At 64.5% G+C, this 135,635-nt stretch overlaps 4 protein-coding genes across 19 annotated transcripts in view; 3 read left to right on the forward strand and 1 right to left on the reverse strand.

Annotated features, from left to right (window-relative positions):
• The first annotated feature begins 15,124 nt into the window (after positions 1–15,124).
• TPM2 (tropomyosin 2) lies at positions 15,125–58,419 on the forward strand. 8 transcript variants are annotated; one of them, XM_089779527.1, is made up of 9 exons: positions 15,125–15,318; positions 16,823–16,948; positions 39,602–39,735; positions 44,297–44,414; positions 47,818–47,888; positions 48,331–48,406; positions 49,247–49,309; positions 50,299–50,368; positions 58,121–58,419. In XM_089779527.1, exons 1-9 carry the CDS (start codon positions 15,205–15,207, stop codon positions 58,201–58,203), a joined length of 855 nt encoding a protein of 284 aa, XP_089635653.1. In that variant the 5' UTR covers positions 15,125–15,204; the 3' UTR covers positions 58,204–58,419. The 8 variants fall into 8 exon arrangements, with proteins under 8 accessions (XP_089635653.1, XP_089635651.1, XP_089635652.1 ...); XM_089779525.1 differs by lacking the exon at positions 48,331–48,406 and adding an exon at positions 49,008–49,083 and having other exon boundaries at positions 15,127–15,318; XM_089779526.1 differs by lacking the exon at positions 58,121–58,419 and adding an exon at positions 50,816–51,719 and having other exon boundaries at positions 15,127–15,318.
• On the forward strand, positions 51,859–58,166 carry LOC149524263 (uncharacterized). Its single transcript, XM_089779523.1, has 2 exons — positions 51,859–54,700; positions 54,821–58,166. Exon 1 carries the CDS (start codon positions 52,026–52,028, stop codon positions 53,481–53,483), a length of 1,458 nt encoding a protein of 485 aa, XP_089635649.1. The 5' UTR covers positions 51,859–52,025; the 3' UTR covers positions 53,484–54,700; positions 54,821–58,166.
• An 11,973-nt stretch (positions 58,420–70,392) lies between the features above and the next one.
• LOC102463836 (gamma-secretase subunit Aph-1b-like) lies at positions 70,393–100,320 on the forward strand. 2 transcript variants are annotated; one of them, XM_075914755.2, is made up of 7 exons: positions 70,393–70,550; positions 83,675–83,845; positions 92,177–92,250; positions 92,466–92,588; positions 96,403–96,530; positions 98,906–99,029; positions 99,305–100,320. In XM_075914755.2, exons 1-7 carry the CDS (start codon positions 70,438–70,440, stop codon positions 99,340–99,342), a joined length of 771 nt encoding a protein of 256 aa, XP_075770870.2. In that variant the 5' UTR covers positions 70,393–70,437; the 3' UTR covers positions 99,343–100,320. The 2 variants fall into 2 exon arrangements, with proteins under 2 accessions (XP_075770870.2, XP_075770872.2); XM_075914757.2 differs by lacking the exon at positions 83,675–83,845 and having other exon boundaries at positions 70,395–70,550.
• An 824-nt stretch (positions 100,321–101,144) lies between these two features.
• CA9 (carbonic anhydrase 9) overlaps positions 101,145–135,635 on the reverse strand; it is a 101,039-nt gene continuing 66,548 nt past the window's right edge. For 6 of the 8 annotated variants that reach the window (XM_075914753.2, XM_075914747.2, XM_075914751.2 and 3 more), the window contains 3 exons: positions 102,131–102,166; positions 101,767–101,860; positions 101,145–101,469 (listed from right to left, as the gene is read on the reverse strand). In XM_075914753.2, the coding sequence (XP_075770868.1) occupies positions 101,376–101,469; positions 101,767–101,860; positions 102,131–102,166 (224 nt within the window). In that variant the 3' untranslated portion in view covers positions 101,145–101,375. Of the gene's footprint in view, positions 101,475–101,766; positions 101,861–102,130; positions 102,167–135,635 lie in introns of all 8 variants that reach the window. The other 2 variants (XM_089779528.1, XM_075914749.2) reach the window with 1 other exon arrangement.

A 135,635-nucleotide genomic window follows, 5' to 3' on the forward strand; every position in this document is an offset into this window, starting at 1 on the left:
TGCCTGAGGCTTGCCCACGGGCACTGCGGCCGCTGGCCACCCCGGCCACTCCCGCAAAGATGTCTCCTTTCCAACCACCTGTAACGTCATCTGAAGGCTGCTCTCGGTTCCCCTCAGGCGTCTTGTCTCAAGACTAAACCTGCCCCGTTTTTGTCGCCTTTCCTCACCGATCCCTCGTGCCGCTCGTCGTTCTCCACTGGGCTCTGCAGTGTGTCCCGGCTGCCCTGCAATGCAGTGCCCAGCACTGGAGATAGCACTCCAAGCCGGGTAGAGCGGGCTTGGTCCCTCTCTTGGCTCACCTCTACCATGCCCATTGGAGTCCCTGTTCTGGATTAGCCGTTTGCAACAGCGTCGCATTGCTGGCTCCTATTCGATTTGTGATCCACGCGAACCCCCACATCCTCTTCCCAGCTGGTCCCCACGTTCTAATCCGGCTCCCTCCCAGCGTGGTGTCACTGGCGACTCTGCCAGTCTCCACGACACTCATGGGGACACTGCCCAGCCCCAGGACCCACCTGTTTGACAGCTGCCGGAGGTGGGTTTGCAGCCTGTTGTGCACCCAGGGTGTGTCTAGACTACAGGGTTTTGTCAACAAAAGTGGGCTTTTGTCGCTAAAACTACCTGCGTCCACACTGCCTTTGAGTTACGTCGACATAACTCAGCAGTTTTGTCAACGTATGTAAACCCCTTTCTACGAGGAATAACGCCTTTTGTGGACAGAGTTCTGTGGCCAGCAGGCGCTATTGCATCTACACTGCCCTTTGCGTCCACACTGTCATGTCGACAAAGCGGCTTGCTGTGCCACAGGACTGGGTGTGTCTAGATGCTCTTTGTCGACAGTATCTGTCACCAAAACGTCTGTCGACAAAAACCCTGTCGTCTAGATGTCCCCCACAGTGCAGCAATTCCCCACGCCCATGTCCCCACCTGACTTGTGAGACTGTGCAAAGCCTTATTCCAATCCAGACCCTCCCCCGTAACAGCGCTGCACTCCCCTGGAGCCCATCACCCTGCCGCCGGGGCATGGCGCGCTCCGTTGGCCGTCCCGGGAACGTCTCCGGGTGCCACTTGGCCCCAGTGCCAGCTGTGCCATTATACGCAGAGAGAGGGGCCTGAGGGGGGTCGGCCTGCCTGCTCCCCTCCCCCGCAGAGAGAGGGGCCTGAGGGGATCCTGCTCCCCTCCCCCACAGAGAGAGGGGCCTGAGGGGATCCTGCTCCCCTCCCCCGCAGAGAGAGGGGCATGAGGGGATCCTGCTCCCCTCCCCCGCAGAGAGAGGGGCCTGAGGGGATCCTGCTCCCCTCCCCCGCAGAGAGAGGGGCCTGAGGGGATCCTGCTCCCCTCCCCCGCAGAGAGAGGGGCCTGAGGGGATCCTGCTCCCGTCCCCCACAGAGAGGAGGGGCCTGAGGGTGGCCCACCGCTGCCCCCCATGCACCTGCCAGCGCTGGCCGGGGCTCTGTGTGGGGCGACTCATTTCCGCAGCCCTCTCCGGGGTCCCCCACTTGGCCCTGCCTCCCAGGCGGGTGTGCAAACCCGGGCTGCCTGGCCGAGGTCACAAGGAGCGGGGGGCCGTGTGCGCCCCAAGAGCAGGCAGAGCCGGCTGGGCATGAGGCAGAGAGGGAGAGCACCAGGAGGGGCAGGGAGCAGCCCGCCTGCCTGGCAGCCTCCCACCCCAACCGGGAGAGCTGGGACTGGGGAGGAGGTGCCCGCCCTGCCCCCCCCCCAGCCCTGGGGCCAGGCCCCCTGGCCTCCGCCTTCCCCGCGCCCGTCCCAGGCTCCCGCTGGCAGGAGAACGGGCTGGGCTCTGGCTCTGCAGCCCCGCCCCGCCCCGCCCGTGCAGCTCTGGCACACGCTTCTGCCTGCGTGTTGAATGTCAAAGCGCCGGGCCCTTGTTTTCCAGCTACCCTGCCCCTCCCGGGCCCCTCTCGGCGGGGGCAGGCGGGCCCCTCTCGGGCCCCTCTCGGCGGGGGCAGGCGGGCCCCTCTCGGGCCCCTCTCGGCGGGGGCAGGCGGGCCCCTCTCGGCGGGGGCAGGCGGGCCCCTCTCGGGCCCCCCTCTCGGCGGGGGCAGGAGCAGACGGGCCCCTCTCGGCGGGGGCAGGCGGGCCCCTCTCGGGCCCCTCTCGGCGGGGGCAGGCGAGCCCCTCCCGGGCCCCTCTCGGCGGGGGCAGGCGGGCCCCTCTCGGGCCCCTCTTGGCGGGGGCAGGAGCAGACGGGCCCCTCTCGGCGGGGGCAGGCGGGCCCCTCTCGGGCCCCTCTCGGCGGGGGCAGGAGCAGACGGGCCCCTCTCGGCGGGGGCAGGCGGGCCCCTCCCAGGCCCCTCTCGGCGGGGGCAGGTGAGCCCCTCTCGGGCCCCTCTTGGCAGGGGCAGGTGAGCCCCTCTCAGGCCCCTCTCTCGGCGGGGGCAGGGGCAGGCGAGCCCCTCTCGGGCCCCTCTCTCTGCGGGGGCGGGGGCAGACAGGCCCCTCTCAGGCCCCTCTCTCTGCGGGGGCAGGGGCAGGCGAGCCCCTCTCGGGCCCCTCTCTCTGCGGGGGCGGGGGCAGACAGGCCCCTCTCGGGCCCCTCTCTCTGCGGGGGCAGGGGCAGACAGGCCCCTCTCGGGCCCCTCTCTCTGCGGGGGCGGGGGCAGACAGGCCCCTCTCGGGCCCCTCTCTCTGCGGGGGCAGGGGCAGACAGGCCCCTCTCGGGCCCCTCTCTCTGCGGGGGCAGGGGCAGACAGGCCCCTCTCGGGCCCCTCTCTCTGCAGGGGCGGGGGCAGACAGGCCCCTCTCAGGCCCCTCTCTCTGCGGGGGCGGGGGCAGGCGAGCCCCTCTCAGGCCCCTCTCTCTGCGGGGGCGGGGGCAGACAGGCCCCTCTCAGGCCCCTCTCTCTGCGGGGGCGGGGGCAGGCGAGCCCCTCTCGGGCCCCTCTCTCTGCGGGGGCAGGGGCAGACAGGCCCCTCTCGGGCCCCCTCTCTGCGGGGGCGGGGGCAGACAGGCCCCTCTCGGGCCCCTCTCTCTGCGGGGGCGGGGGCAGACAGGCCCCTCTCGGGCCCCTCTCTCTGCGGGGGCAGGGGCAGACAGGCCCCTCTCGGGCCCCTCTCTCTGCGGGAACAGGTGGGCCCCCCTCGGGCCCCTCCCCAAACTCTGGCCCGTGGTGAGGCTCCGGACGAGCTGGCAGCTCTGGGCCGCCACGCTGCGTGAGGGCCGCCCACGTGGCCGGCGAGGGGCCCGGAATGTGGGGCCAGAGCTGCCCTGGCTGCCTGCGCTGATCTCACACCTAGAAATAGCGCCCGGGCCAACCTGAGCGCCAGCAGCTGCAGGGAAAGGGCAGCGCGGCCCCGCACCTGTTCCCACCCTGTCACTGGGGACCGAGGGATCAGGAGGCAGGAAGCGCCCGACCAGACGCACCCCCCATGGCTCTGGCCTGTCAGGCCCTGCTGCTGCGGGAGGGGGTGGGCACTGGCAGCCGCTGGATGGGAGGGGCGGTGTGGGGGGGGTTGGAAAGGGAGACATTCCCCCACGGAGGGGCAGGGAGAGGCAGTGCGAGGCGAGGGGGGGGGGTTGGAGGGGGGGCATTCCCATGGGGGGCAAGAGGGAGGGAGTGCGAGGTGAGGGGGGCTTGGAGGGGGGGCATTCCCGTGGGGGGCAAGGGGGAGGGAGTGCGAGGCAGGGTGGGGGAGGTTTGGAGGGGGGGCATTCCCGTGGGGGGCAAGGGGAAGGAGTGCCAGGCAGGGTGGGGGGGACTTGGGGGGGCTTGGAGGGGGGGCATTCCCGTGGGGGGCAAGGGGGAGGGAGTGCCAGGCAGGGTGGGGGGGACTTGGGGGGGCTTGGAGGGGGGGCATTCCCGTGGGGGGCAAGGGGGAGGGAGTGCCAGGCAGGGTGGGGGGGACTTGGGGGGGCTTGGAGGGGGGGCATTCCCGTGGGGGGCAAGGGGGAGGGAGTAAGGCAGGGCAGCCAGTGCCTGCAGAGTGGTCAGCTGGGCTGCAGCTCCTGAGCTGAGCCATGGCCCCTGGAGGGAGGTGAGGGAGGCAGCTCTGGCCTTGGGCGTGAGAGCAGGGGCTGGACCCTGCGCCCTGGGGAGGCTGCAGGGAAGCCAGCTGCTGCTGGGCCCCCTCTGTGATGCAGGGACCAACTACTCCAGCCCAGGGCAGGCTGTGGGAGGGGCCTCTCTTGGCCACGCCTCCACCTGGGGTGGGAGGGGCCTCTCTTGGCCACGCCTCCACCTGGGGCAGCTGCAAATACAGCAGAGGCCAGCGGCAAGGTGGGCACTGCGCAGCCAGAGCCCGGAGCAGGCATGATCCCTCCTGCCACTACTCCTTCCTCCGGTCACCTCCCCCCCTCCCCCCCGGTCACCTCCCCCTTCCCCCCCCGTCACCTCCCCCCACTTCCCCCCCGGTCACTGCCCCCCACTTCCCCTTGGGGACCTCCCCCTTCCCCCCGTCACCTCCCCCTTCCCCCCCAGTCACTGCCCCCCACTTCCTCTTGGTCACCTCCCCCTTCCCCCCCGGTCACTGCCCCCCACTTCCTCTTGGTCACCTCCCCCTTCCCCCCCGGTCACTGCCCCCCACTTCCTCTTGGTCACCTCCCCCTTCCCCCCCGGTCACTGCCCCCCACTTCCCCTTGGTCACCTCCCCCTTCCCCCCCGGTCACTGCCCCCCACTTCCTCTTGGTCACCTCCCCCTTCCCCCCCGGTCACTGCCCCCCACTTCCTCTTGGTCACCTCCCCCTTCCCCCCCGGTCACTGCCCCCCACTTCCCCCCGGTCACTGCCCCCCACTTCCCCTTGGTCACCTCCCCCTTCCCCCCGGTCACTGCCCCCCACTTCCCCTTGGTCACCTCCCCCTTCCCCCCCCGGTCACCTCCCCCTTCCCCCCGGTCACTGCCCCCCACTTCCCCTTGGTCACCTCCCCCTTCCCCCCCGGTCACTGCCCCCCACTTCCTCTTGGTCACCTCCCCCTTCCCCCCGGTCACTGCCCCTCACTTCCCCTTGGTGACCTCCCCCTTCCCCCCCGGTCACTGCCCCCCACTTCCCCTTGGTCACCTCCCCCTTCCCCCCGGTCACTGCCCCCCACTTCCCCTTGGTCACCTCCCCGGTCACTGCCCCCCACTTCCCCTTGGTCACCACCCCCCACTTCCCCTTGGTCACCGCCCCCTTCCCCCCCACGGTCATTGCCCCCCACTTCCTCTTGGTCATCTCCCCCTTCCCCCCCGGTCACTGCCCCCCACTTCCCCTTGGTCACCTCCCCGGTCACCGCCCCCCACTTCCCCTTGGTCACCGCCCCCCACTTCCCCTTGGTCACCGCCCCCTTTCCCCCAGTCACCGCCCCCCACTTCCCCTTGTTCACCGCCCCTCACTTCCCCTGGGTGACCTTCCCCCTTCCCCCCACTTCCTCTTGGTCATCTCCCCCTTCCTCCCGGTCACCCCTCCCACTTCTCCTTGATCACCACCCCCCACTTCCCCCTTTCCGGAAATGCTTTTAACAGAAAAGTTTTCCGTTAAAAGCATTTTCGGAACAGAGCGTCTAGATCGGCAGGACGCCTTTCTGCAAAAGCACTTCTTGTGGAAAAGCGTCCGTGGCCAATCTAGACGCAGTTTTGCGCAAAAAAGCCCCGATTGCCATTTTCGCGATTGGGGCTTTTTTGGGGAAAACAAATCTGAGCTGTCTACACTGGCCCTTTTGCGCAAAAGTTTTGTGCAAAAGGGACTTTTGCCCGAACGGGAGCAGCATGGCATTTCCGCAAAAAGCACCGATTTCTTACAGTAGGAAGTCAGAGCTTTTGCAGAAATTCAAGTGGCCAGTGTAGACGGCTGGCAAGTTTTTCCGGAAAAGTGTCTGATTTTCCGGAAAAACTGGCCAGTCTAGACACAGCCTATATCTACTGGATCCCCCTTGTCTGCATGTTTGTTACCCTTAGACTTCTTTGAAGGGGTTATGTCTACACTAGCCCCCTAGTTCGAACTAGGGTGGGAATGTAGGCAACCGGAGTTGCAAATGAAGCCCGGGATTTGAATTTCCCGGGCTTCATTTGCATCTCGCTGGGCGCCGCCATTTTTAAATGTCCGCTAGTTTGGACTCCGTGCCGCACGGCTACACGCGGCACGGAGTAGGTAGTTCGGATTAGGCTCTCTAATCCGAACTAACAGTACACCTCGTTCCACAAGAAGTAACGGTAGTTCGGATTAGAGGGCCTAATCCGAACAACCTACTCCGTGCCACGTGTAGCCGCGGGCATGGAGTTCGGACTAAGGGGGATTTAAAAATGGCTGCGCCTGGTAAGATGCAAATGAAGCCCGGGAAATTCAAATCCCGGGCTTCATTTGCAACTCCGGTTGCCTACATTAACCACCCTAGTTCGAACTAGGGGGGTAGTGTAGACAGACCCTTACAGGGGCTGGGGTCCTGTGCATACGGGGCGGGAGGAGGAGGGGCGGGGTCCCGTGCGTACGGGGCGGGAGGGGGGGTGGGGTCCCGTGCGTACGGGACGGGAGGAGAGGCGGGGTCCCATGCGGAACAGCAGGGGGGGCGGGGCAGGGGTTGGCCTCCCCGCTTCAGGGTGGGCAGACCTGTGTAGCCTGGTGCCTTCAGAGGAGGCCAGGAGACAGTAGCTCTGCCCTGCAGCCATCCCCAGGCCCAGGCAGCAGGAGCTAGAGCCGCCCAGGGGCAGAGCCATCCCCCCTCCGTGGTCTGGGCAAGAGCTGGCTGGGGAGGCGTCGGAGCCTGTGGGCAGGACAGGGACACGGTGGGGATGTGCCAGCCAGAGAGGGGCAGGCAGGGGCGGCTGACCCCAGGCCCAGCACAGCCTGGCAATGAAGGGGGGTCACTGCTGTGAGTGGCACTAGGCCCAGGCCCCCGTTACCCCCCCAAAGCACAGGGCCTTGCCCCGACCCACTAGTGAGGGGACAGCAGCTCTGCCTAAGATGGGCTCAGGTTCAGGAGCCTTTGCAGTGAAGACGGATGCGAGATTCACTGAGCTCCTCTGCATGGACCTTGTCTGCCCAGTGTGTGTCTTCAGCCCCTCCCCACGGCTCAGCGCCCCACGGCTCAACCCCCTCCCCACGGCTCAGCGCCCCACGGCTCAGCCCCCTCCCCATGGCTCAGTGCCCCATGGCTCAACCCCCTCCCCACGGCTCAGCGCCCCACGGTTCAGCCCCTCCCCATGGCTCAGCGCCCCACGGTTCAGCCCCCTCCCCATGGCTCAGCGCCCCACGGCTCAGCCCCCTCCCCATGGCTCAGCGCCCCACGGTTCAGCCCCTCCCCACGGCTCAGCGCCCCACGGTTCAGCCCCTCCCCATGGCTCAGCGCCCCACGGCTCAACCCCCTCCCTATGGCTCAGCGCCCCACGGTTCAGCCCCCTCCCCATGTCTCAGCGCCCCACGGTTCAGCCCCCTCCCCATGGCTCAGTGCCCCACGGCTCAGCCCCCTCCCCATGTCTCAGCGCCCCACGGCTCAGCCCCCTCCCCACGGCTCAGCGCCCCACAGATCAGCGCCCCACGGTTCAGCCCCCTCCCCAGAGCTCAGTGTTCCACGGCTCAACCCCCTCCCCATGGCTCAGTGCCCCATGGCTCAGCGCCCCACGGTTCAGCCCCCTCCCCATGGCTCAGTGCCCCACAGTTCATCCCCCTCCCCATGGCTCAACTCCCTCCCCATGGCTCAGCGCCCCACGGTTCAGCCCCCTCCCCATGGCTCAGTGCCCCACAGTTCATCCCCCTCCCCATGGCTCAGCGCCCCACGGCTCAACCCCCTCCCCATGGCTCAGTGCCCCACAGTTCAGCCCCCCTCCCCATGGCTCAGCGCCCCATGGCTCAACCCCCTTCCCATGGCTCAGTGCCCCACAGTTCATCCCCCTCCCCATGGCTCAGCGCCCCATGGCTCAACCCCCTTCCCATGGCTCAGTGCCCCACAGTTCAGCCCCCTCCCCATGGCTCAGCGCCCCACGGCTCAACCCCCTCCCCATGGCTCAGTGCCCCACAGTTCAGCCCCCCTCCCCATGGCTCAGCGCCCCATGGCTCAACCCCCTTCCCATGGCTCAGTGCCCCACAGTTCATCCCCCTCCCCATGGCTCAACCCCCTTCCCATGGCTCAGTGCCCCACAGTTCAGCCCCCTCCCCAGAGCTCAGTGTTCCACAGCTCAACCCCCTTCCCATGGCTCAGAGCCCCACAGGTCAGCGCCCCTCCCCATGGCTCAGCGCCCCACGGCTCAACCCCCTCCCCATGGCTCAGCGCCCCACAGATCAGCACCCCACGGTTCAGCCCCCTCCCCAGAGCTCAGCGCTCCACGGCTCAGCGCCCCATGGCTCAACCTCCTTCCCATGGCTTAGTGCCCCACGGTTCAGCCCCCCTCTCCACAATGGTTCACCCCCCTCCCCATGGCTCAACCCCCTTCCCATGGCTCAGTGCCCCAGAGCTCAGCTCCCCACGGTTCAGCCCGCTCTCCATGTCTCAGCGCCCCACGGTTCAGCCCCTTCCTCACGGCTCAGCGCCACACAGCTCAGTGCCCCACGTCTCAGACCCCCACGGCTCAGCTCCCCACGGTTCAGCCCCCTCCCCATGGCTCAGCGCCCCACAGGTCAGCGCCCCACGGTTCAGCCCCTTCCTCACAGCTCAGCGCCACACAGCTCAGTGCCCCACGTCTCAGACCCCCACAGCTCAGTGCCCCACAGTTCAGCCCCCTCCCCATGGCTCAGCGCCCCACGGTTCAGCCCCTTCCTCACGGCTCAGCGCCCCACGGCTGAGACCCCCACGGCTCAGCGCCCCACAGCTCAGTGCCCCACGGCTCAGACCCCCACGGCTCAGTGCCCCACAGTTCAGCCCCCTCCCCACAACTCAGCGCCACACAGCTCAGAGCCCCACGGCTGAGACCCCCACGGCTCAGCGCCCTGTGATTCAGCCCCTTCCTCACGGCTCAGTGCCCCACAGCTCAGTGCCCCACGGCTGAGACCCCCCACAGCTCAGCACCACACGGTTCAGCCCCTTCCTCACAGCTCAGACCCCCACAGCTCAGCACCACACGGTTCAGCCCCTTCCTCACAACTCAGCGCCACACAGCTCAGTGCCCCACAGCTCAGACCCCCACAGCTCAGACCCCCACGGCTCAGACCCCCACTGCTCAGCCCCCTCCCCACAGCTCAGACCCCCACGGCTCAGCGCCCCACAGCTCAGACCCCCACGGCTCAGTGCCCCACAGCTCAGACCCCCACGGCTCAGACCCCCACTGCTCAGCCCCCTCCCCACAGCTCAGACCCCCACGGCTCAGTGCCCCACGGCTGAGACCCCCACGGCTCAGTGCCCCACAGCTCAGACCCCCACGGCTCAGACCCCCACTGCTCAGCCCCCTCCCCACAGCTCAGACTCCCACGGCTCAGTGCCCCACGGCTGAGACCCCCACGGCTCAGCGCCCCACAGCTCAGACCCCCACGGCTCAGTGCCCCACAGTTCAGCCCCTCTCCACAGCTCAGCGCCCCACAGCTCAGACCCCTCCCCACGGCTCAGTGCCCCACGGCTCAGACCCCCACAGCTCTGCTCCTGGTGCAATTGAAAGCATTTTGCTGCCAGTTGTTCTCCAGCCCCTTGGGGGTCCCGTGCAGCTGCAGGGTTCCCAGCCCCCGCCTGGGGTTTGCACCAGATGCCTCTGGCCTCCCCGGGGCCCGCCAGGCACGTGTCCTGTGGGGTGCACGTTTAAGCCGCTGCGGCCCTTGGAAACGTTCCAGGCCGCGCCCAGGCCTCTCCTGCTGGTCGCGGCTCCTTTGGATTCTGCTTCCTGTGCCTTGGGAAATGGGGATCAGTGTGATTCAGTGGGGTGGGCACCTCTCTGGGGTGCAGTGGGGGCGGGGAACTCGGGCAGTGCAGCGAAGGTGGGGAGTCTCTCGGGGGTGCAGTGGGGGCGGGGAACTCGGGCAGTGCAGCGAAGGTGGGGAGTCTCTCGGGGGTGCAGTGGGGGCAGGAGTCTCTCGGGGTGCAGTGGGGTGGGGGGGGTCTCTGGAATGTTGGGATCTCTCTGGGGCTCCAGTGAGGGGCAGGGTTCCTGGTGCGGGGGTGCAGTGGGGGCAGGGGTCTCTCTGGGGGGTGCAGTGGGAGTGGAGGGTCTCTCGGGGGTGCAGTGGGGGCAGGGGTCTCTCTGGGGATGCAGTGGGGTGGGGGGGGTCTCTGGAATGTTGGGATCTCTCTGGGGCTCCAGTGAGGGGCAGGGTTCCTGGTGCGGGGGTGCAGTGGGGGCAGGGGTCTCTCTGGGGGGTGCAGTGCAGTGGGGGTGGTCTCTCGGGGGCACAGTGGGGGCAGGGGTCTCTTGGGGGTGCAGTGGGGGCGGGGGGCTCTCGGGGGCTCCCGTGAGGGGCAGGGTTCCTGGTGTGAAGCCACAGTGAGGGCGGGGGTCTCTCGGGGTTGCAGTGGGACCGGGGGTTTCTCTGGGGATTCAGTGAGGGTGGGGGGGTCTCTCGGGGGTGCAGTGGGGGCGGGGGTTTCTCTGGGTGTGCGGTGGGGGCGGGGGTCTCTCGGGGGTGTGCAGTAGGGGCGGGGGTCTCTCGGGGGTGTGCAGTCGGGGCGGGAGTTTCTCGGGGGCGCAGCGGGGGTGGGGGTCTCTCTGGGTGTGCAGCGGGGGTGTGGGTCTCTCGGGGGTGTGCAGCGGGACCGGGGGTCTCTCGGGGGTGCAGTGGGGGCGGGGGTCTCTCGGGGAGGCAGCGGGGGCGGGGGTCTCTCGGGGGTGAGCAGCGGGGGCGGGGGTCTCTCGGGGGCGCAGTGGGACCGGGGGTCTCTCGGGGGTGCAGTGGGGGCGGGGGTCTCTCGGAGGCGCAGTGGGACCGGGGGTCTCTCTGGGGCGCAGTGGGGCCGGGGGTTTCTCTGGGTGTGCAGCGGGGGTCTCTCGGGGGTGCAGTGGGGCCGGGGGTCTCTCTGGGTGCGCAGTGGGGCCGGGGGTCTCTCTGGGGCGCAGTGGGACCGGGGGTCTCTCTGGGGCGCAGTGGGGCCGGGGGTCTCTCGGGGGCGCAGTGGGACCAGGGGTCTCTCTGGGGCGCAGTGGGGCCGGGGGTTTCTCTGGGTGTGCAGTGGGGCCGGGGGTCTCTCTGGGTGTGCAGTGGGGGCAGGGGTCTCTCGGGGGTGCAGTGGGGGCGGGGGTCTCTCGGGGGCGCAGTGGGGGCGGGGGTCTCTCGGGGGCGCAGTGGGGCCGGGGGTTTCTCTGGGTGTGCAGTGGGGGCGGGGGTCTCTCGGGGGCACAGTGGGGCGGGAGTCTCTCGGGGGCGCAGTAGGACCGGGGGTCTCTCTGGGGCGCAGTGGGGGCCGGGGGTCTCTCTGGGGCACAGTGGGACCGGGGGTCTCTCTGGGGCGCAGTGGGGGCGGGGGTCTCTCTGGGGCGCAGCGGGGGCGGGGGTCTTTCGGGGGCGCAGCGGGGGCGGGGGTCTCTCGGGGGCGCAGCGGGGGCCGGGGGTCTCTCGGGGGCGCAGTGGGGGCCGGGGGTCTCTCTGGGGCGCAGTGGGCCCGGGGCTCTCTCGGGGGCGCAGCGGGGTGGGGGTCTCTCTGGGGCACAGTGGGCCCGGGGCTCTCTCGGGGGCGCAGCGGGGCGGGGGTCTCTCGGGGGCGCAGCGGGGGCCGGGGGTCTCTCGGGGGCGCAGTGGGGGCCGGGGGTCTCTCGGGGGCGCAGCGGGACCGGGGGTCTCTCGGGGGCGCAGTGGGGCCGGGGGTCTCTCGGGGGCGCAGTGGGCCCGGGGCTCTCTCGGGGCCCAGCGGGGTGGGGGTCTCTCTGGGTGTGCAGCGGGGGCGGGGGTCTCTCGGGGGCGCAGCGGGGGCCGGGGGTCTCTCGGGGGCGCAGCGGGGGCGGGGGTCTCTTGGGGGCGCAGTGGGACCGGGGGTCTCTCGGGGGCGCAGCGGGGGCCGGGGGTCTCTCGGGGGCGCAGCGGGGGCCGGGGGTCTCTCGGGGGCGCAGCGGGACCGGGGGTCTCTCGGGGGCGCAGTGGGGGCCGGGGGTCTCTCGGGGGCGCAGTGGGCCCGGGGCTCTCTCGGGGGCGCAGCGGGGTGGGGGTCTCTCTGGGTGTGCAGCGGGGGCGGGGGTCTCTCGGGGGCGCAGCGGGGGCGGGGGTCTCTCGGGGGCGCAGTGGGACCGGGGGTCTCTCGGGGGTGCAGCGGGGGCCGGGGGTCTCTCGGGGGCGCAGCGGGACCGGGGGTCTCTCGGGGGCGCAGTGGGGGCCGGGGGTCTCTCTGGGGCGCAGTGGGCCCGGGGCTCTCTCGGGGGCGCAGCGGGGTGGGGGTCTCTCTGGGTGTGCAGCGGGGGCGGGGGTCTCTCGGGGGCACAGCGGGGGCGGGGGTCTCTCGGGGGCGCAGCGGGGGCCGGGGGTCTCTCGGGGGCGCAGTGGGCCGGGGGTCTCTCGGGGGCGCAGCGGGGGCGGGGGTCTCTCGGGGTGTGCAGCGGGGGCGGGGGTCTCTCGGGGGCGCAGTGGGACCGGGGGTCTCTCGGGGGCGTGGCGGGGGTCTCTCGGGGGCGTGGCGGGGGTCTCTCGGGGGCGGAACGGGGCCGGGGGTCTCTCTGGGGCGGAGCGGGGCCGGGGGTCTCTCGGGGGTGCGGCGGGGACGGGGGTCTCTCGGGGGCGCGGCGGGGACGGGGGTCTCTCTGGGTGTGCGGCGGGGGCGGGGGTCTCTCGGGGGCGCGGCGGGGCCGGGGGTCTCTCGGGGTGTGCGGCGGGGGCGGGGGTCTCTCGGGGTGTGCAGCGGGGGCGGGGGTCTCTCGGGGGCGCAGCGGGGCCGGGGGTCTCTCTGGGTGTGCAGCTGGGGCGGGGGTCTCTCTGGGTGTGCAGCGGGGGCCGGGGGTCTCTCGGGGGCGCGGCGGGACCGGGGGTCTCTCGGGGGCGCAGTGGGGGCCGGGGGTCTCTCTGGGGCGCAGTGGGCCCGGGGCTCTCTTGGGGGCGCAGCGGGGTGGGGGGTCTCTCTGGGTGTGCAGCGGGGGCGGGGGTCTCTCGGGGGCACAGCGGGGGCGGGGGTCTCTCGGGGGCGCAGCGGGGGCCGGGGGTCTCTCGGGGTGTGCAGCGGGGGCGGGGGTCTCTCGGGGGCGCAGTGGGACCGGGGGTCTCTCGGGGGCGCAGCGGGGGCGGGGGTCTCTCGGGGTGTGCAGCGGGGGCGGGGGTCTCTCGGGGGCGCAGCGGGACCGGGGGTCTCTCGGGGGCGCAGTGGGGGCCGGGGGTCTCTCTGGGGCGCAGTGGGCCCGGGGCTCTCTCGGGGGCGCAGCGGGGTGGGGGTCTCTCTGGGTGTGCAGCGGGGGCGGGGGTCTCTCGGGGGCACAGCGGGGGCGGGGGTCTCTCGGGGGCGCAGCGGGGGCCGGGGGTCTCTCGGGGGCGCAGTGGGCCGGGGGTCTCTCGGGGGCGCAGCGGGGGCGGGGGTCTCTCGGGGTGTGCAGCGGGGGCGGGGGTCTCTCGGGGGCGCAGTGGGACCGGGGGTCTCTCGGGGGCGTGGCGGGGGTCTCTCGGGGGGCGTGGCGGGGGTCTCTCGGGGGCGGAACGGGGCCGGGGGTCTCTCTGGGGCGGAGCGGGGACAGGGGTCTCTCTGGGTGTGCGGCGGGGGCGGGGGTCTCTCGGGGGCACGGCGGGGCCGGGGGTCTCTCGGGGTGTGCGGCGGGGGCGGGGGTCTCTCGGGGTGTGCAGCGGGGGCGGGGGTCTCTCGGGGGCGCAGCGGGGCCGGGGGTCTCTCTGGGTGTGCAGCTGGGGCGGGGGTCTCTCTGGGTGTGCAGCGGGGGCCGGGGGTCTCTCGGGGGCGCGGCGGGACCGGGGGTCTCTCGGGGGCGCAGTGGGGGCCGGGGGTCTCTCTGGGGCGCAGTGGGCCCGGGGCTCTCTTGGGGGCGCAGCGGGGTGGGGGGTCTCTCTGGGTGTGCAGCGGGGGCGGGGGTCTCTCGGGGGCGCAGCGGGGGCGGGGGTCTCTCGGGGGCGCAGCGGGGGCCGGGGGTCTCTCGGGGTGTGCAGCGGGGGCGGGGGTCTCTCGGGGGCGCAGTGGGACCGGGGGTCTCTCGGGGGCGCAGCGGGGGCGGGGGTCTCTCGGGGTGTGCAGCGGGGGCGGGGGTCTCTCGGGGGCGCAGTGGGACCGGGGGTCTGTCGGGGGCGTGGCGGGGGTCTCTCGGGGGCGGAACGGGGCCGGGGGTCTCTCTGGGGCGGAGCGGGGCCGGGGGTGTCTCGGGTGTGCGGCGGGGGCGGGGGTCTCTCGGGGTGTGCAGCGGGGGCGGGGGTCTCTCGGGGGCGCGGCGGGGACCGGGGGGTCTCTCGGGGGCGCAGCGGGGCCGGGGGTCTCTCGGGGGCGCGGCGGGGGCGGGGGTCTCTCTGGGTGTGCGGCGGGGGCGGGGGTCTCTCTGGGGCGCGGCGGGGGCGGGGGTCTCTCGGGGTGTGCGGCGTGGCCGGGGGTCTCTCTGGGGGCGCGGCGGGGCCGGGGGTCTCTCGGGGGCGCGGCGGGGCCGGGGGTCTCTCTGGGTGTGCGGCGGGGCCGGGGGTCTCTCGGGGGCGCAGTGGGGCCGGGGGTCTCTCTGGGTGTGCGGCGGGGCCGGGGGTCTCTCTGGGGGCGCGGCGGGGCCGGGGGTCTCTCTGGGTGTGCAGCGGGGCCGGGGGTCTCTCTGGGGGCGCGGCGGGGCCGGGGGTCTCTCTGGGTGTGCGGCGGGGCCGGGGGTCTCTCTGGGGGCGCGGTGGGGCCGGGGGTCTCTCGGGGGCGCAGTGGGGCCGGGGGTCTCTCTGGGGGCGCAGCGGGGGCCGGGGGTCTCTCGGGGGCGCAGCGGGGGCCGGGGGTCTCTCTGGGTGTGCAGCGGGGGCCGGGGGTCTCTCGGGGGCGCAGCGGGGCCGGGGGTCTCTCGGGGGCGCAGCGGGGGCCGGGGGTCTCTCTGGGTGTGCAGCGGGGGCCGGGGGTCTCTCGGGGGCGCAGCGGGGCCGGGGGTCTCTCTGGGCTCCGGGGAGGGGCCGGGGGTCTCTCTGGGCTCCGGGGAGGGGCAGGGTTCCCGGCGCGGGGGCGCGGGGCGGGGTCTCCGGTTCCGGGTCCCCGGGGTCGGAGCCCGGCCGGGTGCTGCCGCTGTCCCGCCCCTCCCGGCTGGGCTCGCGAGCCAGTCCCTAAAAGGTGCTCGGCGGCCGCCGGGGGAGGGTCCGGGCCCCGCGGCTCCTCCCGCCCCCTCCGCGGCTTTTAGGAGCGACCGCGGCGCCGGGGCCCCAGAGCTCGCTCAGCCCCGCTCCAGCCGCTCCAGCCCCGCTCCCGAGCCGCCCGGTCTCCGCCCCGCGCCGCAGCCATGGACGCCATCAAGAAGAAGATGCAGATGCTGAAGCTGGACAAGGAGAACGCGATCGACCGCGCCGAGCAGGCCGAGGTGGACAAGAAGCAGGCGGAGGATCGCTGCAAGCAGGTGGGGCGGGCCGCGAGCCCCCAGTTCCCCTCCGAGCCCCCAGTGCCCCCTCGGAGTCCCCCTAAGTCCTCAGGCAGCGCCCCCAGGACCCCTGTGCCCCCTCGGAGTCCCCCCAGGAGTCCCCCTAAGTCCTCAGGCAGCGCCCCCAGGACCCCTGTGCCCCCTCGGAGTCCCCCCAGGAGTCCCCCTAAGTCCTCAGGCAGCGCCCCCAGGACCCCTGTGCCCCCTCGGAGTCCCCCCAGGAGTGCCCCCCAAGTCCTCAGGCAGCGCCCCCAGGACCCCTGTGCCCCCTCGGAATCCCCCCAGGAGTGCCCCCCAAGTCCTCAGGCAGCGCCCCCAGGACCCCTGTGCCCCCTCGGAGTCCCCCCAGGAGTCCCCCTAAGTCCTCAGGCAGTGACCCCAGGACCCCTGTGCCCCCTCGGAGTCCCCCCAGGAGTCCCCCCAAGTCCTCAGGCAGCGACCCCAGGACCCCTGTGCCCCCTTGGAGCACCCCCAAATCCCCAGACAGTGACCCCAGGACCCCTGTGACCCCTCGGAGTACCCTCCAGGAGCAACCCCAAGTCCCCAGACAGTGACCCCAGGACCCCTGTGCCCCCTTGGAGTCCCCCCAGGAGCAACCCCAAGTCCCCAGGCAGCCCCCCGTCCCCACCCCCCCTCCCCTCCAAGTCCCCCCAGACAATGTTCTCTTTGCCTCTCTGGGCAGCTCCTCGTCCCAGCCCCCCAAAGTGCCCATGTGGCCCCTTCAGCAGCATCTGGGCAGCATCACCATTCCCCTGAGGAGCATTCCCCCCTGGGTACCACTCCCCTGCAACCTGCCCGAGTGCCCAGGCGGCCCCCTGCACCGTGTCCCAGGAAGTCTTCTCAACACTCCCCCAAACACCCAGACAGCTCCTCCAGGGGGCACCCCAAGTTCCCAGCAGCCACCCTGCTCAGCACCCCCTGCTGGGCTTAACGCTGCACTGTATCCCCATCCAGGACAGATTAGGCAAGGGGCCAGCACCCCATCCCTCAGAGCACTTTCCCCATAGCCCCTCATTGATAGGCAAGGACCCAGGGGGCTACTGCATGGAACCCCAGGTACCGTGCCAGTCCCACTTGGAGATGGACTCGTGGGGGGACCCAATGCAAATGAGCATCCTGGTCCCCTGCACACCCAGGCACTGGGGTAAGAACCATCCAGCAGCTCGAGCCCTTGGGATGGAGCCAGAACCTCAGGGTGAGCCTGGGGCTCTCCCCCCCACACGGTGTCTGCCCGGGCCTGGGGAGAGGCTGTCCTGGGCTCCCGCCTCCCTGCTCCCTGGAGGGCCAAGGAGTCGTTCCTGGGAGCCCCTGTCTCTGGGGACCCTGCCCAGCACTGTCCCGCTGGCCTCAGGTCCCCGCGCTCAGTGTCGGGGCCAGCGGCTCTGCCCAGCCCCCAGCCTGGCATGGCCGTTCCTGTGCCAAGCATGCGACTGGGGCCCCTTTGGCCAGGGCTCCCCTAACCCTGCTCTGATCCCCTTCCCAGCTGGAGGAGGAGCAGCAGGCCCTGCAGAAGAAGCTGAAGGGGACGGAGGATGAGGTGGACAAATACTCTGAGTCGGTCAAAGAGGCCCAGGAGAAGCTGGAGCAGGCGGAGAAGAAGGCAGCAGATGTAAGTATGGCCTCCTGGTGGCCCCAATCCCCGGCAGCCAGGGAATCACCTGGGGGGGGGGGGGCAGACGTACGTATGGCCTCCTGGCGGCCCCAATCCCCGGCAGCCAGGGAATCACCTGGGGGGGGGGGGCAGACGTACGTATGGCCTCCTGGCGGCCCCAATCCCCGGCAGCCAGGGAATCACCTGGGGGGGGGGGGGGCAGACGTACGTATGGCCTCCTGGCGGCCCCAATCCCCGGCAGCCAGGGAATCACCTGGGGGGGGGGGGCAGAGGTACGTATGGCCTCCTGGTGGCCCCAATCCCCGGCAGCCAGGGAATCACCTGGGGGGGGGGGCAGAGGTACGTATGGCCTCCTGGTGGCCCCAATCCCCGGCAGCCAGGGAATCACCTGGGGGGGGGGGGCAGACGTACGTATGGCCTCCTGGCGGCCCCAATCCCCGGCAGCCAGGGAATCACCTGGGGGGGGGGGCAGACGTACGTATGGCCTCCTGGTGGCCCCAATCCCCGGCAGCCAGGGAATCACCTGGGGGGGGGGGGCAGACGTACGTATGGCCTCCTGGTGGCCCCAATCCCCGGCAGCCAGGGAATCACCTGGGGGGGGGGGCAGACGTACGTATGGCCTCCTGGCGGCCCCAATCCCTGGCAGCCAGGGAATCACCTGGGGGGGGGGCAGACGTACGTATGGCCTCCTGGCGGCCCCAATCCCCGGCAGCCAGGGAATCACCTGGGAGGGGGGGGGCAGACGTACGTATGGCCTCCTGGCGGCCCCAATCCCTGGCAGCCAGAGAATCACCTGGGGGGGGGGGGGCAGACGTACGTATGGCCTCCTGGCGGCCCCAATCCCCGGCAGCCAGGGAATCACCTGGGAGGGGGGGGGGGCAGACGTACGTATGGCCTCCTGGCGGCCCCAATCCCCGGCAGCCAGGGAATCACCTGGGAGGGGGGGGGGGCAGACGTACGTATGGCCTCCTGGCGGCCCCAATCCCCGGCAGCCAGGGAATCACCTGGGGGGGGGGGGGCAGACGTATGTATGGCCTCCTGGCAGCCCCAATCCCCGGCAGCCAGGGAATCACCTGGGAGGGGGGGGGGCAGACGTACGTATGGCCTCCTGGGAGCCCCAATCCCCGGCAGCCAGGGAATCACCTGGGGGAGGGGGGGCAGACGTACGTATGGCCTCCTGGTGGCCCCAATCCCTGGCAGCCAGGGAATCACCTGGGGGGGGGGGGCAGACGTACGTATGGCCTCCTGGTGGCCCCAATCCCTGGCAGCCAGGGAATCACCTGGGGGGGGGGGCAGACGTACGTATGGCCTCCTGGCGGCCCCAATCCCTGGCAGCCAGGGAATCACCTGGGGGGGGGGGGGCAGACGTACGTATGGCCTCCTGGTGGCCCCAATCCCCGGCAGCCAGGGAATCACCTGGGGGGGGGGGCAGATGTAAGTATGGCCTCCTGGCGGCCCCAATCCCCGGCAGCCAGGGAATCACCTGGGGGGGGGGGGGGGCAGACGTACGTATGGCCTCCTGGCGGCCCCAATCCCTGGCAGCCAGGGAATCACCTGGGGGAGGGGGGGCAGACGTACGTATGGCCTCCTGGCGGCCCCAATCCCCGGCAGCCAGGGAATCACCTGGGGGGGGGGGCAGACGTACGTATGGCCTCCTGGCGGCCCCAATCCCCGGCAGCCAGGGAATCACCTGGGGGGGGGGGCAGATGTAAGTATGGCCTCCTGGCGGCCCCAATCCCCGGCAGCCAGGGAATCACCTGGGGGGGGGGGGGGGGGGCAGACGTACGTATGGCCTCCTGGCGGCCCCAATCCCTGGCAGCCAGGGAATCACCTGGGGGGGGGGGGCAGACGTACGTATGGCCTCCTGGCGGCCCCAATCCCTGGCAGCCAGGGAATCACCTGGGGGAGGGGGGGCAGACGTACGTATGGCCTCCTGGCGGCCCCAATCCCCGGCAGCCAGGGAATCACCTGGGGGGGGGGGCAGACGTACGTATGGCCTCCTGGCGGCCCCAATCCCTGGCAGCCAGGGAATCACCTGGGGGGGGGGGGCAGACGTACGTATGGCCTCCTGGCGGCCCCAATCCCTGGCAGCCAGGGAATCACCTGGGGGGGGGGGGGCAGACGTACGTATGGCCTCCTGGCGGCCCCAATCCCTGGCAGCCAGGGAATCACCTGGGGGGGGCAGACGTACGTATGGCCTCCTGGCGGCCCCAATCCCCGGCAGCCAGGGAATCACCTGGGGGGGGGGGGGCAGACGTACGTATGGCCTCCTGGCGGCCCCAATCCCTGGCAGCCAGGGAATCACCTGGGAGGGGGGGGGGCAGACGTACGTATGGCCTCCTGGCGGCCCCAATCCCTGGCAGCCAGGGAATCACCTGGGGGGGGGGGGCAGACGTACGTATGGCCTCCTGGCGGCCCCAATCCCCGGCAGCCAGGGAATCACCTGGGAGGGGGGGGGGGCAGACGTACGTATGGCCTCCTGGCGGCCCCAATCCCCGGCAGCCAGGGAATCACCTGGGGGAGGGGGGGCAGACGTACGTATGGCCTCCTGGTGGCCCCAATCCCTGGCAGCCAGGGAATCACCTGGGGGGGGGGGGGCAGACGTACGTATGGCCTCCTGGGAGCCCCAATCCCCGGCAGCCAGGGAATCACCTGGGGGGGGGGCAGTGGGAACCTCTCCTGGGTGAAGCATTTGAAATCCCATCGCCCACAGCACTTACACTGAGCTGCACTAAACCCTGTGGGGCCTGGCCCAGGAGTGGGGGTGCAGGCCGATGGCGCAAAAGGTGCAGTCTGGCAGGGGAGGTGGTGAGCACGGGTGCAGTCTGCCTGGGTGATGGGAGACGGGGTGCACAGTTTGGGGGTGCAGTCTGCTGGCAATGGGGGCTGGGGTACAGCTGGGGGTGCCGCTGCTGGCAATGGGGGCTGGGGTACAGCTGGGGGTGCTGCTGCTGGCAATGGGGGCAGGGGTACAGCTGGGAGTGCGTCGGCTGGCAGCAGGGGGCTGGGGTACAGCTGGGGGTGCTGCTGCTGGCAATGGAGGCAGGGGTACAGCTGGGAGTGCGTCGGCTGGCAGCAGGGGGGTAGGGTACAGCTGGGAGTGTGTCTGCTGGCAGCAGGGGGCTGGGGTACAGCTGGGGATGCGTCTGCTGGCAGCAGGGGGGTAGGGTACAGCTGGGAGTGTGTCTGCTGGCAGCAGGGGGGTAGGGTACAGCTGGGAGTGCGTCTGCTGGCAGCAGGGGGCTGGGGTACAGCTGGGAGTGTGTCTGCTGGCAGCAGGGGGCTGGGGTACAGCTGGGGATGCGTCTGCTGGCAGCAGGGGGCTGGGGTACAGCTGGGGATGCGTCTGCTGGCAGCAGGGGGCTGGGGTACAGCTGGGGATGCGTCTGCTGGCAGCAGGGGGGTAGGGTACAGCTGGGAGTGTGTCTGCTGGCAGCAGGGGGGTAGGGTACAGCTGGGAGTGCGTCTGCTGGCAGCAGGGGGCTGGGGTACAGCTGGGAGTGTGTCTGCTGGCAGCAGGGGGCTGGGGTACAGCTGGGGATGCGTCTGCTGGCAGCAGGGGGCTGGGGTACAGCTGGGGGTGCGTCTGCTGGCAGCAGGGGGCTGGGGTACAGCTGGGAGTGCGTCTGCTGGCAGCAGGGGGCTGGGGTACAGCTGGGGGTGCTGCTGCTGGCAATGGGGGCAGGGGTACAGCTGGGGGTGCGTCTGCTGGCAGCAGGGGGCTGGGGTACAGCTGGGAGTGCATCTGCTGGCAGCAGGGGGCTGGGGTACAGCTGGGAGTGCGTCTGCTGGCAGCAGGGGGCTGGGGTACAGCTGGGAGTGTGTCTGCTGGCATCAGGGGGGTAGGGTACAGCTGGGGATGAGTCTGCTGGCAGCAGGGGGGTAGGGTACAGCTGGGGGTGCGTCTGCTGGCAGCAGGGGCTGGGGTACAGCTGGGAGTGCGTCTGCTGGCAGCAGGGGGCTGGGGTACAGCTGGGGGTGCGTCTGCTGGCAGCAGGGGGCTGGGGTACAGCTGGGGGTGCGTCTGCTGGCAGCAGGGGGCTGGGGTACAGCTGGGGATGCGTCTGCTGGCAGCAGGGGGCTGGGGTACAGCTGGGGGTGCGTCTGCTGGCAGCGGGGGCTGGGGTACAGCTGGGGGTGCGTCCGCTGGCAGCGGGGGCTGGGGTACAGCTGGGGGTGCGTCCGCTGGCAGCAGGGGGCTGGGGTACAGCTGGGGGTGCGTCCGCTGGCAGCAGGGGGCTGGGGTACAGCTGGGGGTGCGTCCGCTGGCAGCAGGGGCTGGGGTACAGCTGGGGGTGCGTCCGCTGGCAGCAGGGGGCTGGGGTACAGCTGGGGGTGCGTCCGCTGGCAGCAGGGGGCTGGGGTACAGCTGGGGGTGCGTCCGCTGGCAGCAGGGGGCTGGGGTACAGCTGGGGGTGCGTCCGCTGGCAGCGGGGGCTGGGGTACAGCTGGGGGTGCGTCCGCTGGCAGCAGGGGGCTGGGGTACAGCTGGGGGTGGGTCTGCTGGCAGCAGGGGGGTAGGGTACAGCTGGGGGTGCGTCTGCTGGCAGCGGGGGGTAGGGTACAGCTGGGGGTGCGTCTGCTGGCAGCAGGGGGCTGGGGTACAGCTGGGGGTGCGTCCGCTGGCAGCAGGGGGCTGGGGTACAGCTGGGGATGCGTCCGCTGGCAGCGGGGGCTGGGGTACAGCTGGGGGTGCGTCCGCTGGCAGCAGGGGGCTGGGGTACAGCTGGGGGTGCGTCCGCTGGCAGCAGGGGGCTGGGGTACAGCTGGGGGTGCGTCCGCTGGCAGCGGGGGCTGGGGTACAGCTGGGGGTGCGTCCGCTGGCGGTGCGTCCGCTGGCAGCGGGGGCTGGGGTACAGCTGGGAGTGCGTCTGCTGGCAGCGGGGGCTGGGGTACAGCTGGGGGTGCGTCTGCTGGCAGCGGGGGCTGGGGTACAGCTGGGGGTGCGTCTGCTGGCAGCGGGGGCTGGGGTACAGCTGGGAGTGCGTCTGCTGGCAGCGGGGGCTGGGGTACAGCTGGGGGTGCGTCTGCTGGCAGCGGGGGCTGGGGTACAGCTGGGGGTGTGTCTGACAGATGTGGGGGGAAGGGCACAGTCAGGAGGGGGAGGGGCCCAGAGGTGGCTCTGACGGGGGCAGTGAGCTCTGGCTTGCGGGGGCGAGGGGCGCTCGGGGTTTGCTTTTGGAGAGAGGGTGCCACGTGCAGCGCTAGCTACGGGCCCCAGGCAGCGCTGCTGGTTCAGCAGCTGGGGCCCAGCTCCGTAGCAGGGACGCGACCATCCCGGGATGTGAGTTGGCCCTGCACCGCACCGTCCTGAGAGGCCTCCTTGACTGACCCACTGGTGCCTGCTGGGCCCAGCCCGGCTCGCCAGCCTCCCATGCAGCTGGGTCAGCAGGAGACGTTCCAGGGGCTTGTCTGGCTGCTGTGACAGAGCCCAGGCCAGCAGGGCACCATGGGCAGGCACAAGAAACCGAGGGCCAGGGAGGCCAGGATGGGAGGCAGGAGGGAGCTGGCTGGAAGGGCCAAGGTTGTAGCTGTGCTTGGGGAAAATCCTTTTCCTCCAGGAGCACTGGGGGCTAAGGGCTCCCTCCCGGTCCCTTGGCAGGACGGGGCCTGGAGCCGCTTTATGTCCCTCCTGAGAAAGCAAACCCTGCCTGAGTGAAGCCTTTGTGTCGGGGCAAGGCGCAGCGAGGAACAGCTGTGTGCCGTCCCCGGCCATGCTGGGCGTGGAGTGGGGTGCAGTAACCTGCTGTGCCACCCTGGGTATTTGACACCCTATAAATAAACCCTCCTTTTCATAGCCAGCCCTTCTTTGATGAAAACCAACTCCGACAGCCAGAGGAGACTCTAATGGGAGCCATCTGGAGCACAGCCAGCAGGGGAAGGGCCAAGCTTTTTAGGATCAAGAGCAAAAATTCAATCCCAGCTGGTGTGCAGAGCTAAATGGGGGAGATGTGTCAAATCTCCAAGGCAGCCACCAAGGACGGGGGAGTCTGGACAAGGACAAGGCTGTGGGTGTGTGGTATGTCCCCTCCCCCTGTCCTGAGTCAGCCAAAAGCTCTGGTTGAGTTCAGGCAGAAAGACCCTCTGACTCTCCCCTCCCAGAAACGTATTGATAGTCCAGGAGAGCCTCAGGCCAGGGGCTGGGCTCTGCAGAAACACACAAGGAGACAGTCCCTGCCCCAGACAGCTTACAATCCCCAAGCACAAGTGTCCTGCACCAGTGTTCCCTCCAATCTTTTCCATCTGTGCGTGGCTTTGTCCATCCATGTGCAGAATAAAATTGTGTCTGCACCATGGCACGTGCACCACCAGTGGAAACAAAAAAACCGGCTGCAGGTGCTCTCTTGGCAGCATTGGAATCAGTCCTGAGTGGCCACACAAGCACCCAGCTTACAGGGAGCCCTGCCCTGCAGGCATCCCAGTCACTTGACCCTGCCCCAACTGGCCGAGTGCTTCCAAGCCAGGCAGCGGTGCTAGTTCTGCGGGGCGCTGGCCTTGTGGCCCTGGGCTCAGCGAGCGCTCCAGGCTGTGACCTCCACCCTGTTCTCTGGCTGCTCTGGGCCGCCTGCTCTCTAGGTCTGGCCTCGGCTCCCTTCGTCGCGAGCCAAACCCTGATGGGAGCCCTGCCCCACGGGCAAACCCTGCAACCAGGCATCTGCGGCGAGGTGCAGCGTCTCCTGGCCTCTGCCTCCGCGCCTGACGCAGCTTCCTGCAGGGCCGGGGCGCTCCTGGGCCCACTGACGTCCGGGGGAGTTTGCCAGCCATTCCCACGAGCTGGGATTTCCCCCTGGTGGCCCTGGCAGGGGGCAGCTGGAGCCAGGCTGGGAAACCTGCCTGTGCAGGAGCGATGCCGGGGGCTGGCTCTCCCAGGGCCAGTGCTGGGCTGAGCTGGCCCCCGTGCACCGGAGTAGCTGACCTGGGCCCATCCGTCTCCAGCTGACAAAGATCTGACCTGCCCCAAAGCCTGGGAGCCGACATTAGACATGTTCAGACGGGAACTCGGTGCTCAGCGGCCGTCAGAAAAGCAACAAGAATGTTGGGAATCAGTGAAAAAGGGACAGAGAATGAGACCGAGGATACCTCACTGCCTCTGCATAAATTCATGGGACGCCACAGCTTAAACACTGCGCACAGACGTGGCTGCCTCCTCTCCAAAACGATCTCTTGGCATTGGAAAAGGGCAAGAAAAATGCTGAGGGGTTTGGAACGGGTCCCTTATGGGGAGAGATTAAAAAGACTTGGACTTGCAGCTTAGAAAAGAGGAGACTAAGGGGGGATATGACAGAGGTCTGTAAAATCATGAGTGGTGTGGAGAAAGTGAATAAGGAAACGTTATTTACTTATTCCCACAATACGGGAACTAGGGGTCACCAATTGAAATGAACAGGGAGCAGGTTTAAAACAAACCAAAGGACGTTTTTCTTCACTCAGCGCACAGTCAACCTGTGGAACTCCTCGCCAGAGGATGTGGTGAAGGCCAGGACTTGAACAGGGTTCAAAAAAGAGCTAGCTAGTTTCCTGGAGGGTAGGTCCACCCATGGCTGTTAGCCAGGCTGGGTAGGGATGGGTCCTGAGCCTGTGGTTGTCTGGAGGTGGGTGACAGGGGAGGGATCCCGTGAGGATTCCCTGGTGTGATCCCTCCCTCTGGGGCACCTGGCATTGGCCGATGTCAGCAGGCAGGACCCTGGGCTGGATGGGCCGTTGGTCTGACCCAGTCTGGCCGCTCTTACGAAGGGGAAGCATGTTACCCACGAGAGTCGCTAACCGTTGGGACAACTGGCCAAGGCTGGTGGCGGCTTCTCCACCCCTGGCAGTTTGTAAGTCAGGCCGGGGGGGGAGCTGCTGCCAGTCCAAGGGCTGCCCTCCTGCCTGGTCCCCCGGGGTGTGGCCTCGCAGATCGCAGGGGCCAGCTCTGGGAGTCTGTCGTCCATTGCTCTTCTGGCGAAGGAGGAGGGGCCTCGTGCGGCTGTAGTTAAGCCAGTGAAGAACCCTGGGTTGTAACAAGGATGGCGCCAGTGTGGCTGGCAGGGGGTAAGAGCAGGTTAAACGCCAAGCCCCGGCTCTCCAAGCCTGCAGCTAGGGACTCAGGCTTCCAGGGCTCATGCTATGGAGCTAAAACTAGCCATGGAGCCAGTCCCTGAGGCTGGGCTCCGAGCACCAGCCCTCTCTCCAGTTCCAGAGCCCGAACTCTGGGCCAGTCGGGAGCACTGACTCTGCTTCTCTTGGTGCTGTAGCACGAGCCCCAGCGGCTCTGGCAGGATGCTGAGCCGTGCTGCAGGGGCTGGGGTTTTGCAGTGTAGGTGCCACTGAGGTGCTAGCGCTGCTGCGGGGCAGGTTTGCATGTGGCCTGCCTGTGGTGTGGCCCAGTGCGGAGAGCCAGCGAGTGGGGGAGCTCCCAAGGCCAGGACTGGGCTGCAGATGGGTGGAGGTGGCAAGGGGATGGTGCTGGGGGATTTCAGAGGCTTGGATGGATGCGGAGTTTGCAGGGAGATGCTCTTGGAGGGGGCCAGGCCCTCGGGATGAGGCTCTGAGCTGGGACCACTGCTGGAATCGTGTGCTCCCCGCACTGGAGACCTGCTGGCAAAGCGGGGAGAGCTCCGAGAAGGGCAAGAGGCGGCTGGGGATCCTGTGCCGGATCTCTGTGTGAGCCCCAAGGGCTCTGTTCTGGGAGCCTGTGGGAGGAGCCCCATTCCCTGCTCCGAGGCTGCTCGTCCCAGGATCTCGCTGCATTGCCTCGTGCCCAGGCAGCACAGTGCTGGGAGCTGGTGGGGCAGACAACCATAGCTGCAGGGCACCTGGCAAAGGAGCAGACTAAACCTCTAGGCTGGGACTCCAGAGCTGCCACCCCTTGGAGCCTCCAGAGCCCAGTAGCTGCTGCATCCCTGTGAGGCTGGCAGGGCGAGCCAAGCTGTGTGGACGTGCACAGGCCTCTGCCCAGGACCGCTTAGCCAGGGAGGCAGCTGCTCTCTGTGGAAAAATCAGCAAACACATGAAACTAACCAGCCCCGCCCGGATCGGGCCCCCCACCTGCAGCCTGCCTGGAGACGGGAGTGCCTGCCCCTGCGACATGCTAATGGGCGCTAACGCGAGCCCCTTCCCGCACACCCCGCCAGGGTGTCAGCTTCCAGCCTGGCCCCAGCGCGTCAGGCTCCGCGATTCACAGTTTTTCGTATTCCCAACAGTGAGGCACGTCCAAGCTCAGTGTGGGGGTGCTGGGCAGCAGTCTCAGGAGCAGAACGTGCGGGGTGCCGGGCGTCTCCGGGGCCGTCAGTGGGGAGTGCGGGGTGCCTGGCGTCTCCGGGGCCGTCAGCGGGGCGTGCGGGGTGCCTGGCGTCACTGGGGCCGTCAGCGGGACGTGAGGGGGTGCCTGGCGTCTCCGGGGCCGTCAGTGGGGAGTGCGGGGTGCCTGGCGTCTCCGGGGCCGTCAGTGGGGCGTGCGGGGGGCCTGGCGTCTCCGGGGCCGTCAGCGGGGCGTGCGGGGGGCCTGGCGTCTCCGGGGCCGTCAGCGGGGCGTGCGGGGGGCCTGGCGTCTCCGGGGCCGTCAGCGGGGCGTGCGGGGGGCCTGGCATCTCCGGGGCCGTCAGCAGGACGTGCAGGGTGCCTGGCGTCTCCGGGGACGTCAGCGGGGCGTGCGGGGTGCCTGGCGTCTCCGGGGCCGTCAGCGGGACGCGCGGGGGGGCCTGGCGTCACTGGGGCCGTCAGCGGGGCGTGCGGGGGTGCCGGGCGTCTCCGGGGCCGTCAGCGGGGCGTGCGGGGGGCCTGGCGTCACTGGGGCCGTCAGCGGGACGTGCGGGGGGCCTGGCGTCTCCGGGGCCGTCAGCGGGGCGTGCGGGGTGCCTGGCGTCTCCGGGGCCGTCAGCGGGACGTGCGGGGGGCCTGGCATCTCCGGGGCCGTCAGTGGGGAGTGCGGGGTGCCTGGCGTCTCCGGGGCCATCAGCGGGACGTGAGGGGGTGCCTGGTGTCTCCGGGGCCGTCAGTGGGGAGTGCGGGGTGCCTGGCGTCTCCGGGGCCGTCAGCGGGACGTGCGGGGGGCCTGGAGTCTCCGGGGCTGTCAGCGGGACGTGCGGGGTGCCTGGCGTCTCCGGGGCCGTCAGTGGGGCGTGCGGGGGGGCCTGGCGTCTCCGGGGCCGTCAGCGGGACGTGCGGGGGGCCTGGCGTCTCCGGGGCCGTCAGCGGGGCGTGCGGGGTGCCTGGCGTCTCCGGGGCCGTCAGCGGGGCGTGCGGGGTGCCTGGCGTCTCCGGGGCCGTCTGCGGGACGTGCGGAGGGCCTGGCGTCTCCGGGGCCGTCAGCGGGGCGTGCGGGGGGCCTGGAGTCTCCGGGGCCGTCAGTGGGGCGTGCGGGGGTGTCTGGAGTCTCCGGGGCCGTCAGCGGGACGTGAGGGGGTGCCTGGTGTCTCTGGGGCCGTCAGTGGGGCGTGCGGGGGGCCTGGCGTCTCCGGGGGCCCTCAGCGGGACGTGAGGGGGTGCCTGGCATCTCCGGGGCCGTCAGTGGGGAGTGCGGGGTGCCTGGCGTCTCCGGGGCCGTCAGCGGGACGTGAGGGGGTGCCTGGAGTCTCCGGGGCTGTCAGTGGGGCGTGCGGGGGTGCCTGGCGTCTCCGGGGCCGTCAGCGGGGCGTGCGGGGGTGCCTGGCATCTCCGGGGCTGTCAGCGGGGCGTGCGGGGTGCCTGGCGTCTCCGGGGCTGTCAGCGGGGAGTGCGGGGGTGCCTGGCGTCTCCGGGGCTGTCAGCGGGGCGTGCGGGGGGCCTGGCGTCTCCGGGGCCGTCAGTGGGGCGTGCGGGGGGCCTGGAGTCTCCGGGGCCGTCAGTGGGGCGTGCGGGGGGGCCTGGCATCTCCGGGGGCCCTCAGCGGGACGTGAGGGGGTGCCTGGTGTCTCCGGGGCCGTCAGTGGGGAGTGCGGGGGGCCTGGCGTCTCCGGGGGCCCTCAGCGGGGCGTGCGAGGTGCCTGGCGTCTCCGGGGCCGTCAGCGGGACGTGCGGGGTGCCTGGTGTCTCCGGGGCCGTCAGCAGGACGTGAGGGGGTGCCTGGTGTCTCCGGGGCCGTCAGTGGGGAGTGCGGGGTGCCTGGCGTCTCCGGGGGCCCTCAGCGGGGCGTGCGGGGGTGCCTGGTGTCTCCGGGGCCGTCAGCAGGACGTGCGGGGTGCCTGGCGTCTCCGGGGCCGTCAGTGGGGCGTGTGGGGGTGCCTGGCGTCTCCGGGGGCCCTCAGCGGGATGTGAGGGGGGGCCTGGCATCTCCGGGGCCGTCAGGGGGGAGTGCGGGGGTGCCTGGCGTCTCCGGGGCCGTCAGGGGGGAGTGCGGGGTTCCTGGCGTCTCCGGGGCCGTCAGTGGGGAGTGCGGGGTGCCTGGCGTCTCCGGGGCCGTCAGCGGGACGTGAGGGGGTGCCTGGTGTCTCCGGGGCCATCAGTGGGGAGTGCGGGGTGCCTGGCGTCTCCGGGGCCGTCAGCAGGACGTGTGGTGTACTTGGCTTCTTCAGTGCCAAAGGTGGTTCCTGCCAGAGTTCGGTGGGGGATGCTGGCTTGGTGGGGGAACACCTGGCATCTCCAGGCCCAACAGCAGAGCATGTGAGGGCATTGGCAGGATGTGCGGGGGGCCTGGCGTCTCCAGGGCCGTTAACAGGGCTTGTGAGGTATCTGGCTTCTCCAGGGCCGCCTCTCCCAGCAGGAGGTGCTGGGGGTGCAGGGCAGGAGCACAGATTTTGCAGGCTGGCCTGCCTAGCGTGGGCCAGGGAGCCCCACCCAGCGCTGTGTGACTAGCAGGGCAAGCCCAGTGTCTTGTAGTGGAACTAGCTGCTTCAGTCTCTTCCGCTTCCCAGTACCTGGGCAGGAGCCGGTCTGGGGCTGTGCCGGGAGCTGCGGGGCACAGGCAGGGAGTGCAGAGCTGTGGATGTGATCCTAGGAGCTCCCTGTGAGGCTGTGACAGGATCCGCCCAACCCACCTCCTAGTCTAGACTTTGCTCTTATTTGGTGATTCCCTGAGCCAGTGGGAGGGCGCTGGCTGGCCTCCCAGGGTGTGGCTACAGGCCTAAAGCAGAGGCCACTGAGTGGAGCAGCTGCTCAAAGAGCCCTGTTTCTCTGGCCCTGCCCCACCCCTACTCCTGGCAGCCAGGGCCTTGCTCTGCCCTGTCCTCAGCCTGGACTAGACTCGCTGTCCCTGCGGCAGGCTCTGCTCAGCCTGGCCTTCCTGGCTGAGAACCGGGGGGCTAAGGCCTGAGCTGCTGCTGGAGACCCGAGTGGAGCCACGGCAGCGTGGCTTTGCTGGGGGGAGGTGGCAGGCAGGGGTACCAGGCTGTCCTCACCCAGCACAGCTCACTGCTGCCTCCCTGCATCCAGGGGTCCAGGCTGCTGGGGTCCCTCGGGCGCTGCTTAGGAGGCAGCAGCTGGGCTCAGCTGTTGCGCATCTAGCCCAGGGCTCCCTGGCCCGGCTGTGCTCTGTGAATGCAGGCGAGAGGCGCGGCCGGAGCCTGGCGCTGCTCTCCAAGTGGAATTGCCAGCCGGGCGCAGCCCCTGGCATCAGCCTCAGCCGTGCTGCAGCTGAGCAGGGAGGAGTGGTAGCTGGAGGGGCGGAGCAGGGGGCTGCGTGTGTGATTTCTTGTACCAGTGCAGAGCCGAGCCCCTGGCTGCAGACGTGAATCCATCGCGGCTGACCCAAGGGCTTGCAGGTCACAGGCAGTGGAGTGGGAGGAGGACGGGGGCTGGCAGACTCTCCCACAGACACATGGTCTGAGCACAGGCAGCTCCCGTGTTCCCTCTGTGCAGCCAGCTGTAGCACGGCGCACACCCGCATGCCGGGCTCCTCGCCTGGCCCTGGCTCTAGCCTAGCTGGCAAAGATGCTGAAATAGTGCTGGAACCTGGGGCAACTTGGCTTTCGCTCCCGTCTCCATCCCCTGCTACTGGGCTTTGGAGCAGCCTTGCCTCTTGGCTCCAGCTCACACGGCAGCTTGCAAGGGGTCTGTGAGAGCCCCACTCGGCTGCAATCCCCCAGCTCTGTAATGGCTGGCTCGGAGCCGACCCGGGACCCTGGTGTGGGGGAGCTAGAGGGGACCTTCCAGGAAGATGCTGGCTGGGGTGGGGATGCTGCTACTGCCAGGGACTGTCTGGATGTGCCCCCTGGTTCCACATCCTGCATTGTCCTTGCAGCCAGGCCCGGGCGGCTCGCTCCTCCCGTACCCCCACCAGCCCTGACTGCCGCACCTGTAGGGGAAACTTGCTCGGGCCTCTTCCCTGCAGGCCCCAGCAGGGGCAGGAAGGAGCCCAGCGCCCGGCTGCAACAGGGGCAAATGCCAGAAGGGGCCTGGCTGCTCAGCCCCAGCGCGCAGCGCGCAGCGGCCGCGGGCTCTTTAAGAGGCGGGCAGGGCAGGGCAGGCGCGCCTGGGCCGGGATCCCGCGGAGGCGGAGGCGGAGCAGGAAAGGGGATGGAGGCAGGGAGGGGAGAGCTCGCATCCTGAGCGCTTCCTGCAGGCGAGTCCCACAAAGGGCTGGAGCGCCGGGCGCGGGGCTCCGAGCGGGTGCGGAGCCAGAGCCCTGCCCGGCGGCGCCATGGCCGGCAGCAGCTCCATCGAGGCGGTGAAGAAGAAGATCCAGAGCCTGCAGCAGGTGGCGGACGAGGCCGAGGAGCGAGCGGAGCATCTGCAGCGGGAGGTGGATGCGGAGAGGCAGGCCAGGGAGCGGGTAAGGCGGCTCGGCCGGCGGCCCCAGCGGTGCGCCCTGCGGAGCGCCGCCTTGCTGCTGCCGGGCGCCGGGTCCGGGGACTCTCCCCGCGCCCCGGCCCCGCCGGGCTGCCCCGGCCCCGGGCTGCGCGTTGGGCCGAGCGAGAGGAAAGGAAAAGGGCAGCCAGAGGCGCTTCCTCCCGTCGGCCGGGCTCGCCTCACCTGCGGCCCCAGGCTGCCCCTAGGCCCGGGCTGCGGCTGGCCGGGGTGCGCCCTGCGGGCTGGAGTGCAGCCGAAGAAAGGCGGGGGGCTGGCGGTACACAGAGGTGGGGTAATCGGCCCCTTGTGGGGCAGAAGCGGGCCGGCCCCAGGTGTGTGGTCTAGAAGGTGGGTACCCAGGGCCTGCCCCTGTGCAGGGCCACAGCTGAGTGTGGGTGGGGGGCAGCCAGCCCCACCCATGCCCCTGTCTGGGGGTGCAGCGTGCCTTGCCAGGCAGTTTCTCTGCCCAGAGGCACCTGGGAGGCTTGGTGGCCTGGCTCCGCTGGAAAGTGCCCCACGGCAAGGGAGAAGACCCTGCACTCCCGGTGCTTCTGGGGCCCCCATCAGCCTTGGGGCACTGTCAGGTCTATTGCTGGCTGCCCCACCTGGCCATCTGGGGCACTGGGTGCCCGTGCCGCATGCCGGCAGCTTTGACTCCTTGCCTGGGCCTGGCAGCCCAGCAGTTCACCCGTCAGCTGCAGAGCCCCAGGTCTGGAAGTGGCCCTGCGCGGGTCTGGCCGGAGGAGGGGTGGGCTGTGTTGGGGAGCTGGCCTGGCCCCACAAGGATGGGGTGCAGCATGCACAGTGGCAGAGCTGTGTCCCTTCTGGGCTTCCTCTGGGCCTGGAGCAGAGGTGGTGAGGGGCACGAGCCAGGAGCGCTGCTGGCGATGGGGGAATGGGTTCCTGGCAGCAGCATGAGGGCAGTGGTAGAGGTGAAGGGAGCGGCCTTTCCTGCCAGGCAGCCCTGACTATCCCAGCTGACTCCACCCTCCTTCTCCCCCGCTCCAGGAGTTCAGCGCTGCTAAGAGACCGTCCCAGCAGCCTCCCTGCGCGGGTCTCGGCCAGCTCTCAAGCAGGAGTTTGAGAGGCCTGTGGGTTGGCTCCTCGCCCTGTGGGGCAGGGGCAGCTCTGGGAGGCCTAAGGGAGGTGGGGGCTGGGGCAGGGGCAGGCAGCTCCGAATGCCCGTCCGGGACGGGCCTGGCCTAGGAAGCAGTGGCAGGATGCTGGTGCCCGGCCTGGCCCTCAGTTGAGTGGGAATGAGGCATCCCAGGGTCCCTTGCAGGGCTCTGGACTCAACCAGAGCAGCTAGGCCTCAGTGCTGGGAATGGGTTGGGTGGCCCCCTGGGTCCTGCCAGGGCAATGGACTGATCAGCCCCCACTGGATCTCCCAGCAGCCTCCAGTGCTGCCGGTTCCACTGTAGGGCTGAGCCCTGGGGAAGGGCCGCTTGGGACTGGTCCTGCTCCAAAAGCTCCCCAGGGCCAGTCCCAGTCCCTATTAATGGGGAGCAGGTTTAAAACGAATAAAAGAAAGTTCTTCTTCACACAGCGTGTAGTCAACCTGTGGAACTCCTTGCCACAGGAGGCTGTGAGGGCTAGGACTAGAACAGAGTTTAAAGAGAAGCTAGATAATTTCATGGAGGTTAGGTCCATAAAAGGCTATTAGCCAGGGGATAAAATGGGGTCCTTGGCCTCTGTCTGTCAGAGGCTGGAGAGGGATGGCAGGAGACAAATCGCTTGATCATTGTCTTTGGTCCATCCTCTCTGGGGCACCTGGCGCTGGCCACTGTCGGCAGACAGGACACTGGGCTAGATGGACCTTTGGTCTGACCCAGTACAGCCGTTCTGATGTTCTTATGTAGAGCTCTTGGAGGCTGCCTCTCCTGGTAGGGATGAGGGAGGGTAACTGGGTAGCATCACCCTTAATGGGCAGGCGGGGGCAGGGGGCTGCCATGGACGGGAACTGCTCCGGTCACCTGGTGCAGCCCCTGTCTGCGGTGGGCCCAGGGGGGCTGGGCAGCCTGACCTGTGCCGCCCAGTGGCCCCATGCCCCCTTGAATCGGTTAAACGTAATTGTACATCCCTACCCTCTGGGCCACCTGTGTCCAGCAGAAAATCTCGGGCCGCCTGTCCCCAGCGTGGGTGTTGGCCATTCTCCGCTGGGATCTTGCCTCGGGTTCTCCCCATTGGAAATGTGTGTGGCCCAGCCTGGCCGCTTCCGGCAGGGCGGTGAGACGCAGGTGTCTGGGCTCTGCTTGCTGCAGGCCCGGGCGTGCTGTCGCTGTCCCTGGCCCTGCCCAAGAGGGCGTGAGGAGAAGCTGCTCCATTTGCAGAGCCCATCTGGACACCGGGGCAGCCGGCTCCTCCAGTGCTCTCCTTGGTGCCCTGCGCTGGGGAGCCGAGGGCTTGCCTTGGAGTCGGGGGGGGGTGGATATGAGCCCCCCGTTTCACCCCCCTGCATAGCACGGGCCAGAGAAAGGGCTGAGGTGCTTGCCAGCCCGGCTCGCCCCTTCCGGCGGGAGAGAGACCCCCCCGTTCAAACTGCCGCTGAGAGGGACTGTGCCTCCTCTCAGCTCCTGCCGCTGTCGCGCTCTGTCCCCGGCAGCCCGGCACCCAGCCCCCCGGCTGTGGGACCTGCTTTGTCAGCAGCGTGTGCCCCCAGGCTGGCCGTGAGCTGGGAAAGGTCCTGCCAGAGCCTGCCAGCCCCGCGCGGGGTCCGTCCCCCGGCGACGCCTGGCCTGCGTCGGCGCAAAGCTGCTCCTGCCGCCACTGGCACGAGGCGGGGAGGGCTCCGAGCAGCAGAACTTGTGCAGGGGCCCTGTGCCTGCTGGGTGGGCAGCAGTGGGGGCGACTGGCAGGCCCCGGTGCCCTGGCCAGGCTGTGCTGTGCCGGAGGCTGGGTGGAGCAGCCTCTGCCAGGAGTTTCCTGGGCAGGGAGGGGTGAGGGTGCCTGCCTCTCTGCACAGCCCGGCCCTGGTCCCGCTCACGCTGGTGCTGATTGGCAGCAGGGAAGCCAGGCCGCTGGCCCAGTAACCTGATCTCCAGGAGCCAGCCCGGCAGGTCACTGCAGCCTGGGCTGGGCCTGGCTGAGGCCCAGGAGCCAGCGGAAACCCCACCCAGGAGCAGTTCCTGCCTGACTGCGCAAGGGAAGGACCGGGCCCTGGGAATGGCAGGGTCACCTCCTGGCTTGCGCATCCCAAGCCGGCCGGCTGCGGGGGGCACGTCTCCTCTGCTCTCCCTCCCAGGGACTACCGAGCCCTGCCCCTCCCCCTCCCGGCTTCCTCTGCTTTAGGGATCCTGCTGCCAGGGGAGGGGGCAGGAGGCTCAGCCCAGCCCCTGTAACCAGCATAGGCCAAGCTCCTTACTGCAGGCCTCAGCACTGAGCTGCTCTTACCCTCCCCCCCGCCCCCGGAGAGAGCTGAGGCTCTGGGGCTGCTGCCCTGCTGGAGGCGTTTCCGGGCTGTGCTCACCACGTGGAAAGCAAAGGGGTGTGTGCATGGGGGGAGGGGGGTATGGAGCTGAGGGAGCCAGTGTAGGGCTGGGGGCTGGCGTAAGGCATAGGGGGCTGGGGGAGCTGACGGGCTGGTGGGGGGCCGGTGTAAGGCATGGGAGGCTGGTGGGGGGCCGGTGTAAGGCATGGGAGGCTGGTGGGGGGCCGGGGGAGCCAGTGGGGGGCTGGCATAAGGCATAGGAGGCTGGTGGGGGGCTGGGGGAGCCAGTGGGGGGCTGGCATAAGGCATAGGAGGCTGGTGGGGGGCTGGGGGAGCCAATGGGGGGTGGCATAAGGCATAGGAGGCTGGTGGGGGGCCGGGGGAGCCAGTGGGGGGTGGCATAAGGCATAGGAGGCTGGTGGGGGGCTGGGGGAGCCAGTGGGGGGCTGGCATAAGGCATAGGAGGCTGGTGGGGGGCTGGGGGAGCCAGTGGGGGGCTGGCGTAAGGCATAGGAGGCTGGTGGGGGGCTGGGGGAACTGATGGGCTGGTGGGGGGCCGGGGGAGCCAGTGGGGGGCTGGCGTAAGGCATAGGAGGCTGGTGGGGGGCTGGGGGAACTGATGGGCTGGTGGGGGGCCGGGGGAGCCAGTGGGGGGCTGGCGTAAGGCATAGGAGGCTGGTGGGGGGCTGGGGGAACTGACGGGCTGGTGGGGGGGCTGGCTCCCACGGCGGGAGGGTGCCTGCACTTCCCCTGCCCCCAGGGGCTCTCCAGCCTCTCTCCTCCACTCCTTCCCCGCCCCTGGCCTGCCTCGGAGCCCAGCCCTGCGGGGAGGGGAGAGGAGGGGAGGTGCTTGGAGCCTGGGAATGTGCTGGTTTCTGGCCCTTGGGGCTCCTGAAGCCCGGCCTTGGCTACGGGCCAGCCCCACGGATGCGCTCTGCGTGTTCCTGCCCTGGGGCTGTAAATCAGGGAGGGCTCAGGCCTGGCCCAGCTCTGCTCCCGGGGCTGGGCTCCCTTTCCGTGTAACCAGCCCGGCCAGTCCTCTCCAGGGGGCACAGAGGAAGCCCCAGGCTCGTGGACCCCTCCCCAGCTTGGCCCGTGCTGCCTCCCTCCGGCCTGGCTGACGCTGGGGGTGGGGGCGGGGGAGGGAGCCCGGTATGGCCGGCCTCGCTGGCTTCAGTAAACAGGAAATCCACAAGTTGTTCCAATCTCCTTTTTGGGAGCTACTCTGGGCCGGGCATTCCTGCTTCTTTGCTCACCGCGCTGCAAAGGCCAGTGCTGCCCCACGCCACCCTGCCGGGGAAGAGCGCCACCCCCACACCGGGCTGTCTGGCCTGGAGGCCAGTGGGGGGGCGGGGTCAGCTAGGACTCGGCTCTGGTCTCCTGGGTGTGTCGGCCCAGCAGCCGGGAGCCAGGCTCTGAACCCAGGCCGGATGCACGCTGATGGGCCCGCGGTAGTGCACTGAAATGGGCAGAGCTGCTCTTCCCTCCTCCCCCGGCTCAGCCTGGGAGCCCGGCCTCAGGGCACAAGCTGTAAGCCTGCGGGTAGCTTGGCCCTGCTCGCGCCCGTCAGCCTGCCGGGGCTGGCACATGTGCTCTCCGCAGCCCCCAGCTTGGCTTGGGGTGGGGCTGTGTCCATCTGGGAACAGGCTGGACTCTGGAGTATGGGCACCAAGTCCACGGGTGTTCTGGGGCTGGAGCACCCGTGGGGAGAAGCAAGGGGTGTGCTCGCACCCAGGAGCCTCGGCTGTTCAGCGCCTGATGTGCCAACTGAGGGCAGCCAAACAGCTGTTTGATGGTGTGGGAGAGGGAGAGCAGCGAGCTGCAGGAGGGTGAGGCCTTGCAGAGGGGTGGAGCTGGGATTGGGCAGCGCCTGGGGGGTAAAGAGAGGGCAGCGAGGTTCCCCCTCCCCCCCCCCCCCCGGAAAAATAGAAGCTGGCTCCTGCATTTGGGAGGCTGGTGCAGGGTTCACTGGGTCTGCGCAGACTCGGGCTCGGATTAGACTGTGGCCCAGCAGCCAGGGAGATGTCCGGGGTATTGACCAGAATGGAGCATTTCTAGTGGCTTTGTCTAAATCAGTGGCCTGGCCTCCCGTGGCGCCCTGCCTCCGAAAGGGCGTCGCAGGCTGGAGGGGTTCAGAGAAGGCCAGTGGGAACGGTCGGGGCCCGGAAGAGCTCTTCGGAGGAGCAGTTGAACCTGACAAAAGTACCTAGAACAATCCCTGGCCGGGGGGGGGGAGTCGTGAGTCATGGGGTAGCAGCCGATTTAGGGCGAGCGAGGCGGCTGCCCCGGGCCCCGCACTTCCCGAGACCCTGCGCATGTGCCGTGTCAAAGGACGGGCCCTGTGAAATTTCGCTGCCCGGGGCTCTGCGGCGCTCTCATCCGCCCCTGTCGAGGGGAGTCCCAAACGGGGGATCAGAACCCCTCGGGTGGTTTTATGTGGTGGTGGTGAGCTGCCAGCCCGGCGTGGCTCCCAGCATTTAGAACAGTGTTAAATGCAAACAGGTGCTTTATCATGCGGGCGTGGCACTTGGTGACCTGCTGCGGGAAAGGGGTCACCAGTAAAGCACCGAGCTTGAGAACGTCACTGGGGACTTCTGCTCTCCTAGACCCCAGGCAGGGACAGAAACGTGAGGGCAACCGGTGCAAAGTAACAAAGGGAAACAGTTTGTCTCACAATTCATGAGTATCCCGTGGCGCCTGCTCCGCGCGACATTCAGGGCAAAACTCAGCTTGGTTCCAGGCGGGGTCGGAGCCGTACGTGGGTAGGAATATCCAGAGCCGATGCAGTGGCTGCAGGATGAGCTCCGGGCGGGGTCGGAGCCGTACGTGGGTAGCAATATCCAGGGCCACGCAGTGGCTGCAGGATGAGCTCCGGGCGGGGTCGGAGCCGTACGTGGGTAGCAATATCCAGGGCCATGCAGTGGCTGCAGGATGAGCTCCGGGCGGGGTCGGAGCTGTACGTGGGTAGCAATATCCAGGGCCGATGCAGTGGCTGCAGGATGAGCTCCGGGCGGGGTCGGAGCTGTACGTGGGTAGCAATATCCAGGGCCGATGCAGTGGCTGCAGGATGAGCTCCGGGCGGGGTCGGAGCAGTACGTGGGTAGCAATATCCAGGGCCACGCAGTGGCTGCAGGATGAGCTCCGGGCGGGGTCGGAGCCGTACGTGGGTAGCAATATCCAGGGCCATGCAGTGGCTGCAGGATGAGCTCCGGGCGGGGTCGGAGCTGTACGTGGGTAGCAATATCCAGGGCCGATGCAGTGGCTGCAGGATGAGCTCCGGGCGGGGTCGGAGCCGTACGTGGGTAGCAATATCCAGGGCCACGCAGTGGCTGCAGGATGAGCTCCGGGCGGGGTCGGAGCCGTACGTGGGTAGCAATATCCAGGGCCATGCAGTGGCTGCAGGATGAGCTCCGGGCGGGGTCGGAGCCGTACGTGGGTAGGAATATCCAGGGCCATGCAGTGGCTGCAGGATGAGCTCCGGGCGGGGTTGGAGCCGTACGTGGGTAGGAATATCCAGGGCCACGCAGTGGCTGCAGGATGAGCTCCGGGCGGGGTCGGAGCCGTACGTGGGTAGCAATATCCAGGGCCACGCAGTGGCTGCAGTATGAGCTCCGGGCGGGGTCGGAGCAGTACGTGGGTAGCAATATCCAGGGCCATGCAGTGGCTGCAGGATGAGCTCCGGGCGGGGTCGGAGCAGTACGTGGGTAGCAATATCGAGGGCCGATGCAGTGGCTGCAGGATGAGCTCCGGGCGGGGTCGGAGCAGTACGTGGGTAGCAATATCCAGGGCCACACAGTGGCTGCAGGATGAGCTCCGGGCGGGGTCGGAGCAGTACGTGGGTAGCAATATCCAGGGCCATGCAGTGGCTGCAGGATGAGCTCCGGGCGGAGTCGGAGCCGTACGTGGGTAGCAATATCCAGGGCCACGCAGTGGCTGCAGGATGAGCTCCGGGCGGGGTCGGAGCCGTACGTGGGTAGCAATATCGAGGGCCGATGCAGTGGCTGCAGGATGAGCTCCGGGCGGGGTCGGAGCCGTATGTGGGTAGCAATATCCAGGGCCATGCAGTGGCTGCAGGATGAGCTCCGGGCGGGGTCGGAGCCGTACGTGGGTAGCAATATCCAGGGCCATGCAGTGGCTGCAGGATGAGCTCCGGGCGGGGTCGGAGCCGTACGTGGGTAGCAATATCCAGGGCCGATGCAGTGGCTGCAGGATGAGCTCCGGGCGGGGTCGGAGCCGTACGTGGGTAGCAATATCCAGGGCCATGCAGTGGCTGCAGGATGAGCTCCAGGCGGGGTTGGAGCCGTACATGGGTAGCAATATCCAGGGCCATGCAGTGGCTGCAGGATGAGCTCCGGGCAGGGTCGGAGCCGTATGTGGGTAGCAATATCCAGGGCCATGCAGTGGCTGCAGGATGAGCTCCGGGCGGGGTCGGAGCCGTACGTGGGTAGCAATATCCAGGGCCGATGCAGTGGCTGTAGTATGAGCTCCGGGCGGGGTCGGAGCCGTAAGTGGGTAGCAATATCCAGGGCCATGCAGTGGCTGCAGGATGAGCTCCGGGCGGGGTCGGAGCCGTATGTGGGTAGCAATATCCAGGGCCATGCAGTGGCTGCAGGATGAGCTCCGGGCGGGGTCGGAGCCGTACGTGGGTAGCAATATCCAGGGCCATGCAGTGGCTGCAGGATGAGCTCCGGGCGGAGTCGGAGCCGTATGTGGGTAGCCGAACACCTGTGTCCTGAGGCTTCTCTGAGGCCCTGCCCCTGCTCACTGCTCCATCTCCCCTCCTGCTGTCACTAGCTCCCTCTACCCTCACTCCCTTTCAGCAGAATGGGGCGCATCCCTCCTGCAGTGCTGCCCCTGTCTCCGAGCATCACCCCTGCAACTCCCATTGGTTGCAGTTCCCAACCAATGGGAGCTGCGGAGTTGGTGCTCCGGGCACTGCCCCCCGATCCCTGTCTAGGACTGCAGGCACGTGCCGGCTGCTTCCAGGAGCGGTGTGGGACCAGGGTGGGCAGGAACATGCGGTAGCTCTGCTGTGCCCGGGGACTACACGTGAAGGGTCACCATGTCCCAGAGGGTTGGGAGGCCAAGGGCCAGCAGCCAGAGCTGTCCCATCTGTAGAATGGTTTGTCCAACTGCTTGGGCTCCATGTTTTGGGGGCCCCATGGGCCTAACATCTGGGGATCCTGGAACCAGCAGTTGGGGGTCAGCACTCACTGGCAGGGGTGGGCTCTGGCCCCAGCTTGCTCTGCTCCCAGCAGCGCTGTTCCTTGCTCCCCCTGTAACGTGGCTCAGAAGGTTAGTGCGGGCCTGGCGCTGACATCGGGCCCCCCAGTGTCCCTCCCCAGAAGTCCCCACCTGTAGCAGCCAGTCGCCAGAGTCCTCCAGGAGACTGAGCCCAGCTGCAGGGAGCGGATGGGTCGGCAGCCCTGGGAGGGGGCAGCCCTGCGGCGGTGGCTCCCGTGGGCTCTGCGCACTGCCGGTGGCTCTTGGCCCGTTCCCACTGTGGATGGGGACTGACCCTGGTGCTGCTTCTCCCGCAGGCTGAGTCCGATGTGGCCTCCCTGAATCGCCGCATCCAGCTGGTGGAGGAGGAGCTGGACCGCGCCCAGGAGCGCCTGGCCACCGCGCTGCAGAAGCTGGAGGAGGCTGAGAAAGCGGCTGACGAGAGCGAGAGGTGAGTGGCGGGAGGTGGGGGTGGCATGATGGGGGTCTCGTCCCTCGGGGGTGCCTGGGCTCTCTTCCAGGACCCAGTGCTGAGCCCCACGGCAGGGTGAGATGGGGCGGGCTGTTTGGGGCAGGAGATGGGGGGGGGGGGGGAGGTGCTGAGAGCTATTGAACCAAACTGTAAGCCCTCCACATGGGGAAGCATTTCAAGTTGGGGAGCAGCAGCCCCCATCCCTCGTTCCAGCACCTGTGGGCTGTTTGCAGCCTGCCAGAGGCCAGCTGTGCTCCGGCTGCCACGCTGTGCTGGTGACTGGCCTGCTGTCAAACGGGCCCGTGGACCCCTTCTCTCCTGCTTGGTGGGGGTCACGGGGCCCCCGGAACGGGGTCACGTTGTGCTGGCACTAAGGCTCCGTGGAGCTTTTCACACGCTAGACGTGGAGCGCGTCGGCCACTTGCTAATGGCGTGGCCTTAAGGGGGGCGGAAGGAGCAATGCAGAGACCCACGCGGAGGCGGTGGAAGGGAGCGATGCAGAAGATGCAATAGCTCCCAGACACGGCCCCGATTCTGGATGTGGCTGTAAGGGGCTGAGCAGATAGCAGATCGGCACGGTGCTGTCCAGAGTCACTCCCGCAGGGACCCCTGGATGGGCTCTGCCACGTGTGGGAGAGCTGGGTTCTGAATATAGACTCCAGCCCGTGGGCCATAAGTCAGGACTTGGGCCGTCGCCATGGGGTAAGTGACAGTCGTGCTCCAGGTGAGGTTTGTCGGCCCTGAAGCAGTCTCTTCTCTCCGGCAGTGAGCCTGGCGCCTTCACAGGGGAGGCTCTGCCTTCCCAAAGTGCCAGGCCTGGCTCCGCCCGCACGCCGCTCCCAGAACACGTACGGAAGGAGAACCAGGGCAGAGTGGTGTAGGCCCCAGCGCCCGCCCGCCACCCCATACTCCTGGGGAGGCTTGGCTCCCGGGGGCGGGGCCTGGGCAGAAGGGGCGGCGTTAGGTGGGGCTTGGCTTCCCCAGCCCTGCCGTCACCGACCACCTATGGGCACCTTCCACCTGAGCACAAAGGCCTGTGCCCGGGCGAGGGCGGGGCGTGCAGGGTGGAGGCCTTGCTGAGTCTGCACTGCCCTGTGAGGCTCTGTCTGCAGCGGCGAGCTAGAGAACCGGAGGGGGGAGCTTGGGCTGGTGCTTAGCCCCTGAGGGGGAGCCCCCTCCGGCCCAGGAAACCTGCCGCCTGTGCCCATTCGCACTGCACCCCGGGGAGAGAGTCCATTAGCGCTGAGAAGTGCGATTGGGGACCAGGGACGCTGGGCCTGAGCCACTGAGACTTTGTAAATAAGGCCCAAGGCCTTTGTCTTAACGCCCAGTTCCCTGGGAAGCCAGCGTGGGGTGCAGGGAGGGGTCAGAGCAGTGGGGGAAGGGCAATCTCTGGGAAGGGTCAGTACAGTGGGGAGCAGGGAGGGATCAGAGCAGTCTCTGGGAAGGGTCAGGGCAGTGGGGCGCAGGGAGGGGTCAGGGCAGTGGGGCGCAGGGAGGGGTCAGAGCAGTGGGGCGCAGGGCAGTCTCTGGGAAGGGTCAGGGCAGTGGGGCGCAGGGAGGGGTCAGGGCAGTGGGGCGCAGGGCAGTCTCTGGGAAGGGTCAGGGCAGTGGGGCGCAGGGAGGGGTCAGGGCAGTGGGGCGCAGGGCAGTCTCTGGGAGGGGTCAGGGCAGTGGGGCACAGGGAGGGGTCAGAGCAGTGGGGCGCAGGGCAGTCTCTGGGAAGGGTCAGAGCAGTGGGGCGCAGGGAGGGGTCAGGGCAGTGGGGCGCAGGGCAGTCTCTGGGAAGTGTCAGGGCAGTGGGGCGCAGGGAGGGGTCAGGGCAGTGGGGCGCAGGTAGGGGTCAGAGCAGTGGGGGAAGGGCAGTCTCTGGGAGGGGTCAGAGCAGTGGGGCGCAGGGAGGGGTCAGAGCAGTGGGGTGCAGGGCAGTCTCTGGGAAGCCAGTGTGGGGCATTAGTTCGAACTAACATTCCTAGGCGCTACACTAGCGCTGCGTTAGTTCGAACTTAATTGGAACTAGCGGAGCGCTTAGTTCGCACTAGGTAAACCTCATTTTACGAGGACTAACGCCTAGTTCGAACTAGCTAGTTCGAATTAAGGGGTGTGTAGCCCCTTAATTCGAACTAGTGGGAGGCTAGCCCTCCGCAGCTTTCCCTGGTGCCCACTCTGGCCAACACCAGGGAAACTCTATGCCCCCCTCCCGGCCCCGGACCCCTTAAAGGGGCACGGGCTGGCTACGGTGCCCGTGCCAGGTGCAAGCCTGCCAGCACCCAGCCAGCAGACCCTGCACCTGGCTTGGCTCGAGCCACCCACCCGATGCCCCCCAGCCCTCCCCCTCTTCCCGGGACCAGGTTGGCGGCTCCCAGGAGCTTGCCCGGGACCGCAAGAGGCGGGCACCCGCCTGGGCTAGTGCAGACATCGTAGACCTCGTCCACGACCTCCGCACTAGGCACAGGAAAGTGGCCGGCTAGGGCAGGAGAGCTGCCAGCCTGGCCACCCAGGAGCAGGTGTGCATGAAAATCAAGGGGGTCCACTGAGACCCCCGACCCTGAGCTTACAATGGCCGTCCTGGGTCAGACCAAAGGTCCATCTAGCCCAGTAGCCTGTCTGTCGACAGCGGCCAACCCTAGGGACCCTGGAGGGGATGGACCGGAGACAGTGACCAAGCCATTTGTCTCGTGCCATCCCTCTCCAGCCTTCCACAAACCTTGGGCAGGGACACCACTCCTACCCCCTGGCTAATACCACTCCATGGACCCAACCTCCATGACTTGATCTCACTTCCCTTTAAACTCTGTTCCAGTTCTAGCCTTCACAGCCTCCTGCAGCAAGGAGTTCCACAGGTTGACTCTTTGCTTTGTGAAGAACAACTTTCTGTTACTAGTTTGAAGCCTGCTACCCATTCCTTTCCTTTGGTGTCCTCTAGTCCTTCTTTATGGGAACTAATGAAGAACTTTTCTGTATGCACCCTCTCCACCCAACCCCTGCTTTTAGAGACCTCTATCCTGTCCCCCCTCCGTCTCCTCTTTTCTAAGCTGAAAAGTCCCAGTCTCTTTAGCCTCTCTTCATATGGGACCTGTTCCCAACCCCTGATCATGTTAGTTGCCCTCCCCTCTCCCAGCCTCTCTCTTCCCCTCTTCCACCTCCTTTTCCCAGTCTCCCTCAGTTTTGTTCAATAAAGACAGATTCCATTTTGAAAGACACGTTCTCTTTATTTTGTACATCAAGAAGAAGGGCTAGGGAGGGGTTAGTGGAAGGAGGTGAGGGAGGAATGGGGTACGTGCCCCCAATGGGGAGGACTGGGCTGGTTCTGTGGGCTTTTGGGGTGGAAGCTCTCCTGCAGCCCCCCAATTGCCCCCTCTCCCCAGATGGCAGCCTGCGGCAAGTGCAGCCGGTCTGATGGCCGAGTGCTGTGATGTGCCCAGTGTGGGTACTCCGGGCAATCCAAGCCAGGACTGCTTTGCAAGCGGGGCACCCCTGAGAACTGTCTGTCCGGGGTGGGGGTCGGGTCCCTTTAAGCACAGCCCTCGGCTAGCCTGAGACAGCATCTCCACGCTCTAAGTCCTAACCTGATGCCCTGCCGGCACTGCTTCCGGCCATCCTTAACCCCGCTTCAGGGTCCACTTAATGTGGACTTGCTAGTTTGAATTAGCAAAACGCTAATTTGAACTAGTTTTTAGTTCTAGACGCGTTAGTTCGAATTAGCGCTGTAGTGTAGACGTACCCGGAGGGGTCAGAGGCTGGTCACGGTGCTCCGAGAGGGAAGGCAGCCAATGTGTCTCCTGGGCAGACAGTTGCCCGGACCGGCGCCCGTGGCCCTGGGTTGGCAGGCCAGGCTCGGGAGCCGGCGCTACCAGCCTAGCTTGCGGGTGGCCGCAAGTGGGCTGGGTCTGATGCCCGGCAAGCCGCAGCCTCGGTGCAGCAGGCGTCGGTGAGCCTGGGCGGGTGGGCCCCTCTGGCTTGCTGTGAGGTTGGTGGTCTGGGCAGACGGGCAGCCGCTGAGTTTGCTCCTCTCCCCGGTGCGGTTTGTACTGGTGGCTCCCTGGCCGCGGGGTCTCTGCCCCCAGCTCTCTTGGCTTGGTGCTGGGTCTGCCACCTGCTCTGAGCCAGAGGACCCAGGCCAGGGCACCGTGGCTGTTGCTGGGACTCGGACGCGGCGGCGACGGGCACAGGACAAAGCCTTGCACAGCTGGAGGGGCCGCTGGCTCAGTGCTTGGTGCGACGGCGGGGGGAGAGGATGGGCCCTGGGCTGAGTGTGAGGCTAGTTCCTGAGACCAAGAGATGACTGGGACCATGGGTGCGTTTCGATTCCCTGGGGTGTGCACTGGGGAGCCGGGCGAGGTTGCAGCACTGTGCACTGGAGATCGGGGCGCTCTAGCTGGGAGGCGGGTCGGGGGCGGTGGCGGGGCGCCCTAGCTGGGAGGTGGCGGGGGGCGGAGACGCTCGGGACCCATAGGTTGGGGATCCCTGCTCTAGAGCGTGGCTGCGTTTGGGGACCGTCTGGATTGTGGCCGTAACACGGCGTCTGGGTTTCCTCCAGGGGTATGAAAGTCATCGAGAACCGGGCCATGAAGGACGAGGAGAAGATGGAGCTCCAGGAGATGCAGCTGAAAGAGGCCAAGCACATAGCGGAGGAGGCTGACCGCAAATACGAGGAGGTGAGAACCGGCCCTTCCCAAAGGCTGCTCAGCTGCCCTCTCCGGAGCCCCTGTGGCTCTGGCTGGCCTTGTGCCAAGGATGGGCTGGTGCACCGGCGCGCGGCCATTGGGTGGGGGCCTCCGGATCCTTTGGGGGCGTCACCTCCTGGCTACAGCCGCTTGCACAGGACAAGTCCACAGAAAATGGAGCACGAGACAGTGGGCCCCGGGCACCCTCTGCCCGGGGCCAGGGCCACGCTTGGGGGATGCCCCCCCACCAGCCCCTCTGCCCGGGGCCAGGGCCACGCTTGGGGGATGCCCCCCCACCAGCCCCTCTGCCCTGGGCCAGGGCCACGCTTGGGGGATGCCCCCCACCAGCCCCTCTGCCCTGGGCCAGGGCCACGCTTGGGGGGATGTCCCCCCCCACCAGCCCCTCTGCCCGGGGCCAGGGCCACGCTTGGGGGATGCCCCCCCACCAGCCCCTCTGCCCGGGGCCAGGGCCACGCTTGGGGGGATGCCCCCCCCACCAGCCCCTCTGCCCGGGGCCAGGGCCATGCTTGGGGGATGCCCCCCCACCAGCCCCTCTGCCCGGGGCCAGGGCCACGCTTGGGGGATGCCCCCCACCAGCCCCTCTGCCCGGGGCCAGGGCCACGCTTGGGGGGATGCCCCCCCACCAGCCCCTCTGCCCGGGGCCAGGGCCACGCTTGGGGGGATGCCCCCCCCACCAGCCCCTCTGCCCGGGGCCAGGGCCACGCTTGGGGGATGCCCCCCCCCACCAGCCCCTCTGCCCGGGGCCAGGGCCACGCTTGGGGGATGCCCCCCCCCACCAGCCCCTCTGCCCGGGGCCAGGGCCACGCTTGGGGGATGCCCCCCCCCACCAGCCCCTCTGCCCGGGGCCAGGGCCACGCTTGGGGGGATGTCCCCCCCCACCAGCCCCTCTGCCCGGGGCCAGGGCCACGCTTGGGGGGATGTCCCCCCCCACCAGCCCCTCTGCCCGGGGCCAGGGCCACGCTTGGGGGGATGTCCCCCCCCACCAGCCCCTCTGCCCGGGGCCAGGGCCACGCTTGGGGGGATGTCCCCCCCCACCAGCCCCTCTGCCCTGGGCCAGGGCCACGCTTGGGGGATGCCCCCCCACCAGCCCCTCTGCCCGGGGCCAGGGCCACGCTTGGGGGGATGTCCCCCCCCACCAGCCCCTCTGCCCGGGGCCAGGGCCACGCTTGGGGGGATGTCCCCCCCCACCAGCCCCTCTGCCCGGGGCCAGGGCCACGCTTGGGGGGATGTCCCCCCCCACCAGCCCCTCTGCCCTGGGCCAGGGCCACGCTTGGGGGGATGTCCCCCCCCATCAGCCCCTCTGCCCTGGGCCAGGGCCACGCTTGGGGGGATGTCCCCCCCCACCAGCCCCTCTGCCCGGGGCCAGGGCCACGCTTGGGGGATGCCCCCCACCAGCCCCTCTGCCCGGGGCCAGGGCCACGCTTGGGGGATGCCCCCCCCCCACCAGCCCCTCTGCCCTGGGCCAGGGCCACGCTTGGGGGGATGCCCCCCCACCAGCCCCTCTGCCCGGGGCCAGGGCCACGCTTGGGGGGATGTCCCCCCCCACCAGCCCCTCTGCCCTGGGCCAGGGCCACGCTTGGGGGGATGTCCCCCCCCATCAGCCCCTCTGCCCTGGGCCAGGGCCACGCTTGGGGGGATGTCCCCCCCCACCAGCCCCTCTGCCCGGGGCCAGGGCCACGCTTGGGGGGATGTCCCCCCCCACCAGCCCCTCTGCCCTGGGCCAGGGCCACGCTTGGGGGGATGTCCCCCCCCATCAGCCCCTCTGCCCTGGGCCAGGGCCACGCTTGGGGGGATGTCCCCCCCCACCAGCCCCTCTGCCCGGGGCCAGGGCCACGCTTGGGGGATGCCCCCCCACCAGCCCCTCTGCCCGGGGCCAGGGCCACGCTTGGGGGATGCCCCCCCCCCACCAGCCCCTCTGCCCGGGGCCAGGGCCACGCTTGGGGGATGCCCCCCCCCACCAGCCCCTCTGCCCGGGGCCAGGGCCACGCTTGGGGGATGCCCCCCCCCACCAGCCCCTCTGCCCGGGGCCAGGGCCACGCTTGGGGGGATGTCCCCCCCCACCAGCCCCTCTGCCCGGGGCCAGGGCCACGCTTGGGGGGATGTCCCCCCCCACCAGCCCCTCTGCCCGGGGCCAGGGCCACGCTTGGGGGGATGTCCCCCCCCACCAGCCCCTCTGCCCGGGGCCAGGGCCACGCTTGGGGGGATGTCCCCCCCCACCAGCCCCTCTGCCCTGGGCCAGGGCCACGCTTGGGGGATGCCCCCCCACCAGCCCCTCTGCCCGGGGCCAGGGCCACGCTTGGGGGGATGTCCCCCCCCACCAGCCCCTCTGCCCGGGGCCAGGGCCACGCTTGGGGGGATGTCCCCCCCCACCAGCCCCTCTGCCCGGGGCCAGGGCCACGCTTGGGGGGATGTCCCCCCCCACCAGCCCCTCTGCCCTGGGCCAGGGCCACGCTTGGGGGGATGTCCCCCCCCATCAGCCCCTCTGCCCTGGGCCAGGGCCACGCTTGGGGGGATGTCCCCCCCCACCAGCCCCTCTGCCCGGGGCCAGGGCCACGCTTGGGGGATGCCCCCCCCCCACCAGCCCCTCTGCCCGGGGCCAGGGCCACGCTTGGGGGATGCCCCCCCCCCACCAGCCCCTCTGCCCTGGGCCAGGGCCACGCTTGGGGGGATGCCCCCCCACCAGCCCCTCTGCCCGGGGCCAGGGCCACGCTTGGGGGGATGTCCCCCCCCACCAGCCCCTCTGCCCGGGGCCAGGGCCACACTTGGGGGATGCCCCCCCACCAGCCCCTCTGCCCGGGGCCAGGGCCACGCTTGGGGGATGCCCCCCACCAGCCCCTCTGCCCGGGGCCAGGGCCACGCTTGGGGGATGCCCCCCCCACCAGCCCCTCTGCCCGGGGCCAGGGCCACGCTTGGGGGATGCCCCCCCCCCCCACCAGCCCCTCTGCCCGGGGCCAGGGCCACGCTTGGGGGATGCCCCCCCCCCCCCACCAGCCCCTCTGTCCGGGGCCAGGGCCACGCTTGGGGGATGCCCCCCCCCCCCACCAGCCCCTCTGCCCGGGGCCAGGGCCACGCTTGGGGGATGCCCCCCCCCCCACCAGCCCCTCTGCCCGGGGCCAGGGCCACGCTTGGGGGATGCCCCCCCCCCCCACCAGCCCCTCTGCCCGGGGCCAGGGCCACGCTTGGGGGATGCCCCCCCCCCCCACCAGCCCCTCTGCCCTGGGCCGGGCCACGCTTGGGGGATGCTCCCCCACCAGGCCCCTGGCTTCTGTCTGCAGCGATGGTGGGTGGACGGGTTGTGGCCGAGCTCTGTTCCCACGAGGCTGCTTACAGGGCCTGCGTGGGCTGATGGGGTGTCTCTTGCTGGGCCTGCCAGGTTGCCCGTAAGCTGGTGATCATTGAGGGGGAGCTGGAGCGCTCGGAGGAGAGGGCGGAGGTTGCGGAGAGGTGAGTGCCGTCTGCTCCGGGCAGCTGAGCAAGGGCACAGGACTCTGGTGTCCCAGCCCCTATGTCCTGCCTCCCCCAAAGCCCCGTAGGAGGCTCCGGGATCCAGCCCTTGGGGAGCTGCCCAGACCCACCCCAGGGGACCTAAGCTGTGTAGGGCACTCAGCAGGGAGCCAGCATCCATGGCTGGGGTGAGTCCCCCCCCTTGGCGCCCCGGCAAGGGGCAAGACTGACTCGTTAGAGGCTGGGCGCACGGGTTCCTGCGGGGCTGCCATGGTCAGTGTCCTAGGGAGCCCCTTGTCTGCCTCTGCTCAGGCCGAATGGTGCTGCTCCCGCCCCGGCGCTGTCCTGTGTCCCCAGGCCTGGCCGGAGGGTGGGGGTGCCGGGAGTGCGAGCGGCTGATCTTGTTCTCTGCCCCCCCGGGTGCCCCCGCTCCCTCCCCCAGCCGAGTGAGACAGCTGGAAGAGGAGCTGCGCACCATGGACCAGACCCTCAAATCCCTGATGGCCTCAGAGGAAGAGGTACTGGGGCAGGGGACTGGGGAGACTCGCAGCTTCTTCTCTGTCCCTCTCTGCCTCTCCTGCCTCCAGACGGGCTGTCTCCTTTCCATCGCTCCTGGGAGCCCACTCAGCCGTTCCCGCTTCCCTCGCCGGCCTGCGGCTCTGGGCCTGGGCGTGGGCCTGCTGCTGCCTGGCTCGCCCACAGCTCTCCCTGGCAGGCCACCTCTTGTGCCCCAGGGTGCGCTGAGCATTGGCCGTGGCCCGGCAGGGGGAGAGACCTCTCCCAGCCCGAGTCTGTCCTGAGTCCTTTCCACTGTGCGGCTTGCAGGTGTCCTTGCGAGGGGCCCAGGCGGGCCAGGAGCAGCAGAGCAAATCGGGCGGGGGGCCCCGGTCCCTCTGCCTAAAACTTTGGGCTCTGCTTGCTGCTGAGCCACGCTAACTCTTCACTGCCTGAGCCTGCCTCGCGCATCCCAGCCGGGCGGTGGCTGGGCCAGAGGACACGGGCCAGCCTGCTGTCGCTTCCTCTCCATCTCAGCTGCTGTCTGTCTCTCTCCTGAGCTTGTCCTCTCTCCTTTCCTTCACTCCTCCCCCTCATCCGCGCGCCCTGGCCTGCCGCGAATAGTAAATGCGGGGACCTAGAGGAAGAGCTGAAAATTGTCACCAACAACTTGAAGTCCCTGGAGGCCCAGGCCGATAAGGTAGGCACCAGCGGAGAGCAGGCTTGGCGAGGTGCAGGGCCAGAGGGCTGCTCTCCCAGGAGGTGACTGGGGAGCTGGGCCCAGGGTGGGCCAGTCGCTGTGAGAGGGGCCCAGCGGGTACCGCAGGGAGTGGGCAGTGACTCAGACCTGTCTGTCTTCACAGTACTCCACCAAGGAGGATAAGTACGAGGAGGAGATCAAGCTGCTAACAGACAAACTGAAGGAGGTGAGACGCCCGGTGTGACGACGCGTCGGGGTTTTCCCATCTCCTGCACCCCGAAATGGCATGAACAGACTCCCCCAGCCAGTAGAATGGAGGTTGTTTATTGCTCCTCCAGCACAGCGCAGCACAGATGTAATCTGGTTACAGGAACTGGGGCTGAGAGGCCTCAGTGCCCCCCTTGAGATAGGGGAGTCCCAGCCCCCTCCCCAGCGCCTTATTCCCTGCCTTCCAGCCAGGAACTAACTCCCCCTCTTCCAGCCCTGCCCACAGCCAGGGCAGCATCCACCTCCCTTTGTTCCTCCCCATGGGGGGCCGCAGGTCAGACAGGTTTTTGAGTCACCTTTGCATAGTGAGGTTTTCCCTGCTGGGTCTTGCTCCAGACAGCAGAGGTCACCACAGCCCAGCAAGTACCCCCACTACGTCACCACAGCCCAGCAAGTACCCCCACTACGTCACCGCAGCTCAGCAAGTACCCCCACTACGTCACACCCGGGCAGATACCCTGCGGCAGGGCAGGGATCGCCCCCGCCCTCCTGGGGTGCACAGGTTGGCAGCAGCCTGGGACTGAGGCTTTGCTGGCTGGGGCAGATCCTGGGGTGTTCCGTGACCCCCTCAGAGTTTGCTGCCTCGCTCCCCCGAAAGGCTAGACCCACCATCCCCAGGGCAGGATGCCCGGATGTCCCCTGACGCCCTGTGCTTGAGGCCCTTGGGCCTGTGGGGCGGGGGTGCTGGCAGGAGGCAGGCAGGGTTCCTGGAGCAGAGCCAGCGTTAGCAGCCCGCTACGGACAGACGCGGAGCTTGGACGCTGCTGCTCCTCCGGCCGTGGCCTGGGCCCTCTGTGGCAGGGGGAGGCTGGGTGTGCTGCCGAGTCCTGTGGGAGGCTTGGCCGCGTGCCGTGTCCCAGCTCCGTTGCCTGCAGAGAGGCCTGGCCCAGGGGCTGCTCCCCGTTGGCCGGTCGGTACCGTCGCTAACGGCCCGTTTCCTGGCCCTAGGCCGAGACCCGAGCAGAGTTTGCTGAGCGATCCGTGGCCAAGCTGGAGAAAACCATCGATGACTTAGAAGGTAAAGACCCTGTCCGCCCCACGGAGCCCAGGCCACGCACTCAGCCCACGCCCCGGGCCGTGGGGCTGTGGCCGAGTGCTGGGATCCAGAGCGGGAGGGCCAGGGTCCCGGGTGGGTGTTGCAGACGGAGCTGCCCCTGTGGCTGGGGACCCAGTCTGAAGGGAGGGCAGGCAGGGTCCCCGTGCCAAGGGTCCCAGGACGCTCTATAGCCAGGGAAGGTTTGAAGAGTGGCCGGCGAACTCGGGCAGAGCGTGGCCTGGAGCAGTGAGGTAAGGGCGGGGGTGGGAGGAGCCTGTCTGAGGCCCGTGCACCTGTGAGCCCTGCCCCCCACCTCCACCCCCCCCACACCAGCCACACCTTTCTGGCTCATGCTCACGCTCACTCTTTCTCTCTCCCCCGCCCTGCTCTGCACCTGCCGCGGGCGCCCCCACTCCCTCCTGCCTGCAGACGAAGTGTATGCTCAGAAGATGAAGTATAAGGCAATCAGCGAGGAGCTGGACAATGCACTTAACGACATCACCTCCCTCTGAGCCCCCGAGCAGCCCAACACCACGGCACTCACGCTGCCCCCCTTCCCAGCCTGCTTGTGACCTAAGCTGCCAGGGCTGCCCCTGCCTGCCCGCCCCTCGGTCTCTGCCCTCTGCCTGGCCGGCCGTCCGTCCCCAGTGCTGCTGGCTGGCTGTGCTTGGCTCAGCGAAAGCGGCAGGAGGGGCGGGTCCAGGAGCAGTGCCCAGCCCCTCAGCCTGCAGTGCTCCATGCCCGGCTTTGCCCGGGTGCTGCAGTGGGGGGAGCTTTCAGGGGCTGATGGCAGGTGCACGGGCCCATCTCACTCCACAGCCTGGGCGCGGCTGCAGACTCGGGAGCGCTGGGAGCAGCAGGTGAAAGGGGGAGACGGTCCTGGCACAGCCCAGGCGAAGGGGCTAGGCTCCCCGTGCCGCCGAGTCTGGCCACTTTGTCCTGCCTGCAGCGTGGCCGTGCCTCAGAGCGGCTGCCCCATGTCGCAGGGCTGGGCCAGGGCCCCCAGCCTCGGGGGGGTGGAAGGGCCTGGCCTGGGGCAAAGGGAGCTGGACTTGGGCTGTCCCAAGAGGCAAGCTGCGGTGCCCCGTTGCTGGGAATGGGAAGGCGCCAGCTAGTGCCTGGATTGGGGTGGGCTGCCTGGGTGCCCCTCCCCCACCCCGCTGGAAGCAGCCCCCCCCGCAGCCAGGGTGGGAGGGAAACATCCCGGAGACTTGGCAGCCCTGCTGTCCCCTGCCCCCGCTCTGCGCTCTGCCTGTCCTGCTCACCCTCCTCTTGCGCTCCCATTTCACGACTCTCTCTCCTGGTCTCAATAAAGCCTTTTCTCTCCTTGGTTTCTCCTTGGTCTCCTTCATGCTGCTCTGGGTGTTTCACCTCCACCCTCATTGTCTGTCTCACTCTCATGCCTGCACATGGCCCTTTGCGGGGCTCCTGCTGTGTGCTCTCGCCGGCGGGGCGGGGCTGGGCTGGGCGCTGGAGCCTGCCAGTCCCTAAGCTCAGTCCTGCCCCGGCCGCTCTGGGCCTTGCTGGGGGAGCAGCCAGCCAGCTGCTCTGGAAAGGAGTACTCTCCTTGTCCCTGGGCTCCTTCTAGGTCCCAGGTCCCTGATCCTGTCTGCTCCATTGCCTGACCCTCCTGCAGCACATGCCCCACTCCGCAGCCCTGGCGGCTTGGCACCCAGCTGAGCGGGGCAGCACCTTTCCTTCCTGGGGCGGTGATTGGCTTTTCCCTGCAAAGAGCCATGTGCTCCCGGACCAGCTTGTGATCCAGCTCTCCCCAGCTGCAACCGTCTCCCCCTTCCTCCTCCAATGGGGCCGGGCCAGAGACCTCTCCCCAGCTGCAACCGTCTCCCCCTTCCTCCTCCAATGGGGCCGGGCCAGAGACCTCTCCCCAGCTGCAACCGTCTCCCCCTTCCTCCTCCAATGGGGCCGGGCCAGAGCCCTCTCCCCAGCTGCAACCGTCTCCCCCTTCCTTCTCCAATGGGGCCGGGCCAGAGACCTCTCCCCATCTGCAACCGTCTCCCCTGCAACCGTCTCCCCCTTCCTTCTCCAATGGGGCCGGGCCAGAGACCTCTCCCCACCTGTAACCGTCTCCCCCTTCCTTCTCCAATGGGGCCGGGCCAGAGCCCTCTCCCCATCTGTAACCGTCTCCCCCTTCCTTCTCCAATGGGGCCGGGCCAGAGCCCTCTCCCCACCTGTAACCGTCTCCCCCTTCCTCCTCCAATGGGGCCGGGCCAGAGACCTCTCCCCATCTGTAACCGTCTCCCCCTTCCTTCTCCAATGGGGCCGGGCCAGAGACCTCTCCCCAGCTGCAACCGTCTCCCCGTTCCTTCTCCAATGGGGCCGGGCCAGAGCCCTCTCCCCAGCTGCAACCGTCTCCCCCTTCCTTCTCCAATGGGGCCGGGCCAGAGACCTCTCCCCAGCTGCAACCGTCTCCCCCGCAACCGTCTCCCCCTTCCTTCTCCAATGGGGCCGGGCCAGAGACCTCTCCCCATCTGCAACCATCTCCCCTGCAACCGTCTCCCCCTTCCTTCTCCAATGGGGCCGGGCCAGAGACCTCTCCCCATCTGCAACCATCTCCCCTGCAACCGTCTCCCCCTTCCTCCTCCAATGGGGCCGGGCCAGAGACCTCTCCCCATCTGTAACCGTCTCCCCCTTCCTTCTCCAATGGGGCCGGGCCAGAGACCTCTCCCCAGCTGCAACCGTCTCCCCGTTCCTTCTCCAATGGGGCCGGGCCAGAGCCCTCTCCCCAGCTGCAACCGTCTCCCCCTTCCTTCTCCAATGGGGCCGGGCCAGAGACCTCTCCCCAGCTGCAACCGTCTCCCCCTTCCTTCTCCAATGGGGCCGGGCCAGAGACCTCTCCCCATCTGCAACAGTCTCCCCCGCAACCGTCTCCCCCTTCCTTCTCCAATGGGGCCGGGCCAGAGACCTCTCCCCATCTGCAACCATCTCCCCTGCAACCGTCTCCCCCTTCCTTCTCCAATGGGGCCGGGCCAGAGCCCTCTCCCCAGCTGCTGCAGACGGAGTTTTTCTCCTTCCTCTGGGCCATGGGGAGGTGGTCCCCTGGGTTCGGCATACACTGATGGCGTCTGTGCTAACCTGAGTTTCTCTTTGCACTAACACTCTCTCTCTCTCTCTCTCTCTCTCTCTCTGCTGCTGATGTCTCTGTTTTCGGTAGAACGCTCCCAGCAGGAGGCGGAGAAAAACCGTGTTCTCACTAACGAACTGCGGGTCATCCTTAACGAACTTAACAACTGAGCCAGGCTCAGCCCATGCCCTGCTTGTCCCCTCGCCTGTTCTGCGGGGTTCCAGCCCTGCCATCCCACTGCCTGTCGCCCAGGACTTCCCTTGCAGCCAGAGTCCTGGGACAGGTTCCACCAGGCTGGGTGGGCCAGGGCCGTGGCAAGTCCCTGCTGCTGGAGGCCCCCCGGCCTTGCAGCTCAGAGCCACCAGCCCACTAAGCGGCTGGAGTCTCCTGCCTCGAGCTGGCAGATTTGCCCCGGGGTGGAGCCTGCTGCCAGCCCAGCCCAGCGATTGGGACCCTGGAGCCCCCCTTCTCCAGTGAGTGACTGCTGGGCGGAGCCAGCTGCCCCGGCTGGGGGGACACGAACCTGCCCCCCCCTGCCCCGAGTGTCGTGCTCCCGGGAAGGGGAGACCAGGGGCTCTCTGGATGCTGCAGGACCAGGGTGGGAGCCCAGTGGCTTTGGCCCCAGCCTCTCTCGGCTGGGGCAGCACTTTGCAGGCACCTGCCGAGGGTGGAGCCATTGGCAGGGCGTCCTTGGCTGGTGTCCCAGGCTGCGGGCAGGTTCTGTGCAGCAGGGCTAGAAGAACTGGCTCCCGCAGTTCGTTAGCGCTGGTCTCTCTCCCTCCGTTCTCCTCTGTCTCCTCTTGAGCTCCGACTCTCCGTGGATCGCCATTCCCTGCCCAGTCCCAGCAGCCGGTCGGAACCTGGCACCTCCTACCCTGTATCGGCCCAGGCTCTCTGGGATGGGCCTCGCTCGCGGGGAGGCACCAGGTCCCGTTGGAGCACATGGCCCCTGCCACCTGACGGCCCATGCGCACTAGCACCTTCGGCGAGCCCAGGCTGAAGCCGGGGTGTGCAATTAGGCTGCAAGGATGGACTGGCCAAAGAGCCCTCCCGGGCCTCTCAGCTCTTGCTGCCCTGTGAGGTCAGGATGTGGCCCTGGTGGGACCTTGGATTGGAGCTGGGGTACGTGATGCTGTGTGGAAACTGGTCCCCAGCGACACGGAAATGTCTGTTCGTGTGCGGGTGTCTGGGTTTGCTCTCGTCTGGGTCGGTCTGTCCCTGTGTGCGGGCAGGTCTGTCTGTGTGTCTGGGTTTGGTCCCGTCTGGGTCGGTCTGTCCCTGTGTGTGGGCGGGTCTGTCTGTGTGTCTGGGTTTGGTCCCGTCTGGGTCGGTCTGTCCCTGAGTGCGGGCAGGTCTGTCTGTGTGTCTGGGTTTGGTCCCGTCTGGGTCGGTCGGTCTGTCCCTGAGTGCGGGCGGGTCTGTCTGTGTGTCTGGGTTTGCTCTCGTCTGGGTCGGTCTGTCCCTGTGTGCGGGCGGGTCTGTCTGTGTGTCTGGGTTTGCTCTCGTCTGGGTCGGTCTGTCCCTGTGTGCGGGCAGGTCTGTCTGTGTGTCTGGGTTTGCTCTCGTCTGGGTCGGTCTGTCCCTGTGTGTGTGCGGGTGTCTGGGTTTGCTCTCGTCTGGGTCGGTCGGTCTGTCCCTGAGTGCGGGTGGGTCTGTCTGTGTGTCTGGGTTTGGTCCCGTCTGGGTCGGTCGGTCTGTCCCTGAGTGCGGGCGGGTCTGTCTGTGTGTCTGGGTTTGGTCTCGTCTGGGTCGGTCGGTCTGTCCCTGAGTGCGGGCGGGTCTGTCTGTGTGTCTGGGTTTGGTCCCGTCTGGGTCGGTCTGTCTGTGTGTCTGGGTTTGGTCCCGTCTGGGTCGGTCGGTCTGTCCCTGAGTGCGGGCGGGTCTGTCTGTGTGTCTGGGTTTGGTCCCGTCTGGGTCGGTCGGTCTGTCCCTGAGTGCGGGCGGGTCTGTCTGTGTGTCTGGGTTTGGTCCCGTCTGGGTCGGTCTGTCCCTGTGTGCGGGCGGGTCTGTCTGTGTGTCTGGGTTTGGTCCCGTCTGGGTCGGTCGGTCTGTCCCTGTGTGCGGGCGGGTCTGTCTGTGTGTCTGGGTTTGCTCTCGTCTGGGTCGGTCTGTCCCTGTGTGCGGGCGGGTCTGTCTGTGTGTCTGGGTTTGGTCTCGTCTGGGTCGGTCTGTCCCTGTGTGTGTGCGGGTGTTTGGGTTTGCTCTCGTCTGGGTCGGTCGGTCTGTCCCTGAGTGCGGGTGGGTCTGTCTGTGTGTCTGGGTTTGGTCCCGTCTGGGTCGGTCGGTCTGTCCCTGAGTGCGGGCGGGTCTGTCTGTGTGTCTGGGTTTGGTCCCGTCTGGGTCGGTCGGTCTGTCTCTGTCTGTGGGCGGGTCTGACTCTGCACCTCTGGGTCTGTGTGTCTGGGTTTGGTCCCGTCTGGGTCGGTCGGTCTGTCCCTGTGTGCGGGCGGGTCTGTCTGTGTGTCTGGGTTTGCTCTCGTCTGGGTCGGTCTGTCCCTGTGTGTGGGCGGGTCTGTCTGGGTTTGCTCTCGTCTGGGTCGGTCTGTCCCTGTGTGCGGGCGGGTCTGTCTGTGTGTCTGGGTTTGGTCCCGTCTGGGTCGGTCGGTCTGTCTCTGTCTGTGGGCGGGTCTGACTCTGCACCTCTGGGTCTGTGTGTCTGGGTTTGGTCCCGTCTGGGTCGGTCGGTCTGTCCCTGTGTGCGGGCGGGTCTGTCTGTGTGTCTGGGTTTGCTCTCGTCTGGGTCGGTCTGTCCCTGTGTGTGGGCGGGTCTGTCTGGGTTTGCTCTCGTCTGGGTCGGTCTGTCCCTGTGTGCGGGCGGGTCTGTCTGTGTGTCTGGGTTTGGTCCCGTCTGGGTCGGTCGGTCTGTCCCTGCGTGTGGGCGGGTCTGGCTCTTTGCATGTCTGGATCTGTGTGTCTGGGTTTGGTCCTGTCTGGTTCGGTCGGTTTGTCTATCCTTGTGTGTGGATAGGTCTGTCTCTTGGCATGTCTGGATCTGTGTGTATGGCAGGATTTTAAAGAAGCCTTATTAAAGGCACAGGAAGAAACCATCCCGATGTGCAGCAAGAAAAGCAAATATGGTAGGCGACCAGATTGGCTTACTGGGGACATCCTTGGTGAACTTAAACAGAAAAAGGAAGCTTACAAGAAGTGAAAACTTGGCCAGATAACCACGGAGGAGTATAAATATACAGGCAGTCCCTGGGTTACGTGGATCCGACTTATGTCAGATCCCTACTTACGAACGGGGTATGGGAACCCCAAACTAGCTGCGCCCTCCCCAGCAGACCGCCGAGACGTGCCGCAGGGGTCCCGCTGCCCGCGTCCTCCGCGGCGAGAAAAGACGCTCCGCGTCTCCCTGGTCTGCTGGGGGGGGAGGGCCCGCAGCTAGTGCACCCCCCCCCCCCCAGCAGACCAGTATTTTCTCGCCGATGCCTGGGGTAGAGCAGCTGGGGGGCTGCCGGGTTGGTCCCACAGTGCCGAGGTGCGGCGCTACTGGACCAATCCAGCAGCACCCCAGCTGCTCTGCCCCAGGTGTCCCTAAGTCAGCAGCTGCTAAAACTGATCAGCGGTTGACTACAGGAAGCCCGAGGCAGAGCTGCTCTGCCCTGGGCTTCCAGGAATCAGCTGCTGATCAGTTTCAGCAGCGACTGACTTGGGGACGCCTGGGGTAGAGCAGCTGGGGTGCTGCCGGGTTGGTCCAGTATCGCCAAGGTGCGGCGCTGCGGGGACCTACCTGGCAGCACTCCAGCTGCTCTGCCCCAGGCGTGTCCGATTCAGCCGCTGCTGGTCAGTTTCCACAGCGGCTGAATCTGGACGCCAGTTCCGACTTACATACAAATTCAACTTAAGAACAAACCTACAGTCCCTATCTTGTACGTGACCTGGGGACTGCCTGTATTGCTCGAATGCCGGGGGGTTATCAGGAAGGCGAAAGTGCAATTGGAATTGCAGCTGGTGAGGGATGTGAAGGGGAACAAGAAAGGTTTCTACAGGAATGTTAGCAATAGGAAGGTGCTCAGGGAGGGTGTGGGGCCCTTACTGGATGAGGGAGGTAACCTAGTAACAGATGATGTGGGGAAAGCTGAAGTACTCAATGTTTTCTTTGCCTCTGTATTCACGGACAAGGTCAGCTCCCAGATGACTGCACTAGGCAACGCAGTCTGGGAACGCTGTGGGCAGCCCTCGGTGGGGAAAGAACAGGTTAGGAACTATTTAGAAAAGCTAGAGACACACATATCCATGGGTCCGGATTTAATGCATCCGAGGGTACTGAGGGGGCTGGAGCACAAGACCTACAAGGAGAGGCTGAGAGATTTGGATTTGTTTAGTCTGCAGAAGAGAAGAGTGAAGGGGGATTTGATAGCAGCCTTCAACTTCCTGAAGGGAGGTTCCAAAGAGGATGGAGAGAGGCTGTTCTCAGTAGTGACAGATGCAGAACAAGGAGCAATGGGCTCAAGTTACAGTGGGGGAGGTCTAGATTGGAAATTAGGAAAAACGATTTCACTTGGCTGGTGGTGAAGCACTGGGATGGGGATGGGTGGGTCAGTCTTCTTGCATGTCTGGATCTGTGTGTCTGCGTCTGATCCTTTCTGGCTGTGTGTGTGTCTTTCCGTCTGTCTGGCTGCGTGTCTGCATGTCCTTTGTGTTTACAGAGAATCTGGCCAGTGCCAAAGAGGAGAACGTTGGCATTCACCAAGTTCTAGACCAGACCCTGCTGGAGCTGAACAACCTCTGAGCCGCTTGAGAGCTCCTCTGTCCACCTGTCCCTGCACCTGAACCCCACTGGCACCCTCTGGAGGTCACCAAGTGAACTGCATCATGGCCAAAGCCACACATCCATGAGAAGGGAAACCCTGCGGCCTATACCCTGGCCTGGGGCGTCTTGTCTGTGCACAGCCAGATCGGCTCTGTCCTGTCTTCATGTCCAAAAATTAAAGCAAGTTTAACAAGATGGACAGATGTCTGGTCTCTAGCTGGGTGGGGTAGGGGGCAGGAGAAGCTGCCTGCAACTGGAAGCCTCTGTCCCTCCCAGCTCATTTCAAGGAGGCTCTTGGCCTGCCTGGGTACACTGGAGCCAGCCCCCTCCAGTTGCTATCAGGAGGGGTGGGGGTGGAAGACTTGCCCACATAGGGCTTCCCTGTCTTTGGGGTTTGATGTCCTGGGTCAGTTTGTCCATGCTGTAGGAGCAGGCACCGCTGTAGCTCAGGGCTACCCCTTTCCACCTCTCAAAGGCAGGGAGTCCTTCCTTGTGGCTCTGAAGAACTGTGGATTAGGATTCCTGGCAGTTTGAAGACACACTTCTTTTGTGCCATCATATCTGGGATTTGGGGCGAGGTTCTTGCTCTATCCCCTTAGCTTCTCCCTCCCTCCTCGTCCCACCTCTGGTGGGTGGTCGCTGGGTGGATTTGCATAATTCTGCAGGTCCAGGCTTGCATCATTGTTCTGGGCAGACATCCTGGGCAGTGTGACACTGGAGAGAGAACTGGTGTGTGGCTAGCTACCACCTGCTCATGGCACCAGGGCGTCTTGTTTGTGTGCACCAGGAGAGTTCTCTCAAAGCGCCAGCTGCAGGCAGCATAGACTTAGGCTGCTGCAAGCTAGTGATTTGCCCATCCCATCTTGTTAGTCACGTGCCCACTTCCTTGTCTTCTGGATGCCTGCAACGTCCACGACCCACTACCTCGTTGGGAGCAGGGCAGCCTAGTCACCAGGCTCAGCCCAGTTCAACACACGTGCTAGCACCAGGCTTCAGCATGGCGCCCGTTAAACCAAGCTGATGTTTATTTACTGGCGCTTGGGGCGAAGATTCATGTAAAAGTTGTTGGCTACACAGGTGACAGAAAACACAAAGCCAAACTGAGCTGCGCTCATTGAGAGCTTTTCCTGTCTAGCGAGGTGTTTAATTCTCTGGCACAGCGCCTGGCCCGGCCGGGAGCTGGAACTGCTGCCCGTGAGATGCGCTGGCAGGCGTCTCCGCCATAATGACACGGCCTTGGGCCCTCGCCCTGTTCAGAGCCTTTTCTCGGGGCTCCTCTGTCCCTCTATGCCCAGGCCTGTGTCTGGGCCGGGGGAACCCCGCCCGGGGTGGGCTGGACACACGCTGGTTCTGGCTCTTGGGTGAGTTAGCTGAGCCCCGACCCACTTCGGGTCACCTCCTATACTTGGACCCTCAGCACCTACGTTCACACAGCTCGCCCAGCTCCTCCCTGGCAAAGGTTGGGCAAGAGCCGCGGGGCTCCGCGAGCGCTTAGCCGTGGGCCGAGACCATTAGCAAGCCGGACCCCTCCGCCCCAATGCCTTGGCTCAAACACTGCAAAGCTGGCCAAGACAAGGTGGGTGAGGTCACATCTTTTATTAGGCCAGACTCTGTCGCAGAGAGCGACAAGCCTGGAAACTCTCCGCTAAATACAAGGGGGAAGAAATCACAATCCCAGGGCTGCCAGAGGCCTCGGGTCAGCGCGTCCAGCCCCCTGCCCAGAGCAGGACTAACCCCAGTGGTTTAGCACTCAGAGTTAGGCCCCTTCCAGGTGCAATGGCTCATCAGAGGAGAGGGAAGGGGGCAAGGGCTATGGGCTATACGCTCATGTAATGAGCCACACATCCAGGCTGTGTCTACACTGGCACGCTCTTGCGCAAAAACATGCCGCCTGTCTACACTGGCTGCGCGTTCTTGTGCAAGTAAACTGATGTTGTACTGTAGAAAATTAGGGCTTTTTGCGCGAGAACTCTGACGCTCCCTCTCAGGAAGAAGCCCTCTTGCGCAAGAGCTCTTCCAGAGGAAGCCAGTGTAGACAGGCAACATGAATTTCTTGCGCAAGAAGCCCCTGTGGTTAAAATGGCCATCGGAGCTTTCCTGCGCAAGAGAGCGTCCACACTGCCATGGATGCTCTTGTGCAAAAGCACATGCCAGTGTAGACACTCTCTTCTGGAAGAGTTTTTGCACAATAACTCTTCCGCAAAAGAGTCCTTGTGCAAGAATCTGCCAGTGTAGACGTAGCCCCGGTGCTGGTCAGTCCATGATTGTCAGGATCTGGTAAAGTGATGAATTCAGTGTGGATTGGATAAATGGACGGTAAGATGGATAGAAAGATGGCTAGAAGGCCGGGCCCAGTGGGTAGTGATCAATGGCTCGATGTCAGGATGGCGGTTGGTTTCTAGCGGAGTGCCCCAAGGTTCGGTTCTAGGACTGGTTTTGTTCAATATCTTTATTAATGACCTGGAGGGGGGGATGGATTGCACCCTCAGCAAGTTTGCAGATGACATTAAGCTAGGGGGAGAGGTAGATACACTTGAGGGCAGAGATAGGGTCCAGAGTGACTTAGACAAATTGGAGGATTGGGCCACAAGAAATCTGACGAGGTTCAACAAGGACAAGTGTAGAGTCCTGCACTTGGGATGGAAGAATCCCAAATATTGTTCCAGGCTGGGGACCAACCAGTTAAGTAGTAGTTCTGCAGAAAAGGACCTGGGGGTTACAGTGGATGAGAAGCTGGATATGAGTCAACAGTGTGCACTTGTAGCCAAGAAGGCTAATGGCATATTAGGTTGCATTAAGAGGAGCATTGCCAGCAGATCCAGAGGTGTCATCATTCCCCTTTATTCGGCTTTGGTGAGGCCGCATCTGGAGTATTGTGTCCAGTTCTGGGCCCCCCACTACAGAAGGGATGTGGATGCATTGGAGAGGGTCCAGCAGAGGGCAACCAAAATGATTAGGGGGCTGGAGCATATGACTTATGAGGAGAGGCTGAGGGAATTGGGTCTGTTTTTTTGGTCTGCAGAAGCGAAGAGTGAGGGGGGATTTGAGAGAAGCCTTCAACTTCCTGAAGGGAGGTTCCAAAGAGGCTGGAGAGAGGCTGTTCTCAGTAGTGACAGATGCAGAACAAGGAGCAATGGGCTCAAGTTGTGGTGGGAGAGGTCCAAGCTGGATATTAGGAAAAACTATTTCCCTAGGAGGGTGGGGAAGCACTGGGCTGGGTTCCCTAGGGAAGTAGTGGAGTCTCCATCCCTAGAGGTGTTTAAGTCTCGGCTTGACACAGCCCTGGCCGGGTTGATTTAGTTGGGATTGGCCCTGCCTAGTGCAGGGGGCTGGACCTGATGACTCCTGAGGGCTCTTCCAGCTCTGTGGTTCTATGAACTCATGCTCCCGGGCCCGTCTTTGGACCATTGTGCAGGTTTGCTGTGAGGCTCAGGACAGCTGCAGTGATCGCAGTGACATGTTCACCCCCAGTGACCGGGAGTTTGTCTTGTCCCTTTCCCTGCTGAGGTCCTGCGAGCACTCCTGATTGGTCTGATTTCACCATGTAATTGCTGTTGGGCCAGAGATCCCTGGACGAGGCCCCACACAGGCAGCAGTGGTGCTAGCTCTGCAGGTTCGGCATTGGTTGTGCTGGCAGGGCCTCGTGTGGCCTGGCAGTGAGGCCAAGCAGCCTCTCTCTGGACTTGAGAGCCAGAGGCCACGCCATGGCCCGGTGGGTGGAGTCAAACCTGCCCCGCCCTCCCTGCTGGAAGAAGAAAGGGAGGGCCCGGCAGTTCAGCTGTGTGGGAGCTGGGGAAGGGACAGGTGTGTGCACCGTGCTGCAGCATGAGCTTGTGCAGTGCCCCTGGAGAGGAGTAGCTGGCTGCCATGTCTGCTGAGGGGGGTAGGAAGTAGTGGGGAGCCAGACTGGTGCTGGAGCAGGGGTCAGTGTGTTTTGGTAGGGTCCCTGCTGACCTAGCGGTGAAACTGTTTGGCACTGTTTGGACCCTGGGATGGGGCCCAGTGGGATAGGCAGGGCCCAGATCCCCCGGGTGTGGCCTGTTCACCCCTAGGCCAGAAGGCCTGTGCAATATCTGTGCCTGGAGATGGAGCCTGGACTGTTTGCCGGCTGCCTTAGCTGGGCAGGCTAAAGCCTGTCTGCCCCGCTCAGAAGGCTGTGGGTCAAAGACCGTACAGGCTCGGTTCTGCCCTGCCCAGGAGGCCAGAGCCCTAGACTCTTGACCAACAGCAGCCCTAGCCCTGAGACTCTGGGCTAACCCTGCTCAGCACCACCAGTGAGACCTGAGCCAAAGTGCTGCTGCCTGAGGCAGGGAGGTGCCTCCCTCGCTGCTCCAGAGCAAGGGACCGCAGCACTTGGTGGAGAATGCGGGCATTGTCCTTCCCCTGGGACAAGCAGCCGAATGTAGGTCAGCTTGAAACCGAACTCCTCGGCCTGCAACTGGGCACCCCTCTTGCTCTGGCTGCTCAGGGGAGGAATGCAGCACACTCTGCACTTTCCCCTGCTTCCTGACTGGGGAAGAAGAGCAGCAGTGACCGGGTATGTGCAGCTGCAGCCCCCCCCCCCTGGAAATAGTGTCCTTGGCGTTCCCCCAGCACTCACCCCGCCCTGTTTCCTGAGCCCCTTGTCACTCCTGCACACCCCTGCCCTGACTGCACCCCTCACAGCCCTGCCCTGAGCTCCCCGCACTTACATTTCTTACAGGTACCGTGGTATCATACTCCCCTGCCCCGAGTGCCCCCAGGGGGTGTAATTCAACGGTACCTATAAGAAACTTCATTTACTTTCACCTGGGTTCAGTCAAGTCTGAGCAATCTCCCAGCTGCCTTCAGGGCCTTCCACAAAAGGAGAGAGATGCTGTCCTGATTTTCTGGGGTTGGGGGTCAAAAACCAAAGGAACCTTTCCCCCACGTCTGTGTCTGTGCCCGAGAGGTAGGAGCTTTTACTGGACCAGCTCCTGGTGGTGAGCGAGACGCCCGTCCACTGAGATACAACGCCACGGAAAACAGCCCTGGGAGCTGCAGACTTTAGTCCGTTCTCTCTCTGGGGTGCCCCTCAGTTCCCTCCTGAGTGTGGCTGCAGGGTGGGGTGACTCGTCTACTTTCCCCTTTTGGTTCCAGCAACAAGCCAGCCCGTGAGGGAAAAGCCAAGCTGATGGCCCAGCTACAGCAATCTGCACGCTACCTGCGATGGGGGTGTGTGTGCGCATGTGCCAGACGGCTGTCCAGCCCACAGAAGGGTGAACATGCTGCCCTGGGCTTACTCTGCCACTGCTGGCAGCCTGCAGGGAGGCCCCAGCCCGAGAGGGGGAACGTGTTTGGGTAGGGGCTGCTGACCCACGGACAAAGCAAAAAAAGAAACAAAAGCAACCCCCACCTCCCTGCAGAGGAAGACTCCGCATATTCCCCTTGCACACCAGAGCCTAGGGGGCCCACCTACTAGATTTTGTGGGGTTCTGTGTGGAAGGGGGCTGCAGGGAAGCAGGCTTGGGGAGTGGGGTCTGGTGGGCAGGGTGCAGGTGTGGAGTGGGGGTCTGGGAAGGAGGGGGGGCAGGAGTGGGCTAGGAATAGGGGGTGGAAGGTTCTAGGTGGGAGGGGTTGCAGGAATGAAGTGGGGTCTGAGCAGGGTGAGGGTTGCAGGAGCAGGGTCTGGGCAGGAGGGGGGGTGCAGGAGCAGGGTGGGGTGAAGAGTCTGGGCAGGAGGAGGCCTTAGGTTCCCCACCTCTGCCTCAGCCCCTTGTGGCAGATGCAGGCAGCTGTCAGCCAAGCAGGTGTGTGTAACCAAGAGGCACTGAGAGGGGCATCTACTGTACAGCCTAGCCAAGAGCCAGCTGGCTTTTAGCTCCTGCTCTAGTCCCTGCAGTGGCAGGGTCAGTCCTGCCCACCCAGTACGCCAGCTTTCCTCCATACACAGGTAAGCCCTGGGGCAGGAGGTGGGATCTGACACGGGGGGGGGGGGGGCGCACAGAGAGACCAGTGCAGCCAGTCTCCATGGCCTCCCACTACTGGGACTAGCCAGGGCTGGAACCAGCTGGGATGAACGTCCCCAGCTCAGAGCCATGTGGTCTGAGCTGCTGGGGCAGGATGGCCAGACAGACAACCTGCAGGCAGAGCGCTCTTCCCTCCGCAGAAAGAGCCCAGCACCCACCCCGAGCAACTGGGAAGGGGTGTTTCCTCTGTGCTACCCCGCCCTGGGCCCGCCTGGGAGGAAGAACCCAGGGCTGTCCCCATGCAGAACGGGGAGGGGAGCAGAGGCTGGGAGCAGAACTGATGGGCTGGGATGACGAGTGGTTTGCTCTTTTTACATTGCAGTTAATAAGCGGGTGCTGTTTGATCCAAGCCAGCGTGTGTCCATTGCAGGGTCGGGGTAACTAAGGGAATAAACTGGCCCCGTAACAGACTGAATCTTTGTGCTACCCAGGAGAGGGCTGAGCAGAGCAGGACGTGCGTTTCTGGGGGACGGTGTGAGCTAGGATGTGCTGGGGTCACCCTGCAGCATGAGGCTGGCAGGCTGTGGTTCCACAGACACACATGCTGGAGGACTGGTTGTAAGCAGCCCAGGTGGATGTTACCTCGCCAAGGCGCTGTGTGGCATGCAAGGGCTGCAGGGTGGGGTGACCCCTCCACCTGGATTTGTGCTTCAGTGTGTTACAAATGTTCTTGTAAAAACCCTTGTGAGCTGGGTTGGATGCAGGAGTTCTTGGAGCTGGTAATTTTGAAGGGCGTGAGTGAGAGAACCCTCCGGGAAGGCTCAGCGCATGGGCGGCTTTCAGCAACCCAGCCTGGGATTTCTCTATTACCCGCCACAACTGGTGGGAATGTGCAAAGGGCCTCCCTGGGCAGCAGCTGCCTAGTCCTGGCACGGCCAGTGAGAACGGACCCCAGAGAGGCGGGGATGCCTCGTGGGGCAGTGATGGGAGGGCCGCTGGGCGTGTGTGCTGGGCACTGCCTGGCTGCGTCGAGACTGGCATGATTTTGCAGAAAAGTTTTTCCGTTAAAAGTATTTCCACAAAAGCGCATCTAGATTGGCACGGATGCTTTAGCGCAAAAAGTGCTTTAGCGCAAAAGCACCCGTGGCCGGTCTAGACACGATTTTGCGCAAGAAAGGCCTCATCGCCATTTTAGCCATCGGGGCTTTTTTGCGCAAAACAGTTCTTCCCTGTCTACACTGGCCCTCTTGCACACGTATTCTTGCACAAGAGGGCTTTTTCTTGCACGGGAGCGTGAAAGTATTTGCACAAGAAGCACTGATTTTGTACACTACAAGTCAGTGCTCTTGCGCAAATCTTGCCAGTCTAGACGCACCCCCTGGGTGATGTCGGGGCTCAGGCTGTCACACCCGCCTCGTGAGCCACATCCATTGTATCCACCTGCCTCAGTGGTGCACTTGCCAGCCGAGCGATCCCTTTACCTGCACCCCCACCTCAGAGCCAGGGCTTGGCCCTCAGGCCCCCCAAGTGACCCTGGCTCTGACCTTTGACTGACCCCTACACTACCCACTATGAGAACAGTGCAGCCAGTACTATGAAGCATGGAAACCCCCTTCCACAGCTCGGTGTCCCCAAGGCTCCTGTAGCTCAGATGCTGCTGACCCTAGAGCGTGTCTGTGCTGGGCCCTCGCAGCGGCAATCTCTACTTGTGGCTGGTGTCAGAGGCCTGCTCAGTGTTCCTAGGGCTGGAGGTGACCCTCAGGCTGCTTCCAGCCGCAGACAAACCAGGGAGCTCAGAGGAGCAGCAGCATCCTGCCAGGGATTCTCAGGCCAGACTGAGAATGCACATTGGGAAAAATAACCCCAACTATACGTACAGTATGATGGGGGCTAATTTGGCTACGACAAATCAGGAAAGAGATCTTGGAGTTATCGTGGACAGTTCTCTGAAAACTTCCACGCAGTGTGCAGCGGCGGTCAAAAAGAATGTTAGGAATTATTAAGAAAGGGATAGAAAATAAGACCCAGAATATCTTATTGCCCCTGTATAAAACTATGGTACACCCACATCTTGAATACTGTGTACAGATGTGGTCTCCTCACCTCAAAAAAGATATTTTGGCCTTGGAAAGGGTTCAGAAAAGGGCAACTAAAATGATTAGGGGTTTGGAACGGGTCCCATATGAGGAGAGGTTAAAGCGACTGGGACTTTTCAGTTTAGAAAAGAGGAGACTGAGGGGGGATATGATAGAGGTCTATAAAAGCATGAGTGGTGTGGAGAGGGCCGTTAAATAAAGTTTTCATTAGTTCCCATAATAGAAGAACTAGAGGACACCAAATGAAATTAATGGGGAGCAGGTTTAAAACTAATAAAAGAAAATTCTTCACACAGCGTGTAGTCAACCTGTGGAACTCCTTGCCAGAGGAGGCTGTGAAGGCTAGGACTAGAACAGAGTTTAAAGAGAAGCTAGATAATTTCATGGAGGTTAGGTCCATAAAAGGCTATTAGCCAGGGGATAAAATGGGGTCCCTGGCCTCTGTTTGTCAGAGGCTGGAGAGGGATGGCAGGAGACAAATCGCTTGATCATTGTCTTGAGTCCACCCCCTCTGGGGCACCTGGTGCTGGCCACTGTCAGCAGACAGGATACTGGGCTAGATGGACCTTTGTCTGACCCAGCACGGCCGTTCTGATGTTATGACTGCAGGAGCTGCCTGTCCGTTGGGGCAGTGGCGGGTAATGGAGAGCAGCGCTCTGACTCTGACGCATGAGAACCCAGTTCAGGGCAGCTCATAGGGTGGAGGTAACTTGGGGGTATGGAGGGCTGGGGGCTATCTCAGGGAAGCTCCCTGCCAGGCAGGGATATCAGGCTGGGATATCCCTGCAGCAGCCATTTGGTTTACAGGCCGCTTCCCTCCTTGTTTGCATGGCCTCTTGCTAAGCTACCTCCAGTTGGGGTTGTGGGGTCCAGGCAGGGCCTGGCCCAAGTGACTGATCAGACCCACCCACCTCAGGAAACAGGTGGATCCTCTGTGCTCAGCCTGTGGTTTGGCTTGGCTGAACTCTGGGCCCCGTGGTGGGGCTCCTGACCCTGATTCCTGGCAGACCCGTTCCTGGAGCTCAGGGAGGGAGTGTCAGCACTCTGCTCTGGGGTAGGATCCAAGAAGCTTTGATGTTCCTCTCCTCCCAGGTCTCTGCTAGGCACAGCCTAGGCGCTGAGCCAGCTCCACCCAAAAGTGGCAGACTCTCCAAGGGACCATGGGCTCACGGCACCCAGACGCCCGGCAGGGCCTGCACGAGGCTCCTCTCCATGGCAGCACGGTGTACGAGTCGTGGCGATGAAAAGGGAGGGTGGCCAGGTGTCGGGTTTGGAACCGGACTCTCCAGTATTTGAGCTTTCTGTTCGGGAAACAAACTGGGACAATAGAAATGTCCGGTATTTTCTAAATCAGATGTGATGTAGATTGTGATGTCATGTCAAGTGTGTCTGGGATTTTTGTTGAAACTGTCTGGCAACCCTATGAAAGGGGGTTCAGGCCTTAGGTGAACAAAGCCCGCAGCAGGGCCGCCTCGTGCTGTGAGGCAGGAAAGAGACACCTCAGCCCAGCCTGCTCTGTCCTGCTCCTTCCTGGTGGGAAGGCAGTGACGGGGCTTCATTCTTTGCTGGACTCTGCACGTGGAGGGACCCTCCCTGCCTCACTGGGGCCACCCATCATGCAGGCCTTGTCTCCTTGTACAGGCGTAAAGACACACCCTGCTGCCCCCTGCTCCAGTGCCGGGGATCTCAGACCCCCACTCAGCACCCCTCGGTCTGGGCCTCACCCAGAGTCCCGCACGTCTTTGGGGGACTTGCTGTCTCATACAGTGGGAGCTCATGGCCTGCTGGGTCTACCAGGCACTCCAGCTCTGCCAGGCCCCACACCTCACCCGAAAATCTCCCCGCCCCTGGCCTCCATCCCCATGCCCCACCAGAGATTCCCCCCACCCCCGCCTCAGCCTCCTCCCCCCACCCCACCCGAGACTCCCCCCGCCCCAGCCTCAGCCTCCTCCCCCCACCCCACCCGAGACTCCCCCCACCCTCCTCGGCCTCCATCCCCCCACCCCACCCGAGACTCCCCCCACGCACTCCTCAGCCTTCATTCCCAGGCCGACCCGAGACTCCCCCCGCCCTCCTCGGCCTCCATCCCCCCGAGACTCCCCCCACCCCCGCCTCAGCCTCCTCCCCCCACCCCACCCGAGACTCCCCCCGCCCTCCTCGGCCTCCATCCCCCCGAGACTCCCCCCACCCCAGCCTCAGCCTCCTCCCCCCACCCCACCCGAGACTCCCCCCGCCCTCCTCGGCCTCCATCCCCCCCGAGACTCCCCCCGCCCCCGCCTCAGCCTCCTCCCCCCACCCCACCTGAGACTCCCCCCGCCCTCCTCAGCCTCCTCCCCCCACCCCACCCGAGACTCCCCCCGCCCTCCTCGGCCTCCATCCCCCCCCGAGACTCCCTCCACCCCCGCCTCAGCCTCCTCCCCCCACCCCACCCGAGACTCCCCCCGCCCCAGCCTCCGTCCCCATGCCCCACCCGAGACTCCCCCCACCCCTGCCTCGGCCTCCTCCCCCCACCCCACCCGAGACTCCCCCCGCCCCCGGCTCGGCCTCCTCCCCCCACCCCACCCGAGACTCCCCCCACCCTCCTCGGCCTCCATCCCCCCACCCCACCCCACCCGAGACTCCCCCCACCCTCCTCGGCCTCCATCCCCCCACCCCACCCCACCCGAGACTCCCCCCACCCTCCTCGGCCTCCCCCCCCCCCCCGCCCGAGACTCCCCCCACCCTCCTCGGCCTCCGTCCCCCCACCCCACCCGAGACTCCCCCCGCCCCCGCCTCAGCCTCCTCCCCCCACCCCACCCGAGACTCCCCCCGCCCTCCTCAGCCTCCTCCCCCCACCCCACCCGAGACTCCCCCCGCCCTCCTCGGCCTCCATCCCCCCCGAGACTCCCCCCGCCCCCGCCTCAGCCTCCTTCCCCCACCCCACCCGAGACTCCCCCCGCCCTCCTCAGCCTCCTCCCCCCACCCCACCCGAGACTCCCCCCGCCCTCCTCGGCCTCCATCCCCCCCGAGACTCCCCCCGCCCCCGCCTCAGCCTCCTCCCCCCACCCCACCCGAGACTCCCCCCGCCCCACCCGAGACTCCCCCCGCCCCCGCCTCGGCCTCCTCCCCCCACCCCACCCGAGACTCCCCCCACCCTCCTCAGCCTCCATCCCCCCACCCCACCCCACCCGAGACTCCCCCCGCCCTCCTCGGCCTCCATCCCCCCACCCCACCCCACCCGAGACTCCCCCCGCCCTCCCCGGCCTCCTCCCCCCACCCCACCCGAGACTCCCCCCGCCCTCCTCGGCCTCCATCCCCCCCGAGACTCCCCCCGCCCCCGCCTCAGCCTCCTCCCCCCACCCCACCCGAGACTCCCCCCGCCCTCCTCAGCCTCCTCCCCCCACCCCACCCGAGACTCCCCCCACCCTCCTCGGCCTCCATCCCCCCCCGAGACTCCCCCCACCCCACCCGAGACTCCCCCCGCCCCAGCCTCTGTCCCCCCCGAGACTCCCCCACCCCCGCCTCAGCCTCAGCCTCCTCCCCCCACCCCACCCGAGACTCCCCCCGCCCCCGCCTCAGCCTCCTCCCCCCACCCCACCCGAGACTCCCCCCGCCCCAGCCTCCGTCCCCCCCGAGACTCCCCCACCCCCGCCTCAGCCTCCTCCCCCCACCCCACCCGAGACTCCCCCCGCCCCCGCCTCCTCCCCCCACCCCACCCGAGACTCCCCCCGCCCTCCTCGGCCTCCATCCCCCCCGAGACTCCCCCCGCCCCCGCCTCGGCCTCCTCCCCCCACCCCACCCGAGACTCCCCCCGCCCTCCTCGGCCTCCTCCCCCCACCCCACCCGAGACTCCCCCCACCCTCCTCGGCCTCCTCCCCCCACCCCACCCGAGACTCCCCCCCACCCTCCTCGGCCTCCTCCCCCCACCCCACCCGAGACTCCCCCCCCTTGGCCCCCTCTCCTGCGGGCTGGGGGGTCCTGCCCAGCTGATAGGCCGAGGCCCCGCCCAGCCCGTGTCGGCGGGTGGTGCACCCCCGCACGCACAACAGTCATTCCGCACCTGCCCGGGAGCCTCCTGCGGCCCCTCGCGGCTCAGGGTCCCGGGCGGGGGGGGGCCCACCGGCGTTGCCCTTTGAAGGCGCCCGCTGCGGGATGTGACGTCACGGGGCTCCCGGAAGGGCCGTGCCGGGGCGCGAGCCGGGCCGGCCGCCATGACGCTCGCGGTGTTCTGGGGCTGCACCTGCATCGCCTTCGGGCCGGCGCTGGGCCTCTGCCTCGTCACCGTGCTGCGCCACCCGCTGCGCGTCATCATCCTCGTGGCGGGGTAGGACCGGTTCGGGGGGGCAGTGCGGGATGGGGGGCGGGACCGGTTCGGGGGGGGGGGCAGTGTGGGATAGTGGGGAGGGGGCGGGGCCGGTTCGGGGGGGGCAGTGGGGGATAGTGGGGAGGGGGCGGGGCCGGTTCGGGGGGGGGGGGCAGTGGGGGATAGTGGGGAGGGGGCGGGACCAGTTCGGGGGGGGCAGTGCGGGATAGTGGGGAGGGGGCAGGACCGGTTCAAGGGGGGGGCAGTGCGGGATAGTGGGGAGGGGGCGGGACCAGTTCGGGGGGGGGGCAGTGCGGGATAGTGGGGAGGGGGCGGGGCCGGTTCGGGGGGGGCAGTGCGGGATAGTGGGGAGGGGGCGGGACCAGTTCGGGGGGGGGGGGGCAGTGCGGGATAGTGGGGAGGGGGCGGGACCGGTTCAAGGGGGGGGCAGTGGGGGATAGTGGGGAGTGGGCGGGACCGGTTCGAGGGGGGGGCAGTGTGGGATAGTGGGGAGGGGGCGGGGCCGGTTCGGGGGGGGGCAGTGCGGGATAGTGGGGAGGGGGCAGGACCGGTTCGAGGGGGGGGCAGTGTGGGATAGTGGGGAGGGGGCAGGACCGGTTCGAGGGGGGGGCAGTGTGGGATAGTGGGGAGGGGGCGGGGCCGGTTCGGGGGGGGGCAGTGCGGGATAGTGGGGAGGGGGCGGGACCAGTTCGGGGGGGGCAGTGTGGGATAGTGGGGAGGGGGCAGGACCGGTTCGAGGGGGGAGCAGTGTGGGATAGTGGGGAGGGGGCAGGACCGGTTCGAGGGGGGAGCAGTGTGGGATAGTGGGGAGGGGGCGGGACCGGTTCGAGGGGGGAGCAGTGTGGGATAGTGGGGAGGGGGTGGGACCAGTTCGGGGGGGGGCAGTGTGGGATAGTGGGGAGGGGGCGGGACCAGTTCGGGGGGGGGCAGTGTGGGATAGTGGGGAGGGGGCGGGACCAGTCGGAGGGGGCAGTGTGGGATAGTGGGGAGTGGGGCGGGACCAGTCAGGGGAGGAGTGGGGGGGGCTGGGTTTGACACAGGTGGTGGGGTAGTGGCCCCTGGGCTCTTCGCTGCTTGGCCCTACTCCCGCCTGCAGCCCAGTGTGAACGGGGCCGTTTTACTCCAATCTGAGCCTTGGGCCACAGGCCTGGGCTGCCCGGCTGCAGCGCATCAGACCGGCCCAGTCAGAGCAAAGGTCCATCCAGCCCAGTGTCCTGTCGGCTGGCAGCGGCCAATGCCAAGTGCCCCAGAGGGAGTGAATGCAACAGGGAATCCTCACATGATCCCTGTCCTGTCACCCATTTCCAGACAGAGGCCAGGGACACCACCCCTACCCAGCCTGGCTAATAGCCATTGATGGACCTAACCTCCATGCATCTATCTAGCTCTTCTTTGAACCCTGGTAAAGTTCTGGTCTTCGCCACATCCCCTGGCAAGGAGTTCCACAGGTTGACTGTGCACGGAGTGAAGAAAAACTTCCTTTGGTTTGTTTTTAAACTTGCTGCTTATTCATTTCATTTTCTGACCCCTAGTTCTTGTGTTATGGGAACAAGTAAATAACAGTTTCTTATTCACATTCTTAGTACCAGTCTTGATTTTATAGACGTCTACCATATCTCCCCTTAAGTCCTCTCTTTTCCAAGCTGAAAAGTCCCAGTCTTATTCATCTCTCCTGATGGCAGCAGCATCATACTGAGACTCAAGATTCCAAGATCTTTATACAACCCAAGATCTCATTAGCTCTTTGGACCCTGCCACCCTGGGAGCTTGTACATTCCCCCCACCCCAAATCTTTTTACAGTCCCTGTTTCCTAGGAGGGAATCCCCCGTCCTGTAAGCATGGCTGACAGTCTTTGTTCCTTGATGTATAACTTGACTTTTGGCCATATTAAATGCATATTGTTCACTTGTTCTCAATTCTCCAAGTGATCCAAATGGCTCTGAGTCAGTGCCCTGTTCTTCTCATGATTTACCACTCCCCCAGTTTTTGTGTCCTCTGCAAACTTTATCTGATGACTTTGTTTTCTTTCAGGTCACTCATAAAAATGTTACATAGGCTAGGGCCAGGGAAGATAATGGAGCAAGTAATTAAGGAAATCATCTGTAAACACTTGGGCTACATCTACACTGGCAACTTTTTTCGGAAATGCTTAAAACGGAACAGTTTTCCGTTATAAGTATTTCCGGAAAAAGAGCGTCTACATTGGCAGGATGCTTTTCTGGAAAAGCCCTTTTTCCGGAAAAGCATCCGTGGCCAATGTAGACGCGCTTTTCCGGAAAAAAGCCCCGATCGTCATTTTTGCGATTGGGGCTTTTTTGCAGAAAAGACTACTGGGCTGTCTACACTGGACTTTTTCCTGAGCGGGAGCAGCATAGTTTTTCTGGAAAAGCAGCTGATTTCTTACAGTAGATCGTCAGTGCTTTTCCGGAAATTCAAGGAAATTCAAGTGTAGACAGCTCTCAGCTTATTCCGGAAAAGTGGCTGCTTTTCCGGAATAAGTGGCCCAGTGTAGACACAGCCTTGGAAAGTGGCCAGGTGATAGGGAACAGCCAGCATGGATTTGTAAAGAACAAATCATGTCAAACCAATCTGATAGCTTTCTTTGATAGGATAACGAGTCTTGTGGATAAGGGAGAAGCGGTGGATGTGGTATACCTAGACTTTAGTAAGGCATTTGATACGGTCTCGCATGATATTCTTATCGATAAACTAGGTAAATACAACTTAGATGGGGTTACTATAAGGTGGGTGCATAACTGGCTGGATAACCGTACTCAGAGAGTAGTTATTAACGGTTCACAATCCTGCTGAAAAGGCATAACAAGTGGGGTTCCGCAGGGGTCTGTTTTGGGACCGGCTCTATTCAATATCTTCATCAACGATTTAGATATTGGTATAGAAAGTACGCTTCTTAAGTATGCAGATGATACCAAGCAGGGAGGGATTGCGACTAATCTGGAGGTTAGGGTTATAATTCAAAATGACCTGGACAAATTGTAGAAATGGTCTGAGATAAATAGGATGAAGTTTAATAAAGACAAATGCAAAGTGCTCCACTTAGGACGGAACAATCAGTTTCACACATACAGAATGGGAAGTGATGGTCTGGGAAGGAGTACGGCAGAAAGGTATCTAGGGGTCATAGTGGACCACAAGTTGAATATGAGTCAGCAGTGTGATGCTGTTGCAAAGAAAGCAAACATGATTCTGAGATGTATTAACAGGTGTGTTGGGAGCAAGACGTGAGAAGTCATTCTTCCGCTCTACTCTGCACTGGTTAGGCCTCAGTCCTGGGTCCAGACTTAGTGCATCCGAGGGTACTGAGGGAGTTGGCAAATGTCATTGTGGAGCCTTTGGCTATTATCTTTAAAAAGTCTTGGAGATCGGGAGAAATCCCGGATGACTGGAAAAAGGCAAATGTAGTGCCCATCTTCAAAAAAGGGAAGGATGATGATCCAGGGAACTATAGGCCGGTCAGTCTTACCTCGGTTCCTGGAAAAATCATGGAAGGGATCCTTAAGGAATCCATATTGAGGCACTTGGATGAGAGGAAAGTGATTAGGAATAGTCAGCATGGATTCACAAAGGGCAAGTCGTGCCTGACCAATCTGATTAGCTTCTATGATGAGGTAACTGGCTCAGTGGACATGGGGAAGTCGGTGGATGTGATATACCTTGACTTTAGCAAGGCTTTTGATACGGTCTCCCACAATATTCTTGCCAGCAAGTTAAGGGATTGTGGATTGGATAAATGGACGGTAAGATGGATAGAAAGCTGGCTAGAAGGCCGGGCCCAGCGGGTAGTGATCAATGGCTCGATGTCAGGATGGCGGTTGGTTTCCAGCAGAGTGCCCCAAGGTTAGGTTCTAGGACCGGTTTTGTTCAGTATCTTTATTAATGATCTGGATGAGGGGATGGATTGCACCCTCAGCAAGTTTGCGGATGACACTAAGCTAGGGGGAGAGGTAGATACGCTTAAGGGCAGAGATAGGGTACAGATTGACTTAGACAAATTGGAGGATTGGGCCACAAGAAATCTGATGAGGTTCAACAAGGACAAGTGTAGAGTCCTGCACTTGGGATGGAAGAATCCCAAGCATGGTTACAAGGTGGGGACCAACCGGTTAAGTAGTAGTTCTGCAGAAAAGGACCTGGGGGTTACAGTGGATGAGAAGCTAGATATGAGTCAACAGTGTGCCCTTGTAGCCAAGAAGGCTAATGGCATATTAGGTTGCATTAAGAGGAGCATTGCCAGCAGATCCAGAGATGTCATCATTCCCCTTTATTCGGCTTTGGTGAGGCCGCATCTGGAGTATTGTGTCCAGTTCTGGGCCCCCCACTACAAAAAGGATGTGGACGCATTGGAGAGGGTCCAGCAGAGGGCAACCAAAATGATTAGGGGGCTGGAGCATATGACTTATGAGGAGAGGCTGAGGGACTTGGGTCTGTTTAGTCTGCAGAAGCGAAGAGTAAGGGGGGATTTGAGAGCAACCTTCAGCTTCCTGAAGGGAGGTTCCAAAGAGGATGGAGAGAGGCTGTTCTCAGTAGTGACAGATGGCAGAACAAGGAGCAATGGTCTCAAGTTGTGGTGGGAGAGGTCCAGGTTGGATATTAGGAACAACTATTTCACTAGGAGGGTGGTGAAGCACTGGGATGGGTTACCTAGGGAAGTAGTGGCGTCTCCATTCCTAGAGGTGTTTAAGTCTCGGCTTGACAAAGCCCTGGCTGGGTTGATTTAGTTGGAATTGGTCCTGCGTAGAGCAGGGGGCTGGACTTGATGACCTCCTGAGGTCTCTTCCAGTTCTATGATTCTATGAGTTGGAGTATTGTGTCCAGTTCTGGGCACCGCATTTCAAGAAAGATGTGGAAAAATTGGAGAGGGTCCAGAGAAGAGCAACAAGAATGATTAAAGGTCTAGAGAACATGACCTATGAGGGAAGGCTGAAGGAATTGGGTTTGTTTAGTTTAGAAAGGAGAAGATTGAGGGTGGACATGATAGCAGTTTTCAGGTATCTAAAAGGGCGTCATAAGGAGGAGGGAGAAAACTTGTTCATCTTGGCCTCTGAGGATAGAACAAGAAGCAATGGGCTTAAACTGCAGCAAGGGAGGTTTAGGTTGGACATTAGGAAAAAGTTCCAAACTGTCAGGGTGGTCAAACACTGGAATAAGTTGCCCAGGGAGGTTGTGGAATCCCCATCTCTGGAGATATTGAAGAACAGGTTAGATAAATGTCTGTCAGGGATGGTCTAGACAGTACTGGGTCCTGCCATGAGGGCAGGGGACTGGACTTGATGACCTCTCGAGGCCCCTTCCAGTCCTAGTATTCTATGATTAATTGATGCCTGCAGTGCCCCATGAGAAATACACCTCTTTGATGGCTCCACAGTTATAGTTTGAGATCTGTTAGTCAGCCAACTTTTAATCCAGCTAGTGTGCACCGTGCTTGTCATTCTAGTTTTTTAATTAAAAAGATTGGGCAACTGGGACTGCACAACTTTTTAATTAACTTGACTGAAGTCAGCATTTATCACCCAAACTTTTAATCTCATAAAAAATAGAACAGTGGAACCATTGAAACGTAGGTCAGGAAGGGACCTCAAGCACGAGCTCATCAAGTTTTGTTTGACCATCTGAAGGCACAGCCTCCCTGTAGCTCCCAGTGACTACAGTACGTAGGGATGTGAATTGTTAACTGGTAAGCATCACTCCTGCCGCTTACATCTTGGCTGGGCTTGGAGTAGCCCCCCACCCAACACAGTGTGGGCTGCTCCAGCCCGGTTGGGCCTGTGGTGCAGTGCGGCGGGCCCAGCCAGGCCAGAGCAGCCTGTTGTGGGAGAAGGGGGGGGGCTTCAGCCCAGCTGGAGCAGCTCCTGCCTATGGTAGGCCTGGGCTGGGCAGAGAAGCCCTTGCCTGCCCCCAGTTAAGCATTTAAACATAATGCTTAACCGGTTAACTGATTAAATGGGATTTATATTGGAATAAATTGCCAAGGAGGTGGTGGAATCTCCCTCTCTGGAGATATTTAAGAACAGGTTGGATAGACATCTGTCAGGGATGGTGTAGACGGAGGTTGATCCTGCCTTGAGGGCGGGGGGCTGGACTCGATGACCTGAGGTCCCTTCCAGTCCTATTATTCTATGATTCTATGTACAAGCTGCTCCGGGTTAATGGGAGACGCAGACAGTGGTGGGCAGCACACTAGCCAGGTATGGTGAACCCTTGCTATCGGGAGCTGCACCTGTGGACAGTCAATGTAAACAGAATGTCTTGTGGCACGTCAGCAGATTATTCTGATGACTTGTGTGCTGAAGGTCGCCGACGCCTGCCTTACAGTTAGAAACCTGTTATCAGGTCCTCTGTCCCAGGCTGCTTTTCTCAAAACTGAACAGAGCAGTGGCTCTCACCTTTCCGCACAGCACGGCTTTCCTAGCCCTTTATCACTTTTGTTACTGTCCTCTGGATTCTCTCCAATCTGTACGTATCTTTCCTAAAAGGTGGCACCTGGAATTAGACCGAGTTCTTCAGCTGAGGCCTTGCCCAGTGCCCAGTATAGCAGGACATTTGTGTCCTGTGTTTTTCACACACAATTCCAGTCAGGGTGTATACTCGAGGTGACATCAGCCTTTTCGCAGCTGCATCATGTGAGTGACCCATGTTCAGTTTGTAACCTACTCTAACCCCAGACCCTTTTTAGCAGTACTATCACAGAGCCAGTTCTCCCCCATTCTGTTGTTGTGCATTTGATTTTTTCCTTTCCCCAGTGAAGTATTTTGCACTTGTGTTGATTTACTTTCATCTCCTTGAATTCAGACCAATTATCCAGGCTTGTTTTGAATTCTAATCCTGTCCTCCAAGATGCTTGCAACCCTCCCAGCTTGAGGTGTTTGCAGGTTTCCACTCCATTATCCAAGTCATCAGAGAAAACATTGAGCAGTACCAAACCCAGGACTGACTCCTGCAGGACTCCACTAGATGCACCTTCCTAGTTTGAGAGCAACCCACTGATAGCAACTCTTCGAATATGGGCTTTCAACCACCTTACTTTACCCACCTTACTGTAATTTCATCTAGACCACATTTCCCTAGTGCTCTTACAGGAATGGCACAGAATCCCAGGGCTGGCAGAGACCTCTGGAGTCATCGAGTCCCGCCCCCTGCCCAAAGCAGGTCAGACGATGTAGATATCGGCATACAGAGTACGCGTATTAAGTTTGCAGATGATACCAAGCTGGGAGGGGTTGCGACTGCTCTGGAGGATAGGGTCATAATTCAAAGTGATCTGGACAAATTGGAGAAATGGTCTGAGGTAAACAGGATAAAGATTAATAAGGACAAATGCAAAGTGCTCCACTTAGGAAGGAACAATCAGTTTCACACATACAGAATTGGAAGTGACTGTCTAGGAAGGAGTACGGCAGAAAGGAATCTAGGGCTTATAGTGGACCACAAGCTGAATATGAGTCAGCAATGTGGTGCTGTTGCAAAAAAAGCAAACATGATGCTGGGATGCATTAACAGGTATGTTGTGAGCAAGACTTGAGAAGTCATTCTTCCGCTCTACTCTGCACTGGTTAGGCCTCAGATGGGCTGTGTCTACACTGGGCCACTTATTCCAGAAAATCAGCTGCTTTTCCGGAATAAGCTACGAGCTGTCTACACTGGCCCTTGAATTTCCGGAAAAGCAACGACGCTCTACTGTACAAAATCAGCCGCTATTCCGGAAAAGCTACGCTGCTCCCGCTCAGGCATAAGTCCTTATTCCGGAACCCTGTTCTGGAAAAGGGCCAGTGTTGACAGCCCAGTAGTCTTTTCCGGAAAAAAGCCCCGATCGCGAAAACGACGATCGGGGCCCTTTTCCGGAAAAGCGCATCTACATTGGCCACAGATGCTTTTCCGGAAAAAGCCCTTTTCCCGGAAAAGCAGCCTGCCAATGTAGGCGCTCTCTTTCCGGAAATACTTATAACGAAAACTATTATGTTTTAAGCATTTCTGGAAATTCATGCCAGTGTAGACACAGCCTTGGAGTATTGTGTCCAGTTCTGGGCACTGCATTTCAAGAAGTATAGGGAGAAATTGGAGAGGATCCAGAGAAGAGCAACAAGAATGATGAAAAGTATAAAGAACATGACCTATGAAGGAAGGCTGAAAGAATTGGGCTTGTATAGTTTGGAAAAGAGAAGATTGAGGGGGGACATGATAGCAGTTTTCAGGTATCTAAAAGGGTGTCATAAGGAGGAGGGAGAAAACTTGTTCATTTTGGCCACTGAACAAGAAGCAATGGGCTTAAACTGCAGCAAGGGAGGTTTAGGTTGGACATTAGGAAAAAGTTCCTAACTGTCAAGGTGGTTAAACACTGGAATAAATTGCCCAGAGAGGTTGTGGAATCCCCATCTCTGGAGATATTGAAGAGTAGATTAGATAAATGTCTATCAGGGATGGTCTAGACCAGGGGTCTCCAAACTGCGGCCCGCAAGGCCCTCTCATCCGGCCCGTGGAGACCGTCCCTGGGGCGCCGCCGAACGGGCCCTTCTTGCCGGGGGGGGGCCCTGTCAGGGGTGTGCGGCGTGTACTCACGCCGCGCCGGGGCAGGAGAAGCGGGCCGCTCTGCTGACAAGCGGCCGCGCGGCGGCAAACGGCGCAGGGGGCGGGGGTTAGCACGGGCGGCGTTCCCCCGCCCAGACTGACAGGGCAGCCGGCCAATCAGGGGGCAGGATGGGCGGTGGTGGTAACGCCCGCCCGGCGACGTGCGGGGGAACGTGAACCCCGGCGGGAACTTTAAAAAGGTGACCCCTTCCGCCCGGGGGGGGGGGAAGGAGTGAGTGGTGGCAAGAAGGAGGGGAGGACAGCGTGCAGAGGAAGGGGAGAGCAGGGGGAAAAGCCCCCCCACCCCCCTTCCGGGAGAAACGGATTCGCAAAGCCAGAAATGTCTGCTGTTTTGGCATCCAGGAAACAATTTCACCATTCACACTAATACAGGTGTTCATGTGTAGTGTATCAATGTGTTATTAAATAATAACTGAATAAAATAATATTAAATAAATAATTAAAAACAACATCCATGTTTTGATTGTTTTTTATTTGGACCTCAAGTGTGTAGTCGGCCCCCGAACTGCTGTTTGATAGTTAATGCGGCCCTCGGGCTGAAAAGTTTGGAGACCCCTGGTCTAGACAGTACTGGGTCCTGCCATGAGGGCAGGGGACTGGACTCGATGACCTCTCGAGGTCCCTTCCATTCCTAGTATGCTGTGGATTGCCTGACCAGTCTGATTAGCTTCTATGATGAGGTAACTGGCTCTGTGGACGTGGGAAAGTCAGTGGATGTGATAGACCTTGACTTTAGCAAGGCTTTTGATACGGTCTCCCACAATATTCTTGCCAGCAAGTTAAGGGACTGTGGATTGGATAAATGTACTGTATGATGGATAGAAAGCTGGCTAGAAGGCCGGGCCCAGCGGGTAGTGATCAATGGCTCAATGTCAGGATGGCGGTTGGTTTCTAGCAGAGTGCCCCAAGGATTAGTTCTAGGACCAGTTTTGTTCAATATCTTTATTAATGACATGGCTGAGGGGATGGATTGCACCCTCAGCAAGTTTGTGGATGACACTAAGCTGGGGAAGAGGTAGATATGCTGGAGGGCAGGGAAGGGTCCAGAGTGACCTGGACAAATTAGAGGATTAGGCCAAAAGAAATCTGATGAGGTTCAACAAGGACAAGGGCAGACTCCTGCCCTTGGGAGAGAAGAATCCCAAGCATAGTTACAGGTTGGGGGCCAACTGGCTAAGTAGCAGTTCTGCAGAAAAGGGCCTGGGGGTTACAGTGGATGAGAGGCTGGACATGAGTCAACAGTGTGCCCTGGTAGCCAAGAGGGCTAATGGCTTATTAGGTGCATTCGGAGGAGCATGGCCAGCAGATCTAGAGAAGTGATTATTCCCCTTTATTCAGCTCTGGTGAGGCCACATCTGGAGTGTGTGTCCAGTTCTGGGCCCCCCACTATAGAAAGGATGTGGATGCGTTGGAGAGGGTCCAGTGGAGGGCGACCAAAATGATTAGGGGGCTGGAACTTGTGACCTATGAGGAGAGGCGAAGGGATTTGGGTCTGTTTAGTCTGCAGAAGAGAAAAGTGAAGGGGGGGAGGGGTTGATAGCAGCCTTCAACTTCCTGAAGGAAGGTTCCAAAGAGGATGGAGAGAGGCTCTTCACAGTAGTGACAGGTGGCAGAATAAGGAGCAATGGTCTCAAGTTACAGTGGGGGAGGTCTAGGTTGGATATTAGGAAAAGCTATTTTCCTAGCGGATGGGGAAGCACTGGGATGGGTTCCCTAAGGAGGGGGTGGAATCTCCAACCCTAGAGGTGTTTAAGTCTCCGCTTGACAAAGCCCTGGCTGGGTTGATTTAGTTGGGATTGGTCCTGCCTTGGGCAGGGGGCTGGATTTGATGACTCCTGGGGTCTCTGCCCGCCTTAGGATTCTATGATAAAATGTGTGAAATGCTCTCGCTGGGCAGTCTGTCTCTTTGCAGCCAGGCAGGAAGTTAAGATTGAGTTTGGGATACAGGGGGTGGGGTGCGATGGGCGAGGAGAGCTCCCATGCCACCCTCGCAGTGGGCAGGAGAGCTCAGCATTCAGGGTGACACAGCAGGGCAGCCAGGTGACGTGGCAGGCAGGGGCCAGTGCCGTTTCGGGTGGAGAGGAATGAGAGTTGCTCTGTGCAGCTGGGGCCGCATGGGGGATGCTGCTGTGGAGAGCCCTGTTGTGCGGCACTTTAAGCAAAGTGGGACATCCCTGGATGGGCCTGAGGATGTGGCTGCTGGGACCTAATCCAGCCTTTCCTCTCGCTAGGCTGGTGGTGTGTGGTGAGCTGCAGCCCCCCAGCCCGGTGGGCCAGCAACTCCATGACCTGGTTCCCCTTGCTGCCCTTGAGTGCCTGAGACAGTGTGACCTGCGCTGTTGGGGGCAGCAGCCCCTCGGAGCTGGGGCAGCCCTCTCCCCTTGGGGGCTGCTCCCGGGTAATGGTTAACTGTTACCTGGTAAGCATCACCTGTTACGGGTGACGCTTACCGGGTAACCAGTTACCCTTTCACATCCCTAGTGGTAGGGTTCTGAGTTGGGTCAGAACAGGGTTCCCTGTGTGCTTGGGCACTCACCCAGGAGAGAGTCCAATGCTGCTCAGCTGATCAGCAGAGCCCACAGTCTAGGTATATGTTTAACATAAGAATGGTCATAGTGGGTCAGGCCAAAGGTCCGTCTAGCCCAGTATCCTGTCTTTTGACAGTGGCCAGTGCCAGGTGCCCCAGAGGGAGCAAACACAACAGGTAATCCACATGTGATCCCTCTCCTGTCCTCCATTCCCAGCCTCTGACAAACAGAGGCTAGGGACAGCATTTCTGCCCGTCTTGGCTAATAGCCATTGATGGACCTAACCTCAATGAATCTATCTAGCTTTTTTTTTTTTTTTTTTTTTTTTTTGAACCCTGTTAAAGTCCTGGCCTTCACAACATCCTCTGGCAAGGAGTTCCACGGGTTGACTATGTGCTGCATGAATAAAAACTTCCTTTTGTTTTAAACTGGCTGCCTGTTAATTTCATTTGGTGACCCCTAGTTCTTATATTGTGAGAATAAATAAATAACTTTTCCTTATTCACTTTTTCCATACCAGTCATGATTTTATAGACTTCTATCATGCCCCCCCCCTTAAGATCCTCTTTTCTAAGCTGAAAAGTCCAAATCTCTTTAATCTGTCTTCATATGGGACCCGTTCCAAACCCCTCATCATTTTTGTTGCCCTTTTCTGAATCTTTTCCAATGCCAGGATATCTTGCTGTATTCAAGATGTGGGCAGCCCATGGATTTATACAGAGGCAGTGAGAGAGTCTGTCTTATTCTCTATCTCTTTCTTAGTGATTCCTAACATTGTTTGCTTTTGGCTGCTGCTGCGCACCGAGTAGATGTTTACAGAGAACTCTTCAGAATGACTCCAAGCTCTCTCTTGAGAAGTTGTAGCTAAACTAGTCCCAATCACACTGTACGTGTTTCTAACGGTGGCGCACATAGAAAAACTCAATCCGCACAGGGATGGAAAATCCCCACGGGGATGGGTGAGATTAGCAGGCACACTGAGCACCAGTAGGTCTTTCTGCCACTTCCTGCATCCTGCAGTTCTTGGGAGCTGCTGCAGCCCGTGGCAGGCGATCACCAGGCCTGTGCCTGGAGGGCCAGCACATGGTCTGTCATGCTGTCACAGAGAGAGGTCAGCACAGACTCATTCTCTTGGCTGGCATGTGAGAGTCACGCTGCTGTGGTCAAGGGTCTGCCCATGGTAACTGTCTCAGGGAGTCCTGCTCCTGTCGTGCCCACCCTGGCCATGCCAGCCTTGGCACTGTCTGGGTAGGGAGAGTGCAGCGTAGGCATCAGACTCAGTCCACCCCTCTGAGGTTGGATTCTGTCTTTGGCCCTGGCAGCCACTAATGGTCCCAAGGACCAAACCAGTGTGCCTTAAATAAAGGAACTTTTCGGCCGTGTTATGGAAACAGGGAAGTGCAGCTTGGGATGGGCCAAGCCCAGGTGTGCCCCAGGCTGACCCGGCCCGCCTGTGGCCCAGGTGGCAATGCGAGTTCAGTGGCAGAGCAGAAATCGGTCTCCTGTGAAGCTGCCTATTGGCAACACCTTTGGGAGACTGGCTCTTGCCAGACTTCCCATGTATACTAAGGACCTGGGATGCCTTGCCTCTTCCCCAGCCATGCCTGACGGGGTCTCCCTGGGTCCCTGCCTGGGCCATGGCACGTCACACCCCTTGTAATGCTTCAGAGCCCCTCGCCAAGGGTACCTGTGCGCGCAGCTAATGGGGCAGGCCCTAGGCCAAGCCCCTGTGGCCCCACCTCAGCAGTGGACAGACAATGGTGCTCTACAGATTTCTGTCCGCTGAGACTCACTTTGCAGGTGTCTCCACCGCTCCCCTGGCTCTGCTGAGCTCCCCCTGAGCTGAGCTGACCAGGCCCGGAAGCTGCACCCCACTAATGTGCCCTTGGTGGGGACCTTTCCGCCCTGCCCGGCCTGGCCCATGGGGCTGGCTGGAAGCAGGCGACCAGCACAAGCTGCTGCATGTGCCTAATGGCCCCTTTCTCTTTCAGGGCCTTTTTCTGGCTGGTCTCCTTGCTCCTATCGTCGCTGGTCTGGTTCATTGCTGTGAAAGCCAGTGACCCAGGAAACAAGCCGCTGCAGAAGGGCCTCCTGATATTTGGGGTCCTGTTCTCCGTGCTCCTCCAGGAGGCCTTCAGGTTTCTCTACTACAAGTTGCTGAGGTGAGGAGTGGGGCGGGGCACTCGCGCCACCTGCCAGTCTGAGCAGTAACTCAATGCTGCTCGTTGCACAAGCCCGGACTTTGCCCTCCCCTGCTGCCCCACCCTGCTTCTCTGTGCCAGCCATCGGAGCACCTCCCAAGAGCCGTCAGCCCTCTGGTGCAGGGACTGTCCTTTGGATTTGTTCCAGGTATGCAGAGTGCCCAGCACGAGGGAGCCCGACCTCCCCCGGGAGCCTCCAGGTGCTTCTGCAACATTAGACTAGTAATTGTAACAAGTTCATTAGTTTCCGGTAGGGAGGTTAAGTGTCAGCTCCCTGCTTAGCAGGTTATCAGTTGTCCCCTCTGGGTATACTCTTCACAGGGCTGGGAGCACTGGCGGCCCCAGCAGCCCTGTGAATGGTGAACTGTAACGGACGGGAATGGGATCTGTTACACGGTTCATTTCCCCCCCATTTTTTACATCTGTAGTTTAAAGGCAGAAGGTCCATTAGATTATTTAATCTGAGCTCCTGAACAGCACAGCCCACTAAGTGTCCCCCCGTTCCCCCTGCACTGAGCCAGTAGCTTGTCTTTGTGGAAGCTGCTGCTTCCAAACATGCCAAGGTTCAGTCGATGGAGAATCCACCTGTTCATCCGCTTCTCTGTTACGTGCAGGAGCCGAATTCCTAGCCTGACTTGGGCCAGCTTCAGTGCCAGCTGCAGGGCTCGTTCTGCCTTTCTGATAGATGAAAGAGCTCTTTACTACGTGCGTTTGTCTTCCCAGGAAGGTGCTGGTGCCCATAACTGAGCCACTCTGCTGTCTCGTTTCTAAGCAGAGTTGAGGCCGAGGGACCCTGTGCATTTAATACAACGCTCTGAGTGCTGCCGTACCGCGAAGGAACAGCGTGTCTGGGAACCCGGCAGTGCTCACGCTGCGCCCCGCTCCCCCCCGACCCCGTACTCTGCATCCCTGCTACAGTGTGTGCCTGAATCCGGTGGTGATCTAGGTGTCTTGTGTAGGGATGGGAATGGTTAACTGAGAAGGATCTCCCTCACTACAGCTAACCGCCACCCATCCATTGTGAGCAGGGGGCTGCTCCAGCCAGGCAGGGCCTGAGCCCGGTCAGAGCAGCCCCCTTCCCCCCTGCCATTTAAACAGAGCATCAAACTGGTTAACTGGGGAGTGGAGTCCCTGTGCAAATGCGGCCCCTCTGGCGGGGCTGCTGCCGGTTCTGCTGTGTTCAGGACAGGCACGGGAGAGCCGCTCTCTGCCTTTGCCTGCTGCGCGTCTCTGCCCAGTCCTGGAGGGTGAATAGCGCAGAGGGAGGGGGCTGGAGGGAGAGGTCTGAATCTGTTGTGGGTCATGTGCTGGGTATTATGGGATGGAGGACGGACTGCCTGAGCCACAATGCAAGATGCTACGTCCCAAGCCCTAGCCACAGCGATCATGCCTCTTTCCCTGTGGCCACTGGCCACTACCCGCCTCCCTGGGGCAGGCAGGGCTGTGCCAGCAGGAAGCAGGGTGAGTGCTGCAGGAGGGGGCAGACCTTGGTGGCAGGAATGGGGGGATTTCTCCGTTGCTGGGAGGTGCTGCCCTTTGTAAACACGGGGATGTGCATCGCACGCTGATGTCCTGCTGCTGCTGGGCTGGGGAGTTTTGCTCCACAGTGTTACAGCTTGGGTGGGGCTTCTCCTAAAGGGACTCCCCATGTTCCTGCAGCAGTCTGGAAACAGGCCACTCTCTCTGCTGTGACTCCGGCTGCAGTTTCAGCCCCAGCTAGTGGCGCTCAGCTTGCCAGGATTCTGCAGACTTATATTGGGGTCTGGTTTTTGCACCCCATAAGTCTGGCTCCCTGGACACCACACCGGTGTGAGGAGGTGAATTCCTGGGTGACAGCACTAGTGATTCAGACTAACACGGCCACCCCTGTGATACTTGTCACCGAATAAGGCACTATATGTAGCCATATGGACTGGAAATCCATCAACCTCATGAACATGCATCTGACAAAGTGGGTCTCTGCCCACGAAAGCTCATGCTCCAATAAGTTTGTTAGTCTATAAGGTGCCACAGGACTTCTCCTTGTTCTTGCAGCACTGGTGTAATGGCTCTCTGCCAGTGCCCGTGTAGGGAGGGGGCTGGAACACCTCTCCTCGTCAGCTCTTCCTGACTGCCTGAGGCACCTTGAATTTGTGCCAGGGGCTTGGCTGATTCAGGACTGCAAAGGCTGTGCATGACCACCTCCCCTCCCCTCGCGATCTCTGCTCCGAATCCACCCCGATCGGTATGAAGGACAAAACCTGGGGGAGCCAGGCGGCCGATCTGCTCCCCAGATTCCAGATTTCTTGCGGTGTGCTGAGCTTGTGTTTGTGAGTGAGGGTTGGTGTGTGGTGTTTTATGTTTTTTGTTTGTTTATTTATTTATTTATTTATTTTCCCCTGTGTTTGAGAGTGAGGCTTTTTTTTCCCCACCTCCCCTCTGCCCTCCCCCTCCCCTTGATGGAGTTTGTGCTGTGATTGGCAGGTGGAAACTGTTGGCTTCTAATTAAAGTTTGAATTCTAGAAGCCTCTGCTGATTGGCTGAGCCTTGGTAGGGGGAGGGGCTTTATAAGGCAGTGGGCAAGCGACCAAGGAGCTTGCGAACAGGTGAGTGCTAACAGGGAGTTTTGAGAGGAAGTTGGGAAGGGCGGGAGGTTCTCTTGCCTTTCTTTTTAAATCCCTTCTCCAGGACAGCAGCGATGGATGGTGATGGGTCTGCTGCTGTTACCTGCACAGCGTGTGCCATGTTTGTCTTCCTCCCGGAAGAAAGAACGGATTTCATCTGCACCAAGTGCAAACTGGTCGACATTTTGGAAGAAAAAATTAGAGGACTGGAGGCCCAAGTGCCAACCCTACGCTTGATCAGAGAGGATGAAGACTTCCTCGATAGAAGGCAGCATTTAATCCTTCAAGCACGGCAGGCAGAAGAGCCAGAGAGGGCAGTACGTGACCAAGAAGAGAACTGGCAGCATGTAACTTCTAGAAGGGGAAAAAGGTCAGCACAGGAATCCCCCGATGCTAGAGAGGTAAGCAATCGCTTTCAAGCTCTCTCCACAGGCTCTGCAGTGCTGAAAGCTCTGGAAGGGACCTCACAAGGAAGAAACCAGAAGGGAACACCATCTACTGGAAGGCATGGGATGCGTAGTCCTACGGATGGGGGTTCCACGGCCACCACGCCCAAAAGGAAACGACGGGTGGTGGTGGTCGGGGATTCCCTCCTAAGAGGGTCTGAGCCATCCCTCTGCCGTCCAGACCTGGAATCTCGAGAGGTGTGCTGCTTACCGGGAGCTCGCATTTAGGATGTCACTGAGAGGCTTACCAAGCTGATCAAACCGTCGGATCGCTACCCCTTCCTGCTTCTCCACGTGGGAACTAATGATACGGCCAAGAATGATCTTGAGTGTGTTACTGTGGATTATGTAGCGCTAGGAAGAAGGATCCAAGAATTTGGAGCGCAAGTGGTGTTCTCGTCCATCCTCCCTGTTGAAGGGAAAGGACTGGGCAGGGATTGTCGAATTGAGGACGTAAATGCGTGGTTGCGCAGGTGGTGTCAAAGGGAGGGCTTTGGTTTCTTCGACCATGGGACTCTGTTCCGGGTGCAAGGATTGTTAAGAAGAGATGGGATCTACCTAACGAAGAGAGGAAGGAGCATCTTCGCGGGCAGGCTTGCAAACCTAGTGAGGAGGGCTTTAAACTAGGTTCGTCGGGGGACGGCGACCAAAACCCTGAGGGGAGTGGGAAAGTCGGATACTGGGAAGAAATGCAGAGAGGAAGGGGCAAGAAAGGAGGACCCATGTTTCGAATGGAGAAGATAGGACGATCAACTGGTTACCTGAAGTGTTTGTACACTAATGCGAGAAGCCTGGGCAACAAACAGGAAGAACTGGAGGCCCTGGCCCAGTCCAAGAAATATGATTTAATTGGGATAACAGAGACTTGGTGGGATGACTCGCATGACTGGAGCGCTGTCATGGAAGGGTACAGACTGTTCAGGAACAACAGGCAGGGAAGAAAAGGAGGAGGAGTTGCACTATATGTAAGAGAGCACTATGATTGCTCTGAACTCCAGTATAAAGAGGGAGAAAAACCTGTTGAGAGTCTATGGGTTAAGTTTAAAGGAGCAAACAACAGCATTGATGTTGTGGTTGGTGTTTGCTACAGGCCACCGAATCAGGTGGATGAGGTAGATGAGGCTTTCTTGGGACAACTGAGCGAAGCTTCCAGATCGCAGGCCCTGGTTCTCGTGGGGGACTTTAATCACCCTGACATCTGTTGGGAAACCAATATGGCAGTACACAGGCAATCCAGGAAGTTTTTGGAGAATGTTGGAGATAACTTCTTGACACAGGTGCTGAAGGATCCGACCAGGGGCCGTGCGCAGCTTGACCTTCTGCTCACAAACAGGGAGGAACTAATAGGGGAAGTGGAGGTGGGTGACAACCTGGGAAGCAGTGATCATGAGATGGTAGATTTCAGGATCCTGACCAAAGGAAGAAAAGAGAGTAGTAAAATATACACCTTGGACTTCAAAAAAGCAGACTTTGACTCCCTCTGAGATCTGTTGGGCAGATTTCCCTGGGATGTTAACATGAAGGGGAAAGGAGTCCAGGACAGCTGGCAGTATTTTAAAGAACCCTTATTGAAGGCACAGAAAGAAACCATCCCTACGCGTAGCAAAAGAGGCAAACATGGTAGGAGACCGGACTGGCTTACAGGGGAAATCCTTGGTGAACTTAAGCACAAAAAGGAAGCTTACAAAGAGTGGAAACTTGGACAGATGACCAGGGAGGAATTTAAATGTATAGCTCGAGAATGCCGGGGGGTTATCAGGAAGGCGAAAGCGCAAATGGAATTGCGACTGGCTAAGGATGTGAAGGATAACAAGAAAGGTTTCTACAGGCCTGTTAACAAGAAGAAGGTGATCAGAGAGGGTGTGCGGCCCCTAATGGATGAAGGAGGTAACCTAGTGACAGATGATGTGGGGGACGCTGAAGTACTCAATGCTTTCTTTGCCTCTGTATTCACGGACAAGGTCAGCTCCTGGACTTCTGCGCTAAGTGACGCAAGATGAGATGAAGATGGACAGCCTGTGGTGGGTAAAGAACAGGTTAGGAACTATTTAGAAAAACTAAACATACATAAATCCATGGGTCCGGACTTAGTGCATCCGAGGGTACTGAGGGAGTTGGCAAATGTCATTGTGGAGCCTTTGGCTATTATCTTTGAAAAGTCGTGGAGATCAGGAAAAATCCCGGATGACTGGAAAAAGGCAAATGTAGTGCCCATCTTCAAAAAAGGGAAGAAGGATGATCCAGGGAACTATAGGCGGGTCAGTCTTACCTCGGTTCCTGGAAAAATCATGGAAGGGATCCTTAAGGAATCCATATTGAGGCACTTGGATGAGAGGAAAGTGATTAGGAATAGTCAGCATGGATTCACAAAGGGCAAGTCGTGCCTGACCAATCTGATTAGCTTCTATGATGAGGTAACTGGCTCGGTGGACATGGGGAAGTCAGTGGATGTGATATACCTTGACTTTAGCAAGGCTTTTGATACGGTCTCCCACAATATTCTTGCCAGCAAGTTAAGGGATTGTGGATTGGATAAATGGACGGTAAGATGGATAGAAAGCTGGCTAGAAGGCAGGGCCCAGCGGGTAGTGATCAATGGCTCAATGTCAGGATGGCGGTCGGTTTCTAGCAGAGTGCCCCAAGGTTCGGTTCTAGGACCGGTTTTGTTCAATATCTTTATTAATGATCTGGATGAGGGGATGGATTGCACCCTCAGCAAGTTTGCGGATGACACTAAACTGGGGGGAGAGGTAGATACGCTTAAGGGCAGAGATAGAGTACAGAAAGACTTAGACAAATTGGAGGATTGGGCCACAAGAAATCTGATGAGGTTCAACAAGGACAAGTGTAGAGTCCTGCACTTGGGACTGAAGAATCTCAAGCATAGTTACAAGCTGGGGACCAACCGGTTAAGTAGTAGTTCTACAGAAAAGGACCTGGGGGTTACAGTGGATGAGAAGCTAGATATGAGTCAACAGTGTGCCCTTGTAGCCAAGAAGGCTAATGGCATATTAGGTTGCATTAAGAGGAGCATTGCCAGCAGATCCAGAGATGTCATCATTCCCCTTTATTCGGCTTTGGTGAGGCTGCATCTGGAGTATTGTGTCCAGTTCTGGGCCCCCCACTACAAAATCATAGGACTGGAAGGGACCTCGAGAGGTCATCGAGTCCAGCCCCCCGCCCTCAAGGCAGGACCAAGCTCCGTCTACACCATCCCTGACAGATGTCTCTCTAACCTATTCTTAAATATCTCCAGAGAGGGAGATTCCACCACCTCCCTTGGCAATTTATTCCAATATTTGACCACCCTGACAGTTAGGAATTTTTTCCTAATGTCCAATCTAAACCTCCCTTGCTGCACTTTAAGCCCATTACTCCTTGTCCTGTCCTCAGAAACCAAGAGGAACAAATTTTCTCCTTCCTCCTTGTGACACCCTTTTAGATATTTGAAAACCGCTATCATGTCCCCCCTTAATCTTCTTTTTTCCAAACTAAACAAGCCCAGTTCATGAAGCCTGGCTTCATAGGTCATGTTCTCTAGACCTTTAATCATTCTTGTTGCTCTTCTCTGGACCCTTTCCAATTTCTCCACATCTTTCTTGAAATGTGGCGCCCAGAACTGCACACAGTACTCCAGCTGAGGCCTAACTAGTGCAGAGTAGAGCGACAGAATGACTTCACGAGTTTTGCTTACAACACACCTACTGATGCAACCTAGAATCATATTTGCTTTTTTTGCAATAGCGTCACACTGTTGACTCATATTCAACTTGTGGTCCACTATGACCCCTAGATCCCTTTCCGCCATGCTCCTTCCTAGACAGTCGCGTCCCATCTTGTATGTATGGAACTGATTGTTCCTTCCTAAGTGGAGCACTTTGCATTTCTCTTTATTAAACCTCATCCTGTTTACCTCTGACCATTTCTCTATCTTGCTAAGGTCATTTTGAATTATGTCCCTATCCTCCAAAGAAGTTGCAACCCCACCCAGTTTGGTATCATCTGCAAACTTACTAAGCGTACTCTCTATCCCAATATCTACATCATTGATGAAGATATTGAACAGTACGGGTCCCAAAAGAGACCCTTGAGGAACTCCACTTGTTATCCCTTTCCAGCAGGATGCGGACGCATTGGAGAGGGTCCAGCGGAGGACAACCAAAATGTTTAGGGGGCTGGAGCATATGACTTATGAGGAGAGGCTGAGGGACTTGGGTCTGTTTAGTCTGCAGAAGCGAAGAGTGAGGGGGGGATTTGATAGCAGCCTTCAACTTCCTGAAGGAAGGTTCCAAAGAGGATGAGGAAAGGCTATTCTCAGTAGTGACAGGTGGCAGAACAAGGAGCAATGATCTCAAGTTGTGGTGGGAGAGATCCAGGTTGGATATTAGGAAAAACTATTTCACTAGGAGGGTGGTGAAGCACTGGAATGGGTTACCTAGGGAAGTAGTGGAGTCTCCATCCCTAGAGGTGTTTAAGTCTCGGCTTGACAAAGCCCTGGCTGGGTTGATTTAGTTGGAATTGGTCCTGCGTAGAGCAGGGGGCTGGACTTGATGACCTTCTGAGGTCTGTTCTAGTTCTATGATTCTATGAAGGGATCAGGCCTATGCCAGGAGAGGGGTTTTTCCTTCTTCAGGGGGTGGCTTGAAGCTGGTTTAAGGCCGGAAGCCTGGTGTTGGCTGAGGTTGCAGAGGTGTGCTCAATGAGGCAGTTCCTTAGACGCCTGGGGTCAGAGCTCTTCAGCAGACGCATTCTGTGTTCTTTGGATTCTGGAATTGGGTCCGGGATGCTCCGGTGGCTTGGATCTTGGCGGGTCCCGACTCCACTTGCCTCGCATGCTCCTGCTGGGGTCAGGCCAGGAAAAGCTTTTGTAGAAGTTCTCTTCAGACTTTCTGGGTGGAGGGCGGGTGTAGGCAGTCCCCCTCCTGACCGCTCTGATGTCCAGCTCCTCGGCTTCCTGAGCCGCATTCCAGTGCCACACGCAGGGCGAATGGGCTCTGGGACTCAAAACCACGTCGCAATAGCCCCCCTTTCTCAGAACTCCTTTCTCAGACCTGTCAGCCAGCCTGGTCTAAGTCTGTACCCTGCACTTCATTGATCACCTTGTAATCTGACTCCTACAGCACTGAGCCAAGCGCCTGGCAGAAGCGTTCCAAGCAGACCCCTTCTACGCCGTCCCTGTAGCCACCCGCCTAGCGCCCTGCTGTGCGTGCGCACGAGGGCATAACTCTCCTTTCTCTGCCTAGGAAGGCGATCGAAGGGTTGGTGGCACTCAGCGAAGATGGCTGCTCCCCCATTTCCATCCAGCAGATGGCGTATGGTATGTGCCATAGTGCGGGAGCGGGAGGGCAGGCGTGGCTGGGACCAGGGGGAAGGATCTTGGGAAGGGAGACTTCTCACCAGGGGTCCCTCCGAATGGAGGCAAGAGCTGCAGGGTCTCTTGCAGGGCTGAGGTAGGCTGCTGGGGTTGGAAGCGCCTCAGGGCGTCTGGCTCCGACGTCCCGGGGCTCAGCAACGTGTGTTTCTGCCCCACAGTGGCTGGTCTGGGCTTCGGGCTCATGAGCGGCGCCTTTTCCATGATCAACCTCCTGGCAGATGCGCTGGGGCCAGGCACCGTGGGAATCCATGGAGACTCGCAGCTCTACTTCCTGACCTCAGGTGAGCAATGGGCCCACAGCGCCCTGCACCTTCTCCCCACAGAATTTCTATGGAGAGTAATTCCATGCTCAAAACTAAGAGTATAGCATTAGGGGTACACTACTGGCCAGCTCACCAGCATGGGGATAGTCACTGTGAAATAAAAACCTCAATCCTGGTTTCTTTTCCAGTCCACTCCACTGTTCCTTACTACGCTGCCCCCGTCCATTTCCTGCCAACTGCTCTGCCATGCTTGGCCCATGTCCACCAACACATACGCGCAGAACAAAAACAGTCCTTTGCACAGGATGGTCTGCTGAGAAACAAACTGAAAGCCCAGCCCTTTTAGGAAGCAAGAGCTGGTTGTTATGCTGGACAGACTAGAGCCATTAATTCATTTTTGAAACTAAGTGTAGGTAACATGTTTGTGATGAGATTTGATTGTAGCAGTTGGTTTTAAGTGAGACATTTAGTATTTTATTGATTTGGAAAAAATCTGATGTAAATATATCAGTTTGATTTTTTAAATCCACCCTGATCTGTACTTGTACCAGTACTATTCATCATAGTCATAAATGACCTGGGAAAAGGGGTAAGCAGTGAGGTGGCAAAATTTGCAGATGATACAAAACTACTTAAGATAGTGAAGTCCAAAGCAGACCGCAAAGAGCTACAAAAAGATCTCACCAAGCTGGGGTGACTGGGCAACGAAATATCAGATGAAATTCAGTGTTGATAAATGCAAAGTAATGCACATTAGAAAACATGATCCCAAACAATGATGGGATCTAAATTAACTATTACCATTCGAGAGAGATCTTGGTGTCATTGTACACAGTTTTTGGAAATCATGCACTCAGTGTTCAGTGGCTGTCAAAAAAGCTAACAATCTGGGAATAATTAGGAAAGAAACACTATTTTATCTTGCTGCTGTATAAATCCTTGGTATGCTCCCACCTTCCGTGATTCATGCAGTTCTGGTCACCCATCTCAAAAAAGAGATATTGGTAAAGGTTCAGAAAAGGTGAGCAAAAATTATTAGGGTATGGAACAGCTTCTGAATGAAGAAAAATTAATGAGAAATGGGACTTTTCAGCTTGGAAAAGAGATGATTAAGGGGGGAATATGATAGAGGTCTATAAAATCATGATTGGTGTAGAGAAATTAGATAAAGTGTTATTGTCTCCTTTTTACAACACAAGAATGACCGTTCATCTATTGAAATGAATAGGCAGCAGGTTTAAAACAAAAGGAAGTTTTTCTTCATTGAGCACACAGTCAACCAGTGGAACTCCTTGCCAGAGGATGTTGTGAAGGTCAGGACTGTAACAGGGTTCCAGAGAGAAAAAAATAAGTTAGAGAACAGGTCTATCAATGGCTATTAGCCAGGATGGGCAGGCCTGATGTCCCTAGCCTCTGTTTGTCAGAGGCTGGGAATTGGCGACAGGGGAGGGATCACGTGATGGTTCCCTGTTGTGTTCACTCCCTCTGGAACTGGCCATTGCTGGCCGACAGGACACTGGGCTGGGTGGAGTTTTGGTCTGACCCAGTCTGGCCCTTCTTATGCATCTCCTCACTGCCTCCCCGTCCTGCACTATTCCTCCTGTTGCATCCCCTTTGTGCCATCCCTTACTGCACCTGCCTCACTGCTGCCTCATTGCACCATCTCCCCGCCCCTGCACCATCCCTCACTGCACCCCCTTCCCTGCCTCCCTGCCCCTGCACCGTCCCTCGCCGCGCACCCTTCCCTGCCTACCCATCACTGCACCCCCTTCCCTGCCTCCCCGCCCCTGCACCGTCCCTCGCCGCGCACCCTTCCCTGCCTCCCCGCCCCTGCACCGTCCCTCGCCGCGCACCCTTCCCTGCCTCCCCGCCCCTGCACCGTCCCTCGCTGCACCCCCTTCCCTGCCTCCCCGCCCCTGCACCGTCCCTCGCTGCACCCCCTTCCCTGCCTCCCCGCCCCTGCACCGTCCCTCGCCACGCACCCTTCCCTGCCTCCCCGCCCCTGCACCGTCCCTCGCTGCACCCCCTTCCCTGCCTCCCCGCCCCTGCACCGTCCCTCGCCGCGCACCCTTCCCTGCCTCCCCGCCCCTGCACCGTCCCTCGCTGCACCCCCTTCCCTGCCTCCCCGCCCCTGCACCGTCCCTCGCCGCGCACCCTTCCCTGCCTCCCCGCCCCTGCACCGTCCCTCGCCGCGCACCCTTCCCTGCCTCCCCATCACTGCACCCCCTTCCCTGCCTCCCCGCCCCTGCACCGTCCCTCGCCGCGCACCCTTCCCTGCCTCCCCGCCCCTGCACCGTCCCTCGCCGCGCACCCTTCCCTGCCTCCCCGCCCCTGCACCGTCCCTCGCCACGCACCCTTCCCTGCCTCCCCATCACCGCGCACCCTTCCCTGCCTCCCCGCCCCTGCACCGTCCCTCGCCACGCACCCTTCCGTGCCTCCCCATCACTGCGCACCCTTCCCTGCCTCCCCGCCCCTGCACCGTCCCTCGCCGCGCACCCTTCCCTGCCTCCCTGCCCCTGCACCGTCCCTCGCCGCGCACCCTTCCCTGCCTCCCCATCACTGCGCCCCCTTCCCTGCCTCCCCGCCCCTGCACCGTCCCTCGCTGCACCCCCTTCCCTGCCTCCCCGCCCCTGCACCGTCCCTCGCCGCGCACCCTTCCCTGCCTCCCCGCCCCTGCACCGTCCCTCGCCGCGCACCCTTCCCTGCCTCCCCGCCCCTGCACCGTCCCTCGCCGCGCACCCTTCCCTGCCTCCCCGCCCCTGCACCGTCCCTCGCCGCGCACCCTTCCCTGCTTCCCCGCCCCTGCACCGTCCCTCGCCACGCACCCTTCCCTGCCTCCCCGCCCCTGCACCGTCCCTCGCCGCGCACCCTTCCCTGCCTCCCCGCCCCTGCACCGTCCCTCGCCGCGCACCCTTCCCTGCCTCCCCGCCCCTGCACCGTCCCTCGCCGCGCACCCTTCCCTGCCTCCCCGCCCCTGCACCGTCCCTCGCCGCGCACCCTTCCCTGCCTCCCCGCCCCTGCACCGTCCCTCCCTGCGCACCCTTCCCTGCCTCCCCGCCCCTGCACCGTCCCTCGCCGCGCACCCTTCCCTGCCTCCCCGCCCCTGCACCGTCCCTCGCCGCGCACCCTTCCCTGCCTCCCCGCCCCTGCACCGTCCCTCGCCGCGCACCCTTCCCTGCCTCCCCGCCCCTGCACCGTCCCTCCCTGCGCACCCTTCCCTGCCTCCCCGCCCCTGCACCGTCCCTCGCTGCGCACCCTTCCCTGCCTCCCCGCCCCTGCACCGTCCCTCGCCGCGCACCCTTCCCTGCCTCCTCGCCCCTGCACCGTCCCTCGCCGCGCACCCTTCCCTGCCTCCCCGCCCCTGCACCGTCCCTCGCCGCGCACCCTTCCCTGCCTCCCCGCCCCTGCACCGTCCCTCGCCGCGCACCCTTCCCTGCCTCCCCGCCCCTGCACCGTCCCTCGCCGCGCACCCTTCCCTGCCTCCCCGCCCCTGCACCGTCCCTCCCTGCGTACCCTTCCCTACCTCCCCACTAACCCCCATCACAGCGAGACTCAAATCTGCTTCCAGACCTCAGATAAGCAGGAGGCCTGGCAACCACTCCTGCTCTCTCCGTGTTGCACCCTCAGTGAGCCCCTCCCCTCAATAGACATTTGCAGCTCAGCACTGGATGCAGCAGCCCGTCCCCCCCCCGCTCTGCACCCAATCTGGCACCTCCGGTAAAGCCAGTTCTCCTCATGCTCTGGGTGACGGATGCCCTGGCTGCCTGGGGGCGCTGGTTGGGGTAAAGCCTCACCGCCCTGGCTGTGACTGTCTCCTTGCTCCTCCTCACAGCCTTCATGACCATGGTGGTGATTTTCCTTCACACCTTCTGGGGAATCCTCTTCTTCCATGGCTGCGAGACCCAGCGCTGGTGGGAGATGGCCGCCGTTGTCCTCACTCACCTCATCGTGTCAGGATCGGTGAGTGTGGGCGGGGGGCAGCTGCTCCCACACCGCTGTGTCACTTGGGAGGGTTGGGAAGGAGGTGGGAGTGGTGCAGGATCTGGGACCGCCAGGATATGTGCTGCACACATAGGGAGTCGTATAGCCGCCCTACCAAATTTTGTCGACAAAACTTGACAACACCCAAAAGTCGACAAAACAAAAATCACCAGAGGGTTTCACGCTTGCTCTGATGGATTGTGTCCACACTGGGGACACCATTATCAGCAGTGTGAGCAATGCTCTGTGAGTATGTATCCCATAGGGTGTGTCTACACTACAGTGCTATTGAAATAGTTCATTCGAATTAACGCATCTACACACAAAAACTATTTTGAAATAGCGTTTTGCTATTTCGAAATAGCGCATCCACACTGAGTGGACCTGAACCGAAGTTAAGGCTGGCCAGAACCAGCACCGGCAGGGCATCGGGTTAGGACTTAGTGTGTGGGGCTGCTGCCTGAGGCTAACTGAGCTCCGTGCTTAAAGGGACCCGACCCCCACCCCGGACAGACAGTTCTCAGGGTTTCCCGCTTGCTTGTCTACCTCAGTGAGGGGACAGCAAACCAGTCCTGTCTTGGAGTGCCCTGAGTGCCCACACTCGGGACACCACAGCACCCCACCACATGGAGCCAGAGCTGCCCCTGGGCACGCCAGTGTGTCTCGTGGGGTCATTACCATCAGCCTGGCTGCACTTGCTGCAGACTGCCATCTGGGCGGTCCATCGGGGGGCTGTCAGGATCCAGGAGGCCCTGAGGGAGAGCGTCCACCCCGAGGAGCCCTCAGAACCTCCCCAGTCCTCCCCACCGGGGGCTCGTGCCCCATTCCTCCCTCACGTCCTTCCACTTACCCCTCCCTCGCTCCCCTTCCTGATGTCAAATAAAAGATACGTATGTCCAAAAATAGAAACTGGGTTTATTGAACAAAACTGGGGGAGGGGGGATGAACCTCTGGGGAGACTGGGAAAAGGAGGTGGGAGAGGAGAAGAGAGAGGGTGGAAGAGGGGAGAGGGAAACTGGAAGGGGGAGGGGAAGCTCAGGGTTGGGGATCTCGCCAGACCAACTTGACTTTCATGCTAACCTGGTCCTGGCTTCGTATGTGGCCTTTGATGGCCAGGCTGGCAGCTATCCTGCCACAGACGGCCGCGTTCCTCCGTCTAGTGCGGAGATCATGGATGTTGGGGGAATCCCCCCCAAACCTGAATAAGGTCCATGATCTCCACCCTGGACCAGGAAGGCGCCCGCCTTCTCCAGCCCCTGTCAGGCTCCTGGGAGCTGGCAGACTGCTCCTGGGGAGTGGTGGAGGGCTGGCAGCCAGTGGCTTGCTGGCTTATGTTTTGGGGCCACTAGATCAGGGGCCCCGGTGGCCACTGCTGGCTCTGGGCTGGCAGGCTTGGAGCTGGCACAGGCACTGTGGCCTGGGTCTACCCCTTTAATGGCTCCGGGGCTGGGGGAGAGGAGAGGAAGTTTTCCTGGTTGTGCCCAGAGTGGCCACCAGGGCTCCCTGGGAAGGACTGGAAGCCCCCTATTTTGAATTAAGTGTCTACACAGCACTTAATTCGAAATAGCTATTCGAATTTGGTGTTACTCCTCGTAGAATGAGGTTCACCAAATTCGAAATAAGGGCTCCACTATTTCGAATTTATTTTGAAATAGCGGTTTGCCTGTGTAGACTGCTGTTATTTCGAATTCACTTTGTAGTGTAGACATACCCTTAGTGCTGTGTTGTGGGAGGGCAGAGCTGATCCCTTTGCATCTTGGGATTCTCTCTGAGTTCTCCCACAGCCTCCTCAGCTGCGCAGAGTGGCACCTGAGTAGCTCTTTGAGCGCTCCGTGCTGAGGAACGTTAAAGCAGCACAGTGTGTGCCCTCCTCCCCCTGCAGCAGCAGTCTGCCTGCTGCTGTGTTTGTAGTGCCCGGCAGAACAGGAGCAGGCCAATGATTTGTTCTTTGATCCCCAAACAGAGCAGCTCTCTCAGCTGTCAGACACTTCCCAGAGCTTTGAAAGGGGAGGGGTGCAGGCCTGCAGGGCAGCAGAGATCACAGCACACTGAGCAGAGTCCTCAGGGCAGGCGCTAGCTCTTTGTCGCCAATAAAGGGACAGCGCTGTCCTGATGCACATCAGTGAGACGACATGTCATAGATGGGAGGGGCTAACCACCCCAGCATTTCATTAGCTCCCCTCCCCGCCGTTGCACCCCATGGCTCCCTGGCCACACCAGCCTCACCCCTTCAGAGCCACGAGTGCCAGGGAAGGAGATTAGAGCATTAAGGGCGGAGCTGCCAGAGCCACGCAGGCCATCCACGGGGCTCCCTTGGCTCGACCTGTCCTCTCACTCTGCTGCTCTCGTCCCAGACGTTCTGGAACCCCCTGTACGTTGGCAGCCTCGTCCCCTCCTACCTGCTGATGTTCGCCATGGCTGCATGGGCCTACGTCCTCTCAGGAGGCTGCACCCGGAACCTGCTCCAGCGCCTACAGGGTGAGTATCTGCTCGGGAGAGGGGACCAGGGTGGGAGGCAGGGGAGCCAGGAGAGGTGCCCCAGTGTTAGGGGGAGACAGGATCCGCTTGGGGGTCTCACCCCAGGTTTCTCTGGGGCAATGTGCTGATCTGAGCCCCTTCAGCAGGGACATTTACCCTTTCCTTGCACTAGCGGGTGGGCAAGCACTCCAGTCATCAGGGTACCTGATACTGGGGTGGGAAATGATCCGCTCTGGATCCCTTTGAGCTCCCCACTCGCCTTTGCTTTTCCCTAGGTCAGCAGAGCGAGACCAGTCCCCAGCCAGGATCCTGAGAGCCCACCAGGCGCTCTCGCCTCAGCTGCTGTCTGCCGGCCCGGCCCTCTCTCTGGTGCTGTCGGCTGGGACCTACTGTTGCTTCTCTGCACTCGGGGGTCCCTGGATCGGTTCCTGCTGGAGACAGGTGTACGGGGACTCCTGTGGCCAGGGAGCAGCCAGCAGACTGCCGGCTAGCTGTGGCGGCTCACCCTGTCCTGCCAACCCCTCTTCCTCCACGCTGTGGATGGTGACTGGCCTAGCCTGCCCTTCTAAGACACACGGTTCACGTGCCTGAGGCGTTCTCCAGAACTTGCTGTCTGCCCCACAGCCGGTGTGTGAGAAGGAGCTCATTCTGCCCCATATGTGGGAGGTTTGGTGCTCTCCTGCTCAGCCCCAGGAGGGAGCAGGGCGGGCTGAGGGGCCAGTGAGCGGCGCTGGGCAGTGGCTTTTGCCAGGAAATGTCCATGCGCTGAGCTGAGGAGCTGTCGCTTCCTTCCCCCACCAAGAGTGGCTGTGGCAGGGGGCTGCAGGCCCAGCCCTAGCTCCTGGGGACTGGCTGCTGATGGGCCAGGCTGCCCGGTGCCAGCCTGGGACAGATGGAGGGGGAGTGGGTGGCCCATGTGGCCATGCAGGGACAAAGGCTGGGCTGACTAGATGCCCAGCTCTGGCAGGGGGGAGGGAGGGTGAAGGGTGACACGGCTGTTGCCAAGATGCTGGTATGGGAAACGGGGGCCGGTAGCTGCATGCCTTGTACCAAATGTGGGGGGGGGAGTGGGCAGCAGAGGACCAGCCTGGGCAGGCTCAGTGACTCCCTTCCCCCCATCCTGTGGGGGTGGGTATGAGATGCTTGAGCAGACACCAGCCCTGGGCTGCGGGGTGGAAGGGGGAGCAGTGTCCCTGTAGCTGTGCAGCAGCCCCTGGGCTGGGAGCCAAGGGTGGCTGAGTTTGCAATGGGCTTTTATATCAATAAAGAGAAATACCAGCTGCCAAGAGAATTCAGGTGCAGCCGTAGGGGAGGGGGCTTGATGGCCGTGCTCATGCCATGCTGGGAGTGAGGGGGAGGGTGCCTCTGTGGGAGCAGAGTTACACAGCCCAGTTCACAGGCAGGCTGCCAAGCCCCTCCCAAAGCGGCATGGTTGTTATCCTTGTCTTACAGTGGGGGAAACTGAGGCGCAGAAAGGGAGCGCTGGTTTGCTAACAGTGTGTCTGTGGGGTGGCTCTGCCAATGCGGGGAGGGGGAGGTCTCTGTTTGGGGTAGAAACGCTGCAGGGACTCCACGTGGCCACTAGGGGTCAGCCGGTACCACAGCGCAGGGCTCCAAGCAGCGTCCTGCTGCATGTAGCATGTGGGGCCAGGCCCACACCAGGGGAGCTCCCTCTCCTGCCTGTCCCAGTGATTCCTCCCGCTGCTCCGCCCAGGTGAGCCGAGAGCGTGGGGGCGGAGCTGCCCCTGCCTGGTATTGCAGCCACCGCTGGGGCTAGAGCCACCGCATGAGCCAGGGAGCCAAAGTCCAGCTGCAGCAGCCCCACGTTGGGATGGGGGCTGCCCGCTTGGGGAAAGACCTGTTGGCTCTTCACTAGCCAGCAATGAGCCCTGCAGGCTGGTGGGCCCCACAGGCCGGGCACACATCCCGTTAGCAAGGCATGCTGAGGACAAGTTAACTCCTGCAGCTGTGAGCAACTGGCCCTCTGCAGCGGTGGAGGGACGGGCTCTGGCCCTGGTGCTATGGCATTGGCACACCTGGGAGCCTGATGTGTGAAGGGCCCTGGCTCCGAGGTCGGGCCCACAGCGCGAGGAAGGGACATGCTTGAGCCTCCGGAGGGATCGCTCCGGCAGGGCTGGCGCAGCAGCAGGGTTTTATTTCTTATTGGCTCATAAGCTATCGGTGAAAGGGGCAGAGTTGCGCCCCTCCCTGAACAGTCTCTGCTGAGCTGGGCGGGGCCCAGGAGCCAGAGTGGCCAGTGCATTGCGTGGCAGGGAGGGCGTGCTGGGCTGGCTGCAGGGCTGCCAGGCTGAGGCCCAGTGTGTGTGCTGGTCTCCAGTCCACGTGCTAGAGGCCCGGGCCGGGCACCAGGACAGCGTCTATGCCAGGTTCTTGTCTGTGGTGGCTGCCGTGTAGATGACCTTGGGCTTGGGGTGAGAGTCTGTCCTGGAGGGAAGAGAGGCCATCAGGGCAGCCCTGCCATCAGCTGAGAGCCGACTAGTCACCTCCTAGCAGCCCCCCTTCTGCAGCATGGGGCAGGTACTTCCCACTGGATGTGCATATGCTGCCTGCAGCCAGGTATGTGGTGCATGGAGGGGCGATGGGTCTGGAGGGATCGGTGAGGGAGAATCATGCATTGGATGGGTTTCAGGTTGGAGGGGGCTGGGCCCGAAGGCGAGGGAGGGCTCCTGCATGCTGGGCAGGGGGCAGGGAGCACTCCGGGGTTCCCACATCTCACCTCTGGTTCTGGCTCCGCTGCTTGTGGACGTAGATGAGGAGGGCCAGAGCTGTGACTGCAAAGAGGACCCCAAAGAGACCAGCCAGCACATCAGCTGCAGACAGACGAGAGGGAGGGGAGGGGAAGGGAGGGGAGGCATCAGCCACAGCCTGGAGGGGGGACAGCAGGAACAGGCAGAGTGCTGCTGCTGCTGCTGGGGAGGGGAGGGGAAGCAGATTGGCCCCAAGTAGGGCTGGGGGGAGGGGCAAGGGACCAGGAGAGGGTGGGAGAGCCCAGGCAAGGGGCTGGTGAGGCTGTGTTGCCCCAGGCTGGGCCGAGGGTGGGGGTTAAAGGCACCAGGAGAAAGTGGTCCTGGAGCACTCACCTGTCCGCAGGGAGAAGCCCAGCTGCTGTTCTGCATCTGAATGTGAAACAGGAGAGGGAGGTGGGGACAGGTGCCAATACCACAGCAAGCACGCAGGCACCATGAGCCTCTCGCTCAGCCCTTGTCCATCCACCCCAGCCCACTGTCTGGCCAGCATGGGCCCCCCATTCCAGCATGAAGCCCCCAAACCCCCGCCCCATCCAAGCATGCAGCTCTGTCCTGTCCTAGCCCAGTGGGCAGCCCCCAGCTGACCTAGCAACCATGGAATCCCCCCTTCCTAGCCCACGGCACAGCCCCCAAGCCCAGCCCCCAGCTGACCTAGCAACCACGGAGTCCCCCCTTCCTAGCCCACGGCACAGCCCCCAAGCCCAGCCCCCAGCTGACCTAGCAACCACGGAGTCCCCCCTTCCTAGCCCACGGCACAGCCCCCAAACCCAGCCCCCAGCTGACCTAGCAACCACGGAGTCCCCCCTTCCTAGCCCACTGCGCAGCCCCCAAGCCCAGCCCCCAGCTGACCTAGCAACCACGGAGTCCCCCCTTCCTAGCCCACTGCGCAGCCCCCAAGCCCAGCCCCCAGCTGACCTAGCAACCACGGAGTCCCCCCTTCCTAGCCCACTGCGCAGCCCCCAAACCCAGCCCCCAGCTGACCTAGCAACCACGGAGTCCCCCCTTCCTAGCCCAGTGGGCAGCCCCCAAACCCAGCCCCCAGCTGACCTAGCAACCACGGAGTCCCCCCTTCCTAGCCCACTGCGCAGCCCCCAAGCCCAGCCCCCAGCTGACCTAGCAACCACGGAGTCCCCCCTTCCTAGCCCACTGCGCAGCCCCCAAACCCAGCCCCCAGCTGACCTAGCAACCACGGAGTCCCCCCTTCCTAGCCCACTGCGCAGCCCCCAAACCCAGCCCCCAGCTGACCTAGCAACCACGGAGTCCCCCCTTCCTAGCCCACTGCGCAGCCCCCAAGCCCAGCCCCCAGCTGACCTAGCAACCACGGAGTCCCCCCTTCCTAGCCCACTGCGCAGCCCCCAAACCCAGCCCCCAGCTGACCTAGCAACCACGGAGTCCCCCCTTCCTAGCCCAGTGGGCAGCCCCCAAACCCAGCCCCCAGCTGACCTAGCAACCACGGAGTCCCCCCTTCCTAGCCCACTGCGCAGCCCCCAAACCCTGCCCCCAGCTGACCTAGCAACCACGGAGTCCCCCCTTCCTAGCCCACTGCGCAGCCCCCAAGCCCAGCCCCCAGCTGACCTAGCAACCACGGAGTCCCCCCTTCCTAGCCCACGGCACAGCCCCCAAGCCCAGCCCCCAGCTGACCTAGCAACCACGGAGTCCCCCCTTCCTAGCCCACGGCACAGCCCCCAAGCCCAGCCCCCAGCTGACCTAGCAACCACGGAGTCCCCCCTTCCTAGCCCACTGCGCAGCCCCCAAGCCCAGCCCCCAGCTGACCTATCAACCACGGAGTCCCCCCTTCCTAGCCCAGTGGGCAGCCCCCAAGCCCAGCCCCCAGCTGACCTAGCAACCACGGAGTCCCCCCTTCCTAGCCCACTGCGCAGCCCCCAAGCCCAGCCCCCAGCTGACCTAGCAACCACGGAGTCCCCCCTTCCTAGCCCACTGCACAGCCCCCAAGCCCAGCCCCCAGCTGACCTAGCAACCACGGAGTCCCCCCTTCCTAGCCCACTGCGCAGCCCCCAAACCCAGCCCCCAGCTGACCTAGCAACCACGGAGTCCCCCCTTCCTAGCCCAGTGGGCAGCCCCCAAGCCCAGCCCCCAGCTGACCTAGCAACCACGGAGTCCCCCCTTCCTAGCCCAGTGCGCAGCCCCCAAGCCCAGCCCCCAGCTGACCTAGCAACCACGGAGTCCCCCCTTCCTAGCCCACTGCACAGCCCCCAAGCCCAGCCCCCAGCTGACCTAGCAACCACGGAGTCCCCCCTTCCTAGCCCACTGCGCAGCCCCCAAGCCCAGCCCCCAGCTGACCTAGCAACCACGGAGTCCCCCCTTCCTAGCCCACTGCACAGCCCCCAAGCCCAGCCCCCAGCTGACCTAGCAACCACGGAGTCCCCCCTTCCTAGCCCACTGCGCAGCCCCCAAGCCCAGCCCCCAGCTGACCTAGCAACCACGGAGTCCCCCCTTCCTAGCCCACTGCGCAGCCCCCAAGCCCAGCCCCCAGCTGACCTAGCAACCACGGAGTCCCCCCTTCCTAGCCCACGGCGCAGCCCCCAAGCCCAGCCCCCAGCTGACCTAGCAACCACGGAGTCCCCCCTTCCTAGCCCACTGCGCAGCCCCCAAGCCCAGCCCCCAGCTGACCTAGCAACCACGGAGTCCCCCCTTCCTAGCCCAGTGCGCAGCCCCCAAGCCCAGCCCCCAGCTGACCTAGCAACCACGGAGTCCCCCCTTCCTAGCCCAGTGGGCAGCCCCCAAACCCAGCCCCCAGCTGACCTAGCAACCACGGAGTCCCCCCTTCCTAGCCCACTGCGCATCCCCCAAGCCCAGCCCCCAGCTGACCTAGCAACCACGGAGTCCCCCCTTCCTAGCCCAGTGGGCAGCCCCCAAGCCCAGCCCCCAGCTGACCTAGCAACCACGGAGTCCCCCCTTCCTAGCCCAGTGCGCAGCCCCCAAACCCAGCCCCCAGCTGACCTAGCAACCACGGAGTCCCCCCTTCCTAGCCCACTGCGCAGCCCCTAAGCCCAGCCCCCAGCTGACCTAGCAACCACGGAGTCCCCCCTTCCTAGCCCACGGCACAGCCCCCGAGCCCAGCCCCCAGCTGACCTAGCAACCACGGAGTCCCCCCTTCCTAGCCCACTGCGCAGCCCCCAAACCCAGCCCCCAGCTGACCTAGCAACCACGGAGTCCCCCCTTCCTAGCCCAGTGGGCAGCCCCCAAGCCCAGCCCCCAGCTGACCTAGCAACCACGGAGTCCCCCCTTCCTAGCCCACTGCGCAGCCCCCAAGCCCAGCCCCCAGCTGACCTAGCAACCATGGAATCCCCCCTTCCTAGCCCACGGCACAGCCCCCAAGCCCAGCCCCCAGCTGACCTAGCAACCATGGAATCCCCCCTTCCTAGCCCACGGCACAGCCCCCAAGCCCAGCCCCCAGCTGACCTAGCAACCACGGAGTCCCCCCTTCCTAGCCCACTGCGCAGCCCCCAAGCCCAGCCCCCAGCTGACCTAGCAACCACGGAGTCCCCCCTTCCTAGCCCACTGCGCAGCCCCCAAACCCAGCCCCCAGCTGACCTAGCAACCACGGAGTCCCCCCTTCCTAGCCCACTGCACAGCCCCCAAACCCAGCCCCCAGCTGACCTAGCAACCACGGAGTCCCCCCTTCCTAGCCCACGGCACAGCCCCCAAGCCCAGCCCCCAGCTGACCTAGCAACCACGGAGTCCCCCCTTCCTAGCCCACTGCGCAGCCCCCAAGCCCAGCCCCCAGCTGACCTAGCAACCACGGAGTCCCCCCTTCCTAGCTCAGTGAGCAGCCCCCAAGCCCAGCCCCCAGCTGACCTAGCAACCACGGAGTCCCCCCTTCCTAGCCCAGTGGGCAGCCCCCAAGCCCAGCCCCCAGCTGACCTAGCAACCACGGAGTCCCCCCTTCCTAGCTCACTGCGCAGCCCCCAAACCCAGCCCCCAGCTGACCTAGCAACCACGGAGTCCCCCCTTCCTAGCCCAGTGGGCAGCCCCCAAGCCCAGCCCCCAGCTGACCTAGCAACCACGGAGTCCCCCCTTCCTAGCCCAGTGGGCAGCCCCCAAGCCCAGCCCCCAGCTGACCTAGCAACCACGGAGTCCCCCCTTCCTAGCCCACTGCGCAGCCCCCAAGCCCAGCCCCCAGCTGACCTAGCAACCACGGAGTCCCCCCTTCCTAGCCCACTGCGCAGCCCCCAAGCCCAGCCCCCAGCTGACCTAGCAACCACGGAGTCCCCCCTTCCTAGCCCAGTGGGCAGCCCCCAAGCCCAGCCCCCAGCTGACCTAGCAACCACGGAGTCCCCCCTTCCTAGCCCACTGCGCAGCCCCCAAACCCAGCCCCCAGCTGACCTAGCAACCACGGAGTCCCCCCTTCCTAGCCCAGTGGGCAGCCCCCAAGCCCAGCCCCCAGCTGACCTAGCAACCACGGAGTCCCCCCTTCCTAGCCCAGTGGGCAGCCCCCAAGCCCAGCCCCCAGCTGACCTAGCAACCACGGAGTCCCCCCTTCCTAGCCCACTGCGCAGCCCCCAAGCCCAGCCCCCAGCTGACCTAGCAACCACGGAGTCCCCCCTTCCTAGCCCAGTGCGCAGCCCCCAAACCCAGCCCCCAGCTGACCTAGCAACCACGGAGTCCCCCCTTCCTAGCCCACTGCGCAGCCCCCAAGCCCAGCCCCCAGCTGACCTAGCAACCACGGAGTCCCCCCTTCCTAGCCCACTGCGCAGCCCCCAAACCCAGCCCCCAGCTGACCTAGCAACCACGGAGTCCCCCCTTCCTAGCCCAGTGGGCAGCCCCCAAGCCCAGCCCCCAGCTGACCTAGCAACCACGGAGTCCCCCCTTCCTAGCCCACTGCGCAGCCCCCAAACCCAGCCCCCAGCTGACCTAGCAACCACGGAGTCCCCCCTTCCTAGCCCACTGCACAGCCCCCAAGCCCAGCCCCCAGCTGACCTAGCAACCACGGAGTCCCCCCTTCCTAGTCCACTGCGCAGCCCCCAAACCCAGCCCCCAGCTGACCTAGCAACCACGGAGTCCCCCCTTCCTAGCCCACTGCACAGCCCCCAAGCCCAGCCCCCAGCTGACCTAGCAACCACGGAGTCCCCCCTTCCTAGTCCACTGCGCAGCCCCCAAGCCCAGCCCCCAGCTGACCTAGCAACCACGGAGTCCCCCCTTCCTAGCCCACTGCGCAGCCCCCAAGCCCAGCCCCCAGCTGACCTAGCAACCACGGAGTCCCCCCTTCCTAGCCCACTGCGCAGCCCCCAAGCCCAGCCCCCAGCTGACCTAGCAACCACGGAGTCCCCCCTTCCTAGCCCAGTGGGCAGCCCCCAAACCCAGCCCCCAGCTGACCTAGCAACCACGGAGTCCCCCCTTCCTAGCCCACGGCACAGCCCCCAAGCCCAGCCCCCAGCTGACCTAGCAACCACGGAGTCCCCCCTTCCTAGCCCAGTGGGCAGCCCCCAAGCCCAGCCCCCAGCTGACCTAGCAACCACGGAGTCCCCCCTTCCTAGCCCACTGCGCAGCCCCCAAGCCCAGCCCCCAGCTGACCTAGCAACCACGGAGTCCCCCCTTCCTAGCCCACTGCGCAGCCCCCAAGCCCAGCCCCCAGCTGACCTAGCAACCACGGAGTCCCCTCTTCCTAGCCCACTGCGCAGCCCCCAAGCCCAGCCCCCAGCTGACCTAGCAACCACGGAGTCCCCCCTTCCTAGCCCACTGCGCAGCCCCCAAACCCAGCCCCCAGCTGACCTAGCAACCACGGAGTCCCCCCTTCCTAGCCCACTGCGCATCCCCCAAGCCCAGCCCCCAGCTGACCTAGCAACCACGGAGTCCCCCCTTCCTAGCCCACTGCGCAGCCCCCAAGCCCAGCCCCCAGCTGACCTAGCAACCACGGAGTCCCCCCTTCCTAGCCCACTGCGCAGCCCCCAAGCCCAGCCCCCAGCTGACCTAGCAACCACGGAGTCCCCCCTTCCTAACCCACTGCGCAGCCCCCAAGCCCAGCCCCCAGCTGACCTAGCAACCACGGAGTCCCCCCTTCCTAGCCCAGTGGGCAGCCCCCAAGCCCAGCCCCCAGCTGACCTAGCAACCACGGAGTCCCCCCTTCCTAGCCCACTGCACAGCCCCCAAACCCAGCCCCCAGCTGACCTAGCAACCACGGAGTCCCCCCTTCCTAGCCCACTGCACAGCCCCCAAACCCAGCCCCCAGCCGACCTAGCAACCACGGAGTCCCCCCTTCCTAGCCCACTGCGCAGCCCCCAAACCCAGCCCCCAGCTGACCTAGCAACCACGGAGTCCCCCCTTCCTAGCCCACTGCGCAGCCCCCAAGCCCAGCCCCCAGCTGACCTAGCAACCACGGAGTCCCCCCTTCCTAGCCCACTGCGCAGCCCCCAAGCCCAGCCCCCAGCTGACCTAGCAACCACGGAGTCCCCCCTTCCTAGCCCACTGCGCAGCCCCCAAACCCAGCCCCCAGCTGACCTAGCAACCACGGAGTCCCCCCTTCCTAGCCCACTGCACAGCCCCCAAGCCCAGCCCCCAGCTGACCTAGCAACCACGGAGTCCCCCCTTCCTAGTCCACTGCGCAGCCCCCAAACCCAGCCCCCAGCTGACCTAGCAACCACGGAGTCCCCCCTTCCTAGCCCACTGCACAGCCCCCAAGCCCAGCCCCCAGCTGACCTAGCAACCACGGAGTCCCCCCTTCCTAGCCCACTGCGCAGCCCCCAAGCCCAGCCCCCAGCTGACCTAGCAACCACGGAGTCCCCTCTTCCTAGCCCACTGCGCAGCCCCCAAGCCCAGCCCCCAGCTGACCTAGCAACCACGGAGTCCCCCTTCCTAGCCCACTGCGCAGCCCCTAAGCCAAGCCCCCAGCTGACCTAGCAACCACGGAGTCCCCCCTTCCTAGCCCACTGCGCAGCCCCCAAACCCAGCCCCCAGCTGACCTAGCAACCACGGAGTCCCCCCTTCCTAGCCCACTGCGCAGCCCCCAAGCCCTGCCCCCAGCTGACCTAGCAACCACGGAGTCCCCCCTTCCTAGCCCACTGCACAGCCCCCAAGCCCAGCCCCCAGCTGACCTAGCAACCACGGAGTCCCCCCTTCCTAGCCCACTGCGCAGCCCCCAAGCCCAGCCCCCAGCTGACCTAGCAACCACGGAGTCCCCCCTTCCTAGCCCACTGCGCAGCCCCCAAGCCCAGCCCCCAGCTGACCTAGCAACCACGGAGTCCCCCCTTCCTAGTCCACTGCGCAGCCCCCAAGCCCAGCCCCCAGCTGACCTAGCAACCACGGAGTCCCCCCTTCCTAGCCCAGTGGGCAGCCCCCAAGCCCAGCCCCCAGCTGACCTAGCAACCACGGAGTCCCCTCTTCCTAGCCCACTGCGCAGCCCCCAAGCCCAGCCCCCAGCTGACCTAGCAACCACGGAGTCCCCCCTTCCTAGCCCACTGCGCAGCCCCCAAGCCCAGCCCCCAGCTGACCTAGCAACCACGGAGTCCCCCCTTCCTAACCCACTGCGCAGCCCCCAAGCCCAGCCCCCAGCTGACCTAGCAACCACGGAGTCCCCCCTTCCTAACCCACTGCGCAGCCCCCAAACCCAGCCCCCAGCTGACCTAGCAACCACGGAGTCCCCCCTTCCTAGCCCACTGCGCAGCCCCCAAGCCCAGCCCCCAGCTGACCTAGCAACCACGGAGTCCCCCCTTCCTAGCCCACTGCACAGCCCCCAAGCCCAGCCCCCAGCTGACCTAGCAACCACGGAGTCCCCCCTTCCTAGCCCACTGCGCAGCCCCCAAGCCCAGCCCCCAGCTGACCTAGCAACCACGGAGTCCCCCCTTCCTAGCCCACTGCGCAGCCCCCAAGCCCAGCCCCCAGCTGACCTAGCAACCACGGAGTCCCCCCTTCCTAGTCCACTGCGCAGCCCCTAAGCCCAGCCCCCAGCTGACCTAGCAACCACGGAGTCCCCCCTTCCTAGCCCACTGCGCAGCCCCCAAGCCCAGCCCCCAGCTGACCTAGCAACCACGGAGTCCCCCCTTCCTAGCCCAGTGGGCAGCCCCCAAGCCCAGCCCCCAGCTGACCTAGCAACCACGGAGTCCCCCCTTCCTAGCCCACTGCGCAGCCCCCAAGCCCAGCCCCCAGCTGACCTAGCAACCACGGAGTCCCCCCTTCCTAGCTCACTGCACAGCCCCCAAGCCCAGCCCCCAGCTGACCTAGCAACCACGGAGTCCCCCCTTCCTAGTCCACTGCGCAGCCCCCAAGCCCAGCCCCCAGCTGACCTAGCAACCACGGAGTCCCCCCTTCCTAGCCCAGTGGGCAGCCCCCAAGCCCAGCCCCCAGCTGACCTAGCAACCACGGAGTCCCCCCTTCCTAGCCCACGGCACAGCCCCCAAGCCCAGCCCCCAGCTGACCTAGCAACCACGGAGTCCCCCCTTCCTAGCCCACTGCGCAGCCCCCAAGCCCAGCCCCCAGCTGACCTAGCAACCACGGAGTCCCCCCTTCCTAGCCCAGTGCGCAGCCCCCAAACCCAGCCCCCAGCTGACCTAGCAACCACGGAGTCCCCCCTTCCTAGCCCACTGCGCAGCCCCCAAGCCCAGCCCCCAGCTGACCTAGCAACCACGGAGTCCCCCCTTCCTAGCCCACTGCGCAGCCCCCAAGCCCAGCCCCCAGCTGACCTAGCAACCACGGAGTCCCCCCTTCCTAGCCCACTGCGCAGCCCCCAAGCCCAGCCCCCAGCTGACCTAGCAACCACGGAGTCCCCCCTTCCTAGCCCACTGCGCAGCCCCCAAACCCAGCCCCCAGCTGACCTAGCAACCACGGAGTCCCCCCTTCCTAGCCCACTGCGCAGCCCCCAAACCCAGCCCCCAGCTGACCTAGCAACCACGGAGTCCCCCCTTCCTAGCCCACTGCGCAGCCCCCAAACCCAGCCCCCAGCTGACCTAGCAACCACGGAGTCCCCCCTTCCTAGCCCACTGCGCAGCCCCCAAGCCCAGCCCCCAGCTGACCTAGCAACCACGGAGTCCCCCCTTCCTAGCCCACTGCGCAGCCCCCAAACCCAGCCCCCAGCTGACCTAGCAACCACGGAGTCCCCCCTTCCTAGCCCACTGCGCAGCCCCCAAGCCCAGCCCCCAGCTGACCTAGCAACCACGGAGTCCCCTCTTCCTAGCCCACTGCGCAGCCCCCAAGCCCAGCCCCCAGCTGACCTAGCAACCACGGAGTCCCCCCTTCCTAGCCCACTGCGCAGCCCCCAAGCCCAGCCCCCAGCTGACCTAGCAACCACGGAGTCCCCCCTTCCTAGCCCACTGCGCAGCCCCCAAACCCAGCCCCCAGCTGACCTAGCCACCACGGAGTCCCCCCTTCCTAGCCCACGGCACAGCCCCCAAACCCAGCCCCCAGCTGACCTAGCAACCACGGAGTCCCCTCTTCCTAGCCCACTGCGCAGCCCCCAAGCCCAGCCCCCAGCTGACCTAGCAACCACGGAGTCCCCCCTTCCTAGCCCAGTGGGCAGCCCCCAAGCCCAGCCCCCAGCTGACCTAGCAACCACGGAGTCCCCCCTTCCTAGCCCTCTGCACAGCCCCCAAGCCCAGCCCCCAGCTGACCTAGCAACCACGGAGTCCCCCCTTCCTAGCCCACTGCGCAGCCCCCAAGCCCAGCCCCCAGCTGACCTAGCAACCACGGAGTCCCCCCTTCCTAGCCCACTGCGCAGCCCCCAAACCCAGCCCCCAGCTGACCTAGCAACCACGGAGTCCCCCCTTCCTAGCCCACTGCGCAGCCCCCAAGCCCAGCCCCCAGCTGACCTAGCAACCACGGAGTCCCCCCTTCCTAGCCCACTGCGCAGCCCCCAAGCCCAGCCCCCAGCTGACCTAGCAACCATGGAATCCCCCCTTCCTAGCCCACGGCACAGCCCCCAAGCCCAGCCCCCAGCTGACCTAGCAACCACGGAGTCCCCCCTTCCTAGCCCAGTGGGCAGCCCCCAAGCCCAGCCCCCAGCTGACCTAGCAACCACGGAGTCCCCCCTTCCTAGCCCTCTGCACAGCCCCCAAGCCCAGCCCCCAGCTGACCTAGCAACCACGGAGTCCCCCCTTCCTAGCCCACTGCGCAGCCCCCAAGCCCAGCCCCCAGCTGACCTAGCAACCACGGAGTCCCCCCTTCCTAGCCCACTGCGCAGCCCCCAAACCCAGCCCCCAGCTGACCTAGCAACCACGGAGTCCCCCCTTCCTAGCCCACTGCGCAGCCCCCAAGCCCAGCCCCCAGCTGACCTAGCAACCACGGAGTCCCCCCTTCCTAGCCCACTGCGCAGCCCCCAAGCCCAGCCCCCAGCTGACCTAGCAACCACGGAGTCCCCCCTTCCTAGCCCACTGCGCAGCCCCCAAGCCCAGCCCCCAGCTGACCTAGCAACCACGGAGTCCCCCCTTCCTAGCCCACTGCGCAGCCCCCAAGCCCAGCCCCCAGCTGACCTAGCAACCACGGAGTCCCCTCTTCCTAGCCCACTGCACAGCCCCCAAACCCAGCCCCCAGCTGACCTAGCAACCACGGAGTCCCCCCTTCCTAGCCCACTGCACAGCCCCCAAGCCCAGCCCCCAGCTGACCTAGCAACCACGGAGTCCCCTCTTCCTAGCCCAGTGGGCAGCCCCCAAGCCCAGCCCCCAGCTGACCTAGCAACCACGGAGTCCCCCCTTCCTAGCCCACTGCACAGCCCCCAAGCCCAGCCCCCAGCTGACCTAGCAACCACGGAGTCCCCCCTTCCTAGCCCACTGCGCAGCCCCCAAGCCCAGCCCCCAGCTGACCTAGCAACCACGGAGTCCCCCTTCCTAGCCCACTGCACAGCCCCCAAGCCCAGCCCCCAGCTGACCTAGCAACCACGGAGTCCCCCCTTCCTAGCCCACTGCGCAGCCCCCAAGCCCAGCCCCCAGCTGACCTAGCAACCACGGAGTCCCCTCTTCCTAGCCCACTGCGCAGCCCCCAAGCCCAGCCCCCAGCTGACCTAGCAACCATGGAGTCCCCCCTTCCTAGCCCACTGCGCAGCCCCCAAGCCCAGCCCCCAGCTGACCTAGCAACCACGGAGTCCCCCCTTCCTAGCCCACTGCGCAGCCCCCAAGCCCAGCCCCCAGCTGACCTAGCAACCACGGAGTCCCCCCTTCCTAGCCCACTGCGCAGCCCCCAAGCCCAGCCCCCAGCTGACCTAGCAACCACGGAGTCCCCCCTTCCTAGCCCACTGCGCAGCCCCCAAACCCAGCCCCCAGCTGACCTAGCAACCACGGAGTCCCCCCTTCCTAGCCCACTGCGCAGCCCCCAAACCCAGCCCCCAGCTGACCTAGCAACCACGGAGTCCCCCCTTCCTAGCCCACTGCGCAGCCCCCAAACCCAGCCCCCAGCTGACCTAGCAACCACGGAGTCCCCCCTTCCTAGCTCACTGCGCAGCCCCCAAGCCCAGCCCCCAGCTGACCTAGCAACCACGGAGTCCCCCCTTCCTAGCTCACTGCACAGCCCCCAAGCCCAGCCCCCAGCTGACCTAGCAACCACGGAGTCCCCTCTTCCTAGCCCACTGCGCAGCCCCTAAGCCCAGCCCCCAGCTGACCTAGCAACCACGGAGTCCCCCCTTCCTAGCCCACTGCGCAGCCCCCAAGCCCAGCCCCCAGCTGACCTAGCAACCACGGAGTCCCCCCTTCCTAGCCCACTGCACAGCCCCCAAGCCCAGCCCCCAGCTGACCTAGCAACCACGGAGTCCCCCCTTCCTAGCCCACTGCGCAGCCCCCAAACCCAGCCCCCAGCTGACCTAGCAACCACGGAGTCCCCCCTTCCTAGCCCACTGCGCAGCCCCTAAGCCCAGCCCCCAGCTGACCTAGCAACCACGGAGTCCCCCCTTCCTAGCCCACTGCACAGCCCCCAAGCCCAGCCCCCAGCTGACCTAGCAACCACGGAGTCCCCCCTTCCTAGCCCACTGCGCAGCCCCCAAGCCCAGCCCCCAGCTGACCTAGCAACCACGGAGTCCCCCCTTCCTAGCCCACGGCACAGCCCCCAAGCCCAGCCCCCAGCTGACCTAGCAACCACGGAGTCCCCCCTTCCTAGCCCACTGCGCAGCCCCCAAACCCAGCCCCCAGCTGACCTAGCAACCACGGAGTCCCCCCTTCCTAGCCCAGTGGGCAGCCCCCAAGCCCAGCCCCCAGCTGACCTAGCAACCACGGAGTCCCCCCTTCCTAGCCCACTGCGCAGCCCCCAAACCCAGCCCCCAGCTGACCTAGCAACCACGGAGTCCCCCCTTCCTAGCCCAGTGCGCAGCCCCCAAACCCAGCCCCCAGCTGACCTAGCAACCACGGAGTCCCCCCTTCCTAGCCCACTGCGCAGCCCCCAAACCCAGCCCCCAGCTGACCTAGCAACCACGGAGTCCCCCCTTCCTAGCCCAGTGGGCAGCCCCCAAGCCCAGCCCCCAGCTGACCTAGCAACCACGGAGTCCCCCCTTCCTAGCCCACTGCGCAGCCCCCAAGCCCAGCCCCCAGCTGACCTAGCAACCACGGAGTCCCCCCTTCCTAGCCCAGTGGGCAGCCCCCAAGCCCAGCCCCCAGCTGACCTAGCAACCACGGAGTCCCCCCTTCCTAGCCCACTGCGCAGCCCCCAAACCCAGCCCCCAGCTGACCTAGCAACCACGGAGTCCCCCCTTCCTAGCCCACTGCGCAGCCCCCAAACCCAGCCCCCAGCTGACCTAGCAACCACGGAGTCCCCCCTTCCTAGCCCACTGCGCAGCCCCCAAACCCAGCCCCCAGCTGACCTAGCAACCACGGAGTCCCCCCTTCCTAGCCCAGTGGGCAGCCCCCAAGCCCAGCCCCCAGCTGACCTAGCAACCACGGAGTCCCCCCTTCCTAGCCCACTGCGCAGCCCCCAAGCCCAGCCCCCAGCTGACCTAGCAACCACGGAGTCCCCCCTTCCTAGCCCACTGCGCAGCCCCCAAACCCAGCCCCCAGCTGACCTAGCAACCACGGAGTCCCCCCTTCCTAGCCCACTGCGCAGCCCCCAAACCCAGCCCCCAGCTGACCTAGCAACCACGGAATCCCCCCTTCCTAGCCCACGGCACAGCCCCCAAGCCCAGCCCCCAGCTGACCTAGCAACCACGGAGTCCCCCCTTCCTAGCCCACTGCGCAGCCCCCAAGCCCAGCCCCCAGCTGACCTAGCAACCACGGAGTCCCCCCTTCCTAGCCCACGGCACAGCCCCCAAGCCCAGCCCCCAGCTGACCTAGCAACCACGGAGTCCCCCCTTCCTAGCCCACTGCGCAGCCCCCAAGCCCAGCCCCCAGCTGACCTAGCAACCACGGAGTCCCCCCTTCCTAGCCCACGGCAGAGCCCCCAAGCCCAGCCCCCAGCTGACCTAGCAACCACGGAGTCCCCCCTTCCTAGCCCACTGCGCAGCCCCCAAGCCCAGCCCCCAGCTGACCTAGCAACCACGGAGTCCCCCCTTCCTAGCTCAGTGAGCAGCCCCCAAGCCCAGCCCCCAGCTGACCTAGCAACCACGGAGTCCCCCCTTCCTAGCCCAGTGGGCAGCCCCCAAGCCCAGCCCCCAGCTGACCTAGCAACCACGGAGTCCCCCCTTCCTAGCCCACTGCGCAGCCCCCAAGCCCAGCCCCCAGCTGACCTAGCAACCACGGAGTCCCCTCTTCCTAGCCCACTGCGCAGCCCCCAAACCCAGCCCCCAGCTGACCTAGCAACCACGGAGTCCCCCCTTCCTAGCCCACTGCGCAGCCCCCAAGCCCAGCCCCCAGCTGACCTAGCAACCACGGAGTCCCCCCTTCCTAGTCCACTGCGCAGCCCCCAAACCCAGCCCCCAGCTGACCTAGCAACCACGGAGTCCCCCCTTCCTAGCCCACTGCGCAGCCCCCAAGCCCAGCCCCCAGCTGACCTAGCAACCACGGAGTCCCCCCTTCCTAGCCCACTGCACAGCCCCCAAGCCCAGCCCCCAGCTGACCTAGCAACCACGGAGTCCCCCCTTCCTAGTCCACTGCGCAGCCCCCAAACCCAGCCCCCAGCTGACCTAGCAACCACGGAGTCCCCCCTTCCTAGCCCACTGCGCAGCCCCCAAACCCAGCCCCCAGCTGACCTAGCAACCACGGAGTCCCCCCTTCCTAGCCCACTGCACAGCCCCCAAGCCCAGCCCCCAGCTGACCTAGCAACCACGGAGTCCCCCCTTCCTAGCCCAGTGGGCAGCCCCCAAGCCCAGCCCCCAGCTGACCTAGCAACCACGGAGTCCCCCCTTCCTAGCCCACTGCGCAGCCCCCAAGCCCAGCCCCCAGCTGACCTAGCAACCACGGAGTCCCCCCTTCCTAGCCCAGTGGGCAGCCCCCAAGCCCAGCCCCCAGCTGACCTAGCAACCACGGAGTCCCCTCTTCCTAGCCCACTGCGCAGCCCCCAAGCCCAGCCCCCAGCTGACCTAGCAACCACGGAGTCCCCCCTTCCTAGCCCACTGCGCATCCCCCAAGCCCAGCCCCCAGCTGACCTAGCAACCACGGAGTCCCCCCTTCCTAGCCCACTGCGCAGCCCCCAAGCCCAGCCCCCAGCTGACCTAGCAACCACGGAGTCCCCCCTTCCTAGCCCACTGCGCAGCCCCCAAGCCCAGCCCCCAGCTGACCTAGCAACCACGGAGTCCCCCCTTCCTAACCCACTGCGCAGCCCCCAAGCCCAGCCCCCAGCTGACCTAGCAACCACGGAGTCCCCCCTTCCTAGTCCACTGCGCAGCCCCCAAACCCAGCCCCCAGCTGACCTAGCAACCACGGAGTCCCCCCTTCCTAGCTCAGTGGGCAGCCCCCAAGCCCAGCCCCCAGCTGACCTAGCAACCACGGAGTCCCCTCTTCCTAGCCCAGTGGGCAGCCCCCAAGCCCAGCCCCCAGCTGACCTAGCAACCACGGAGTCCCCCCTTCCTAGCTCAGTGGGCAGCCCCCAAGCCCAGCCCCCAGCTGACCTAGCAACCACGGAGTCCCCCCTTCCTAGCTCAGTGGGCAGCCCCCAAGCCCAGCCCCCAGCTGACCTAGCAACCACGGAGTCCCCCCTTCCTAGCCCACTGCGCAGCCCCCAAGCCCAGCCCCCAGCTGACCTAGCAACCACGGAGTCCCCCCTTCCTAGCCCACTGCGCAGCCCCCAAGCCCAGCCCCCAGCTGACCTAGCAACCACGGAGTCCCCTCTTCCTAGCCCAGTGGGCAGCCCCCAAACCCAGCCCCCAGCTGACCTAGCAACCACGGAGTCCCCCCTTCCTAGCTCAGTGGGCAGCCCCCAAGCCCAGCCCCCAGCTGACCTAGCAACCACGGAGTCCCCCCTTCCTAGCTCAGTGGGCAGCCCCCAAGCCCAGCCCCCAGCTGACCTAGCAACCACGGAGTCCCCCCTTCCTAGCCCACTGCGCAGCCCCCAAGCCCAGCCCCCAGCTGACCTAGCAACCACGGAGTCCCCCCTTCCTAGCCCACTGCGCAGCCCCCAAGCCCAGCCCCCAGCTGACCTAGCAACCACGGAGTCCCCTCTTCCTAGCCCACTGCACAGCCCCTAAGCCCAGCCCCCAGCTGACCTAGCAACCACGGAGTCCCCCCTTCCTAGCCCAGTGGGCAGCCCCCAAGCCCAGCCCCCAGCTGACCTAGCAACCACGGAGTCCCCCCTTCCTAGCCCAGTGGGCAGCCCCCAAGCCCAGCCCCCAGCTGACCTAGCAACCACGGAGTCCCCCCTTCCTAGCCCACTGCGCAGCCCCCAAGCCCAGCCCCCAGCTGACCTAGCAACCACGGAGTCCCCCCTTCCTAGCCCACTGCGCAGCCCCCAAGCCCAGCCCCCAGCTGACCTAGCAACCACGGAGTCCCCCCTTCCTAGCCCAGTGGGCAGCCCCCAAGCCCAGCCCCCAGCTGACCTAGCAACCACGGAGTCCCCCCTTCCTAGCCCAGTGGGCAGCCCCCAAGCCCAGCCCCCAGCTGACCTAGCAACCACGGAGTCCCCCCTTCCTAGCCCACTGCGCAGCCCCCAAGCCCAGCCCCCAGCTGACCTAGCAACCACGGAGTCCCCCCTTCCTAGCCCACTGCACAGCCCCCAAGCCCAGCCCCCAGCTGACCTAGCAACCACGGAGTCCCCCCTTCCTAGCCCACTGCGCAGCCCCCAAGCCCAGCCCCCAGCTGACCTAGCAACCACGGAGTCCCCCCTTCCTAGCCCACTGCGCAGCCCCCAAGCCCAGCCCCCAGCTGACCTAGCAACCACGGAGTCCCCCCTTCCTAGCCCACTGCGCAGCCCCCAAGCCCAGCCCCCAGCTGACCTAGCAACCACGGAGTCCCCCCTTCCTAGCCCACTGCGCAGCCCCCAAGCCCAGCCCCCAGCTGACCTAGCAACCACGGAGTCCCCCCTTCCTAGCCCACTGCGCAGCCCCCAAGCCCAGCCCCCAGCTGACCTAGCAACCACGGAGTCCCCCCTTCCTAGCCCACTGCGCAGCCCCCAAGCCCAGCCCCCAGCTGACCTAGCAACCACGGAGTCCCCCCTTCCTAGCCCACTGCGCAGCCCCCCAGCCCAGCCCCCAGCTGACCTAGCAACCACGGAGTCCCCCCTTCCTAGCCCACTGCGCAGCCCCCAAGCCCAGCCCCCAGCTGACCTAGCAACCACGGAGTCCCCTCTTCCTAGCCCACTGCGCAGCCCCCAAGCCCAGCCCCCAGCTGACCTAGCAACCACGGAGTCCCCTCTTCCTAGCCCACTGCGCAGCCCCCAAGCCCAGCCCCCAGCTGACCTAGCAACCACGGAGTCCCCTCTTCCTAGCCCAGTGGGCAGCCCCCAAGCCCAGCCCCCAGCTGACCTAGCAACCACGGAGTCCCCCTTCCTAGCCCACTGCACAGCCCCCAAGCCCAGCCCCCAGCTGACCTAGCAACCACGGAGTCCCCCCTTCCTAGCCCACTGCGCAGCCCCCAAGCCCAGCCCCCAGCTGACCTAGCAACCACGGAGTCCCCCCTTCCTAGCCCACTGCACAGCCCCCAAGCCCAGCCCCCAGCTGACCTAGCAACCACGGAGTCCCCCCTTCCTAGCCCACTGCGCAGCCCCCAAGCCCAGCCCCCAGCTGACCTAGCAACCACGGAGTCCCCCCTTCCTAGCCCACTGCGCAGCCCCCAAGCCCAGCCCCCAGCTGACCTAGCAACCACGGAGTCCCCCCTTCCTAGCCCAGTGGGCAGCCCCCAAGCCCAGCCCCCAGCTGACCTAGCAACCACGGAGTCCCCCCTTCCTAGCCCACTGCGCAGCCCCCAAGCCCAGCCCCCAGCTGACCTAGCAACCACGGAGTCCCCCCTTCCTAGCCCAGTGCGCAGCCCCCAAGCCCAGCCCCAGCTGACCTAGCAACCACGGAGTCCCCCCTTCCTAGCCCACTGCGCAGCCCCCAAGCCCAGCCCCCAGCTGACCTAGCAACCACGGAGTCCCCCCTTCCTAGCCCACTGCGCAGCCCCCAAGCCCAGCCCCCAGCTGACCTAGCAACCACGGAGTCCCCCCTTCCTAGCCCACTGCGCAGCCCCCAAGCCCAGCCCCCAGCTGACCTAGCAACCACGGAGTCCCCCCTTCCTAGCCCACTGCGCAGCCCCCAAGCCCAGCCCCCAGCTGACCTAGCAACCACGGAGTCCCCCCTTCCTAGCCCACTGCGCAGCCCCCAAGCCCAGCCCCCAGCTGACCTAGCAACCACGGAGTCCCCCCTTCCTAGCCCACTGCGCAGCCCCCAAGCCCAGCCCCCAGCTGACCTAGCAACCACGGAGTCCCCTCTTCCTAGCCCACTGCGCAGCCCCTAAGCCCAGCCCCCAGCTGACCTAGCAACCACGGAGTCCCCCCTTCCTAGCCCACTGCGCAGCCCCCAAGCCCAGCCCCCAGCTGACCTAGCAACCACGGAGTCCCCCCTTCCTAGCCCAGTGGGCAGCCCCCAAACCCAGCCCCCAGCTGACCTAGCAACCACGGAGTCCCCCCTTCCTAGCCCAGTGGGCAGCCCCCAAGCCCAGCCCCCAGCTGACCTAGCAACCACGGAGTCCCCCCTTCCTAGCCCAGTGGGCAGCCCCCAAGCCCAGCCCCCAGCTGACCTAGCAACCACGGAGTCCCCCCTTCCTAGCCCACTGCGCAGCCCCCAAGCCCAGCCCCCAGCTGACCTAGCAACCACGGAGTCCCCCCTTCCTAGCCCACTGCGCAGCCCCCAAACCCAGCCCCCAGCTGACCTAGCAACCACGGAGTCCCCCCTTCCTAGCCCACTGCGCAGCCCCTAAGCCCAGCCCCCAGCTGACCTAGCAACCACGGAGTCCCCCCTTCCTAGCCCACTGCACAGCCCCCAAGCCCAGCCCCCAGCTGACCTAGCAACCACGGAGTCCCCCCTTCCTAGCCCACTGCGCAGCCCCCAAGCCCAGCCCCCAGCTGACCTAGCAACCACGGAGTCCCCTCTTCCTAGCCCACTGCACAGCCCCCAAGCCCAGCCCCCAGCTGACCTAGCAACCACGGAGTCCCCCCTTCCTAGCCCACTGCGCAGCCCCCAAGCCCAGCCCCCAGCTGACCTAGCAACCACGGAGTCCCCCCTTCCTAGCCCAGTGGGCAGCCCCCAAGCCCAGCCCCCAGCTGACCTAGCAACCACGGAGTCCCCCCTTCCTAGCCCACTGCGCAGCCCCCAAGCCCAGCCCCCAGCTGACCTAGCAACCACGGAGTCCCCCTTCCTAGCCCAGTGCGCAGCCCCCAAGCCCAGCCCCCAGCTGACCTAGCAACCACGGAGTCCCCCCTTCCTAGCCCACGGCACAGCCCCCAAGCCCAGCCCCCAGCTGACCTAGCAACCACGGAGTCCCCCCTTCCTAGCCCACTGCGCAGCCCCCAAACCCAGCCCCCAGCTGACCTAGCAACCACGGAGTCCCCCCTTCCTAGCCCAGTGGGCAGCCCCCAAGCCCAGCCCCCAGCTGACCTAGCAACCACGGAGTCCCCCCTTCCTAGCCCACTGCGCAGCCCTAAGCCCAGCCCCCAGCTGACCTAGCAACCACGGAGTCCCCCCTTCCTAGCCCACTGCGCAGCCCCCAAGCCCAGCCCCCAGCTGACCTAGCAACCACGGAGTCCCCCTTCCTAGCCCACTGCGCAGCCCCCAAGCCCAGCCCCCAGCTGACCTAGCAACCACGGAGTCCCCCCTTCCTAGCCCACTGCGCAGCCCCCAAGCCCAGCCCCAGCTGACCTAGCAACCACGGAGTCCCCCCTTCCTAGCCCAGTGCGCAGCCCCCAAGCCCAGCCCCCAGCTGACCTAGCAACCACGGAGTCCCCCCTTCCTAGCCCACTGCGCAGCCCCCAAGCCCAGCCCCCAGCTGACCTAGCAACCACGGAGTCCCCCCTTCCTAGCCCAGTGGGCAGCCCCCAAGCCCAGCCCCCAGCTGACCTAGCAACCACGGAGTCCCCCCTTCCTAGCCCACTGCGCAGCCCCCAAGCCCAGCCCCCAGCTGACCTAGCAACCACGGAGTCCCCCCTTCCTAGCCCACTGCACAGCCCCCAAGCCCAGCCCCCAGCTGACCTAGCAACCACGGAGTCCCCCCTTCCTAGCCCACTGCACAGCCCCCAAGCCCAGCCCCCAGCTGACCCAGCAACCACGGAGTCCCCCCTTCCTAGCCCACTGCGCAGCCCCCAAGCCCAGCCCCCAGCTGACCGAGCAACCACGGAGTCCCCCCTTCCTAGCCCACTGCGCAGCCCCCAAGCCCAGCCCCCAGCTGACCTAGCAACCACGGAGTCCCCCCTTCCTAGCCCACTGCGCAGCCCCCAAGCCCAGCCCCCAGCTGACCTAGCAACCACGGAGTCCCCCCTTCCTAGCCCACTGCGCAGCCCCCAAGCCCAGCCCCCAGCTGACCTAGCAACCACGGAGTCCCCCCTTCCTAGCCCACTGCGCAGCCCCCAAGCCCAGCCCCCAGCTGACCTAGCAACCACGGAGTCCCCCCTTCCTAGCCCACTGCGCAGCCCCCAAGCCCAGCCCCCAGCTGACCTAGCAACCACGGAGTCCCCCCTTCCTAGCCCACGGCACAGCCCCCAAGCCCAGCCCCCAGCTGACCTAGCAACCACGGAGTCCCCCCTTCCTAGCCCACTGCGCAGCCCCCAAGCCCAGCCCCCAGCTGACCTAGCAACCACGGAGTCCCCCCTTCCTAGCCCACTGCGCAGCCCCCAAACCCAGCCCCCAGCTGACCTAGCAACCACGGAGTCCCCCCTTCCTAGCCCACTGCGCAGCCCCCAAGCCCAGCCCCCAGCTGACCTAGCAACCACGGAGTCCCCCCTTCCTAGTCCACTGCGCAGCCCCCAAACCCAGCCCCCAGCTGACCTAGCAACCACGGAGTCCCCCCTTCCTAGCCCACTGCGCAGCCCCCAAGCCCAGCCCCCAGCTGACCTAGCAACCACGGAGTCCCCCCTTCCTAGCCCACTGCGCAGCCCCCAAGCCCAGCCCCCAGCTGACCTAGCAACCACGGAGTCCCCCCTTCCTAGCCCACTGCGCAGCCCCCAAGCCCAGCCCCCAGCTGACCTAGCAACCACGGAGTCCCCCCTTCCTAGCCCACTGCGCAGCCCCCAAACCCAGCCCCCAGCTGACCTAGCAACCACGGAGTCCCCCCTTCCTAGCCCACGGCACAGCCCCCAAGCCCAGCCCCCAGCTGACCTAGCAACCACGGAGTCCCCCCTTCCTAGCCCACTGCGCAGCCCCCAAACCCAGCCCCCAGCTGACCTAGCAACCACGGAGTCCCCCCTTCCTAGCCCAGTGGGCAGCCCCCAAGCCCAGCCCCCAGCTGACCTAGCAACCACGGAGTCCCCCCTTCCTAGCCCACTGCGCAGCCCCCAAACCCAGCCCCCAGCTGACCTAGCAACCACGGAGTCCCCCATTCCTAGCCCACTGCGCAGCCCCCAAGCCCAGCCCCCAGCTGACCTAGCAACCACGGAGTCCCCCCTTCCTAGCCCACTGCGCAGCCCCCAAGCCCAGCCCCCAGCTGACCTAGCAACCACGGAGTCCCCCCTTCCTAGCCCACTGCGCAGCCCCCAAACCCAGCCCCCAGCTGACCTAGCAACCACGGAGTCCCCCCTTCCTAGCCCACTGCGCAGCCCCCAAACCCAGCCCCCAGCTGACCTAGCAACCACGGAGTCCCCCCTTCCTAGCCCACTGCGCAGCCCCCAAACCCAGCCCCCAGCCGACCTAGCAACCACGGAGTCCCCCCTTCCTAGCCCACTGCGCAGCCCCCAAGCCCAGCCCCCAGCTGACCTAGCAACCACGGAGTCCCCCTTCCTAGCCCACTGCGCATCCCCCAAACCCAGCCCCCAGCTGACCTAGCAACCACGGAGTCCCCCCTTCCTAGCCCACTGCGCAGCCCCCAAGCCCAGCCCCCAGCTGACCTAGCAACCACGGAGTCCCCCCTTCCTAGCCCACGGCACAGCCCCCAAGCCCAGCCCCCAGCTGACCTAGCAACCACGGAGTCCCCCCTTCCTAGCCCAGTGGGCAGCCCCCAAACCCAGCCCCCAGCTGACCTAGCAACCACGGAGTCCCCCCTTCCTAGCCCACTGCGCAGCCCCCAAGCCCAGCCCCCAGCTGACCTAGCAACCACGGAGTCCCCCCTTCCTAGCCCACTGCGCAGCCCCCAAGCCCAGCCCCCAGCTGACCTAGCAACCACGGAGTCCCCCCTTCCTAGCCCACTGCGCAGCCCCTAAGCCCAGCCCCCAGCTGACCTAGCAACCACGGAGTCCCCCCTTCCTAGCCCACTGCGCAGCCCCCAAACCCAGCCCCCAGCTGACCTAGCAACCACGGAGTCCCCCCTTCCTAGCCCACTGCGCAGCCCCCAAACCCAGCCCCCAGCCGACCTAGCAACCACGGAGTCCCCCCTTCCTAGCCCACTGCGCAGCCCCCAAGCCCAGCCCCCAGCTGACCTAGCAACCACGGAGTCCCCCCTTCCTAGCCCACTGCGCATCCCCCAAACCCAGCCCCCAGCTGACCTAGCAACCACGGAGTCCCCCCTTCCTAGCCCACTGCGCAGCCCCCAAGCCCAGCCCCCAGCTGACCTAGCAACCACGGAGTCCCCCCTTCCTAGCCCACGGCACAGCCCCCAAGCCCAGCCCCCAGCTGACCTAGCAACCACGGAGTCCCCCCTTCCTAGCCCAGTGGGCAGCCCCCAAGCCCAGCCCCCAGCTGACCTAGCAACCACGGAGTCCCCCCTTCCTAGCCCACTGCGCAGCCCCCAAGCCCAGCCCCCAGCTGACCTAGCAACCACGGAGTCCCCCCTTCCTAGCCCACTGCGCAGCCCCCAAGCCCAGCCCCCAGCTGACCTAGCAACCACGGAGTCCCCCCTTCCTAGCCCACTGCGCAGCCCCTAAGCCCAGCCCCCAGCTGACCTAGCAACTACGGAGTCCCCCCTTCCTAGCCCACGGCACAGCCCCCAAGCCCAGCCCCCAGCTGACCTAGCAACCACGGAGTCCCCCCTTCCTAGCCCACTGCGCAGCCCCCAAACCCTGCCCCCAGCTGACCTAGCAACCACGGAGTCCCCCCTTCCTAGCCCACTGCGCAGCCCCCAAACCCAGCCCCCAGCTGACCTAGCAACCACGGAGTCCCCCCTTCCTAGCCCAGTGGGCAGCCCCCAAGCCCAGCCCCCAGCTGACCTAGCAACCACGGAGTCCCCCCTTCCTAGCCCAGTGGGCAGCCCCCAAGCCCAGCCCCCAGCTGACCTAGCAACCACGGAGTCCCCCCTTCCTAGCCCAGTGGGCAGCCCCCAAGCCCAGCCCCCAGCTGACCTAGCAACCACGGAGTCCCCCCTTCCTAGCCCACTGCGCAGCCCCCAAACCCAGCCCCCAGCTGACCTAGCAACCACGGAGTCCCCCCTTCCTAGCCCAGTGGGCAGCCCCCAAGCCCAGCCCCCAGCTGACCTAGCAACCACGGAGTCCCCCCTTCCTAGCCCACTGCGCAGCCCCTAAGCCCAGCCCCCAGCTGACCTAGCAACCACGGAGTCCCCTCTTCCTAGTCCACTGCGCAGCCCCCAAACCCAGCCCCCAGCTGACCTAGCAACCACGGAGTCCCCCCTTCCTAGTCCACTGCGCAGCCCCCAAACCCAGCCCCCAGCTGACCTAGCAACCACGGAGTCCCCCCTTCCTAGCCCACTGCGCAGCCCCCAAACCCAGCCCCCAGCTGACCTAGCAACCACGGAGTCCCCCCTTCCTAGCCCACTGCGCAGCCCCCAAGCCCAGCCCCCAGCTGACCTAGCAACCACGGAGTCCCCCCTTCCTAGCCCAGTGCGCAGCCCCCAAACCCAGCCCCCAGCTGACCTAGCAACCACGGAGTCCCCCCTTCCTAGCCCACTGCGCAGCCCCCAAGCCCAGCCCCCAGCTGACCTAGCAACCACGGAGTCCCCCCTTCCTAGCCCAGTGCGCAGCCCCCAAGCCCAGCCCCCAGCTGACCTAGCAACCACGGAGTCCCCTCTTCCTAGCCCACTGCGCAGCCCCCAAGCCCAGCCCCCAGCTGACCTAGCAACCACGGAGTCCCCCCTTCCTAGCCCACTGCACAGCCCCCAAGCCCAGCCCCCAGCTGACCTAGCAACCACGGAGTCCCCCCTTCCTAGCCCACTGCGCAGCCCCCAAGCCCAGCCCCCAGCTGACCTAGCAACCACGGAGTCCCCCCTTCCTAGCCCAGTGGGCAGCCCCCAAGCCCAGCCCCCAGCTGACCTAGCAACCACGGAGTCCCCCCTTCCTAGCCCAGTGGGCAGCCCCCAAGCCCAGCCCCCAGCTGACCTAGCAACCACGGAGTCCCCCCTTCCTAGCCCACTGCGCAGCCCCCAAGCCCAGCCCCCAGCTGACCGAGCAACCACGGAGTCCCCCCTTCCTAGCCCACTGCGCAGCCCCCAAACCCAGCCCCCAGCCGACCTAGCAACCACGGAGTCCCCCCTTCCTAGCCCACTGCACAGCCCCCAAACCCAGCCCCCAGCTGACCTAGCAACCACGGAGTCCCCCCTTCCTAGCCCACTGCGCAGCCCCCAAGCCCAGCCCCCAGCTGACCTAGCAACCATGGAGTCCCCCCTTCCTAGTCCACTGCGCAGCCCCCAAGCCCAGCCCCCAGCTGACCTAGCAACCACGGAGTCCCCCCTTCCTAGCCCACTGCGCAGCCCCCAAGCCCAGCCCCCAGCTGACCTAGCAACCACGGAGTCCCCCCTTCCTAGTCCACTGCGCAGCCCCCAAACCCAGCCCCCAGCTGACCTAGCAACCACGAAGTCCCCCCTTCCTAGCCCAGTGGGCAGCCCCCAAGCCCAGCCCCCAGCTGACCTAGCAACCACGGAGTCCCCCCTTCCTAGCCCACTGCGCAGCCCCTAAGCCCAGCCCCCAGCTGACCTAGCAACCACGGAGTCCCCCCTTCCTAGCCCACTGCGCAGCCCCCAAGCCCAGCCCCCAGCTGACCGAGCAACCACGGAGTCCCCCCTTCCTAGCCCACTGCGCAGCCCCCAAACCCAGCCCCCAGCTGACCTAGCAACCACGGAGTCCCCCCTTCCTAGCCCACTGCGCAGCCCCCAAGCCCAGCCCCCAGCTGACCTAGCAACCACGGAGTCCCCCCTTCCTAGCCCAGTGCGCAGCCCCCAAGCCCAGCCCCCAGCTGACCTAGCAACCACGGAGTCCCCCCTTCCTAGCCCACTGCGCAGCCCCCAAGCCCAGCCCCCAGCTGACCTAGCAACCACGGAGTCCCCCCTTCCTAGCTCAGTGGGCAGCCCCCAAGCCCAGCCCCCAGCTGACCTAGCAACCACGGAGTCCCCCCTTCCTAGCCCACTGCACAGCCCCCAAGCCCAGCCCCCAGCTGACCTAGCAACCACGGAGTCCCCCCTTCCTAGCCCACGGCACAGCCCCCAAGCCCAGCCCCCAGCTGACCTAGCAACCACGGAGTCCCCTCTTCCTAGCCCACTGCGCAGCCCCCAAGCCCAGCCCCCAGCTGACCTAGCAACCACGGAGTCCCCCCTTCCTAGCCCACTGCGCAGCCCCCAAGCCCAGCCCCCAGCTGACCTAGCAACCACGGAGTCCCCCCTTCCTAGCCCAGTGGGCAGCCCCCAAACCCAGTCCCCAGCTGACCTAGCAACCACGGAGTCCCCCCTTCCTAGCCCACTGCGCAGCCCCCAAGCCCAGCCCCCAGCTGACCTAGCAACCACGGAGTCCCCCCTTCCTAGCCCAGTGCGCAGCCCCCAAGCCCAGCCCCCAGCTGACCTAGCAACCACGGAGTCCCCCCTTCCTAGCCCACTGCGCAGCCCCCAAACCCAGCCCCCAGCTGACCTAGCAACCACGGAGTCCCCCCTTCCTAGCCCACTGCGCAGCCCCCAAACCCAGCCCCCAGCCGACCTAGCAACCACGGAGTCCCCCCTTCCTAGTCCACTGCGCAGCCCCCAAGCCCAGCCCCCAGCTGACCTAGCAACCACGGAGTCCCCCCTTCCTAGCCCAGTGCGCAGCCCCCAAGCCCAGCCCCCAGCTGACCTAGCAACCACGGAGTCCCCCCTTCCTAGCCCACTGCGCAGCCCCCAAGCCCAGCCCCCAGCTGACCTAGCAACCACGGAGTCCCCCCTTCCTAGCCCACTGCGCAGCCCCCAAGCCCAGCCCCCAGCTGACCTAGCAACCACGGAGTCCCCCCTTCCTAGCCCACTGCGCAGCCCCCAAGCCCAGCCCCCAGCTGACCTAGCAACCACGGAGTCCCCCCTTCCTAGCCCACGGCACAGCCCCCAAGCCCAGCCCCCAGCTGACCTAGCAACCACGGAGTCCCCCCTTCCTAGCCCACTGCGCAGCCCCCAAACCCAGCCCCCAGCTGACCTAGCAACCACGGAGTCCCCCCTTCCTAGTCCAGTGCGCAGCCCCCAAACCCAGCCCCCAGCTGACCTAGCAACCACGGAGTCCCCCCTTCCTAGCCCAGTGGGCAGCCCCCAAACCCAGTCCCCAGCTGACCTAGCAACCACGGAGTCCCCCCTTCCTAGCCCACTGCGCAGCCCCCAAGCCCAGCCCCCAGCCGACCTAGCAACCACGGAGTCCCCCCTTCCTAGCCCACTGCGCAGCCCCCAAGCCCAGCCCCCAGCTGACCTAGCAACCACGGAGTCCCCCCTTCCTAGCCCACTGCGCAGCCCCTAAGCCCAGCCCCCAGCTGACCTAGCAACCACGGAGTCCCCCCTTCCTAGCCCAGTGCGCAGCCCCCAAGCCCAGCCCCCAGCTGACCTAGCAACCACGGAGTCCCCCCTTCCTAGCCCACTGCGCAGCCCCCAAGCCCAGCCCCCAGCCGACCTAGCAACCACGGAGTCCCCCCTTCCTAGTCCACTGCGCAGCCCCCAAGCCCAGCCCCCAGCTGACCTAGCAACCACGGAGTCCCCCCTTCCTAGCCCACTGCGCAGCCCCCAAACCCAGCCCCCAGCTGACCTAGCAACCACGGAGTCCCCCCTTCCTAGCCCAGTGGGCAGCCCCCAAGCCCAGCCCCCAGCTGACCTAGCAACCACGGAGTCCCCCCTTCCTAGCCCACTGCGCAGCCCCCAAGCCCAGCCCCCAGCTGACCTAGCAACCACGGAGTCCCCCCTTCCTAGCCCAGTGGGCAGCCCCCAAACCCAGCCCCCAGCTGACCTAGCAACCACGGAGTCCCCCCTTCCTAGCCCACGGCACAGCCCCTAAGCCCAGCCCCCAGCTGACCTAGCAACCACGGAGTCCCCCCTTCCTAGCCCACTGCGCAGCCCCCAAGCCCAGCCCCCAGCTGACCTAGCAACCACGGAGTCCCCCCTTCCTAGCCCACTGCGCAGCCCCCAAACCCAGCCCCCAGCTGACCTAGCAACCACGGAGTCCCCCCTTCCTAGCCCAGTGCGCAGCCCCCAAGCCCAGCCCCCAGCTGACCTAGCAACCACGGAGTCCCCCCTTCCTAGCCCACTGCGCAGCCCCCAAACCCAGCCCCCAGCTGACCTAGCAACCACGGAGTCCCCCCTTCCTAGCCCACTGCACAGCCCCCAAGCCCAGCCCCCAGCTGACCTAGCAACCACGGAGTCCCCCCTTCCTAGCCCACTGCGCAGCCCCCAAGCCCAGCCCCCAGCTGACCTAGCAACCACGGAGTCCCCCCTTCCTAGCCCACTGCGCAGCCCCCAAGCCCAGCCCCCAGCTGACCTAGCAACCACGGAGTCCCCCCTTCCTAGCCCACTGCGCATCCCCCAAACCCAGCCCCCAGCTGACCTAGCAACCACGGAGTCCCCCCTTCCTAGCCCACTGCGCAGCCCCCAAACCCAGCCCCCAGCTGACCTAGCAACCACGGAGTCCCCCCTTCCTAGCCCACTGCGCAGCCCCCAAGCCCAGCCCCCAGCTGACCTAGCAACCACGGAGTCCCCCCTTCCTAGCCCAGTGCGCAGCCCCCAAACCCAGCCCCCAGCTGACCTAGCAACCACGGAGTCCCCCCTTCCTAGCCCAGTGGGCAGCCCCCAAACCCAGCCCCCAGCTGACCTAGCAACCACGGAGTCCCCCCTTCCTAGCCCACTGCGCAGCCCCCAAACCCAGCCCCCAGCTGACCTAGCAACCACGGAGTCCCCCCTTCCTAGCCCACTGCGCAGCCCCCAAGCCCAGCCCCCAGCTGACCTAGCAACCACGGAGTCCCCCCTTCCTAGTCCACTGCGCAGCCCCCAAGCCCAGCCCCCAGCTGACCTAGCAACCACGGAGTCCCCCCTTCCTAGCCCACTGCGCAGCCCCTAAGCCCAGCCCCCAGCTGACCTAGCAACCACGGAGTCCCCCCTTCCTAGCCCAGTGGGCAGCCCCCAAGCCCAGCCCCCAGCTGACCTAGCAACCACGGAGTCCCCCCTTCCTAGCCCACTGCGCAGCCCCCAAGCCCAGCCCCCAGCTGACCTAGCAACCACGGAGTCCCCCCTTCCTAGCCCACTGCGCAGCCCCCAAGCCCAGCCCCCAGCTGACCTAGCAACCACGGAGTCCCCCCTTCCTAGCCCACTGCACAGCCCCCAAGCCCAGCCCCCAGCTGACCTAGCAACCACGGAGTCCCCCCTTCCTAGCCCACTGCGCAGCCCCCAAGCCCAGCCCCCAGCTGACCTAGCAACCACGGAGTCCCCCCTTCCTAGCCCACTGCGCAGCCCCCAAGCCCAGCCCCCAGCTGACCCAGCAACCACGGAGTCCCCCCTTCCTAGCCCACTGCGCAGCCCCCAAACCCAGCCCCCAGCTGACCTAGCAACCACGGAGTCCCCCCTTCCTAGCCCACTGCGCAGCCCCCAAGCCCAGCCCCCAGCTGACCTAGCAACCACGGAGTCCCCCCTTCCTAGCCCACTGCGCAGCCCCCAAACCCAGCCCCCAGCTGACCTAGCAACCACGGAGTCCCCCCTTCCTAGCCCAGTGGGCAGCCCCCAAGCCCAGCCCCCAGCTGACCTAGCAACCACGGAGTCCCCCCTTCCTAGCCCACTGCGCAGCCCCCAAACCCAGCCCCCAGCTGACCTAGCAACCACGGAGTCCCCTCTTCCTAGCCCACTGCGCAGCCCCCAAACCCAGCCCCCAGCTGACCTAGCAACCACGGAGTCCCCCCTTCCTAGCCCACTGCGCAGCCCCCAAGCCCAGCCCCCAGCTGACCTAGCAACCACGGAGTCCCCCCTTCCTAGCCCACTGCGCAGCCCCCAAGCCCAGCCCCCAGCTGACCTAGCAACCACGGAGTCCCCCCTTCCTAGCCCACTGCGCAGCCCCCAAGCCCAGCCCCCAGCTGACCTAGCAACCACGGAGTCCCCCCTTCCTAGCCCACTGCGCAGCCCCCAAGCCCAGCCCCCAGCTGACCTAGCAACCACGGAGTCCCCCCTTCCTAGCCCACTGCGCAGCCCCCAAGCCCAGCCCCCAGCTGACCTAGCAACCACGGAGTCCCCCCTTCCTAGCCCACTGCGCAGCCCCCAAACCCAGCCCCCAGCTGACCTAGCAACCACGGAGTCCCCCCTTCCTAGCCCAGTGGGCAGCCCCCAAGCCCAGCCCCCAGCTGACCTAGCAACCACGGAGTCCCCCCTTCCTAGCCCACTGCGCAGCCCCCAAGCCCAGCCCCCAGCTGACCTAGCAACCACGGAGTCCCCCCTTCCTAGCCCACTGCGCAGCCCCCAAACCCAGCCCCCAGCTGACCTAGCAACCACGGAGTCCCCCCTTCCTAGCCCACTGCGCAGCCCCCAAGCCCAGCCCCCAGCTGACCTAGCAACCACGGAGTCCCCCCTTCCTAGCCCAGTGGGCAGCCCCCAAGCCCAGCCCCCAGCTGACCTAGCAACCACGGAGTCCCCCCTTCCTAGCTCACTGCGCAGCCCCTAAGCCCAGCCCCCAGCTGACCTAGCAACCACGGAGTCCCCCCTTCCTAGCCCAGTGGGCAGCCCCCAAGCCCAGCCCCCAGCTGACCTAGCAACCACGGAGTCCCCCCTTCCTAGCCCAGTGGGCAGCCCCCAAGCCCAGCCCCCAGCTGACCTAGCAACCACGGAGTCCCCCCTTCCTAGCCCACTGCGCAGCCCCCAAGCCCAGCCCCCAGCTGACCTAGCAACCACGGAGTCCCCCCTTCCTAGCCCACTGCACAGCCCCCAAGCCCAGCCCCCAGCTGACCTAGCAACCACGGAGTCCCCCCTTCCTAGCCCACTGCACAGCCCCCAAGCCCAGCCCCCAGCTGACCTAGCAACCACGGAGTCCCCCCTTCCTAGCCCACTGCGCAGCCCCCAAGCCCAGCCCCCAGCTGACCTAGCAACCATGGAGTCCCCCCTTCCTAGCCCAGTGGGCAGCCCCCAAGCCCAGCCCCCAGCTGACCTAGCAACCACGGAGTCCCCCCTTCCTAGCCCAGTGGTCAGCCCCCAAGCCCAGCCCCCAGCTGACCTAGCAACCACGGAGTCCCCCCTTCCTAGCCCACTGCGCAGCCCCCAAGCCCAGCCCCCAGCTGACCTAGCAACCACGGAGTCCCCCCTTCCTAGCCCAGTGGGCAGCCCCCAAGCCCAGCCCCCAGCTGACCTAGCAACCACGGAGTCCCCCCTTCCTAGCTCACTGCGCAGCCCCTAAGCCCAGCCCCCAGCTGACCTAGCAACCACGGAGTCCCCCCTTCCTAGCCCAGTGGGCAGCCCCCAAGCCCAGCCCCCAGCTGACCTAGCAACCACGGAGTCCCCCCTTCCTAGCCCAGTGGGCAGCCCCCAAGCCCAGCCCCCAGCTGACCTAGCAACCACGGAGTCCCCCCTTCCTAGCCCACTGCGCAGCCCCCAAGCCCAGCCCCCAGCTGACCTAGCAACCACGGAGTCCCCCCTTCCTAGCCCAGTGGGCAGCCCCCAAGCCCAGCCCCCAGCTGACCTAGCAACCACGGAGTCCCCCCTTCCTAGCCCACTGCGCAGCCCCCAAACCCAGCCCCCAGCTGACCTAGCAACCACGGAGTCCCCCCTTCCTAGCCCACTGCGCAGCCCCCAAGCCCAGCCCCCAGCTGACCTAGCAACCACGGAGTCCCCCCTTCCTAGCCCACTGCGCAGCCCCCAAGCCCAGCCCCCAGCTGACCTAGCAACCACGGAGTCCCCCCTTCCTAGCCCACTGCGCAGCCCCCAAGCCCAGCCCCCAGCTGACCTAGCAACCACGGAGTCCCCCCTTCCTAGCCCACTGCACAGCCCCCAAGCCCAGCCCCCAGCTGACCTAGCAACCACGGAGTCCCCCCTTCCTAGCCCACTGCGCAGCCCCCAAGCCCAGCCCCCAGCTGACCTAGCAACCACGGAGTCCCCCCTTCCTAGCCCAGTGGGCAGCCCCCAAGCCCAGCCCCCAGCTGACCTAGCAACCACGGAGTCCCCCCTTCCTAGCCCACTGCGCAGCCCCCAAACCCTGCCCCCAGCTGACCTAGCAACCACGGAGTCCCCCCTTCCTAGCCCACTGCGCAGCCCCCAAGCCCAGCCCCCAGCTGACCTAGCAACCACGGAGTCCCCCCTTCCTAGCCCACTGCGCAGCCCCCAAACCCTGCCCCCAGCTGACCTAGCAACCACGGAGTCCCCCCTTCCTAGCCCACTGCGCAGCCCCCAAGCCCAGCCCCCAGCTGACCTAGCAACCACGGAGTCCCCCCTTCCTAGCCCAGTGGGCAGCCCCCAAGCCCAGCCCCCAGCTGACCTAGCAACCACGGAGTCCCCCCTTCCTAGCCCACTGCGCAGCCCCCAAGCCCAGCCCCCAGCTGACCTAGCAACCACGGAGTCCCCCCTTCCTAGCCCAGTGGGCAGCCCCCAAGCCCAGCCCCCAGCTGACCTAGCAACCACGGAGTCCCCCCTTCCTAGCCCACTGCGCAGCCCCCAAGCCCAGCCCCCAGCTGACCTAGCAACCACGGAGTCCCCCCTTCCTAGCCCAGTGGGCAGCCCCCAAGCCCAGCCCCCAGCTGACCTAGCAACCACGGAGTCCCCCCTTCCTAGCCCAGTGCGCAGCCCCCAAACCCAGCCCCCAGCTGACCTAGCAACCACGGAGTCCCCCCTTCCTAGCCCACTGCACAGCCCCCAAACCCAGCCCCCAGCTGACCTAGCAACCACGGAGTCCCCCCTTCCTAGCCCACTGCGCAGCCCCCAAGCCCAGCCCCCAGCTGACCTAGCAACCACGGAGTCCCCCCTTCCTAGCCCACTGCGCAGCCCCCAAGCCCAGCCCCCAGCTGACCTAGCAACCACGGAGTCCCCCCTTCCTAGCCCACTGCGCAGCCCCCAAACCCTGCCCCCAGCTGACCTAGCAACCACGGAGTCCCCCCTTCCTAGCCCACTGCGCAGCCCCCAAGCCCAGCCCCCAGCTGACCTAGCAACCACGGAGTCCCCCCTTCCTAGCCCACTGCGCAGCCCCCGAGCCCAGCCCCCAGCTGACCTAGCAACCACGGAGTCCCCCCTTCCTAGCCCAGTGGGCAGCCCCCAAGCCCAGCCCCCAGCTGACCTAGCAACCACGGAGTCCCCCCTTCCTAGCCCACTGCGCAGCCCCCAAGCCCAGCCCCCAGCTGACCTAGCAACCACGGAGTCCCCCCTTCCTAGCCCACTGCGCAGCCCCCAAACCCAGCCCCCAGCTGACCTAGCAACCACGGAGTCCCCCCTTCCTAGCCCACTGCACAGCCCCCAAACCCAGCCCCCAGCTGACCTAGCAACCACGGAGTCCCCCCTTCCTAGCCCACTGCGCAGCCCCCAAGCCCAGCCCCCAGCTGACCTAGCAACCACGGAGTCCCCCCTTCCTAGCCCACTGCACAGCCCCCAAGCCCAGCCCCCAGCCGACCTAGCAACCACGGAGTCCCCCCTTCCTAGCCCACTGCACAGCCCCCAAGCCCAGCCCCCAGCTGACCTAGCAACCACGGAGTCCCCCCTTCCTAGCCCACTGCACAGCCCCCAAGCCCAGCCCCCAGCCGACCTAGCAACCACGGAGTCCCCCCTTCCTAGCCCACTGCACAGCCCCCAAGCCCAGCCCCCAGCTGACCTAGCAACCACGGAGTCCCCCCTTCCTAGCCCACTGCGCAGCCCCCGAGCCCTGCCCCCAGCTGACCTAGCAACCACGGAGTCCCCCCTTCCTAGCCCACTGCGCAGCCCCCAAACCCAGCCCCCAGCTGACCTAGCAACCACGGAGTCCCCCCTTCCTAGCCCACTGCGCAGCCCCCAAGCCCAGCCCCCAGCTGACCTAGCAACCACGGAGTCCCCCCTTCCTAGCCCACTGCGCAGCCCCCAAACCCAGCCCCCAGCTGACCTAGCAACCACGGAGTCCCCCCTTCCTAGCCCACTGCGCAGCCCCCAAACCCAGCCCCCAGCTGACCTAGCAACCACGGAGTCCCCCCTTCCTAGCCCACTGCGCAGCCCCCAAGCCCAGCCCCCAGCTGACCTAGCAACCACGGAGTCCCCCCTTCCTAGCCCAGTGGGCAGCCCCCAAGCCCAGCCCCCAGCTGACCTAGCAACCACGGAGTCCCCCCTTCCTAGCCCACTGCGCAGCCCCCAAGCCCAGCCCCCAGCTGACCTAGCAACCACGGAGTCCCCCCTTCCTAGCCCACTGCGCAGCCCCCAGCTGACCTAGCAACCACGGAGTCCCCCCTTCCTAGCCCACTGCGCAGCCCCCAAGCCCAGCCCCCAGCTGACCTAGCAACCACGGAGTCCCCCCTTCCTAGCCCACTGCGCAGCCCCCAAACCCAGCCCCCAGCTGACCGAGCAACCACGGAGTCCCCCCTTCCTAGCCCAGTGGGCAGCCCCCAAGCCCAGCCCCCAGCTGACCTAGCAACCACGGAGTCCCCCCTTCCTAGCCCACTGCGCAGCCCCCAAACCCAGCCCCCAGCTGACCTAGCAACCACGGAGTCCCCCCTTCCTAGCCCAGTGGGCAGCCCCCAAGCCCAGCCCCCAGCTGACCTAGCAACCACGGAGTCCCCCCTTCCTAGCTCAGTGAGCAGCCCCTAAGCCCAGCCCCCAGCTGACCTAGCAACCACGGAGTCCCCCCTTCCTAGCCCACTGCACAGCCCCCAAGCCCAGCCCCCAGCTGACCTAGCAACCACGGAGTCCCCCCTTCCTAGCCCAGTGGGCAGCCCCCAAGCCCAGCCCCCAGCTGACCTAGCAACCACGGAGTCCCCCCTTCCTAGCCCACTGCGCAGCCCCCAAGCCCAGCCCCCAGCTGACCTAGCAACCACGGAGTCCCCCCTTCCTAGCCCACTGCGCAGCCCCCAAGCCCAGCCCCCAGCTGACCTAGCAACCACGGAGTCCCCCCTTCCTAGCCCAGTGCGCAGCCCCCAAACCCAGCCCCCAGCTGACCTAGCAACCACGGAGTCCCCCCTTCCTAGCCCACTGCGCAGCCCCCAAGCCCAGCCCCCAGCTGACCTAGCAACCACGGAGTCCCCCCTTCCTAGCCCACTGCGCAGCCCCCAAGCCCAGCCCCCAGCTGACCTAGCAACCACGGAGTCCCCCCTTCCTAGCCCACTGCGCAGCCCCCAAGCCCAGCCCCCAGCTGACCTAGCAACCAC

The sequence above is a fragment of the Pelodiscus sinensis genome, chromosome 6, assembly GCF_052426305.1.
Source record: "Pelodiscus sinensis isolate ZL-2025 chromosome 6, ASM5242630v1, whole genome shotgun sequence".
Taxonomy (NCBI): domain Eukaryota; kingdom Metazoa; phylum Chordata; order Testudines; family Trionychidae; genus Pelodiscus; species Pelodiscus sinensis.

Coding starts and splice junctions, on each gene's coding strand:
- TPM2 (XM_089779527.1), top strand. CDS start 15,205: ATGGACGCCATCAAGAAGAAGATGCAGATGCTGAAGCTGGACAAGGAG. Junction 47,889..48,330: donor AGGGCGGAGGTTGCGGAGAG/GTGAGTGCCGTC, acceptor TCCCTCCCCCAG/CCGAGTGAGACAGCTGGAAG. Junction 48,407..49,246: donor TGATGGCCTCAGAGGAAGAG/GTACTGGGGCAG, acceptor CTGTCTTCACAG/TACTCCACCAAGGAGGATAA.
- LOC149524263 (XM_089779523.1), top strand. CDS start 52,026: ATGCCCCACTCCGCAGCCCTGGCGGCTTGGCACCCAGCTGAGCGGGGC.
- LOC102463836 (XM_075914755.2), top strand. CDS start 70,438: ATGACGCTCGCGGTGTTCTGGGGCTGCACCTGCATCGCCTTCGGGCCG. Junction 92,251..92,465: donor CATCCAGCAGATGGCGTATG/GTATGTGCCATA, acceptor TCTGCCCCACAG/TGGCTGGTCTGGGCTTCGGG. Junction 99,030..99,304: donor CCTGCTCCAGCGCCTACAGG/GTGAGTATCTGC, acceptor GCTTTTCCCTAG/GTCAGCAGAGCGAGACCAGT.